Source organism: Sphaeramia orbicularis, chromosome 21 (assembly GCF_902148855.1).
Source record: "Sphaeramia orbicularis chromosome 21, fSphaOr1.1, whole genome shotgun sequence".
Classification (NCBI taxonomy): Eukaryota; Metazoa; Chordata; class Actinopteri; order Kurtiformes; family Apogonidae; genus Sphaeramia; species Sphaeramia orbicularis.
Genome location: NC_043977.1, coordinates 30,529,248 through 30,651,143, shown reverse-complemented (window position 1 = coordinate 30,651,143; position 121,896 = coordinate 30,529,248). Strand labels below are relative to the sequence as shown.

At 39.3% G+C, this 121,896-nt stretch overlaps 4 protein-coding genes across 17 annotated transcripts; 2 read left to right on the top strand and 2 right to left on the bottom strand.

The window, feature by feature from the left end:
- Positions 1 to 1,084: 1,084 nt before the first annotated feature.
- On the bottom strand, positions 1,085 to 55,140 carry lmo7a (LIM domain 7a). 9 transcript variants are annotated; one of them, XM_030124665.1, is made up of 31 exons: positions 54,833 to 55,139; positions 54,539 to 54,615; positions 47,759 to 47,829; positions 46,168 to 46,237; positions 40,940 to 41,046; positions 32,824 to 32,854; positions 31,331 to 31,444; positions 30,170 to 30,395; positions 28,402 to 28,648; positions 23,485 to 23,514; positions 22,647 to 22,761; positions 21,630 to 21,769; positions 20,335 to 21,019; positions 19,282 to 19,548; positions 18,856 to 18,970; positions 17,002 to 17,163; positions 15,880 to 16,064; positions 15,712 to 15,775; positions 15,412 to 15,468; positions 13,513 to 13,538; positions 12,847 to 12,954; positions 11,786 to 11,872; positions 10,633 to 10,988; positions 10,376 to 10,420; positions 9,352 to 9,407; positions 9,015 to 9,173; positions 8,359 to 8,545; positions 7,752 to 8,069; positions 3,847 to 3,955; positions 3,313 to 3,415; positions 1,085 to 1,752 (listed from the first exon to the last, which is right to left on the bottom strand). In XM_030124665.1, exons 2-31 carry the CDS (start codon positions 54,605 to 54,607, stop codon positions 1,730 to 1,732), a joined length of 4,332 nt encoding a protein of 1,443 aa, XP_029980525.1. In that variant the 5' UTR covers positions 54,608 to 54,615; positions 54,833 to 55,139; the 3' UTR covers positions 1,085 to 1,729. The 9 variants fall into 9 exon arrangements, with proteins under 9 accessions (XP_029980525.1, XP_029980524.1, XP_029980529.1 ...); XM_030124664.1 differs by having other exon boundaries at positions 54,539 to 55,139; XM_030124669.1 differs by having other exon boundaries at positions 15,880 to 15,980; positions 54,539 to 55,139.
- An 810-nt stretch (positions 55,141 to 55,950) lies between these two features.
- uchl3 (ubiquitin carboxyl-terminal esterase L3 (ubiquitin thiolesterase)) lies at positions 55,951 to 60,105 on the bottom strand. The gene is made up of 9 exons (XM_030125321.1): positions 59,961 to 60,105; positions 59,777 to 59,788; positions 59,074 to 59,202; positions 58,778 to 58,931; positions 58,396 to 58,481; positions 57,579 to 57,626; positions 57,419 to 57,494; positions 57,269 to 57,327; positions 55,951 to 57,173 (listed from the first exon to the last, which is right to left on the bottom strand). Exons 1-9 carry the CDS (start codon positions 60,000 to 60,002, stop codon positions 57,090 to 57,092), a joined length of 690 nt encoding a protein of 229 aa, XP_029981181.1. The 5' UTR covers positions 60,003 to 60,105; the 3' UTR covers positions 55,951 to 57,089.
- A 320-nt stretch (positions 60,106 to 60,425) lies between these two features.
- Positions 60,426 to 63,681, top strand: commd6 (COMM domain containing 6). Its single transcript, XM_030125322.1, has 7 exons — positions 60,426 to 60,605; positions 61,132 to 61,190; positions 62,084 to 62,149; positions 62,249 to 62,325; positions 62,738 to 62,906; positions 63,011 to 63,163; positions 63,258 to 63,681. Exons 1-7 carry the CDS (start codon positions 60,581 to 60,583, stop codon positions 63,306 to 63,308), a joined length of 600 nt encoding a protein of 199 aa, XP_029981182.1. The 5' UTR covers positions 60,426 to 60,580; the 3' UTR covers positions 63,309 to 63,681.
- A 3,078-nt stretch (positions 63,682 to 66,759) lies between these two features.
- tbc1d4 (TBC1 domain family, member 4) lies at positions 66,760 to 102,139 on the top strand. Of its 6 annotated transcripts, none has more exons than XM_030125317.1 (24): positions 66,760 to 67,786; positions 74,650 to 74,778; positions 74,861 to 75,101; positions 76,042 to 76,286; positions 77,631 to 77,720; positions 78,054 to 78,158; positions 78,264 to 78,396; positions 78,530 to 78,621; positions 78,752 to 78,862; positions 79,372 to 79,494; positions 79,978 to 80,037; positions 82,970 to 83,184; positions 83,606 to 83,758; positions 88,593 to 88,750; positions 89,456 to 89,668; positions 91,309 to 91,311; positions 91,814 to 91,975; positions 93,059 to 93,217; positions 93,354 to 93,454; positions 93,570 to 93,713; positions 97,718 to 97,877; positions 98,040 to 98,209; positions 98,726 to 98,902; positions 99,479 to 102,139. In XM_030125317.1, the coding sequence occupies exons 1-24, from the start codon at positions 67,388 to 67,390 to the stop codon at positions 99,707 to 99,709; spliced, it is 3,774 nt and encodes a 1,257-aa protein (XP_029981177.1). In that variant the 5' UTR covers positions 66,760 to 67,387; the 3' UTR covers positions 99,710 to 102,139. The 6 variants fall into 6 exon arrangements, with proteins under 6 accessions (XP_029981177.1, XP_029981178.1, XP_029981176.1 ...); XM_030125318.1 differs by having other exon boundaries at positions 74,861 to 75,095; positions 82,967 to 83,184; positions 99,479 to 99,709; XM_030125316.1 differs by having other exon boundaries at positions 74,861 to 75,098; positions 82,967 to 83,184; positions 99,479 to 99,709.
- Positions 102,140 to 121,896: the final 19,757 nt, after the last annotated feature.

The following is a 121,896-nucleotide window of genomic DNA, read 5'->3' as shown; positions in this document are numbered from 1 at the left end:
AAATGGAGCATGATTATCAGAGTCATTCTTGTGTGTTGATTGGAAGTTGAAAAGCCAACCACATGGCCATGTCAGGAAATCTCCTGAAAAATCTCCTCTCTCAGTGGGAGAGCCTTAAAACGAAGCAAATAGTAAGCTATTGGAGTGATTTTTTGATGGAGAGTAGAGCAGGCATATCTAAGCTCTTCCATCTGTGTTCCATCTCCTTATTTTTCTGAACAACCAAAGCATCCTGTTTTCCTCCAGCCCTGAGCACACATACATACCAAAGCTATTCAATTCTTCACATGAAAAGCCTCCATAAAGGATAGTTGTGGCCTCAGCTTTGGAAGAAAAAGATGGGCTACTTATCCCAAAAGGTTTTAGATTTCACAGTCACTCGACTCTGCTCGGCGCCATTCAGGCCGTGCTTGTTTTCTAAGCATTAGGATTAAAATCGTTCTCCCGAGAGAGAGCCAAGAAAAATCTAAAAACGGAATCTAAGAATTTGAGATGGCTGCCTCAAGGGGCTGTTTGTGCTTCCCCTTTAAAATACAGAGCCAATTTATCCTTAGTCCAACTTTTTTTTTTTTTTAAACTTTTTTTTTCTTCCATACATTACTTCAATGGAGCATATTTCTATTTATAGAAAATGAGGACAACTCCTTACCTTACTGTTTAAAAGCATTTGGGATCTTGGAAGGAAAACCAGAAATATTTCTCCTCATTTACGTATGAATATTCAGTGTATGTTTATGCAGATATTATTCCACGAAACAGTCAGATTGACAGAATACATTAGGAAAACTGCTTATCAAAAAGTAATCAAATGTAATGCATGCGAATTGAATGAAATATGCATGACAAATTGGCTTTGGAGCACCCTGAGCAGGCATGTCCTCTGAACCCTTGCACAAAAGCTCATTGAAATTCTTTTCATTATGACTGTGGCACTACAGAGAAACAGAGAATCAGAGGGACAGACAGAGAAAAGACGAGGATAAGGATTCCCTGATTACAACGAGAGGAAAAGCCTTGCATCATGTATGAGAATATCATTACAGTATTATGCAATTTTACTGCTGAAATAAATTCACACACGATAAGCATTTAGTCATTTTATTTACAAATGTTACTTGAATAAATTTGCCTCAATGCCGTTCAGTATGATATATTCTTCACATGGAAAACCTGTGTACAATCCATCTATCATGGATAACTTCAGATGAGTGCTTAGAAGCAGACAGTTTTTTTTAAATATATTTTTTGAAAGAATATTCTTAAATTTTTTTTCCCTGTTACAAACAAAAAGGCACATAAACATGATAAGAATACCTTGCTTGACAAACATTAATACCACAAGACTTAGCGGGGAAGAATCATGAACAAGAGACGATGATCCTGCAGGGTTCCTCAAAAACTAAAATAATCCATCTCTTTAAAATCTGTCTCTGTCTAAAATGTGTCATTAAAAAGATCTGTCTCGATAATCTTATGGACTAGTTTCATGGCTAAAACATTGAAAACCTCTTGCGCATGCAGAACCCCACTTTGCACAACTGTAATACTTAATATAACAATAAAGTAGATATTTCTTAGCAAGCTCATCGTTTTGATCACACTGTCAAAAGGAATATGCATCATATGAATGTGCATGTCCAACGTTGCAGAATGTCTGTGCTATTTGCTATGGTTTCATGGGTTGTTGTCACAAGTAGTCTCTTCATCAATTTGCTGGAGTACAGTCACATCACATAGTGGTTGGTTGGCCGGCTAAAGAAAAGAAATATCAGAATTAAACTAAAACAAACAAACAAACAAACAAACAAACAAACAAACAAAAAAAGAGAAACAAACAAAACAGCCACATTCTCTTCCCGCTGGAAAAAATCTAAATCTTACCAAGTGTATTTCTCTCATATCTAGTCAAAATATCTCATCACACTTAACCCATAAAGACTAGTAGTCACTTTTTCAGCAAAGATATTGCTAACTGAATGTAAAAACATTTGTGTCCATCCACTGTCATTGATCCAACTCCATGGGTTTTACTGGTGAATCATTGTAGAACAGGGGTGTCAAACTCATTTTCTTTCAGGGGCCACATTCAGCCCAATTTGATCTCCAGTGAGCTGGGCCAGTAAAATAATAGCATAATAGCCTATAAATAATGACAACTCCAAATTTTTTAGTGCAAAAAATAACATTAAATAATGAAACTATTTCTATCCAAAACAAAAAAGATGTGAATAACTGGAAAAAACTGAAATTTCTGAAGAAAAATAAGTACAATTTTATCAATATTATGCCTCAACTTGATTTATACATGTGCATTACAGATCAGCTCTACCAAGACACAAAATAGGCAGAATATTGTTAAAATTGCACTTATTTTTCTTTAGACATTCCAGGTTGTTCATATTTGTTCAGGTTATTGACATTTTATTGTTAAAGGATATCCGAATTTAATGTTCTTTGATATAAATAATTTTGAAAAAATTGGTGTTGCCATTATTTATAGGCATAACGTCATATTTTTTTCACATTAAACCAAGAAGAAAATTTGGAGTCATTATTTTTAGGTTATTATGCTATAATTTTTGAGTTTGATGCCCTTGACTGTTAATATCTTCAGGGTAATTTTTGCATTTTGCACTTTGTAAATTCATCTCGCGGGCCAGATTGGAACCTTTGGCGGGCCAGTTTTGGCCCCTGGGCTGCATGCTTGACACCTGTGTTGTAGAAGATGACGGTGTTTCCACGGTAACTATGGAGCCTCTGAATGTCCAAATGGGTCATATCTGATGACCATGAAAAGATGGCAAACTGCATTTTACACCAATTATTTACATGTATTGATAGGATTAATGGATCAACAGGTATTAAATAATTTAGATCGGTAGATGGTTTGTGTCACCGGTGGCTGTTTGGGTCTCTATGGGTTAAAATAAGACATTATCACCTAAAGAGTAACTTTTCAGTGAGATATAAGAACTTATTTTTAGACAATAGATCTTGAAAATCTTATTTCAAGAAATCTTACCAAGATAATTTTTACTTGTTCCATTGGCAGATTTTTTTTTGCTTGAATTAAGCAAAAAAAAATTTGAATTAAGGCAAAAAAAATCTGCCAATGGAACAAGTGAAATTTATCTTGGTAAAAATTTCTTGAGATCTATCATCTAAAAATAAATTCTTATATCTCACTGAAAAGTTACTCTTTAGGTGATTATGTCTTATTTTAAGTGTGATGAGAGATTCTGACAAGAAACGAGAAAAATACACTTGATAAGATTTAGATTTTTGCAGTGTGAAAAGCTTGATCATACTCACTTTTAAATCGCATGTAGCAGGAGTTACAGTAGAGCTGTTTATTTCGTATTCTGACTTCAGCACCAGCTTCTGATCCTCCCAGGTCTGACTTACAATCAATACACTGTGAATTGGGAAAGAAGAGTTAAAGAGCTGCATCATGAGTCAAAGGGGGCTCTGAGTGTCTTAAGCGTCTAAAGTAAACAGAGGGATCAGGACAGATCGAAGACCTTTGACAGCACGTAAACACAAAAAGGAAGGTAAAGGAATATGTGAAAATTGCACATGACAAAGACTGGTGGAGAGGATTTCAGAAACGGGTGAAGACCACAGTATGAGGACGAACCAACCAGAGTGAAACTTAGGAAGAAGGAAGCAAATTGAGGTGTTGATTAAAGTGACGATCAGGTTTTGGCACTAAGAGAAAATGCATTTAAACCATCCAGTTGTTGAGAGTCATTCGTATCAGAAAAAGAGAAGAAATCTGGAGTGATCAGGTTAGTTTTTGCAGAGGTCTGCTGAGCTGCTCCGGGTCATCAGGAGCACAACTCTCACCTTAAAGCAGCTCAAATGATAACAGAGCCCAAGGGACTCGATGATCATGGCTGCTCCCTTTCCCAGTGGGGTGTCACAGAACGTACAGATTTTCTTGCCACTCACTGACCTGGATTACAAAATGTACAGTTGGGACATGAGAGCCGAGCACACACATGCATACATACACACATGCATGTATGAATGGTTACACACACAAACATGCATTTACACTGGTATATACTATGGTTAGATATGCAAAATTAAGAGATGATGCATAATTTCACCAAAACCTATAGAATATAATCAAGTGGAAGATGCATGATCCCAGGTCATAAAAAGAAATCAAGCTGCTTGCATCAGAAGTAACATAAACAACAAATAACATAAATAACAATGTAATAAATTAGCGAAGCGCATGTCAATACAGGTGAAAGCTGACTGAAAAAATCACTAAGTATTGATTTGCGAGCTCTTACTAAGTTAAACACTGATATTGCATATTTCATTGTAATGATTGTTTTTTTTACGGTTTAATTTGACCAGCTGTCATTTGTCTGAAAAATACTCATACACGTACCAATAAAAATCCGTGGTTTCTAAAATTTCTCATGTTGTCTCTTATTTTTTTGGCATTTTTTGTCAATATTTCAATTACTTATAGATGCTGTTGCTGCAGCACGATACTATGTACAAAAAGACGTATGGGCTGTTATTTACTGTATATCTCAATGAGAAAATGATACCAAGTTGGATTTTTAAAGTGTACAGCGCTTGTCAAAAGTCTGAATGGAAACTACTATTTTAATTGTTTTCAAGACATCCATGCATGTTCCTTTGTTTGTATGTAATTAAGAGCATGAGGATTTACTTTGACCCAACAAATACATAAATGTACTGATGTGGTATAAAGTACTTAGACTTTATTTTTCATGATACGAAAATCCTCCCTTAGCAGCTATAACAGTTTTATGCACTCCAGCCAACATCAGAACAGTTCGTTCTTCAAACATTCAGCTGAAATCCTTTGCCATGCCTCTTATAAAACTTGCCAGAGGTTTTTTTTTTTGGCCAGTTGGGTATTTCTTCCTCTCCTTGAAATCCAGTTCTTCCCAGAGTAGCTCAATAGGATTTAGGTCAGGTGACTGGACAGGCCATTCTATGATTCCAGCTTTTCTTCAGTTTTCTCTCCGAGTAACTATTACAGAGTTTGGACGTATGCCTTATATACTGACCTGTACCATGGCTCAACCATAAAACTGTTCTTCATTGTTTTTCATGCAGAAATGTTCTAACTTACATTAACCTATAAATATAAAAAGATTTAGCACATTTTTCAAACATGCTGTAAACAGAAATGTGCAAAATTAACCCTATAATGCCAAACGTATCATATTTGATGCATGAGTTTTGAAGCCCTCTACATGATCAGTGTGATTTTTTTTCTTGAAAAACCTGATGTATACAATTAGATACATGCAATATATGGATAATCCACCAGAGGAGAGGAATTCATTCACCAGAGGCCTTTCCAGTGACACTACAAGATTGTCATTAATGAGGAAGGAGGCAGAACTTTGTTAATTTTGAAAAGGAATTACCAATTTGTTAGACATGTTTGTGTTATATTATGTTTTTGTTTGTTCAAAAATAATAATATTTGAGCATTGAGACCTGATATATCAAATATGATACAAAATTGAAACTCATACATGGAAACTGATACTTGGGGAAAAAAAAAAAAGAAAAAAGAACAAGTATGGTTGTTCAGAAGAACCAATTAAGGCTCCAGTTGCAAAGAACTGAAATTTTCTGTCAATGATTTAATGGTTCAGGCTTTACAGGGTTAAATGTGTTTCACCCAAAAAACTGATGAATGTTAATAGGGTTCCTACGGGTTTCTACAAAAAAATTTAAGACTATGTAAGACCTTTTTACGACTTATGTAGAAAAAGAATTTAATGCCTATTTCACAGTCATACTGGCAAAAATTTGTGACTCCTAGAATTTAGGAAAATATATTTATTTACTTCAATGCCTTGATTCCCATTGTTCCAAGTCATTCCTCACTGGGGGCTGCAAAGTTAGCGATAATTGATTCCTAATTTCAAAATAAATTGTTGGGTTGGAATTGGTGTAACTGAGTCAACTAACATTACTGTCTTTACAGTTTGGACATTTAACAGACACATTTAAATACAGCACAGCGAACAAGTTTATGGCAACATAACTCAAGACCCACCATATCAAATATAATACATTTTAAGGACTTTTTGAAGGTATTAAATGCAGATTTGTAGATTCAAGACTTTTTAAGACCCTGTGGGAACCCTGGTTAAGCATTTTACACCAATATCTATACCTTTACATACAAAACCTGGCTAAAAAAAGACCAAAACCAATATTTCATTGGACCACCCTCAACTTTGTCACTCTTGATTGTCATTGTTCCATCATTTTATGGACACATAATGTTTCTGAACCTAGACCTGAGTAATTAAAAGAACCTCAGATCAGAACACTGCCACCACAGGCTTGTACTGTGGGAACTAGGCATGATGGGTAATCACTTCATCCACCTCTGTTCTCATTCTGATACATCCATCACACTGGAACAGGGTCAATCTGGACTCACCAGACTACATGACCTTCTTTCAATTGAATCTTTATGCTCTCTATCAAACAAGAACATGTTGTAGGTTCAACATTAATCGCTGCAAAAATTATTTAATTGAAGGCTGTTACCTAAATGAAGTTACATCCTGGTGGGGGCAGTTTTTTGACCAGCCTGTGTACATGTTTGGTCAAAATAAATCTTCCTACCATTAACTTGTCTAGTTTTTTACATACAATTAAAGGAACATCTATGTGTCTCTCAAAAATGATAAAAGACTTCCTTTGACATCCTCTAGGATTCTATGTTTTTCTCCAAAAAACATCTGTGAGGAAAGAAGGGGTCCAGTTTGTTTAATAATGACATGAAATCATATTGGTGTAAATATAGTGACCGTCATTTAGAAGATACTAGACAATTAAAGTCTTATAATATCAGTGTCGGGCTGTGCAATAGAAACATGTGGTCATAAATACCAGCACAAACCAAACCAAACCAAACCAAAACAACACAACACAACACAACACAACACAACACAACACAACACAACACAACACAACACAGGTAATATCAAACAGATAACTTATAACAAAGGGCTGCATGTGCCTCTAAAACCATTTTGGGCCTGAAATGTAAGGTAATATGATGAATAAAGCTAAATAACAATATCAGATAACACATCAATTTGTTATCAGATGTGTATATTAACCCATAAAGACCCAAACAGCCACTGGCGACCAAAATGATCTACTGATGTAATACCTATTGATCCACTAATCCATCAATATCAATACATGGAAATAATTGGTGTAAAATGCAGTTTGCCATCTTTTCATGGTCGTCAGATATGACCTATTTGGACGTTCAAAGGCTACAACATTGATTCACCAGTAAAACCCATAGTTGGATAAATGACAGTGGATGGAGACACTTGGTTTAAGTTCAGTTAATGATAGATTTTACTGAAAAAGTCACTTCTTCTTCAGATTTCTCTGTTTTGATATAATAACCTTCGAATTTAGTCTGAGTTTTTATGAACATCTACATGATAAGTAAATTAAATATAGGAAAATACATAATTTACATTGAAAAACCTCAAACTAAAGAGGATAATATTATAATAAATGGTGATAACACATTGGTGATGACACAAAAGTAGCACTGGGTCTTTATGGGTTAAATTAGTATTATCCTTTGCCAACACCCCCCCTTACAATTGCACCTGGATAATGATTATACAACCCAGTATACCAGTGTGAGGTTAGAGGCAGCTTGTTGGAAGCATTAGCCAAAGCAGCATCGTCGGTTTTACCTGCTCCGCTGTTGAGGTGGATCAGACGTGGGCTCTGGGGAGGTGGTGGGTGACGGTGAAGAAAGTGATGGGGAGGGCGTTTGCCTTGACCAAGGGGATGAGGGGGTTCCCGCCCCCCCTCGCAGGGAGCCCATAGAGGATGAGGAAGGCAGAGTGGAGGAGCTGTGTCGTGCTCCTGACCAACCACCATGAAAAGAAGTGCTGCCAGAGAGGGCAGAATGAGGACGCGAGTAGTTTTGGCTATAAGAGCTACTTCTGGGTGTCCACGATGATCGCCAGGAGTTGTAGGAGGAATCCAAGTTGTCAAGAGACTCGCCTCTGCAAAGCCAACGCATGTGCCGCCCACGTTAGGTAGTTAGTAGAGGCATTAAAACTGTCTGGCTGCCAACTGCATGTGTACTATTTTTTAGTAATAATTGAATTAAATTAGCCAGAGCCAGACTGGCAGCCAGATCAATACTCTTCAGCACACAATGCAAGTCCCAGGACATTAGTAATGCCAACCACCACTGTATTAGTGAACATTATACCATAATCTTGCAACATAGATGAGAATTTCACCTTCTCTTTGAGTGTTTCAACAGCATGTGGTATATGTCGTATGTACCTGCGCATGGGGGGTATGTCTGCCTCCTTGCTGGTGATGGTGTTAGTGGAACGCTGGCGGATCCAGCTGCTGTCCGTCAGCAGCGGCGTTTTCTTTTTCATCTCATTAAGGATCTGCTGTCGCTCCAGCTCAGCCTGCGACACGGACTGCTGACCCTTCCTTTCACCCAATCCTCCGCCACCCGTCACTGCACCCAGAGTGGAAAGATAAAACAAACATTATGCAGGGTGAAATTCACATTGTATTGGAAATCAAAGCTGGAAACGGGCAGAGAAATTAGAAAACGAATGATGAACGTAGCTGTGATTATCTGGATATTGTGTTTCATAATTCTGGGGTGATTATTATGCATTGTTCTGCTGTAGCTTTGATTAGACATTTAGATGTGATTACCTTATGGGAAAATAGTTAAATTAATTGCAGCAAATTTAAAAGAAATCTCTAAATCAGGCCACATGTAATTTTCTGGTAAGATGACTGATTGATTTACCATTTGTTTTTTAGATGTTAATCAAACAGCTATAAATTCTGATTTAGTAAAATGTCATTATTGACAGATCAAACGATCAAATGGGGTCACGAGGAGACAGAATTGACTGGATTTCAAGAGGAGAGGCAGACAGGTGGAGCGTCAGAGCTTCGGGGGCCGAGCCCACCTCTCTCTGGCTCTCTGTATCTCATGGCATTGAGAATGTCTCTCCTCTCCATCTCCAGCTGGGATGCTGCCCTTTCTCTCTGGGCTTTTCTGTCACATGCACTCTTCAACTGCTCCTCCAGTAGCCAGTGAGCCATGCCACCTGGCTGGACAGATACACCTACAGCAGGGTACAGCCCACATATGCAGCAAGAGTATCGACAAGTGGGCACTGACTTATTTATGAACAACTATCATGGAGAGCATTAACTGCTTATCCAACTTCAGTTAACACATGACCTTATGTCACAAAGCAGCCAGTGATATTAACAGTCAGATAACAAATCACAAAAACTGACCTCTCCACTGAGGTTTCTCCTCTTCGTCGAGCTGGGGAGAAGATTTTGACTTGGTCCTATGAGCAAAGAAAATGCATATAATAAATATAATTACTAAAAATAAAGTGTCAAACATAAAAACCTGGGATTAAATGGTTTCATGGAGATGTTTATTTTTGTAGTCTAAGCCAGCAGGAAGCAATAATTGCCTGGACAGACACATTGACTGAATATGTGTTTGTTTATGTTGCAATGGATGCAAGAGAACACACTTAACTGATTCAAAGACACGTATCATATCACAGCAGGTGTGCACTGTAATAATACACCAATAATAATAAAACCGGTGCTTTTAGTTTTAGTTTATATACAAGAAAAGAATCTGAATTTGGCAGGATATTCTGTATGCCTGTGGTGTCTGCTTTGGGAGCTTTGGTGCAATTAAGGCAAGCAGAAACTGTTTTACCAAGATAACTGGTGCAGAGAACTGCATGAAGATCTCAGAAAAAAAAGCCGACATGGAAAAATATGAACTAATGAATATGGAAGTAAAGCACATTTAATTTAACTGAAGATCTTTTGAGCAGGCCCACAGAGACCTCTGAAGGAAAGTCAGCAAATTTTACGCGGAATTTTAAAAAAGGCAATGCAACATGTCCTTGATATTTCATGTTGCTGTGAGGTTACACTGACATAAAAAAGTAAAATAAGTTGTAGGAAAAGTAGGAAATTTCCACCTGAAGCCAAACAATGCGCCTTTTGATAACATGAGTAAAAGTGAGAGAAAGGCAAAAGAGTTTGCATTTCCAGAATTTCTGAAAAAAGTGATTATTATGTTAAATGGAGGTTTTCTGACACATACTGAGCGAAAAAAGAGGAATCCTTCATATTATTTTTGCCCTGTCACTGCAAAAATCTATGAAAAAAATCTGCAGATTCCAATCGTGCCTGTTTATTAGTTTGATTAGTACATTACATAAAAAGAGTTTAGCTGCATAAACATATGCAGTGTGACAAATGCATTCACAGTCCCACCTGTACTAACCTGTCTGAAAAGGACAGTGGAGGCTGGACATAGGAGCCCCCAGTCCTTTGGTGAAAGGCACAGAGATGGGACAAGGGTTACATCACAGAGGTGGAGGACAAAGCACATGCAGACACGTTAGTTACATGTATGTTAATGCACAGACTAAAGGGCAGGTTATGCTCAACATTTAATGGGTTATTATTTGCATGACTGATGGGTGAAGGAGACAAAAAACATGTAGAGGACAAAACAGGAGGAGCAGGTCCTGCACTGACCACTGCTGCTGCTCCAACGCTCTCTCCCTGTCTCTGCGCTGCTGCTCTGCTGCCTCCTGCCGCCTCCTCTCCTCCTCCCTCTCCTCCTCTCTCCTTTGCCATCTCAGCTCTTCCTCCTCTCTCTTCTTCCTCTCCTCCTCCTCCTGCTTTTCTCTCCTCTTTCTCTCCTCTTGCAGACGCTGAAGCTCTCGCTCCTCCTCCTCCCTCTTCCTCCTCTCCTCTGCCTGCCTTTGGCGCTCCTGCTCCTCCTTTCGGTTTCTCTCTTCCTCTTCCCACAGAGGAGGTGTGGGTTGGCTCTTGGGTGAGAGAGGAGAGTGTGGGCTGACACTGTGGCTGTTCACCTCCAGGCTCCCTGGCTGCCAAACAGAAGAAAGGAGAGGGAAGAGGAAGTAAAGACAAGCACATGATGGCATTAAGCATTATGACCTTTATTAACCTCCTGGAGATTGTAATTAAGCAACTTAGCACATCCCCTGAGGTGACAAATCAGCAAGTGTTGAAATTTCAGTGGGAGTTTTTGTTGCAAAACAATGGATTGAAAAACAGAAAGTAATCATACATGCTGTTTGTGGATGTCCACATGACTAAACATTGTTCTGCTTTCACTTTGACTCAGTGCTTTATGAGAAATGAGAAATAAGCTGGGGTATCAGTGCCCCACCACATAAATTATTATGTAATTATAGTGCATAAACTTGCATACATTTACACCGGGAATTTCCAAACCCTTTCAGCTTGAACATAAAAAGAGACTCCAGCCTCATTTAACATCTATATTTACAGAGTAGAGAGAAAGAATTGGAATCATATGCATTTACCACTTCATTGTAAAAATACATTGCAGCAGTTATTATGGCATTGTAATGATAAGTTTCTCACCACCTCATAAAATATTGTGCACACGTAGGATGAAAAATTTGCACTGAACACTTAAACGAACAAGCTCCTTTGCATTTCTCCCTTATCTCTCAGTTTTCCATTTCCTGTGTGAGAACCCTCTTCTTCTATTATCCAATTAGGAAAATTAATTCATGCGCCATATCATAGTTAACTGTTTTACCCTGACAACTGGTGACTCAGTAAAAGTATTTTAGGAAAGTCTGATTTGCAGCTTTCATAGAAAGGGTTATTCTAATGAATGTAGTTTTGTTACCTCCTGTTGGTCTACAGATGTGGCTATTTCCTTCTGAGCCTTGAGCCATTCTTCCTGCAGTTTCTCCTGGTCACGCTTATATTTTTCCTGGGTGAAAAATTAAAGAGAGAGGTCATAGGTCAGATAATTTGACAATATGCAGAGATTCAGTAGCACACACATTGCATTTTCATAAATAGAGAAAAATTCTGCATTTTCAGTATAAGATATTGTGAAGTGGATAGGTAAAAATACAAAATAGAAAAAAAAAAAAAAAAAGAAAAAATCTATTATATCTGCATAATTTGCAAATGTTTTCATCTTCAAACTTACCTACTGTAAATGTTATCTAACATCCTAAAAACTGTTAAACCTAGAGAAGTCTGCCCAAAGCACCGAGCCTCTCTGGCACACCATTAAAACAGGTCGTTTATTCAGAAGGGAATAAAACTGGAGGAGAAAAAGCCTCCCCGGCTACATCAGTGCTGTGCTTGGACACCTTTGATCTCCATCCAGAAATAGACCCTCAGAAATGTTTTGACAAGATTCAACTACATTTAAGTTGCGTACGCGTCAGACGCATGTCTTGGAGCTGCCTGAATGCTGCGTTAAGTTGTCTGTTTTGAGTCCATTAGAGGCAATCTCTGTTGACTGTGAAGACTCACAAACTTGTCATTTCAGCTCTCTGTGCCTCGTCTTATTGTCAAATGGGACGCTGAAAGGATTTCAAAGGATTATTTCAGATCAAGTACATTGTTTCATGTGGCATTTTGACTTCTATTGTGTTCTACATACACAACTGCCAGTACAACAGAGACAGTGAGCTGAAACTAATTTATTTTTCAAAAGCATCGATGCCAAATTCTATTTTCCACTAAAGACCTGGTCAAGAAGGCAAAAACAAACAATACAACAATATTTACACACAGCCAAGGAAGCAGACATGATGATAAATCTACAAAAATGCAGGTTAATGTATTCTAGTATATGCAATATTATTTGTAGTAATTTTAATTTCACCTCCCATCAGTGCTATATACTGCATACTCTGCAAATTACTGCAGCAGTGTGCCTTTATATACCTGTAGGAGGCGCTCCTGCTCCTTTTGCCATTTCTCTTGTCTTTTACGCTCCTCCTCTGGGTCCCAAGACCAGCGGCTGGAAGATGGAGTTATTGAAGGAACAGGTATCTGGAGAAGGCAGAAAAACTTTAATATGTGAGCTCATGCTTGTACTTTCATACTTTACTTTTGTACTTTTATATACTACTAAAAAGTCACCAGATAAATATTAATCATGCTTTCCTAACATTTTGATTTTATTCATGCTCTTTTAAAGTACAGCTAACCTGAAATTGAAAACTGACAAGATGATATTCAGTCAGGTAAGGTCAGTTCCATTTGCACAGCCCAATATGACAAATTTCTCGGACTACCATGTGGAATTGACTGTCATCATTTGTAGAACATCCATTAGCCTTGGCCTAAGACTGTGATATTTCAGTTCTCTATTTTCAAAGATACCGTAAAAGCTCCCTGCAATCATGAGTAATTGACCGACTAAGAGGTTTATGAAGCAGAGTGGACCAGCCTCTGAAGAGAAGCACCTATAGAGTCCATTTGAGCAGCTCAATAATAAGCCAGGACTTCATAATAAATGTTGTATCTGCTTTCAAAGATGTTGTCATGCTAGAGGAGCAAACACAAAAGAGATATAACTGCCCTTTGTGCACTGATAATACTACTCACATCTGGCATTGCAGGATCCGATCCTCCTTGAAGAGAAAGAAAATAAGCCAGTCAATACTAGTGACATGCACGGGCAAAGGAACATGACGTAAATGTTCCAGTTCTCCTTGAGGCCATATGAACACAAAATTGACAGACTTATTAAAGTTTCACCCTGATTTTTAAGTCAAGTATGAAAATGACATTTAAAACCACAACAATAATAAGACTTTTCAACAAGCCTTGGGTGAAAAAGGTCAAATTTCACACAGTAAGACTTATTGATTCTCTCCATTCAAGATCACCCAGTAGTTGACATTGCATTGGATGATAGCAGAATAGTTCTGAATAAGAAAATCAATAAACTGATCGTGAAGAAAACTAGATTAAACTAAATGCAAGACAAACACACACACTTCAGCAGCATGCATAAGATGCACACCAGAACAGCACAGGCAGTTTAAAAAGACACATCAATATGTGCATGCCAGGAGAGCAACAGGAATGCTTTTAACATCATGCGCAGCAAAGTGAAAAGTGTAACCATGTGTTAAATCTGGACACTGGTCAAAAAATACCACAAACACAAGATGATTCAATACCAGCATTTGTGGTGGACACTGGCATAGTGTCAGTGACATGCTGTACAACCTTTGGAGTTTAATATATTGATTTTCTTTTTATATTCCGCTATATTTTTTCTTCCATGAATACTCTTGACCTTAAAAGGTTACTTTGGACTAGTCTGTATCTAAAGTCAGGTAGTCAGCAATAGTGAGTACAGTATATTAACTATAGCAAATGTCCAAACAGCTTGGAGAAGCATATAGAAGTCCTGACAGGAATGTTCAGCAATGTACTGCTGTGGACAGGGGCAGCAGCAAAATATATTTTAGCCAACTAAAAATGGCCCACATAGAAAAAGGAATCAATATCAGTTTGAGTATACATTATATTTAGTGTTTTCTTGCTGAAAAACAGTCCTTTCTGACAGGGAACTGCAGCTACTACATTGCGTTCTTAAAAGCCACCAGACACCATGATAAAACAGTAATTTTCAAATACAAAACATTGGATTAGCTGCCTCAGTTAGTGTTGCTTGATGCAGCGTTAGACCTCAACCTTCCATGTTCTGAAGTAAAATTGCTGTTTTTGTCAATGAGTCTGGACCTCGGGGCTTTACTTCTGTATCACAAAAATATGTTGAACTCAATGCAAAGCAGTGAAAGTATTCCAAATTTAGCGTTAAGTTAAACTGTTTGATTTTGACTTTTTATGGGTAAGTAAATTACCACCATCTATATCAGGTAATGCACAGACTATAGATACAAACCCAGTTAAAAAAATCCAAACTAACCCTTTAATGTCAAGAACTTCTCAGGGATTTCATAATGAATTCATTTTTAGTCTTCATAAAAAGTAATTAAACATGTTTTCTTGATTGAGGAAGATATTTGGCAGGGAATAATCCTGTAATGTTCTCCAAAGTTACACAGCACAAAACTCTTTGTTCAAACAGCATGTCAGTGTCTCAGGTTCTACCAAGCAAAGGTGAGGAGGTCACTGCACACTCAACCCTGTTTACCACAGAGGTAGACCAGCGCACTGACACTGGACGCTGAGCCGCCTAAGGGAGGAAGGGGCACAGCGAAAGGGTTAAGCTTTGGCACCAGACAAAAACATAGCCCCCAAAATGGAGCCATGGAGGATTCGTTTCAGTCTTGGGAACTCATAATCAGCTGATAATCACTTTTCAATTGAACATGAGTCCCATAACAGACATGCATAGCAGACAATTAAATTCCTTGGAAATCTGAGGAGTTCGGAGAGACAAAAGCACAGAGAACCCAGCCACCACATTAAACAAGGAGGAATTATTATTATTTAGAGCCCCCACCCACTTCAGCCTTTGCTTTTTACCTTGCTCAAAAAACTCTGACCTCCGTTTTAAGTTTTTCAAAGATATGGGTTCTGACTCTACATGAAAAATGGAAAACAGAATATGGTGAGAGGAAATAAAGAGATATCTCCTAATATTACTACACATCAGATTAACTATACTTTAAATTGAATACGTAATAATTTTGTTCTGCAATACAGTAAATGTCCAATAATATCATTATATTTTAATGTTAAGCTAGAAAGTTTCACCCCAAAACATTTCTGTGTCAGGTAGGATCAATTTTGTAACCTTTTTTGACTGAGTGCTTTGCTCTTTACCTTTGTTCCTCATTGTCACCGACTCCTCACGGAAACTGCCAATAACTCCGTTTGAAGCCACATCCTGCAGAGAGACACAGTGGGGTGGACACTCATTAAAAAGGCTCTGGACCGACAACTACATTGAAATCAAACCTCAGATGACTTGAGTGGTCCTGGGTGACTTACGATGAGTGGATGGGTGGCAGCTTCTTTGGCTGGTATCGTTTCAGTAGAAAAACATGAAGTGAAATCCAGGTTGGAGCTGACAGTGTTTGTGTCTGCAGGACCTAGAAGTATTGGATGATCCGTACTGGTCAGATTGATGGTCTTATGTCTTTTAAAAGGCAGGGAAGGTTGATCTCTGTCCCAGTCTGCATGCAGACAATGCAATGGCAAAAGATAGGATGCACATATGCATATGCACATGAAGTCACATGTTTGTGTGTGCATGAAGGTATTAAATAGTACAGTAGTTCTGTATATATCAACATCAACATTGATATAACATTGCATTTTACATGAACACCACTATAAAGCAGGGGACAAGGTTATGGTGTTATTACAGGGACTAACGGGGGTAACAGAGAAACCACCTTCCCCAGCCATGCACCCTATTAAAGCTTCCAAAAAACACACACAGTGTTACTAACAGGCTCACAACCACTCATATTAACTAAGATATTTTAACAAGTACTGTGTGTTAGTTCAAGTGAGCTACACTGGGTGGTTTATTGTTTTTGTAAGGTGAGATTGACGTAACTGGAACAAGTAAGCCTGTTATACTAACACTGCGAAACAACACACTTGCACTCAGGAAATATAGACCTGAGCTGGGTTAGTTCTCACAAGGAAAACACTGTATGGGTACAAAGAAGTGAGCTGAGTGCTGAAGAGTGCTGACTGTACAGAAAATGCACAAAAAAGAAAGAAAAAAAATTAAACAACCAGAAGAAATAAAAATAGTATGAGAAAAATACCGAAAAACAGGGCACAAAAATGCATATATGGAAACAAAAGTAGGAATAAAACCCACTGAGGTCAAAGCCGTAACCGTCTTCCCTTGACAAAACAGAAAAACAGTTACCAAACCTTCACCGTTTAGCTGTCATGAGATCATTCATGGATGATTTCACAATAGTTTACGGACCAATTTAAAGTGTCAGAACTGTTTAGCAATGCAAGCAGAATAAGCAGTGTTGTCAGTCCAGGAATGTGAACCTTAGAGTGTTTCAGCTGTTTCATTCCCATTCAATCTCCTGCTTCCACACAGATGAAAACATGCACACACACAGGCTTCAGATGACTCACTGTTCTTGCCATGACGGCGTATATCCATAACCAGACTCCCCTCCTGCAGAGCCTCCCCCATGCGGTTTTTCCAGTCGGTGTAGCTCATGTCTGCCACCTGGTGCCTGTTCACAGTCAGAACCTCATCCCCGATCTGAAGCTGGCACATCTCAGCTGGGCTGCCTGTGCACGACAGATGAGAAGGTCATTAAACAGGGGTGAAGAACCTCTGTCCCCTGGGGCGGTGTGGCAGGTTATCACATCATCTTTAACTCACAAGAGCACAGAGGAACTGCATAGACAAGTCAGCAACTGTTACATCAGCATTTTATTTACAATTACACCGATTAAGGTCAAAAAATCTCAAAATGACAACAGAAAAAGAATTGGAAAGATTATTTCTTGACTAATGTGGAACTAGGACATTTTTCAGTTAAAGGAACCAGCAGTACAAACTGACAAAATGTTTTCTTTGTGGTTCATTAATACACAAGAAGTATGGATGAAGTGTAGATGCAGTTTTAGTTTAAGTCAATGAACATTAATAAACATGAGTACTTGGGGCCATCACGTCAAGGCTCCAGATTTAGCTACACAGACTAATTTTAAAGTCTCTGGCTGGTTGATACCATATGAAAACATGATGTGTGCAAGCACATAAAAATGTCCAATTAGTGCATTAACTCAAAACACAAAAAATAAAACATACAAACAAAAAAACACTGAACTATTTGGGGCCTGGCTTTTTAGGAACCATCTTTTCAGGATATCTTCAAGAAAATACAGAAGAAAAGAAGCTGCTACAACTTTTATGAGAATCATAGCACTAAAATATACGACATACCATCACATGAAAATGAGGAATATCTCAGTTGAAAGAGAGGCTCAGGCCCAGCAGATCTGACCCATATAGATGCTGCCCTACATAGGTCTGGCATTGCCACTGCAATGGGCTGGGAAACCTGCTGACAGCTAACCAGCAGGGCCTGACAGTAAAATATAACAGAGCCAGTGCACTAGCTTCCAGTATAACCACTGTAAAGTCTGTTTGTACAGCTTTATAGTCAGCTTTAGTGAAGGTTAGCTATTACTGTTGCCTGTTTGTTGTTTTTCCACTGGTCTTAAACCACCCTGAATTTGCAGTTTCCAGCTAACAGTGTTTCTGACATGCAGAGATCTACAGTTATTTCACTTTGTCTTCCAAAATAAATACAATTTCAAACTGTCTGTATAATTAAAATGGCTTTGCTAGAGTTATTTCTACAGTCATGGTTTTTCTTTTGACACTGTTTATTAGCGTCTGTACAAAATACTTACAATTCAAGCTGTAGTAGAAGCCATTTACAATCAGTGCATGACTGTTTTTTTAATGTCTGTATACAGAAATTCCATAATTGCCTTTTGGCCTTCTATAATTCAAGTGGCCTCCGAGGACATGAGGCTTCTGTATCTACTCCTTGCCTTTGTATACAGACTAAATATATGACATGCTTCAGATTGGAATTAATCATAGGTGTTTTCAAATTGGTAGTGGAGAAATATATGGATGAAACCTGTAATTACAGATTGCTGATCAAATTCCATCAGACACGACCTGGAAGTGATGCTATTTCATTCTATTGCTCAATTATGATGCTGGACAGGGAAGCTCAGACAACTGGTTTCACTTTTCCATAACAGCATTAAATGAGGTCAGGTCATCTATCATTCTTGACCAAAATGTAATCATGTATTGTCACACTCTTCAGGAACTCAAAAAAAAAAAAAAAAAAAAAAAAAAAATCAAGGTGATTTGTCAAAAAAAACAAAAAAAAAACAAATAAACACTGCTAAAGACACACTGCCCTGGGTAGAGGAAACAGAGGCTGTGGTTACCTGGCTGAATGGATGTGACACGAGCCCCTGTTGAGTCCCAAGCTGCCTGGAAACCAAAGTCTCTGCTGCTGTTGGGCTTTTGGTTTAGGCTAATCCGCATCTCACAGTAATTCTCCTGGAACCCAAACACAGGTGAGGAAAGATCAACCACAACTCCTCAAATAGACAAAAAACAGTCTTTAGTATACAAACAGGGTAGAGGCTTTTCAACATGTCTGATTTTTCAGCAAATAAAGAAAACCTTGTGTTAAAGATTTAGGGCTGTTTACTAAAACTGTCAAATCTGTTAATCTTACCTGTATTTTTTATGAGATGAGTTTTACAAAAAATTTAAATTAAGCTCACCACATCAGTCACCTTTCAATTATATTCCATTTTGCATGTAATTTGGGTACCAAATACATGGATACATTTTTACTGCGATACCTGAATAGCATCTTTAACAGGAGCAGGACTGACTGGAGCTTCACTCTTGACCTGAGCGGGGGCAGGAGGTGATTTGCTCTGAGTAGAGGTGACGCTTTTCTGCGTGGTCTGTTCCTCTTGATTGTCTTCATCTTCACTGCTGTGGACAGAGCTCGACTGTGACTGAGCCTCATCCTCAGACGTCATGAACTGGTGATAACGGCTTGGCACTGATGATTTCTTAGATGTGTCAAGATCACCATTGACACGCTTCTGAGAGTCATCCATCTGTGCAAGCAGAGATGAATTTACGATAAGAGAAAATAAGGAAAATGGCTTGAAAAGCGTAAGGATATCTTCAAAATAGGGATGGGAGTAAGTCATAATACTATCATGATACATTCCCCAAGATAATGATGTGACTCTTGGTACATAACATGAAAATCATCTGTGTAATCAAAGACCAAAAAATACTCCTAAAGAAGCAGAAACAGCAAATTTATCTACTCCATAATATCAGTTTCACAAAAATTGACAACTGAGATGAAGCAATGTACAAAAAAATGGAACCAAAAATGACTGTAACTTCCATGTGCATGTGAGTCATACCTGTATATTGATCAGGTATCATAAATTGAAGTAATACCATATACTTCTATATTGATTTTGTCACACCCTTATTACATAATTACAAAATAACAGTAAAATGGGGGTAAGTCATCTGTTAAAATGGCTGTTGATAGTAAACATTAAAATGTTTCCAGAGTTTATAGACTTGTTTACAGGTTACTCGCCTGAAGTCCGTACTATGTTTACATGACTACAACAGTAATGAATGAGACAGAGGCTGATAATAGCAGCTCTGGTGGCTGCGTTAGTAAATAAAAAACTTCATCTATTATTCACACAGTAATCAGATCAGATTCTTTGATAACTCTGATGCATTCAAAACAAATAATACTGTACTTCATGAACAAAGCAAGTTAAACCCTGACTCATTCTGCCCTTACATGTCCTTCATCTCTTTGCGCTGCACTACATGTCGTGTTTAGCTTTAAGTCATCCAGTACTCACTGTAACGGCCCGGGGAAGGGAGGATATGCGGGAGGGCTGGGTCCCGAAGGGCCTTGGCGTGACAACTGAGGTTAGACGTGCGCTATCCGATCTCTGGTAGCTCCTTGGGAGGGAGGCGGAAACCCGAGACACCACAGGAGGCTTGGGTTCCATTGAGCTGAGCTGTGGTTGTTTGTACAGTGAACCAGAGGGGGGGGTCTCTACCACAGTTTGTGTGCCCGACAATGGGCCCTTTGGCTCAGGCGCCTTCTGAATAGAGTTAAGAGAGGAGGCAGTGGTTGATGTCTCCTCTGTTTTGACTGTGCTGGTTTGTTCCGAGACTGAACTCCTCTGCAAGGGTGCAGCTGTCTGAGATGGGATGTACTGGTCGGAGCGACTCCTGGTTGGAGTGATAGTGGTGGTCGTGGTGTCACTGCCTGCAGGACTGTCCACTGGTTCAACTTCCTTTGAGGTGGGAGGAGAAGCAGCCCTGCCAGTAGCTGGAGAAGCAGCCGGTGGTTCGTCCTCTTTCAAAGAAGGTTCAGAGACATAAGAGGAGTTGTAGGGAGTGTCAATAGTGTAGCTTCTAGAAGGGAAGGTTCGGATAGTTGGGGAAGTGGCTGGTTTCTGAAACACGTCCTCGTCGTCATCCAAGAAAGACAAAGATCCAATACGGCTGCCTATGCTGCTCCTTCCTCTGTGTTCTCTAAAGAACAGACAGAGTAGAAGACAATCGATGGGATAAAGCGATATTTAGAAAACAGGGGACAGTGATGGGCAAAATAAAAGCAGAGAAAGGAAAGAACAGCATTTGAAGGAGATGAAGGGGGAATAGTACAAAGAGTTGGGGAGACCAAAAGTGAAATAAAGGGAAAGTAAGTGACAAAGAGGAGAGCAGAAAGAAGAGCACAGGTTGAAAAGAAGAGGGTAGAGGGAGGTGGGGCAAGAATGGAGAGGCAGGTTGTGAGCCCTGATTAGATTACACTTTCACACTGACTAAAACCACAATTGCAGTCTTCTCATTCACTCCTGAGCAAGTAATCCTGTACCCTCTGAGTCTAAAACACCAAACACATTTCATACATATTTTTCTCTTTTGTTACCTTGTCATGAAAAGCAAAGGATACCCCTCCAAAGGTAAAGCAATGGTGTAAAAGAGGAACAAATTTAGAATGGGTTGATATCATAATAAAAGACACCTAAATAAAATTCATATTATGTGATGTTAAATCCATCAGCTCTACACATTAAAATGCTGCAGGCATCATGCATCATTCTTGCACAACAAGTACCTGATCAGATTTGATTTCACTTACCTATCTTCTTGCATCTCCTTGAAGGTTTTAGACCTTCTGTTGCTGCTGTATGTGATCTGCTCTATCTTGTCCCTTTCCTCTTTTTTCTTCACTATATCAGAGTTGACACTCCGGCGCCTAGTCTTCCATTTGCTCAGGTCCTGCAGCAAAAGCAAGACCAGATCACCACTTGCATCATATCAGTTTATCAAGTCGGCTAAAATCTAGATAAAAGAGAGTGGTTGTGTTGCATGTCTATAACTGAACAGATAAAGGGAGTCAAGTTGAGGAGGAGAGAGAGAAAGACAAAAAAGACGGGTTACTTTTGAAGGTGTTCTATTTGTGTGCTTTAGGCTCCTCCCGGCTCACCTCCCTTGTGTATCTGGGACTGTGTGACCTAAATGCTGCTTTAAGACTCCATTATTTAGCCATGACACCAATCAGTTGGCTTACAGACATACTGCTCTCACAGCTAGGAGGACATATATATATATATACATGAATATTTTATTCTCACAAATTTTCATGATGCTGGTGCATGGTGCAGAAGTGTTGCTGTTTGTCAAAGTTCCAGGAAATAAGTATCACTGATTTAAAGCATATTTAGTCCAGTATTTTTAATCCTTGTGTTTGTATTATACTATAACATTGCTTCACTATAATTCCATTTTTAGTATTTACAGCATATGGCATCTTAGGCCATAGACAAAGGAATTTAGTAATGAGGACAGTCCATAGCCAGAGGGCAGTGCTGCACCAATCAGTGTCGCATCATCTCTGGATCTTAACAGCTCTCTTTTCACCCTTTGGCCACCTACTGCAGCATGACACCTGCTCTCCTGATTTCCACTCCAATACCACAGATCCCATACATCATTTCCTCACCTTTCACTTGTGCCTCATATGTGTTGTGAAATATAACTCTTCTCCTGCCATGTATCTACCAGAGATGACTTGTGTTGTTTCGAATATCAAGGTGGGAAACAAACAGATATCCTTGAGCTATTACTACACAGGACGCATATCCGTTATACTCACATCCTGCCACTTATCCTCGTTCTGCTTAATGTGCTCCCGATACTTCTGCAGTTCTTCGTAGCGATTCTGCCTAATGACAGCTGGGTCAACCTGGATATCACTTGTGGATTTGCTCCTAAGGATGAAGAGACAGGGAAAAAAATTACCAGGGGGCATCATGATATCAACTAAGATGAGGAGAGGTTTCACTTCATTTTGAGTGTGCATGCACCACTTATTACTAATGTGGAATGAATAAACTGTATGAAAGAAAAAAAATCCAAATTAATTGAATAAAACTTTTCACATGTGTCCAAATGTTAGTTTACAAACACAGCACACAGGCCAACCAAAAAACAAACTGTAGTGTAGACATGTAAGCTCAGGCTTGTTAGTAACTTATATGACAGTGCTTCCCATCATGCAAAATTGCAAAGTCACTTGAAGCTCACAATTAAAAAAAAACACACTTTGCTTTCACTTACCGCTAAAGGGTCACACTTATCTTACACCACAAATACACAAGAGCTAAGGGCTTTGAACTGATCTCAGAGCACTGCTCCGTCATAACTCTCACTGGGACACATTGGACTTTAGGTAGATGACCCAGCGTATTGTCATTGTATGCATCTTTCCACTTTGTTGCTTTGTCAATAGTGCTTTGTGAAGCAATGAACACCCCCACACTTTCCCCTCCCCCTGTAGTTGGCCCTATGCCATACAATATACAATGTTATGTGTCAGCATTTAGCAACCAGAGTGAGAACAGCGGCACAAAAGCAGGAGGCAGTGGGGTGCAACTGAAGAGGCCATAGCAAATGCAAACGTGCCACATTCCTGGGAGCCCGTATCAACTCACCCATCGATACTGTCTTGTATTTGGCGCTGTCTAAAAAAACCAAAAAGAACCACAGACAAAAAAAAGTCACATTTATATGTATGGAAATCCTGAGAATCCTGAAGAGGGATCCGAGTATACTGAATGTAAAGCCAGCCGAGACATGACTCAGCTGGGATTCACTTTCAACACTTTTGCAAAGGCTAGAGTTCAGATATAGGTGTGTATATAACAGGCATGCAGCAGAGTATCACCTTTCCTTGCCCTGACATTTGGCCGGGGAGGTGTGTAGACATGCATCTTTCTCTAAACAATGCTGCCTTTATAGTGAATCTAAGATGATGTCACTGGAAACATGGCTTTTACATGTAGACTAAGGGAAGTAAATCCAGATGGCCTTGACTCAGGTTAAATGGCTGCTTTGTGTGTGCCTGTACATGTGCAAACACTACAGTACAGATTTGTGTTTGGGTTGCTATGGAGTCCCTGAGCTGCATCTTCTTTCAGCACTCTGAGGAATTTCTATAGGCTTTCATGTCATCATCAGTAGACTAGACTACATTTAATTTCCCTGCTTAGTCCCATGTGCTCAGGACAGTATGTTTGGTGATTACTCAGACTTGAACCTTTCCACACTTGAATGTTGCTGCACTTTGAGCTTCACGTGTGAGTGGGAAGTTATGTGCTGAGGAAACATTATTACACCCCGGTAGGACATTACTGAACATACTACTGTAAGTGAGGTCATCAGATAGCCACTTCAATGCATTCCATCACAACATCATTAAGTCTTATTTTTATTAAGATAATATATTTTTCACTTTACAGGCAAACTCATTGTGATAAGAAAAACAAAAAAAGCAGTATTTGGATCTGTTTAACATTGTACACAATGTGGCAGATATTTTGGTCAGTGATGTTTGAATAGTTTTGCTCTTTTGCTCATATATCACACTTGAAAATACACAACAGCAGCTGGTTTAATGCAGGATCTTGCTATTCACTCTGAATGAAATACTTTTAATTTTCTATAGTAACACTCACATACCATAGTGCCATTGTACAGAGAACTTATACCGAGTGGCTTTTCAATAACACTCCACTTTAACACTAGCCTTTCATTACCGTTTTCCTTACAGTGGAAAAGGCTTTCAATTCAGAGGTAATTCACATTTTATACAAGACGTACCATCAGAGTTGTTCCTTTACTTAATCTTACTATATTCCTCTCTGCGTGTTTTTATAATATTCACAACTCATCAAGTGACTGCAGAGCCTTTATATCTGCTGGGTTTTTAAAAGAACTAAATTGGGTAAAACTCAAATATTTCATTGTCATGACTCTTCAACAAACCCCTTACAATTTGTGCTAACATGCAGGTCAAAACCACAGAAAAGATTCAGAGACTGAGACGGCACAGAAAAAAATATAGAAAGTAGTCCACAGAGTAAACTGAACATAACAGGCACTGTTAAAGCAATCAGTTTCTACAACTTCAGAGCTGCCAACCTCTCCACCAAAAGCTTTTTCTTATATCTTAGTTGACTAGCTTCTCTGATAGCCTGCCACTTCTGCAGGTCACCTTCGCTACAGAACGAAGGCACTGATGGACTCATCTGAGCGGCTCTATGACTCTGATCAGAAAAAACTCCAAGCTTCCGGACCAGCATGTCATCAGTTTGAGGACGTGTCTCTTTGTCAACTTTATTCTGTTTATTAGTTTCCTGGGTCAGAGGACACGGTGGGCACAGGAGTCGGGCCTTGAGGGCAGGAGGCAGGACCCAGGGCTCTGGTATGGGCATGGGGCTATAGTTGTCGGGGGCTCCTGAGAGAGGTCGCTGTTGCTGCAGTGATTTCTCCTTACGATAGACCACATCATCCTCCTCAATGTCCGGGTAAATTTCCTCCTCTGTGCTGGTTTGGTCATGTCGCTGAGTTATGATATTGAGTTGTGGCTCAGACGAGTAGAGACGACGAAATGGAGACACTGGATGTTTCATTATTGCCAGGTCTATGTTAGACTGAAAAGCCAGAGTTCGCCTGGCAAACATGTCATCATTCTCCAAGTCAGGGATAATGCTGTCATAATCAACAGGGTCTGGTGGCTCCCGGGGGTCTTGGCGCCCCAAAAGGGGCCATCTCTCACATTTGACCAGTTTGGGACCTGACGATGGGTCCACTGGGGCAAACACCAAAGGAGGTGTCTCTAACAGAGGGGACTGTATCTTGGGGAGCTGTGGGAGAGTGTTTGGTTCGATATGAGGACTGCAAGGTGGGTAAAAGGAGAGAGAAAAGGACAGCTGATGAGTGCATGCATGTGAACTGGATCAAATAGCAAGAAAAGGAGGAAGAGATACATCTAGCAGCCATAGTGATATTTGATTCAAACAGATGTTGATCAAATCAGGATTTTACAATCACAAATAAAACTGCAATGCTAGCTCCTATTAAAACAAGTAATATAATAGGCTATATTATGAAATAGAATAATGCTCGCCTCTATTCCACCAAGGTCAGTGCAAGCAAATGTGTTAAAGAGCGTGTTAAGGCATCTCCTGTAGCTTGAGATTAGTTCATTAGGAAGCAGCTCATCAGCAATTCAGCCCCAACTGGAGCCATTTATTTTTTTCCCAATCAATTTTTTGGATGCTCTAGAACATTCCCGCATCGTCACAATCATGCAGCTGTATCGACCTTTTCTTCACAACAACGGTGGTGTGAGCAGAGGCCTCGTGTGTGTGGGAGTGAGAGGGAGAGGGACCGGAGGGAGAGCGGGCAGAGGAGAGCCAAGGACTGATGTCAGAGTCTGAATCATCGGATGAAGAGCCTGATTTCTTGTAGCTACGGCCCAGGTCAGCAGAGTGGACGAAGGAAAGGGGACAGAGGTAGACAAAGGGTAGGAGAGAAGGAAAGGAGGCAAAGGTAGGGAAGGAAAAAAGAAACATAAGTAGAAGGAATAAACAAGAAAATGCATCAAATTTTATATTTCAGGGTCTAGTCAGAGAAATTGGCATGCAATTAGTTTCATTTTTCCTCAAATTCAAGCAGGTATTCACCTTTGCTGATATAAATTTATGAGTGCAGCAAGATTCATATTTTCATATTGGAACAGTTGCAAGTCAATGCAACTGATAAAAACATTGTTAAGACATAGTTACTGAAGAACTGGAGGGATTATGTTTTAGAAATCATTACAGGAAGTGCTGAGTTTGTGTGGGGTAAACAACTCAAAAGTTAGAAGATCAAGAAAAGGTTTTGTACTAAAATATGACCAATTCTACTTATCAGACAGAGGGAATTAGAAATAAAGGTCTGCCTTTAATACAAGCCTGTTCCAAATCAATGGCTGTTACTTTCTATATTTGAGGTAAATAAAGTCCACTGTGACTATTTGAGGAAAGATGGTATATAAGGATAACAAAACCCAGTCCACCTGCTAGGAAAGTAAGAAATTATTGTGCAAAAGCAGGAAGTAAGTTGCATCTATGAAGAGTTGCTTTTAATGCATAATGATCTAAAGTATCTGCATCTGTGAAATAATTCCACTTCAGTTCCTTAACACACCTGAGGCCTTGCATCTTCTTGTACCAGGGTCTTTTCTGAGAGCCCAGTTTAATCTTCTGTATGTGAATGTCTTCGTCAGGCGTCCAGAACTTCGGTAAAAACTTGTCATACGACACTTTTGCAGGCTGGGGTTTGACACCCACCTTACGGGTGTAGAGATCATCTTGGATGGGATCGGCATAGCCCACCTCATCATCCTCATCTTCAGAGTCATCGTATATTTCCTTGAACAGACTGTCAGCACACACAGCTCGGCGATGGTCCACCCTCACAGAGCCACACTGGGGGGCCGACATTTTTCCACAGCTGAAGCCGCTGCTGCTCGAAAGAGACAGCCAACCACAAATGTCATAAGTGTATTTCAGAAAGTACAGCACAGCAGTCACGCAGAAAGGAGCTTGTTCCTTGGGCACAGCAACTCTCAAATAAGATGATGCAAGGATTAGCAAGCCCAAAACCAAATGCAATCTTTAACCTTTGATTTGAACAGTTATGCAGATGACTCAAATCAATCTTTCAAGCTCATAAAGCTTGGAAGGAGCAAATAAAATCATGCTGCAACTGAAATCTAAAACAACCCAAACAGAAACAGCAAACTGAAACTGTTGAGCACAGTATGAAGGAGCACACCACAACCAAAATATGTTGCTCATGGTTACATTTAACCATGCAAACTGAAGGTAAGAGAAGCAGCTTAATTTTCTCTCATCAGACAGGCATGTCAATGTCACACTGAAGCTTCATGTTGCTCTGACCTGAGGCAGGCCACATTCTGTTGAGGGGCAATATTGGGAGTCATATTGACCTTAGGCCACGGCCCCTTATCCCCCCCAGCTGCCCTTCCCCCTGCCAGGGGACTGATGGGCAAGGCAAAGTTGGTTGGCGGTGCTGGGGAGGAACTGTGGAAGCGTCTGCTGGCCAGGTCATCCAGAACGAGATCAGGGTCTGGTCTGTCTGCATCAGAATCACTGCCACTTTCATAGTCGTGGGCCCACTGCAGATGGGCTGCAGACACGGCGCTCTGGGATGATGGACTGTTATCGTAACGGTCAGAGGAGAGCGTTGTTTCACTGGGTCATCCACAGCACAAACAAATGAACACAGCACCAGTACACAGCACCAGTGACCATTTTCAGACAACACAACCGCACCACAAACAGCGACAGCAATGGAAAAGAGGAGAGTGAACAACAGCACCACTGTAACGTTACAACATATGAAGTACACTCTTGATGTTTGTGGACCTGAGTCATTTCTGTGAGGTTGCATTTAAGAAAGAAATACAAATACTAACTGTTAGTTAAATGACTAAATGTATAACCAGTGCCTGCATGTGTGCCTATATACTGTAGCTGTGTGTATTGAGTCAGTACCTGGTGAGTGGGGCATCATCCTCTGTGTACATAGGGTTGGCCCAGCTACGCCGACTGTCCTCATTACGCTCTGCTCGTTTCTTCCTTAGCGGTGCAGGTACGTAGCCTGAAGATTTGTCTTTAGTGGGCAGGAACTGGTTAAACTGTGTGGTGGATTTAGGTGTGATGACTACCGACCGGCGGTAAGAGGTGTCCCTGTTCTCAGCCATCCTGAAGACAGAATCTGCCTCAGTGTCACTGCAACAACCTGGATCATAGAGGAGGATAAGCAGGTGTGTGGTTAAAGGGAATGGAGAAAGTGAGGAAGAAAACAGCACATGAGGACAGTGTAATAAAGCAGCAGAACACAAATGGGCTGAGAATGGAGAGAGTGAAGAACAGCCCTGAGGGGAGTATGTTGTGTGTTTTGGTGTGGCTCTGGAGGAATAACAGAGGGGTGCAGGGTAAGGAATGACACTATCTTCATTTACAAGGGGGTGAGGAAGACTGTGGAATGTCTCACTGCCCTCTGATACATAGCAGACAAGACATCTGTAATTACTCAACGGGGCTCCTTTCAATCAACTCTTCTTTCATGACAAATGTGGAGTGTAGTTTTAGCATGAAATGTCTTTCCTTTCCTCTAGACTTGGGTGAAATTTCTATGGAAATATTCACTTTCAGAAGATACCACTAGATGGCAATAGGTATTTGTTTTCTCATATGGGAGTCAGCTTTCTGGCCCTGTTGCAGTATATCTTCCCTGTTCACAAATATTTGAAGTTCAAGGCAAATGAACTGGAGTATAAATATTCACACTGAGAAATATTTTCAGTCTCAGCGCTTTGAAGTCTACTGACCACAGTCCGTCAAAGACTGCAAAAGACGGCAAACACAAAAACATTCACAAAAATAGAATAATACATACCATGACCTCCGCCGAGCCAAGTCAGTTTAAGTGGGGTTACAGTAAAAAATGACATTTAACTGAGGTTTTAGGTACAGATGGACTGAATGATCATTTTTTCCAAAGAATGGCGCAGACAGGATGTTTTTACAAAGTATCTCTATCAGAGGAATGTGGTCGAACACCAACAAATATATAATGTTACATTTCACAAGTAGAATTACTGACTTTGAGGAAAAATGAACAACACACTTAGAACCACTTCATTTTCACAGTTAGTTTCATATTAAGTTTCATATTTCTTGCTGAATTATATTAGTATTCATTTAGGTATTCACTGACTTCAATATTCAGTTATGCAGGCCTCGTGTCTGACATGGTCAGTGTTTATTTGATGCTGATAATTCAATTATTGCCTTTTTCCTGCCTCAAACTAACTTTATTATACTGGCCTTTAAAATCCACTATCTATCGACCTCTAGTTTTGGATTCAGATCACATGTGTAAAATGTCTGAAATGAGTTAAATTATGTGTGTTTGTTTGTATTAGAGCTGCAATAATGACTCTGTTTAACAGTCAACTATTGAATTAATCTCCTATGACCACTACTTTGATAATCCATTAAGGGGTGTGAGTAATGTTTCAGGAAAAAGGTCAAAATTCTCTGATATTCCATGCTTGCTGAACCCCTCTTTGACACTACAACTGAATATCACTTGGTTGTGGCGAAACAAGAGATCTGAAGACATCGTTTTGGGTTTTAGGACAGACATTCATTATTTTTCTGACATTTTACAGTACAAAAATCAACAGATTAATCAACAATGAAAACAGTCATTTGTTGCACGAGTTTGTATAGATGCAAACATGGTGTGTCCTACCCTCACTGCTGCCTTTAAGGGTGGTGTCAGATGAAATGCTGTGGGGTCGGGATCCCAGAGAGTCCAAGCTGTCCAGGGAGTCGTCCCTTCTGTGTCCTCCTCCTCCTCCTTCTCCGCCTCCTCCTCCTCTCAAATGATGGAGCTCCTCTCTCTCTGAGTACCAACTATCTCCAAAACCGCTGTCTCGGACGTTGCTGCCTTTCTGACTGGATGATTCCTGGAGAGCCTTTAGGAGACACAAACACAGACACAGTCAGATAATAGGGCGTCAATTACAAAATTTAGCTCCGCTGAGTGTGTGGTACATGACAGATCTCCCAGGTAGAGGAGGATGTCTGTAATATCTGGCCTCTAAAGATGCACTCCTGGGCTGTCTATCAAGGCAATGCGTGCTTCAGTTTACACGGAATACCTCATTGTTTCCTATTCAATGCCATCTCTGTCAAAACAAACTGTGCTATGATCTATGCATCCATGATGACTGTGTTTACTGCTTGAAAAGAATGTCACTCCACATAAACATATAAGCAAACCCCAGAGCCACGTAAACCAGCATGATTACAAACAGGCAAAAACTTGTCAACCACCATAAAAGAAAATTATTTTCTGATCTGTAATCCACTGAATCCTGCCAGACAATACAGCACCAGAAAATAAACCCAGCCTAACCCTGCTCCAGTGAACTTGGATTACCGTAGCTAAATGTACACAATATGCTGTAACCAACTACTATTACTGACAATGCCTGTAGTCGGGTGAATTATAGAGAACTTGCACATCACCTATAAATCTACGTGGAAGCAAAGTGTCAAATTCAACACTGGCATGAGCAGGGAGAAGGCTCCGTCAAAAAAAAAAAAAAAAAAAAAAAGCAGCTATTTTCACATTCAAACTATGCAAACTGTGTTACATGGTGTGCTGTAAACAAGATTAAAATAGCTGAGTCAAAGGATCAGGTCATTTATGACTTAACGTAGCTTTAGTTTTAGAGGCAGGGACGCTGAGGCCCCTCGACCTATCACAGTCATTCTTCAGCACATTGCCTACATACCAGGGATACAGAAATGTACTGGGCAGCGGCTGTAAAAGAGGATTTCCTTCATGCTGTATCTTGTTTCCAGTGGGTGGATGTCACTCCATGCGGAACATAGGTAGTTTTACCTTATAGAGTGCTGTGCCCAATAATCCCTCAAATGCCTTGAAATTCAGGTAAGGTCCATCATAGAATGGGTCGCACTGAGCTCTTCTCCCCAACCAGTACAGGGTGATCAACACCTTGAGAGGAAGAAAAGCAACTTGTTAAACAAATTATGCCATAACAATCAAATGTCATCCTGAAAATGCCTATCAATACCAGTCACAGTGCATCAGAATTAAACTACACCCTTACTCTAAGTGATGAATGTAGAGTGCAGAGCTAAAGCAGGTGATTGTTATGATGGCTGGAGCCCTGCTCTGATAGGGTCATATCACCCATTTGTTTCCAGGCTCATCTGGAAATCTCTGCTGTTACTGATGTGTGTATTATAAGGTGCCCAGCACTAAAGCAAACAATTATCACCACATCAACAATGCTTCTCCCATAATACATGCAGCATGATACGATTCAGTTTGACTTGTCAGCTCTTTGGCTTTAGATCATCCAAAATAAAAATGATTATATTAGCAAGAGCATGCTGCAGATGTCCATAGAAAAGCAATGAAGGGTGGGCAAATATGAAGTAAATGTAAACTTGGTTGATTTATTGATGTGTAGGAATAATTTGAGGGTAAATATATACATTTTGTTTTGCATGCTTAGTTTGATTCTAATATCTTGTGACTGCTATTATTTATCGGAATGCAGGTTTTCTCTGGTTTGTGTTTTGATGGGATATTCACTTTTGAGGGTTACAATGATCTGCTAATTTTGCATTTTTACCTGCCCTTTTCTCAACACTGATAGCAACAAATTACATGTTTTAAAAAATATATATAAACATAGAAACTGTAAGTAATCAAAAAACATTGCAACCCCTGTATCAGTTGCTTACATCAATTTTTAAGGCTTCATTTATTTCCATCATTGCAGAAAGCTGTTAAAAAAAAAAAAGCTTTCGTCATGCAGTAAGTCTGAAGCTAGAACAAGGTGATTTGGATGAAAGAATTAAATCTTGTTTTTCCATGTTGTGAATAATTTACAATTTCAATAAATTATTTTCTGGTTAAATGAATTGAAGACAAAACGTAATGGAAGAAAGGTATTTCTTTACAACAACCATATGTCATATATGATTGGGAATGTATATTAACAATTAATTATTAAGACGCAAACAGATGTTTAACTTTTTGTTGCGTCTCCAGAAGAATTATCTCAAACAAAGATGACTTTTCTTTTTTTGTTTTTTGACCTGTAGTTGTTTTGGAACACACATAAAAAGTAAATTGCAAAACAAATAATAAAATAAAAATAAAATTAACATTAATTACATGTTTTACTTTTAAAAGTTCCATATATCGCAGTAAAATTTAGCATAACATGTTTAAGGGACTATTAATGTATAACTGTAACATTTCTGTTCTCCAACTGACTGGAACAGAAGCTAAATAGCACACAGGCCAAAAAAATCATGGTCTCAAAAAACACAGAGTTTATACAGTATCGTTTCACTCACATTTTTCAGTCTCCTGTTGGTCTCTTGGTGTCTGTGAGTACAATAACAGAGAAGAGAGGGGTGTGTGAGAGAAAATGACAATAAAAGAACACAGGGCATGCTTGTTGGGTCTCTGCGTTTGTTAGTGAAAGAGCTGGAAACTGAGAGCACAATCCAGACTACTGGCAGCCCTTCGCTCTCTGACTCACACAACAACACAAAGACTGATGGGAAAAACATGCATGTTTGGAAACAAATATACAGAAAAGTACAGGAATGGTACAATATCTGTTCAATTATGCCTTTTTTTTTAAAAACACAAAATGAAGCGGCTGCAAAAAACCTTTGCTAATGATCTCAAACACAAAAGGAGCTGTTGTTTCTTAGTACAGACTAATGATACACCCACAATTTATGAACCTTTAAATACCAGACAAGGTTCTACTTAAGGTGAAACAAATGCCCAAACATGCTACTATCCAGGTTATAGAGAATTTCAGTCATATTTTAGGTGTGTGACAGACGACCCTACAGCCAGTGAATCAATTATCATAAAAAATATTAGCTTTCAGTTTTCCTGGAAAACAAAACCAAGCTCAGAGTTTCAGCCTCTGAAACTGACTTCACCTATTTCATATGGATATTGTACCTGTCACTGAAGCTGTCTGCATTTATAGATTTATAGGGGTCTATAACTTGTGATAAAGGACAATAGTAGAGAAGCATAACAGTGATAGAGAAGGAAATCCAACCTGCTTTGCATAGCAGTGTACATGTTGCACTTTCCTGCTATTGTGTGGTAAAACAAAAGTCACAAATGCGGTGATATACCAGAATGCACTGTGATCAATTCACTTGTTGGAGCTATGATGTGATGACATTTGTAGATATTACGATAGATGTTAGTGAAGCTTGTTCCAATACATTGCAGATATTATTTACTCTTTCAAATCAACATAACTGTACAGAGACACTAGCCCTACTAATGTGCCATCTCCCTCCAGGAGTTTCCACCATGCTCTCTTCTCTAATGGTTAAAAACTAAAATGGACCTTTACCAATTTGGCCCATTTCAAAGTTATGGGCTCTATAAAAGAGGTGGGAAAAATTCTCTTGTGTGGCTTGGAGCAGACCTACAAAGTCTAAGATTATAGCAGTGTTGGCCTGGTCCAGAGAAAAAAAGAGCTGTGTACCAAAGTATTACCACAGTGCTTCTCGTAACAGTCATTTATGGCTAACGGAGCAAATAAAAAACAGTTTTCAGGCCTTCAGAGCCCCAGGAAAGTTAGAATCAGCTGAGTGCTCATATGATTGTGCACAATAATAAATAAAAACTCACTGGTGTCATACACCAAAGCTCTGTACAAAGACTATGACGGTATTATCAGATAAATTACCACATCACACTCATACATTTTTAAAGGAAAAAGGAAGACATTCATATTACATAACTCCCTTATATAATTAGTGGTGACAGTCTAAACATTCAGAACACTTCATTCTGTGCCAAAGTACTAAAGCATGCTACGTGATGCTTATTTATATACAGTGTTCTGACAGGAAAACCCATCACCTCGACAAATTAACAGGATGCTCTCATCACTTCCTCAAACAACCATTACATCCATGAGTGTTAACCTTAAATCAGCCCCTTCTATTGAACAAACACCAGCTCGGCATATCGACAAAAAACAATAGACAGCATCTGCTGCTGTAATTAACCGTAGCTGTATGATCCAAAGCTACAATGATTATTACAGACCATTAAAAGCAAGAACATTCAGAATAGCATGATAACATCACAGACTTCCATGTATTCCCATGAATTTCACAGTACTACAAGGGTGGTGAAAATACTTGTGTGAAACAAGACTCTGGGAAAAACAGAAGTACTGACTGAAGTTCTTTACTTAAGTAACAGAGAAGTGCAGGGTCTGAGATGTGAAAAAGTAGAAAGTAACCCTTTGAAGAACATTCCTACCAGCTGTTTCACCACAAACTTTGTGCCATGTTAATCTAATGTGAGGAGAATTCAACCATCCAAAGCTCAAATAAAATAAAATAAACAATACACTGAGATAAATTACCATTATCCTCAATCCACTGTATAAATCTGTTTACAATGACAACAACAGAACTTGAAACATCAGCCCTTTTTCCCTTTACATTGTTTTCATTGCATATTTGAGATGTGTAACATTCACCAATGGATACACAATGAATGTGTTATTGTGCCATTCATTTAGGTTAGAATCATTCTTGATGTTGTGCAGACATACAATGATGTACAATAAAGAAAATCAATAATTTCTCCTAAATTAATTAACACTAAACTAACAAGCCTGTTTACCTGGAGTAAAATTAAAAAATCATGTTAAGTACAGATACATAAAACCTTTATGTAAATACAATAATAAAGTATTTGAATTTACCACCTCTGCAATACTGTGTAATTTTAAATGTATTTAACTTAAGCAGTTAAGAATACAAAAATATGCTCCGCTAATGCAAACCAGAGAGCAAAGATTCACACCCACAGTAGGAAAAACATTAAGTTAGAACAAGGAAGTCAACAGGTAAGAGCAGAACATGGACTATAACATTAAGACAAACCCTGAACAAAAGCCTTGAACTACTGGGTGTGATGCAGTGAGAGGCATACCTGTGCAATGAAGATCACTTGCTCTGCTGCATTCTACCACATATGACATCTTTCATTTGTTCTCTCTCATTCTAATAAAATTCCTCGTATTTAAATACACACCCAGATGCTTCATGCACCAGAAGTCCTGAGAAAAATTCAACGGCATGGACGAGTAAAGTTTGAAAAGAGCAATTAGCTGTGGGTGAAGGGGTGTCTGGCATCATTGTGCCATACTTATCACAGACACTGCAGCCTCTGTGTGTGAGGAAACAGGGCGAGGCTGGCATGTCTCTCCCCGGTCAGCGACAAATCACAAATATAACCTTTGTGTTAGCCATTTACAACCAGGGCCGTGTCCATGGCATAGACTCTTTATTGGTTATTCACCATGAACTCGTTTGATTTCACACAGCATTGCGACAAGTGATGGCAGCACCATTGATTGAACTATGGAACCAGTTGCAGTGCTAGTTCAGTGAACCACACCCGAAATACTAACACACAGGGCACTTCATTTACCTCCTTTGAAATATACTGAATGAGTTTTAAAATGTACTGCAACACAATCAAGTACAATGTTGGAAAAACTGGATACAGTGTGATGGTGTTGAATAAATCCTGATAAGATGTGTGGTCTCTCCAAATTTGTCTGGTAAATAACACATTCCTTCAGGTAGTACAAACATGTGGTTTGATCTGCAGCCAGAGATGCCGTTGCATAATCAGCATCTTCTAATCACACCACACAGCCACTCCTCTTTATTCATTGTTTAGAAAGGGTCATTCACATTCCTGAGAGGACGATGAATTTTGGTGTACCTGCTGAGTATGTACAGTTTCTCTTTTTTCAGTTTGGAGAGCAGTCAGCTCTTGTCAATAATTTGCTTAATCAAATGAGTCAGACTTTGGACCCTTCTCAGCAGGGGATTTGATCTGTCAGTGGAAGAGGTCACGGGGCAAAAGCTAGACACGTAGCTGATTATCCAACATCTATATCAATGCATCATTTCAATATTAAGCACATTTTAACTTCAGTTATGCCTACACAGATATCCAGCAGGTATAAAGTAGCAGAGGGTTTAGTTTGGACGTGACTAGGAGTTATACTTTGCACATGGAAATAAGATAAATAAGCCTCAACACTGATAATCAATTAAAGTCTAAGTATGCACTCGTGGCTGAAAGGTCAAGTTTTGTTTTTGCAAAATTTTCTGCCAACATTTAAAAAAAATATTTATTTATATGTGCTTCTGAGGTATATTGAAAAACAATTACATCCATGATGAAAGAATTAATTACAACTAAATCACATTTAAGCAAAGAATCCATTCGTGGCATTCCCAAAACTTTTGACCATGAGTGTACTGGTGTTTAGAAGAAGATATAATTTATATCCACAGTAATAGTTAACTTGTCAAAAATATAACAAGTAATATAATTACAGGGTGGGGAAGCAAAATTTACAATATTTTGAGGCAGGGATTGAAAGACAGTGTATGACCAATTAGTTTATTGAAAGTCATGAGAACTTATTTGCCACAAGAAAATGTACATAATAGAAAATGTTTTTATTCTATGTGTCCTCCTTCTTTCTCAATAACTGCCTTCACACGCTTCCTGAAACTTGCGCAAGTGTTCCTCAAATATTCGGGTGACAACTTCTCCCATTCTTCTTTAATAGTATCTTCCAGACTTTCTCGTAATAGTTTTGCTCATAGTCATTCTCTTCTTTCCATTATAAACAGTCTTTATGGACACGCCAACTATTTTTGAAATCTCCTTTGGTGTGACGAGTGCATTCAGCAAATCACACACTCTTTGACGTTTGCTTTCCTGATTACTCATATGGGCAAAAGTTTCTGAAAAGGTATGGATAATAGTGTTAGGTATGATTATGACATCAATATATGTTTGGTTTCAAAACAATTGACGTAGTGCCTGCTGAGAAAAAACAACTAAATGTTCATTGTAAATTTTGCTTCCCCACCCTGTATTGTACTGTGTGTTTTAAGTATAATTTAACTTAGCACATTTGATAATTTTTGTAACATGTTTTAAAGTTGAAAAGCCCTAAAAACATATATTTAAACCACTGATCACTGTAATATCTGTGTTAAAAGTTGTTAAATATAACGTATGCAGATCACAAACACTGGCTGCAGTTAAGACTGTATTCTATATATAAGCATTTTTTCTAAAAGAATGAATTCAGATGCAATCCTTTTTGTAATCATCAACATTTTTCCAGCAACTGTATTTTAATTCTTTCTTAGTGAGTGTACAGACTGCATATTTTGTAATTTTACTATTGCACATCACTGGTTATTCCCACCAACTGAACAGTACAGGGTATAACGGTATAAAGACTTTGCCGAGCCAAGCTTTGTAATTTCCATTTTCTCGACCAAATACCCTTTTTGTTCATCGGCTCTGTGACAAATGGCATGCAGATCCATAGGGGTCAAGTATAAAGTAATCACCTGACATTTACTACCACTGGGGAAAACCCATCTTGTTCTAGCCTTTTCCTGACCGGCAGCTTGGAGTTGTGGTGCCTGTCCAACCTGGCATCCACACTGCTGAATTTCCATACAGCGGAGAAGGGTCTAACGGCTTAAGTTTAATAGAGCACTCTTCGATGTCATGATTCATCTGCAGCACTCTAATGCCCTCATTTCCTGGGCAGCTGTTCCCAATTGACAGAGTTGGTCTAAACTACTGAGTGAATCACAGCCTCCATTGACGAGTCAGATTCTGGTCAGTGTTAACACCTACTGAGTGTTTGGAGTGTATTTTCACTTGGTTATAGTTCAGTGGCACGTGGATGAAGTGAGGAACCCTCCCATGACTTATCACCGTCAGCATACAGTCTGCTTTTATCAAGCCTATATCTCTGTCACAGCAGTTTGTCGTTTGTCATGATTGTCTTGATACTGAATGCATTTGTGACTGATAAGTGAGCCTTTTTTTATCAGAAAGGTTTTGCAAGACAAAGGAACAGAGCAATATGGACTCCAGATGGCGTTAAGGACAATACTACAACAATTGCAAAGCTCAAAGGTCAGTAGACATCCAATAACCTTTTATGGCTGTTATGGCAACGCAGACAAGTGTGAATTAAACTTGTGCTCAGAGCAGTGGCAATGTCTGCTTCTAATTTTACAAGAAAACTACTATTTGAACAGGTAACGTCTGTACCTTCAAACACATTAAGTGTTTTTCACACAATATAGCAATGAAAAACTACACTACTTATAGTATAGTCAAAAAGGAAGCATTATACTAGTTATATGATTCATATCAAACAAAAAAAAAATACAAGAAAACCTGACAAATTCATAGCTGAAAAATGACACAAAACTAATAGCTGATAAATATAAGGGGTTTAGAATGTAAGAATGCAAAATAACAGTGCTTGTGAAAAGGTACATACAGCACCAGCAGGAAAAGAACTTCAGAGCTGCTGAAACAGGAAACAGGGAAGCTGAGCAAAGCACCTGTCAGACTGGGTTTAAGGGAGTGGAGGTTGGACACACACCAGGGCAAGAGACAGCTGATAGACAACTTTCTCTCTCTCTCTTGTGCTCTCTCATTTGCCTAGGCTCTGATAAGCAGAAGAGAAATAAAGCCATTGGTTGCTTGTCTACAGCCTTGTTTGGGATTATCTCCTCATGTTACTCTCTGTGTGCCATCTCTCTCTGTACATGTTATAAATACTGTAGCTCAGAAACCACATAATTGTGTAGACAAATCCCCTTGCTATTCTGAAAAAACAAAAACAAAACAAAACAAAACATGCTCCCTGCTGAATTAAAAATGAGACTGACCATAATTTCCTCTGTGTAACACATGAATACAAACTAATGTACAAAACAAATACTTCAGTGAGAAATGGATTGTAATGTGAGAAGGATTAAATTGAATTAAAGAAAAAAATAAAGCTGTAATTGTATTTTCCTCTGAATAAACTGAGGTTGTGACAAATCCCATGGACTGTAAGATCAGTTTCAAACTACACACATCAAACAGACAAGTGTGCTCTTATGACAGGATATGACGGAGAAAGCATCAACTACAGAGTCCTCAGTATTAAAAGCCCCACTACCGTGACTCCTGATACCATTCCAATCAATCCTGCTTCTCAAAGTGACCCTCTAGTCCTAAAAATAGGGTTGCGACCCCTCCTCTAACCAAAGCCCTGCACACAGCCAGGCATGGCGGCGTTGAGTTACACTCTAAGCTAATTTGTTCTCACAGGTTGCACATTTACAAGATGTCATGCAAAAGCCTTTCATTTTGGCTGTCACTACGTTAATTTGAGCATGATTTTACAATATTTTGGAATTAAACTGATTTGCTGCCAACGTCATGAGAAAATTGCATCAGGATTGCATTGACTGATAATAACATGAGGTCTATAAAAAACAATAATCTCAATATTTATGACCATGAATCAGCTATGACATGAATCCTGTATCACAGGGTAACGGGCAAAAGAGGGTGTGTCTTGATAATAAGGTGGCAGATTTGTTTAAACAGAGTTCATATGCCAGCAATATACATTTGCGTCTATGCACCTTTGTGATGACGGTGGTTCAACGTCATTATCAGTGATACTGATGAGTCGGGGAATATTCTCGATCATGGGAAAATGCTCCTAAAGTGGATGTGGAAAAATCCTAAAGGAAGACTGAAACTGAGTTGAATTAACACTTAGTGGCATAGAATTGATGGATTGAAGGTTCAGGGGCATCACAGAGAGCACAGAATAAAAAATCTAAGCTTCGTGACATCTCCACGTTAGCAAATACATATTGAGTTCAACAATCTGCAGGTGATTTTGTTGAAGCGCTTTTCTCTGTGCTTACACAGCATGCTGGTGTACAGCAACAGACTTTGTCTCGGTGGATGGACTGTGCTCTGTGGTCCGCCTAACCGTAGTCCTGAAGGCACACCTGTGTAAAACCTGAACAGGTTGTTCAACATACCTCATCTCTACCCTGCACACAATAAACATAACCAAAGGACAAAAACTGAAAAATAAAAAAACACATATTTTTCCTCCTGTTCTCAAACACAGGCTGAATTCCATTTTCTGTCAGGCAGTTGTTATGGGTGTATCCTGCATCTAGAAACCACATGTATTCATGTAATCCCTGTAGGTGTTTCAATTGTTTCGTCATAAACTGACAGTCCTGCACATAAACAGGTGCTTACCAACACAAGAATACAGAGCTACTGAAAATAGCACTGACCTTTCTTTATAGCACTGACATCAGTTTGAAACTTGTCTCACATGAGGAAACATGTGCTCTGAGCAACATATGAAAGTAAGACTTAAAATTACTGTGTATTAAATATAAGCATATGTTGAAGCTAAGGAAAAATGAGTCATGAGTTGGTCTTTGATTATGTAAGAACAGGAGCGCATTAAATGATAACGATGGGTATTAAAATGTTAGTACTAATATCACAGCAAAAATCATAACTTACTTGACTGTGACTCTTGTGGATAAGTCTTGAAGATCTCCCGGGTGAAAGAGCTGAGCTTCCTTAAGTCCGAGCTTGCCACAGGCCCTGAGGAAGACGTTAAGGTTGTCCTGGACAAAGAACAAAGCAGGGATGAGGTTTGTCCACTTACAGACGCAAAGAATAATCACACAAGAATTCTCTGGCAGGGACACAGCCTACAACTCATTGCTTCCAAAGTTCATATCACCAGAGAACACAGACGGATGGGGAGGAGCATGTGTGTAGCAAATAAGAAGTGACCCAGTGCAGAACACACACAAACACACATGCAGGGGGCGGGGGCTGTGTGACAGGAGCTGACAGACATCAGCAAAGCTACCTGTGGGCTGGGTTAGGGTGGGGACAAAGCCAAAACCAGGAAGGATGACATCAGAGCCGCGCACAAGTCCCACCCAACCAGCCATGCGAGGCTAAGCTGACACTAGAGCACATTGCTGCTGCAGTCTCCTGCTTCTCACACCCAGAAACTGTCCCCTCCCCTCCCTGCCAAGCCTTTTACTCGAGAATACCTGTGGAATCTGTGGGGTGGCGGAGTATTTTGGAGACATTTGGTTGCTATGAAACATAAGGTCGGGTGACAGAAACTGACAAATATTTCCCTGAAGCAACTCAAGAGGGAGTGGACAGTTTCTCCTCTTAGACTCCATCAATCAGTTTGTATTGCATAAAGTTTATACTGTATGCGAGCATGTGATTTAAGCACAGGGATAAGAGTAATTCAAGACAGTGAAAACCATTTTTAGTCTATAAATATAGACATGCATTTCAAACAAATCTGACCCACAAAAAGAACCATTCCCTTCCTGGGTTATGACTTTTCCAGTTGTAATCCCACAAGTCTTGTTTGTAAGCCTGAACTTCCCATTGGGACAGTACTGCTTAAGAGGCTTTCATGTAATGACACATGGCTTCAACATGGGCCGCAATAATTAAGGGGTAGCTAGTTCTATATTTGTGTGGCAAACATGCTTATTAGCAAATGGTAGGAGAGAGCTGACCTCTCCATGTAGGCATCCCTCGCTAACAGCTTTGCGTGTCCCCAAACGGCACTTTACCGAGCCCTGGAGGTCACCCAAGGCCCCTGCAGACCCCCCTCCCCTCCCCTCCTTTGTATGAGAGCACAAGAGTCACTGTTTATTCATTACAACACAATAAGGGTTATCTTATCTATGGTTTTGTCATGGTAATAGTCACAGTGGTATAACTTCATGGGTAACGAATAGTAAACTATTTAACCTTTTGACTGCCTTTATCCATGTAACTTTATTCACAAACACATTCTGAAGTGACATTACATTTATGACCCTGTTATTCAATAAGTACGGCATGCACAGTAACAAAAAAGCTTCACATAACGTACTTACTTGACATGTCTTATAACAGTGTGCTGACTGACAGGACAGCAGTAGGATACTATCTGTCAGGTACAGGTAGTCTGTCTGAATGATGTGATTTATATTGGTTATTTTGAAAGTATGCAAGCTGAAAACGACACCTGAGTTTTTAACCACTAGTTTGTATGAGTTTATGTTATCTTGAAGATGAGGTGAATGTATGATCTACTAAAAGCCACAGTTTCATTATAACGTATGAGATATACACAGAAGTGCAAGAATATACGAGAATAATTAAATATAATTTCTGTTGCGAAAGGTTTCCCAATCAAAACAATAACAGGAGATACAGTTTAATGATGTTGCAAAGTGTGTGGCATCATGGGAGGTGTTGTTTTCAATATCAATACCAAATAAATGAGTCAAGCAGACCTGATGTTTATAGATGAGCTCAGGCTTTATTCATGTTATGTTTAATGGCACATGTTCATGCCATTTTAAATAATAAAACAGTCACAAGCAATGTTATGGTGGTAATTAAGATTGAAAGCAAACTGAACAGACCTCAGCAAAATAAGTAATTAGGACAAAAAAAGTAGGAATTTTCACTGTTGACAGTGGAAAAACAAGTCACCTATGTGTTTTTGTTTATGTGTTATGTGTTAATATTTTAATTTTTTCATGTTAGCTGGTGACTAGTGGGTTGCTCATTAGTTAACTCACTTGTTAAGGTGAAATGATATTATGTTTCTGAATGACATGCTTGTCCATACTTTTTTTATTCAAACTTGTTTTGATTGAGTGAATCAGCAAAACTTCAGACACAATGGAAAAAAATTATGGAGTAAGATAATTTTGTAGGTTTGCATTTAAAGGAAGACACCAAACTGATCTTTTGGGTCTTGAGCTGAAAAAGTTTAGAAATCCCTATCCTATTTATTAGTTCATTGGGGTAGGCATACATATGCCACTGGTTGCACATTGTAATATGTTTGATAAATATTGCAATATATAAAAAATAACTTTCTGATATGTTGTAACATGGCATGCAAATAATAAAAATACAGTCATAGAAATACTGATGCATTAATCTCTTAATATTAGGATTCAATTCACCAAATACCAAATGAGGCACACTGATATTTCAACATCGATATTTCAGAAATGCTATTACGGGAATATTACTAATTGTACCTTTAACATCACATAGGTATGGACGTCATTTAGCCTTAAAGAGCCTTACAAAATATTAACCCTCCCTTCTGTCTGTCCCACAACACGCAGAGATAATCATGTTAAAGGAATGTTACGTTGGCTTGTGCCTGCACATAATCCTGCTAAATATGCTGTACCCATCCAACAGCTTCTAATCCTGTCATGCGGACTTGAAGACCCCAGTTTAAGCATTTCACACCGAGTAACAGAAAGATTCAACTCACAAGGTGTCTGACGTGGTACAACAGGGCCTTCACTCCAAACGGTCACTATGTGGCCATGCCATTTCTTTCACTGTATTCTAGTACATGATGACTCTACTCTACAATTACCCTCAAGTGACCCTGGACTGTGTCTCAAACACCAACTTAAGTTATGGTTAAAATATCAGGCTACACATTTCAAAATCCTGTGACAATAAACCAAGAGGAGATGGAATACTTGAAATGGTGCCTGTCCTGAAAGAAGCCCAATAAAACACCCTCCTGTCCAAAAAGTTAGTTCCAGTCATAACATGTACCCATACAACAACAAAACATAGATTTATACGAGTAAAGACACCCTCAGGGCCAGTGAAAATGTTTATCTCCTCCCACTGCTACCTCAACTCACCAAGGAGTTGGTGTATGCGGGAACATCCAGCACAATGTCAATTACAGTGTATTTACAGCGGGCAGAGGCCGATGGAGTCATCTTTATGTTTAACCCTCTGGCTTCAGCTCAGAGGGCCTCAAATTGGGGCTGCTGCTAATATAGCTGGCTTTTCCACTGCACAACTGCAGTTCATTTGCCCGACACCGTTAAAAGCAGAACCAGGTCTGAACTGGGGTGCTATGATAACCCAAACCCACAGCACACAGAGTGCTCATCAACAGGCAGAGAGGCATGCTGACATGGGAAACATTCCCGTGGACGCAAGTGAAACCGAAGAGCAGGCCCAGGTCTGGAGCCAATGTTGCTAAATATTCCACAAAACCAGAGATTTCCGTTTTTCTCTTTCCCTCCCTGGGCTTTTTAGTCAGCCAGAGCTGGAGCCTGGTATCGATTTTGAGCGCTGAAATCTTAGCAAAACACTTTTGTCCATAATGACTGGACATTTTCATTTCTGAGTACTAATGAGGCGAGTTTGCAAAGACCTATTCACTCAGGAATAATTCATAAGTCAGATCTACATCACAAACACTAGTCCCAACAGGTTACTCTTTATGTAATGTATATTTTTCCACATACCTTGAAAGCAGACAAGAACAAAATCATTCTTCCGAAAAACACAGATTGGCGATGACAAAACATCATATACTGTATGTCCAGTTACCTCTAAGTTTAATTGACAGTTCAAATCAATACAACCCAAGAAAAATTACATTTCAAATCCCACCCTTTGGAGAATAGACAAGAAACTATTTATAGAGAAAAGAGATAAAGGACCCAACAATCTTAATGACCCTACTTGATTACTCTGGGAGAAAGATTATCCTCACAGTGGAGAGAGTGTGAGTAATGTTTGTTTGGAGTGTTCTCCACTTTTCTCCATGTGGTTGGCAGTAACTGATAGCCGCAAGCCAACCAGGAGCTTTCACATTTGCTGGAGAATTTATGGAGGTTTCAGGTTTTGTGGAAATAACACACAAGTGCTACTGATCGAGGAGATATTTTACCTCATTACCTCAGCAGGTGCCCAGCCAGTTATATTAGCACCAGTCCAAAACAAACAACCAGGCAATGTGATTTATATCAAAACACAGACAGAATGCACAGTGTTTAGTGCAACAAATACCATGTTTACTGTTTGCATGTATCCTGAATGCCAGGCTGTTTCTTCTACCGCCAATATATCATTGTCCTGCCAAACATGTTGAGTGTTACTGAGCCCACCGTCAAACACTCAGACTCCCTGGTTTAGGGTTGGGGTTCTCTATAATTCCTCTAGGCAGCTGGACTCAATTACTCCCACAAGAGAGAGCTTTGTGAGGGATGGGTTTAAGGTAGGGTTTTCAACCCTCTACTTCCAGTGGACTTGTATGTAGACACTCCCAAAACATTTATTTCAGCTGAGCCACTGTGGACCCAATGGCCTTGTTTAAATTTTAGAAAACTACCCAGCCTCAAACGATATATTCTAAAGAACTGTCTCTCCAAAATCAGCACCTTTTTGGACTTTCCATCACCAGATGAAGAAAGAAATCCATCACAGTAGAACAAAGTCTTTCTCTCTTACATAATTTTGATATAACACAGCCTAAAGCGTGACAGACATCATATTTAGGGTGCACTCAAATGCGGCGAGTGACCTTTCAAGCAGCTCCATGCTCACAGAACCTATTAGTGTGGATGGATATAAGCAGTGACAAGTCGCTGAGGCAAACACCTCTCTCTTATTGGCAACCATGCCTCAGACCTGTCACCAGTCAGCTCGACTATTACACAACGCACAGCTCCCTCTCATGTCTCAACACATACTCTTCAACACATTTTAACCAAATATGACCAAGGGAGAAAAAAAATACTTATAAAAATAAGTAATGAACTGCTAAGACCATGTCTCTCATCTATAAAAATCATGCAAGATTTTTTTTTATATAAATGGACATCAAAATTCCTACATCTTGTATTCACATTGAGTAAAAATAGAACACTTACCAGTCCAGCGATAGGTGTAGGCAGCCTGTTAACTCTCTTGATAATACCAGGTTTAATCTTGTTGATCAGACTGTAAGAAAGAAGAACGTAAGTGAAAGCTCCTAGTCATTGGCTAGACTGGCCTAACCAGCAAGGAACCAACAAAAAAGAGCTGCAAAGTCTCAGTGTTGTGTGTTTATGACTTTGTTTAATGGTGGCCACCTGGCTTCAGTTTAGTAAATGGCCAGTTCTGCACCACGATGTAAACACACAGGGCCCTCTGCCTCTAACACATACGCTTTGAAAGAAACCTAAACAAACCTTGAATCAGCCAATATCAGTTCAAGCACATCAATGAGTTTTGATTGATGAATGAAAGGGATTTTTGCATCTGAAATGCACTCTGCATGGTGACACTGTTTATGATACTGAAACGAATTAAACAATACAGTAACAGAGAATCAGCTAAAATTTTTTTGTTTTGTCTGCGCTGAGTGGATAAATTGTGTGTGATAGGACGAGGGGAGTTATTTAAAAGGCTGACAATAGATGTGGAGAAAAACTACAAACAGCATTTAGGATCCAGTCAGTCATTCAGCACTGAAACAATAGAAAGCTGTTATGACTTTATCAAATAACACACGCTGTAAGATAAGTAAGGATATAATCATGTGTGCAACCCACACTAAACATTCCTTTTAGCAGCGCTAACAACAAAACAATGGGAATGGAAGCTGGGTGTCTAGGTGAAAGCGATTTAATCTTGGTCTTGGTCTTCCTCTTTCTCACACTGACAAAACATGGACAGTTCTCTGAATGGAAATGTCTGTGTTTTTCCCTGAGAGTGAATGGTGAAGTCAGGATCAAATCAGCAGATTATGGGGCTCCTTCTTTGAACCGCTGCCAGAAGAGGTTTGGAAGATTCTGCATGGGCTGCTGGTAATTACAGCTTCCTGCTGATTCGTGCAAATCACCTCACTGTGTCCATCCTCTGGTGCTGCCCACATAAACATGTATAAATGGACATGATGGTAACCTCATTACACACATGTCCCTGATCTATGAAAAACCACAATTCCACAACTCTTAGAGGAGCTATTGGTACATAAATGCAAAAGCTAATTCAGCATAGATAAATGTGTCCCTCTAATTCATCAAACTCTTGATGCACCCAGGCTAATGAGAAAGCAGGGTGCCCTCGCTCTGCGATGTGGTTTGCGCTGGATAATTTCCATTCACTAGACAGCTTCTCACAGCTCTCATTAACATAAAGATGGCACTCTGCCCCATCCACAAATCTGCAACATCTGTCAGACAGGCAATGCAACTGCTCTTGAAATAGATCACACTTCATATTCTCAAACAAGATCACAGAGGGCAGATCTGTCACTGTATACATTAAAAGAGCTACAAGAAACAGTCTCTATTGCACTGTATTGAATCACTGGCTCACTTTATGTAGCTGACAAACAAACAAACTGTGACCCTGCAGGAGGTCTGCCTGGGAAATATCAGTAACACTTACGGTGGAGTGCAGACCTGGAGGAGAGGACAGGACTTCCATATGAATGAGTGGCTTAAGAGAGGTGCCTGGGAAAAGCAGAGTACTTACTCACACAACAGCACGCCATTCTCCAGCGCTGATCGGAAGTCACTACTCCCAAATTTTTTCTTGGTTACTGCCTGGAAAAAGGAATAAAAAACACTGAGCAAAATTGCGAGAGGGGCTGGGTGAGGAGAGAGGGCGGGTGTATGTGTGCATGGGGTGGGGAGGTTGGAAAAGAAAGGTAGGATGTTGAGAACAGTGGGAGAGGAAGTCAGAGGTATTTCCTCCTGAGGTCCTACAGTATCTCTGGGACAGAGTTGAACACAGTCCTTCAGGTATTCCTTGAGAGCTCCAGTGATGTTTGGTTCTTTTGTTTTTAATGCTAAAAGCTTCTGTTAAACGGTTGAGCTGTGCTAAAATTGTGCAGGAGCCAGGCAGCTCAAGCCACAAGGCGATGAGAGCATCTGGAGCACTGGAGGAACACAGGGCTGTGTTATAGGCTCATGCCATTCCCATGATCTCAAACCACCACTCCAGAAACACCAAGACCCATTATGCAGGCAAATGTACACTGCATGCATGACGCATAGGCTGGTACACTGCACATATACTGTACAGTGTAAGTACACAAACTAAATCTTTGAATTAAATAACAGATTTTACTAAATGCCAAAATAACAGTATTTTCTCTAATGATGTGCACGGCCATCTCTGTATATACACCTACTGCACTGCTTGTGTGTCTTGAAAGAATTATCCTGTTTTTCATTTATTTTTAAGGTTTCCTTTATTGGACAGAAGGTGTCATGTACTGCTCAGATAGTAAAGTCCCTTAAAGCAAGTTTGGGATTTATAACACTGCACTAAATAATTGACATGACCACATTACTACGATATTTTTTCTCATAATGAGCTCCATGACAGTTAGTGCAGGAGAAGGTGTATTAGTATAAAGTGATATTTACACAGACAGTACAGGATTATTAGAAATATGAAACTCATTATGCGTTGTCAGTAATCACTCATATCATGTTTGAGTTTAGATATGTACCTAGTATCATTATTTTATACTTTCAAGGTAGATAAACATGCAAAAACTGTAGTTATACAGGTAGGACAGCTGGCATGTACAAAAGCACACCCAGTTCAGGCACACACAAAGCAAAACAAGTTGAACGGGTAACACCAACCATATTGGTCAGACGTGCATTGTTCCAAACCTTTTGTCCCTTTACCTTCAAGGGAAAAGGACAAAAGTGGGGACAATTTCGAGCATAGCTCAGTAAAGGCTATGATTAGATGGATTAAACGGCTGATTAAAAGACACATGTACTATGATGACTTACTCTGAAGACACACGTAGTATTTTGAGATTAAAATACCCGACATTCCAGGTGAATTAGACAGTGGTAGAACAGCGGAAGAAGATGAGAGTTTTGACACATCTGTGGTTTATGTGCACGATATGCAATCAAGTTATTGTGAGGAAATACTTGTATTGTTTGCAAAACATACCAAACCCTTGGCATACTCCTCTTTTAGTGACAAAAATACAACCATAACCAGACAGTCAAAACACAAAACAGGAATAAAAGCAGACATGCAAATTTGCAGACACACATACATGTACACACAAAGCACAGCAGATGATCTTTACAGTACAGCGTATAATCAGTCAGGCGCTGCAGTTGGCATATGAAATCCTGACCCCTACTGTTCTATGTAAGTGGGGGCAGCACCATGCATGTAAACACACTACAAAGGTGAAGAGAAAAAAAGCACCGAAAAACATTTAATTTCCTTTTGTAGATATGCTTACTCAGAGTCCTTGTTGATATTTTTCAAAGCTACATATTTTCTTTTCAAAGTTGTGTCACCCAAACAGAATGAATGTGCTAATTAAGATATTATCTTCTAAGCAAAGTGTGGAGGGTGGAACCAGCTCTGAGCCGGCTGTAAGAGAATACTTTTTTCTCTGTATCGTCATGATTAGAGGTATTAACTCCCTTTAGATCCAGCCCACTGTGCCCTCTCTCTGCCGTTGAACCCGTCATGTGGAATAATAACTCTAATCTGCAACAACACACTGCTACTCTGATTTAACGGGCCGATTTAAGGCAGAAGCAGAGATTTCAAAAACAGCTTGCCTTCCTGCAAACCCACCCTCGCTCCCCTCAAGAATGTGCTGTTGAACTTGTTAAGGAAGTGAGCTTCATAATAACTTTACCCCATGTGCCCATCAAAAGGTAAAAAAAGGGTCCTTGGAGTTCATTAAAGAGTTCTGATATATGGATACAATACGTTCCATATTATTATAACTATTGCAGTGAACCAAGAATGGAGTCTTGCTAAAATGTGAATCATAAAAGGAATCATAGTCTCTCTGGGTCCGTGACCACAGCTATTGTTTATTCATGTAGGCTACTGAGGCAAATCAGTATTCAAGGTTTGTGCGGATGCAGCTCCCCCCCACTAATTGTTCCCAAAATTCTTTGTTCCTTCTTCACAGGGGTAAGGGTCATCAGAGTGCAACCGGGACATAATCCAAATATTTGGGGGATCTGGTTCATAATATACCACTGTGAAAACCACTAGTATCAACAATATCAACATATCAGAATAATAGAAGTGCATCAACTACAAGTACCATTCAGCTGTAAGTACAAATGAAGGGCTTCTTGTGTTTAGATGTACTCATGTGAATACATCTGAATGTATGTGTCCTCCATTCTAATTGCTCTGTATGAAATCAGTAGAGAAAAAAAAAACAAAAAACAACAGAATGGCGCTTCAGTGAGGTGACTAATGATCAGTGCAGCTCCTTGTGTGCACAATACCACAGCGGCACAGGTCACGGAAGGCAATTCATATGAATGCTGGCTGCAGGACTGCTGTAGATAATGAATGAAGAATGGACAGAAGAAAATACCATAGTACGAGTAGTGATATTATGAATGTAAGACACTAATTTCCATATGTTTGATCTACATTTTTAGGACTTATTCCAATGAATGATAGCATAAAACAACAAAGTATCATAGCTCAGAGATTTTTGTTCCATTTAAATTTCCTGATACTGGCCTCTGAGACCCTCACCACCCCAATAAAACTGAGGTGTTTGTTTGATCTGAAGTATAGGAATGAAAATATAAATATGATTACAACAAAATGACAGAAACAACTGACAAAACATCAACAATTCCTCAGTATTATGTTACCTCAGAGTGGCCGCTTTGTTCCAAAGTATGCAAGGAAGATCCTTATCAACAAACCACACACAAATACAGCAGAATAAAATCACAACTGAAACTTTACTAATCCACTTTAAAGCCGATGCTGTTACACGATCTTCAACCAGATCTACCGCTGTAATGAAGTGCTGCCTAAAACCTGTTTGAAGAGGTATTTTAAGTATTTTGGGTGGCGAGTGGAGACTCTGGGAAACCTTGTTCATTACAAGCTAAACATGATGTGACTAAGTATAAGTGGTGTGATGTTTGAAAGCTGTCTTATAGGGATCTTTTGATATGTTCTTTTTCAGGGACAATATAAATATTGATTATTAATAATCACGGTTATAATATAATTAGAATTTGCAGATGATTAACTATAAAAATAAATAAATAAATATAAATTGAGGATTCAGAAGGACACAATAGCAACACAAAACTTTGTAGAGATGTTTTAAAGAGCTTAAAACATTAAAACAAAAACTGAACAGAACTGAAAATTGGCAAACAACTATGCAAATTAAGCTGATTTCCATCCATTACTGTTATTCTAATACTGAGAGCTCATCATCATCATTATGGTTGTAAACTTTGGCAGTAACATGCAGTATTTCCTTCAATAATATACCCACATGCACAGTTGATTGAGGAGCTGATATTAAAAAGTATTTTGGCAAAAACCTGAAGCTGGCTGACAGCTTTTGACTTTCTGATCTGGATCATATCATGTCATCTCTGAGCCCCCATTTGTCATTTCTATCTACTGCTCTTCAGGGCATTTTCCTGCTTTGTCTATCTAATATTGCATTTATGTCTGTTTCTGATTATCTTATTTATTCTCTTATCACTATTACCTCAGCAAACATATTCATATTTTATCAATACACCAAATTTTTCACCTTTCCCACGCATAAATACATTATTTTTTATGTATATCTCGTAATAATTAAAGTTTTATTTCCTCATGTTTTTGTATTTTTACAGGGGATTTTTATGCATACATTAAAAACAGGAATAAAAAATCATTTGGATGAAAACCTGTGATGACCACAGGCAGAAACATGGCTGCATCAGAGCCCAAGTAGCACATTTTGACAATTAATTAATTTATTTGATTACATATGAGACTTAGAAAAATACCAATAATCACAAAAATCAAATATCAGATCTGATCATCAGCCAGGCCAATAATTAGTCAACGCCTAACTTTCAACTCCACCGGTGACATGTCAATATATCAGTGAGAACCTCTGATCCATTCATGGTCTCAGAGTACAATATACATATTCTTCTGACCTATGAGGTGCATAAAAACTGCCACTTGTTTCTGATTGTTATAACAAACAGACTTAAAGCCTCTCTATTCAATGGACAAGGACCTCTATTATTCTGTTTGGCCCTGTGGTTGTAGGACGCAGCGTCCTGTGCTGACATCCAGCCAGCTCCAAGGGGGCTATGCTCAAAGCCATGGTAGCTAATGCAGGAATGTGTCCATGTGACAGGCTCCAGACCATTTAGTCTAGTTTTTAACAACACCACCAACCTCGCCATGCACACATGCCTATGTTTAAAGTGCTATAAAGCCAAGCAGCTTGTTAATCATTCAGTGGCACAGACCAATAGCCACAGAACTTTCTCTTTGATGCAGAAGTGTTAGCCCCATGCCAGAAGTTGGTCTTTGATTACCATTGTACTTCTACTGTTCATATAATAACTCCCTTGTCTTAAAACCTTAACCTATACAACTTGTTCAGCTTCCTGCACACCCACCCTAATCTTCCTGCCCCTGTCTGAGGTCATGCCCACAACACAGTCCACAAGCTAAGCCACTACAATGGGCCAGTGTATGGGTGTGTGAGACACACTGATGTCACATCCAAAGCATTCAGATTCACCCCTCATGAAATTAGAACAATATTTGTTTAGTTACAACCGTTCACCAGCCCCATAGTGCCCTGCTGGGAGGAGAATGTGTGAGATGAAGAAACATAATTTTAACCGCTTGTAAAAAAAAAAAAAAAAGAAAGAGAGAAGAGAAGAGAAGAGAAGAGAAGAGAAGAGAAGAGAAGAGAAGAGAAGAGAAGAGAAGAGAAGAAAGAATAAGAGTCTGGCTTGAGGCTAAAAGGAAATGTCAGATAATTTGACTATAAAAAATGAAAAGGTGTTATTACAAGTAGAGGAAAGACAGGTTAATAACTATTGTGCATTCCCATAATGCTGTGAATAGACCACTGCTGAAACCACTAGTTTTTAAAGTGTTCTGTGTAAAACTGTCATAAAATCTTTCTCATTATGTAAACATTCCAATGTATTTATTATTTTTGGCCAAGTAAAATAATAACTATTCCATTCAACATGTGGGTGAAGAGTTAATGTTACTGCATGTGTCATAAACTGAGTGAAACCCTAACTTAGTTTAGGAATCTGGGCTGATCCGTGCTTACACTAGATGTGTGCAAAAAAACCAATCCTTTAAATAATTTTTTCTTAAATGCTGCAAAACGTTCTAAATGTCTGCTTTCAACCGAAGCTTCAAAGCCTCCGAAACATCAAAAAAAATGATGAGCAGGTCTAGGCAAGATGGGAGACAGAAGACAAATACTAATGATGGATGGGTCACAGCTATGTACCTGTATTCTGAGAAGACACGGGGAAGACAGACAGATCATCTAATGCTATGAGAAGTTTGAGGGCAAGTCTCTTCTAGAGTCTGAAAGAATACATTGATTCTATGTTACTGGTTACCTGAGACCTGGGGTCAGGGGTGACACATGCCTCCTTGCATCCGTAGGTCAGGGTTTTTCACTGGAGGGCATGCAGCTGATGCAGATGATCAACTTTCAGCCATAAACTTAAGATATCTACTGTTACAAAAGTATTGAAAAGCAAAACTTAAGTCTTAACACCTGATGTTAACTTGCTACCAAACTCCAGTAGAAGTATTCAGAAACAGTGTACTATGATCACACCGAAAAAGTCACTATTGTTTTAGTATTCTACATGACATTTTGGATTAATTTTGCCTCTTCATTAATGTGTATGTGAACGATTAAGGCTGAGCTCATTTTTACTACTTCATATCTACAACAATGCATCATATTTTATAGGATCATTGTGTGTTTGTGAAGTTAGTCCTGTGAGAACTCTGTGTCTCTAAAGAGTCAACTTTCCATGAACTCAGAAAAACAGCCTTAGGTTCAGGTTTGACGATACTTTTTCCATAAAATCAAATTGTGGTTTCGAAGACTTTATTGTGATTGAATAGCTGAATTTTCTGAAAAGGATATTTAATCCTTGAGTTCATCACAAACATTTAGAATCAACAAAGTTTGTGGTATATGATTAAACCAGCAGGAGGGAGAGGAAAAAGTGTTAAAGCTGTCAAACAACTATAAGGAGTAAAAAAAACAAAAACTATCAGAGATGTAGTGGAGTTGAAGTTAAAATTGGTCGAAAAAACAAATCTATTTGGTGCTTAACTACAGCCCTGGATTAAAAGTACAGTTACATTTCACTCTTTCAAGCTGGTGATCACAGTTTCTTATCTGATCTTACACTGACTGCTAACAAAAGGTGTTTTATTTATTTATTTATTTATTTTTGTGTTTGGACTCACCTCAATCCATCTCTGCGCCTCCAAGTAGGCTTCGTCGCAGCTGACGGTGGACTGCTCACGCCACTCCATCACAAAAACTTATTATCCAAGCGCCAGTCCAGTGACAGAAATGTGGGCCAGTTCACACAAGCAGACACAGTGAACGCACTTAAAACGGGTCAAACCGACAAGACTACAGGTGAACACTCCTTATTCATGAAATCTGCCTCCTATTGTTCATTTGCACCAGCTCATCAATAGGAAAAAAAAAATGCAAGGTGTAACAGTAATGCTTTCTCTTGCATCACCTCTTACCTGCGGTTTCATCCGACACGCCTGTGTTTTGGTGTCTTTCTGTGTAATCTCTGTCCGTCTGGATACTCCACCTACACGGCGATCACACGACTCCTCAAAGTGGGCTCACCTCCTCGGATCGTGGAGGAAAAAAAACTGTGGAAAAGAGGGATACTCCTTCCATGAAGTTTGAGGATTTAAAAGGAGGTTGTGGCAAAAAAGAAAAAAAAAAAAAAAAGGGGGTTCCCAATGTGGGGTCCGGGGACCATCCACGGGTCTCTGAAAGGCTTCCAGGTGAATGCAGGAGTGTTGTGTTCCCTGTTACACCCACGGTTATTATGATCCTAGTTTTTACCTGCTTCCTATGGAATAAAAGTGCCCTTCTACATCCAATCAAAAACAAAATCAATGAAAAAAAAATGTTTCTGCTTTAAATCCTGCAGGAGAATTTATCTTTAGTTTACAATCCGTGGTGGACAACAAAACTCTGTGAAAAACTTGGAGTTTCCAGGCAACATTACTTTTAGGTGTCATTTTACTTATTGTTCTCTCCTGCAGCGCCATCCAGTGGTTTTAGCTTTGCATTGTAGGATGTGAAAAATATTCAGTGCAAAAATTAACTCTTTGAAGGTCTGACCCATGTAAATTCTACATTTTACCTGAAACCTATTTGATTTTTATTTTATCTGTCAGTATTTGTGGATCAACAACCACAAAGGTTAGATCTTAAATCTATTTTGTTTAAATATCAATGTTTCTTTATAACAACAACCCAGATGGATTGTATAATTATTTATCATCAAGTTACAGCGTAATTAAGATGTTTTTTTTTTTTTTATTTTGATTGCAAAAGTAGATGCTAATCCATCTTTGTAATTTTTCCAACTTGAATTAAAAAGTCAATGCTGTTCTCAGAGAAGGGTCATATCAAGAACAGTGGCTTTAATGTATTCCCATTAAAGCCACTTTCACACCTAACCACGATACGCTTTTCTCTGACATATTCTGCAAACATTGTCTCTGCCATTGCCGACATTCTATACCAGTATGTCAGACTGTTTGCACTCAGTACATTCAGTTATAAACATACAACCCTTCCATATAATGGTTAAGTCAAAGAGAAACTCCACAAGAAAATGTTTTAATAAATGCGCCTTTTATTTGACAGAATTCCTATTTGTTACAAAAAATGTAGGCACCCTCCATAATGATGTTCAATCCGACTTTCATTTTGCCACTTAGTCTCACTTACAGGAGACACTTGATGAGCATTTTATATTACCATTGCCCCATACAAGTGGATTAGTCCTATTTGTTTTCAAAGCTATAATTGAAATTAAAGCCCAGCGAAACATGTGCCATGTTTACTACATATACACTGCCTGGCCAAAAAAATATGTAAGAGTCTTCTATTGGACAAGTACTGCAGTGGTTAAAAGATATTTAACTCCAACTGGTGCAGTGAGCAGCCTCTGATTTCTTAAAGAACTATGAAGTTTGCTAGAGGGAATAAAGATTGAAGTTTATAGATGTCAACACCAGGATTCATCAGGCTCAAACTGTAAGAGAGCACAGATGACATTTTCATACATGGATTGTCCACGTGAACCCCATTGAGAATCTCTGGGAAGTGCTGAGGAAAACTTTTTGCAGTGATCCGACGTTCCCATCATCAAGATCTTGGCATAAAATTAGTGCAACCCCAGACAAAACCAAATGTGACAATTATTGTGACAATGCAAAAGCACTGTGTGGCATAAAAAAAAAAATACCATGGCCATTAGATCCTCTAATCAAAGCTAAAGGTGACCCAACAAAATGCTGTTTTTTCATTTTATTTTTTTTGGCCAGGCAGTATATATCCCAAACTGAACATGTCACACACAAGACATTAACTTTTCCATCTTAATTAACTGTCAAACATGCCATGTAAACAGATTTAGTGCATTGTCATGGTAAAACACCTGATGTTGGTATTTCAGTTAGTGGGATGTATCAGCAGCGATTAAATGGAAAAGTTTAAACTCAGCATGTACATCTTGTATTTGCAGAAGAGCAGTCCAATTCCCTTGGATTTCATCCAATTCACAACAAGTTATGGTTATCAAAAGTGGTACATTGCTTTAAAATTATATCCCTGACATCGTATTATTATTCCTCAAATCATTTGCTAAACTATTTTGAAAAAAGAAAAGATTTTCCAATAAAGTCAGCACTTGAGAATGTTTGGCAGTTATGTTTTTGTTGCTTGCTCTTGTTGTAAGGTGTCATCCCAGTTTCAGTCTTTGGAGAGGGCAATGATGGTGAAACAAACCTCTTCTGGATCTCGAGCCATGAAGACTTTACAAACCTCTACAGCATCCTATGTAGCAACACAAAATGAGAACAATAAAATACAATTCAGGTTAAACATGTCGTCATGACAACATGTACGTCTGCCATGTTGTGATGTCTTACCTCCAGGAAAGTATCCTCTGAAGTTTTTCCATGACCAATAGGAAAAGGCTTCCGGCCATCTGGGTAAATAAGATACAGTTCAGACATGTTTCATTTATGTTTATTCATGTGTGAATTGCACAAATTGTGGAAATGTAGTAGTTAACTTACCCAGTTCAAACAACTGTCCTCCAACATTCACAAAAGCTATAAAATGCAGATTCACTTTCTCATCTATGCTTGGAGCCTATGGCAGACAGATATATTGAGTTAGTTTTACAGATGGCTTTAGAAGTTCAGGCAATACAATAGGTCTAAAGTCAGTACAAACCTCAGTCTGTCCTTCCTGAGCACTGGATTCATGTGTGACACGTATACTCTGAAAAAGAAAGCATTGAATTGGGGTGTAAACTCTGTTCCCTTGTTGGTTTCTCGTATTACATGTTTTTACCATTCTTTCAAAAAAAGACAATGGTTTAAAAAGAAAAGAAAACAAAACAAAAAAAACACAGATCGCAAACCCTCACCCCCTTAGAACATATCCATCACACTGAATAATTCCACTATAGTATGTTGTAGGTTATAAATCAATTCCTTCACCCTTGAAATTGAGACCCAGGGTCTGGATTCATGTTTCAGTCGTCAGTTCTTTCAAAGTTACTTGGGTTGTATGCAATTTCAGTCTCAATACTGTCAGTTCTATTATAAGACCCATCAAACATGGCGGATTTAGAAATGAAACTATGTTCTCAGTTCTCAATCATGTTACGGATGACCAAGAAACTGATCATGTTCATAGATGATGTCATGCAAGCTGTGTGCATGTGTGTGTGTGTCCACTCCCCCCTCGGAGCAATAGTTTCTTGAGACCATTAGAATGAACAAATGAAAAGTTGCTCCATCTTCTAATTCTAGATTCTGGGTGTGGATCCAAATCTGGACTGTTACGCCATCTTCAGTTTGGAATGTATTAAGGTAGAGACCTACCCTATGTAAAATTTGAGTTGAAATGTACTTTAGATTCAGAATTTCAAGCACAGCTAGACAAGTCAGTTGGCAATACCCACTGTTGGACAAAGGCAACAAAGCCAGTCTGACAGTTTCATCACAACATTCTTGAACAAGATGTACGCTTTAGTTTTCACTACCTCATCTTTTTCCAGGAAGGCGGCCCTCTCCTCTGGGGTCATTTTAGTGGTTTGTTGAAGAAACTTCTTGAGAGAAGAATCAGGCTCTGAGTAGAAAAAAACAACACGCATTGTAATTGACAGAAAATAGAGCTAGCAGTGCTGAAAGCAAAAGTGCTTGACATCTAACTTTGATCTGTCAGTATTGTGATACGTTGCAAGCTTACATATTATTTAGCATTTATTTAAAAAGTGTACATTTTTTTGTAGCCAAACATAATTAAAAGCTGGTTAAGTTGCAAATTCAACTTTCTGATTTATCCTCCTACCCCCCCCATCTTCCAAGCACCTAACATTGCAAGGATAGGTGTTTTCTCCATTAGAAAATTCATCTGTTGCTCACCAAATTCCAAGTGTTGCAGGTTGTTTGCCACTGCATGTATTAATCCTATTGTTCCACATGCGTTCCCAATGGTTTGCTTAATAAAGTAGACATCAGAAGAGGCCTGTTGTTGATCTCTCAGCCTTTCTTCCTCTTCTTGCTTGAAAGCCTCATACTGCACAAAAGAAGGAACGCAGAGGCAAATGAGACAAGAGAAAACATTTACTTAATTCAGAATTTTAATTTGGAGACTTCACTTATCATTCACAGATGAACAATTTATATATTGTACACAAGGTATGCTGTAGAATAAGTACCTTCTCTGTCACTGGGAAGAGGAGCAACACTGCACACACTGGTCTTGGCACCATGCTGAGAAGCTCTGGATCCAATCCATAAACATCTCCAAATTGCCAGGTTGGCTTCATTCCCAGAGAACTGAGAAACTATGCAAAACCTGAGTGTCAGTGTGTATGCCTATAGAGTTTCCAACTAAATAATATCTGGCACACAATGTTAGCCCAAAGCATGTTACAGTGCACATAATACATCCTACTGTGATGTAAGTGCGCCCCAGAATTCTCAAATTGTTTTGATAATGCATGACAGTATTTGATAGTACATTTGGTGTAATTCAGTGGAAAAACAACTAAAGATGAAACCTGCATCAATCAGCTATGGCATTATAGTCACTGGCAGGTGAAGTGGTTCCAGTGGTTACAATGGAACGGTCAGTGGTCACTCAGGGATGTTTATGAAATAAGAGGGGGAAAAAAACCCTAATGCTCGTATACTTAAGAGCACAAGGAAAGCAATAAATTGAGCTCATTATTCTGTTAAATCCGGCACTGCCTTTTTCTTTTTATGGTATTTATCAGATGTACATTCCTTTATAACTTAAATCCATAAACCATGGTTTAACAGTTAGCATAGCTGCTGGTAGGCCATGTCCCTGTGTTAAGTCGCTTCGTCGAAAATGAAACTGTCATGTTTAACATGACTCAAAAAGAAAATACTCACCTTTGACATTACCTGAAATGGAAAAAAGGAGAAAAGAAGTGTTAATTAAAAAGTTTATTTACCCCAGCAGTCACACCGGCTTCAGCTTTTGTTCTCAGTTAGCTACCTGTTAGCCAGCCCTCATATGCTGATGAATGAATGATTTTGCTAAAACGATATAGTTTGGAGAAAAAACATTACATACTTCTGGATTTGACTCCAAAGGCAACCACCGTGGAGAGTCCATTTGCAGCAGTTTAAGTATATTTTCTCAATAACCGTGAGCTGAAACTGTTCTTTGCAAATCGGTTTGACAGCTGGGAATGCTTCCGTGTGGGGAAAGCGCACCGCCCTATAAAGGGGTGTCTGATTATTGTAAACCATAAGTTCATTTCTTAAAACAATTTAAAATCAAATTTCACTAGATACAATGTACTTGTTTACCAAAATGTATAACTTTTTTAGTATATAAAGCACAACATGAAGCGTATGTCCCCAAAATGAAGAAACAATTGTACGTTTTTCCACCCCTGTAGTGGCTCAGTGGACTATTCCAGGGTCATCATAGGCGTGTGAGACACACTACTCCTGATGTTTAGGCTATTCATTTCTGATCACACTCTGTATTTCAATGCAAAATAATAACGTATCCTCTACATCCTACACGTTTATAGATTTTCTTCGTAAGAGTTCAAGTTGCTGCCCGATCTAAGATTTGTTGCTGTAATATTTCACCGCCACATAGGGGCGCTGTTGCCTTTAAAGTTTAGGGGTTTGTCTCTACTCCGCTTCATGTTAACACTCAGGTTTTGTCCGTGAAAGAAGATGCCAGCGACAGAGGAATCATGTGGTGGGTTTAACTTGCATCATGGCTCCTTCATCTCATAGGTTGTTGTTAAAACAGAAGTCTGTTTTTATTAAACTCAGGGTCAGCATACGTCAACTTTGAAGGAACTTGTTTATGGCTATTGGCTAGTTAACTAACACCGTGGCTAGCTAGGTCTGCACATTAGCAAAACTGATTAAGCTAACTGATTTATGGTATTGATAGCAACTCGACAGGACTTTCTCTTTACCATTTTGTTGAAAACCTGCATTACCTCTTAGATATCTGCCCAATTTTTCGCTTCATTATCAAAATGCATAAATCACACAACGTCAAGTATCTGTCAATCGAGATGTACACAGAGTTTTGTTTTCAAGTTAGAGAAACTCATAAGCTTATCATTAACAAGGATTTGTAACAGTAACAGTCATACATTTTGTTCAGTTTCATTTTTAAATTTAATTAAAAATTGCTTGTGTCGCTTTGACCATACTGAGGTCGTGTGTAATGGAAAGCATGTGATCAATGACATTTCAGTTTTGTATTTCAGGTGTCAACAAAGTTGTGGGCAACATCTGTAGGCTGCCATCAGATCTGTTTGGTGAAGTAGTGAGTAGCTGTATTTTTAAAATATTAATCATATAGATAATCTATTCTGTCTGCACCTATATGGATCTTCATGATTTGAATCAAACAATGACATGTTTACAAAAAGTTGAATTTCCAGCATTACATAAACTACAGACATTGACTGCACAGAAATCAAGATGTTTATAGATCCTTTAAAAACTCTTGTCCTAAATTAAGGCCTTAATTATCCTTAAAAATTATAATTTATCCCCAAATATTGTTGTATTTTCTTTGGAAATCTTTGTAAAAAATTGTCAAATGTGTATTTTGTGCTTAGTATTTTTAAAAAATGGAGAATGAGTGGAGCTACCAACAATCATTCATGGTTGGAGGGGTTTTGGTATGAGCTTTAGCAGAGTGAATGTCAGTAACAGGAACATTAATAATGGAGAAATGTAACGTTAGCTGGATTGCAACATGGTTATGACTGGTTCAATAAAGGACAAGAAGTCAGAGGCCTGTTGTACTGTTATTTTGTGAATGTAAGGTCTTAAATTTGATCTAAGAAACCTTTAAAATTTTGGTTTCCTTGAACCTGCAGATTCCTTGGAAAGGTGTATAGAAAGGAACAACTGAGCATTCACATAAACTAAATGTTTGTCATTTGCTCAGAATGATTTGTTCAAAGTGACTACAAACTGTCTTGCAGAAGAACTGCACCTCGCACATAATATTTCTGCAGTTGGATTTTTGTCACATAATTCTGTTATTTTTAGGGCTAGTATTCTATTCTATTCTATTCTATTCTATTCTGTTCTGTTCTGTTCTGTTCTATCTGCAGTTATTCAGTATTTTGCACAAGACTCACAGGATGTGGTGTTATTGCCATAGAAGCTGTATTCTGATAACCAATCTTTCAATCTTATAAACAGTGTCAGCACATTCTGACTTACCTTCAAGGACTAACCAGAGGAGTAGACTCAGCTGAAATCTCTAATGTGAGTCAGTGTTTCCCTAGACTTTGTTTTTAACTTTTAGTAACCGATTTTTACTAGTTCCTCTTTCAAGACTTGTTTTGTTGTGCTTCTTCTGAACAGAGACTATTGAGAGCTGATGTCAGACTGGATCATGAAGCTCTACAGAACATTATCAGATACCTGTTGTTAACATTCAGGTACCTTGCATGAAATTTTTGTATTGGAATGTGGTTTGTTGCAATATAATGAACTAATCTTTTGGGTTTTTTTAAAATTTCATTTAATCTCCAACTTATGAACAAGATGGTTTATTTTTCCATGTTTGTCCAGTTTGTTTTGTGCAAATATTCAAATCATGTCTTAATAACATTATATCTTCATTATGAGCCTAGTATTAGAGAATAAATAACATAAAAATGCCTGCTATCATGATGACCCATCATTGAGTGATTTACAGGGGTACGCATGAGATGCTGTAACATCCACAGTTTCTAAGACATTTCTGCCCTTGTTTCCTTTCTCATCTCTTCTTACTACAGCTATTGAATGAATTCACAGATACCAAAAAGCTCATTGTACTGGTTTGACCATAAAGTGCTCTGTCACCAGGTCTGCTGGCAAGAGCAACCTCTCTGGGGATGATCTTGTGTCGAGACTAGAGGAATGTAGCAACAAGTGGCCCAAACCTTCCCTCCAGGTGTTGCACAAGTTGTGGAATAAACATGGTGCATCAATCCACGCTCAGCAAGAAGCCCTGGGCATGCTCAGCATTGGGCGAGTACGTCCCAATAATATGCTTAGGTGCTCATTTTCAATAGATTTGGTTACATTAACACAGCAAGACTGATAAGCCCTACCTGTTATTGTGGTCTGTGTTTGCAGTTAGTGGACATGCAGTGGAAGCTTGGCATGGCAGTGAGCTCCGACACCTGCCGGTCTCTGAACTCCCCTTACGTGTCTGTGCTGTTAAAAATTGCTGAGCCATCTGGACAGATCTGTCAGAGGTCTTTCGAAATGACCATTCCACAGTTCCAGGTCTGTGTCAGTTCTCTTGTGAATGTACAGCTGCATGGTACTTGGGTTGTGAAATTTCTAACTTGCTTTTTTTGGTATCTTGGGCTTTCTGCAGAACTTTCACAATCAGTTCAGGGAGATGGCTGCTGTTATGGAGACTGTATGATGGATGGTGGAAAACTGAAGCTCTTCAGGTCCCAAAGGAAGTGTTTGACAGATGTTTTGTCTGCTGGATGCCTTAAAATGTCTGGAAAGCCTGTAAAAAGTAGATGAAAATGCCTGTTCTTACTTTAAATGTCAGCATTTGAAAAATTTAAGTTATAGTATCTTATCCACATTTGTTTTTTTTTTAATGCTCTTTCTGTTAATGTCTAAATTATTAACACTTCCATTGATTTTTGTGTTTCTATGGTTACACTTTTACATGTGCTGCTGGGGTCTTATCTTTTGTTCTACTTTGTGAGTACATTCTGATTTAGAGCTTATGTAACAGTGTTGAAATAAATCAGTGTTACAAATAAACCTCATTTGCATGGTCATTAGATCCCACACAGTAGATTGTATGTCAGATGAAAAGCAAATATACACTGCAACATTTTTATTTGTTTATTATACCTTTATTTTACCAGGTAGGTCAATTGAGAACCAGTTCTCATTTACAGTGATAACCTGGCCAAGAGGCAACATAGTAGGCAGATAAAATTTGTACCTGTACTGCAGTATACAGTTTTTAATCTCAAGTCTCTATAAAATGTCTCTACACAGAAATGTTTCTGACCTACTTAAGTGTAAAGTCATAGTCTTATAGTAATGAATTCCTGTATTAAATGCAGGGATCTCAAGGCAGGCCGGAGGGGCTTCAGCAAATGAGAATTTACTTATCCAGCGTGAAGAGGACCTGGATCACTTTACGTTTTATTCTCACATAACATATGCCCAAAGAGCAAAATTGAAGTAACATGATTGTTTCTGACTTGGGTGTTTTGGTTGTGGTGTTTTGGATTTTGAAAACACATCGGTTGCCATCTGGAGTTCAACTATGTGTGTAGACAGTTAAGTTGAGTTATAGGCTCTACAGCCAAAGGCTCCTGCTCCAGTGATGAGGTTATTTATGTAAAGCACAGCTACTATTTTTAGGATCAGCAGTGTTCTTGGAATTATGGCATTTGGCAGGTGGGAACTCCCATTAGTGTTTAAAGCAGGGATGTCAAACACATGGCACGTGGGCTGAAACTGGCCCACCAAAGGGGTCAATCCGGCCTGCTCGATAAATTTGCAAAATGCAAAATTTACACTGAAGATATTAACAGTCAAGGGTATTCAGGAACCACATACAGCCCAATCGGATTGCCAGGGGGCCAGACAAGTAAAGTAATAGCATAAAGTAACTGCACGTATTGTAGCTCATTTTGGCATGAATCCAGCTGATGCCATCATGTCTATACATGTGGTGATGTCAGCATATCAATTGCCAAGTTTGACATAAATTTAAACAAAATTGATGTTTTTATAGACGTGAAATTTCACCCATTACAAGTAAATGGGAGAAGAAAAAAAATGTAAAAAATTCATAAAAAATATGAACTTTTACCTACTTTTCCTAAAATGTAATCACATCTATTCTGGATAACTGGCAATCCATAAACCAAATTTGGTATGAATTCAACCTATTGTTTTGCTGCTACAGACAATTGAAATTTCACCCATTGTAATTACATGGGGAAAAAAAAATCATTAAAAATTTGAACTTTGACCTACTGTTCCCAAAATGTAATGAGATCTATTCTGGGTCACTGGCAATCTATAAACCCAATTTGGTATGAATTGGTAAGAATTTGCTGTTGGAGTGTTAACAAACAAACAAACAAACAAACAAACAAACAAACTGAACCAAAAACATTATGAGGTGAGGGTAATAATAATAAACATATAATGACATAATATTGGCTCCAATTTTTTTCTCTTCCACTGTGATCTGTGAGTTGTAATGTATGTATAAATGATAAGATGAGGCATAATATTAAGAAAAATCAGATTGTTCAGGTTGTGCACATTTTTGTGAAAGGATAGTTTGGAAATATAAACATTTTCATAATGTCATTTTAATCATTTTAACTTTTTTCACTAAAACAAAGTGCAAGTCATTTTTTTAGGTTTATGTGTTATTATTTTACTGCCTGAGAGCAAATTGGGCTTTATGTGGTCCCTGAACTAAAATAAGTTTGACACCTCTGGCGCAACGCATAATTTATGTGATTACATCCACTTAACCCTTTCATGCATAGTGGTCACTACAGTGGACAGCTACTCTACACCTGTTCTCTTGTATATTCATGGCTTTTGTTGTTTTAGTTTCATATCAGCCTACACTATGGACGCTTATGCATCATCCCATACACTGCAATTAATAACATAACTGTAACTTTGCTGTTCTAGATAAACCTGATCTAACATGTTTGAGTGTAAATCAATTGCTTGTTATTGTTATTAGAGTGTAATTAACAACAAAAAGTTTTTTTTTTTTTTTTTGCATATTATTTCCATGAAGTGATGACCCAGCCAGCATGTCCATTTGGGCCTCAGAAGGGTTATAACTGGGCTGCAATCATGTATTTGCCCATATCAGAATCAGAGATCTGAATATCTCATATTATTTATTCTTCACACTATTTATCCCACGTTATTTATCTTTCATGTCATCTGCACTACTTCTCATGTTATTTGCACAACTTAAATTCTATGTTTTACAAATATCTTAGTTTGCAATACTTTTTATTTTTTAATGTAAATAACTGTGCCTTTTGCTGATATTTGTTGTTGTTTTACTGATATTTGTTGTCTGTCTGTAAATTCTTGCACTGAACCTGAGAACTCTACCTCAGTTTCATTGTACTTGGAACAATAATGATAAAGAGATTCTGATTTTGATTCTGTTATGGGCAAACACATGTGGGGCCACCATGGAAACTGCAGACAAACCCACATGGGACCCTTATATGCAGGCCAAATGTAACCCTTCTGGGGCCCACATGGACATGCTGGCTGGGGAGTAATGACCAGTATTAGAGTATGTTAAAATGTGAGAAAAGATCCGATTAGCAGCATTAGAATGTTTTTATTTCATAGTTTTCACACAGCATACCAGTAAATAGATGTTTCTTTGCTTCAAAAATTAAACGCATGGTGTCCATCTTAGTGGACATTTTTGCAACTCTATGAAAAATAGCTTCATAGAAAAATTCAGTTGCGTTTTTTTTGTTTTTGTTTTTTTTTTTAATGCCTAAAGAGGAATCTTGACTAAGGTTCTCATAATTCAAGCATGAAAGGGTTGTTGCACAGTTTTTGTGCAAATACATGAACATGTCTCTTCTGTGTTTCTTAGATTACACAAAAAGTCCACTGTTGTGCATGTCACTCCATATAATCACGCACAAAATCTGAAAGCCAATGGGGTAAGTGCCACGGGGCGCAACACACTTTCCATACTACCACGGTAGAGACTTTCCACTTCTTTTTCACAGTGAGAAAAGGTGGAGCCTCCTTGTCACGTTCCACAGGGCGGATTGGAAGCAGCCCACTCCCACAGCTGCACATGGGACTCCTGGGCGTGTCGGCATCGCGCGCACGCAGCCGCTCCGCCTCCAAAGACGCTGTGGAAGAAAGGATCATCAGTGTCGGGTTAGAGCAGTGGAAAGCGATAAACAAGCATCCGTGTTAGTGTATTATTGAAGGATGAAAAAGAAAAACGCGACTGCGCCTGCGAAACTTGTGTGTGTGAGGACTTTCGGGTTGGGAGTGTCGTGATGCCCCGCCCATATGTGCAACACAAAGCGTCAAAGAAATCTGATTTCTGTGGGCGACTTGTGTTTACACAGGAGCAATCCACAGCCACGTTTTGCCAAGCAAGCCTAGTTGGGACAGTACTGTACAGGAGTGCTTAGAGTCTGACTCACAGCACATGCAAACAGTGGAGAAGCTGAGTCCATGACCGTAGAAGTCCATTTATTTGGATGTTCTGGATGTTATGAAGTGCAGCAGTTCAACGCCTGGACGAGCACATGTTGGTGGGTGCATGCAGCTAGTGGCCTCCATGGTGTGAACTTTAAAGGATGAGGACATGAGAAGTGTTGCAAACAAGCCTCAGCTGCACCTGGATGTCTCTGGTTGCAGGAAATGGTGAATAATTATTAAAATACTTAGTGTCATATTACTGTCAAGAAGCTGGAAGACAGGAAGTGGAGCAACATGGAGCTGCAGGATGAGAAGGAGAACAGCCCCCCCAAGTCAGACAGGAGGTTCAGCTTGAGTTACATCGGATGGTCGTCTCTGGATAGGAGGACCACCCTACCCATGCTGCCTTGGCTGGTGGCTGAGATCCGCAGGCGGAGTGAGAGAGGCGACTGCGGCCCCGTGGTGCAGCCCCGGGACGTCCAGCTGGTCCTCAACCCCCCCTTCATCCGATGCGTCCCCTCCAACACTACCAACTCTTCCGTGTTCATATTCGAGCACAAAGCACAGCTCATCTCTCGTTTCATTCACAACAGCAATGATCTCACCTACTTTGCCTATCTTCTCCGGGGCCAGCCTGACAACCCGGAGTCAGAAATGTCCTGTCATGTGTTTAAGGCCTGCGACCCCAACCAGGTATGAAAAGTAAACATGCACGTGGCAGGGAAACAGTTAAAGCAAAAGCAAGACAGGGGGATCATCAGTGGTTTAATCCAATTCTCAGCATGATGTGATTGTGATGACATCAAGGAGATTTCACAAGGGTAGAGTGTCTTAGATATTACCTAACATTTTCTAGTCTATTCAGTTTTTTTCTCATTCCAGATCAACTTTGAAGTTAAAGTCCAGCTATAAATCTGTCATGATTGGTCTTAAGACTTAATAAAGTGCAGTCATTAGTGTGTTTATGGAGCTAAATAGTTTTGAGTGTAAACACAAAAACAAAGGAATCTAATGGACTGGTTGAATGCAAAGCTCCTTAAGGCGATACCCATGTCATTTCATTATAAACACACAGTAGATCAGTGAACGGTCAAAACATGTTTGCTTTGGTATTAAGTATTTAGGTCACTGTGGATGATAAACAGAACACCCTGGTTTTTTTTTTTGGTTTTTTTTTGGCCAAAATAAATCCATGCCTATGCTTTTCCTCTTAGGGGATCCGACATCTTGATATTATGCCTGTTCAGTTCTTATAAAGCCACAAGTCAGCACATTTCCATGCTGATCAGCACGCCACTCTTGAGTAATAAACCAAAATGTGATCAAGAATCAGGAATGGGGGAGTAACTGTTTGAAAATCAATATGCTTTCTGCTTTTTAGCCTTTGCTGTTTTTATACAGCATGTTTAGGACTGGGCTCAAGAGCTCACCCTAGTGGCACTGATGTGTGTCTAGTTTCTTTAGCTTTAATATTTTTGAGAGTTTCTAGTAGTATATTTTTGACTTTTTATGTGACTCATGATTTGGAGTTGTGCCAGGGTGATTATTGATGTACTGTAGGAAACCCTGCACACTCACACTTGTTAGTATTTTTTTCCTCTTTTATCCCATGAACCAGGGAATCTTCTCAAACCCATACCCAGCGGTGCTCACGTTTGCATTGATCTCAAATATGCCTGAACCGTGTCCTGTTTCCTGTGGCATGTAAAAGGCACAAGCAGGTTGTTTGTCTGCCGGTGAAAACTGAGAGTAGGAGAGACAACAAGTTTGAGGGAGATGCACTTTTAAGGTGTCATGCGTCACTCTTGTGATTCTAAAAGTCTGCTTGTGTTACGCATCTTGAACACACCACATTCAGCATTATCACACTGCAAAAACTGGTTTAGCAGCCAGCAGCTCACAACATGTGCAGGGTGGACCATGTGGAATGTATGGCTTCCTCTATCATTACCATGCTACCATGTGCAACACCCTCCTACAGCCATTGTTATTGACTTTAATTAACCAGGTATGTTTAATTTATAACACAAGAAGACATGATAAATTACATGATAATATTTAGGTTTAGGGATGATGTGTATATGACAAGATTATAGAATGTAAATCTTCACCAAAGCACATACGCCACTTTATTTTCTATTATGAACCATTAAGAACCACAAATGATTACTTGTGTTTTCCCCCTTTTTCTCAGTTGCTGCCACAAGTTTAAATGACTCTAACAAATGTCTTTGTCAGTCTCTTTGGTTTTTGCTTTTGCCTTTTGGTGTAAGATTTCCTCAAATGTTAGGAAATTCATTAAATCTAGCTATCGGTGACCACTATCATTACATGAGCAAAAATTCAATCATACAAATTTATTACATAACCTTTAATATAACACAACAGATAAATATTGGCGTCTGTCATTGGTGATATGAGAGGGTTGATATGGGCTGGTATTATCTCAGGGTTCATATGGGTGCTTGAAATCCTTGAAAATGCTTGAATTTCAATGTTGTGTTTTCAAGGTCTTAAAAGTGCTTGGATTGTAGTTTCAGTGCTTGAAAGTGCTTGAATTATAACTGTGATGGGAATTATGTAGTCATTTTTAATATTAACTATGCCAGGTCAGATGGCAAATCAAAGCTGCTTACAGAGAGGTGATACATTTTGAAAAATCAAACTTTATGTCAAAAAAGAAAATTGTCGGGTGTTCTCAGGTCGACTACAGGAAAATTTTTATCTTAATCTTTGTTTCGGTGCGAGTGTGTCTGACGAATGCCAAGTGGCTTCCCTTTTTTTTGATAAAACTTTGTGTTCTCCTTTAATTTCTAAACTTTTTGCTAATATGAAACTCAGGTGAAATTTTAGGTGTTTATAATGTAATACAATGCACATCATTGTGATAAAAAGTGAAAAAAATAATCATGAGTATATGTATCCTGTACATATGTATTTTACCCCAGTGATAAAGTGCTGTGCTTGGGGTAAAAAAAGAAAATTACCTTTAAAAGTGCTTGAAAAGGGCTTGAATTTGACCTTGAAAAAGTTGTACAGACCCTGTTATCTGTGTAAGGACTGAAACTGGGAAGAACATTGCATCAGTTTGTTACACAGAAAGAGGCAACTTTATGAATGAGGACATGGACCAATCTGAGTAGAATATTCAACAAAAATATATAGTAAGCACATATCTATTCATAGATGTAACAGAATAAACCAAAATGATGTGGAAAAAATATATAATTTTACATGTTATATCTGTATGTGTTACAACATTAGGTTTGTTGGTTTAGTAAAGTTATGCATTTCTCAGTTTTAGTCTGTATTAAGATTCAGTCTGGATATATGGGAAGTATGTACAGCAGTAAAAACAAAAGTTTCAGGGAAAAACAGCCTCTATAATCCAAAGAAGTCGTATTTAATGTGACCTTACTTTGCACTTAATTTGTCTTTTACCCTTATGTTCAGAAAATATGAGATTTATAGCATTAATTTTGTTATGTTTCGTTCTTTCAACTCATGTCAGATCTTTTTAAGTGTTTGTGCTGCGTCTTGTCACGGGATGGGGTCACACTATATAGTCTCTTTAACCTTTAGAACACATTCAGTTCAGTTTTTGTGTGTCTTTTTAAGGCTTTACACATATTTTCCTGTTATATACGAAGAAAAGAGAATGAGAAATAAATATATATATGCTCATTTCAACCCTGCAAAAACAACAACGCTAAAGGTGGACAAGACTTCTGTACAGCACTGTACATTAAGTTTCCACCTTTTATCTCTATACTCTCTTTTGCAATATCCATGACAACAAGTGAAACATTGTTTTTGGCACATTATCAACCACTGAGTTGAACAATCACTTTCATTCAAAGTTTAAGTGTAACCTTTTACCTGACATGGAGTCCTGTGGGCAGCACAAATATAACAACTTGAGCTTTTGTGAAGCCAGTAATAGACGCTCTGAGCCTGCACGATAAAAACCACAGGCCTATATTTTTGACCTCTGCACTGACTTGGAAACAGACCTCAGTGGAATCTATCACAGGGTGACACTCTGTTGTTTTGTGGGTGCTGCTCATCATCCACTGACAGTTGGGACTCAGTGACCTGCCACATCAGGAAATAGTGATAGACTTCACTAAAGTTATACGATGAATCAGAATTAAACATTAAAATATGTTTTTTGAAAGAAGTTAGAATAGTTTATTTTGGTTTCATTGCAAAACCTGCATGTTGTAGGTATCCATCTGTTATCAGGAGCACCATAAGACATAAGACATTCCTTTGTGTGCTTTGGAAAAAGGCTCAAACCTGTTGAGTAACACCTGTTCTTTTATTATTGGCTAGGACTACAGGGTGAGATGACCCAGTCACAGTCGTTTAACATGATACTGTAAGTTCCTTGCAAAACTAGAAGATAAAGATCATTGATTGTTATCTGCTTTTCATCAAAGTTTAAAAAATAAAACTTTAAAATCATTATTAGTTCATTTTGGGAAAAACTGAGTTACACGGATTCAAATCTTGGGTCAATGTTTGATTCCAAAAACTGTCTACATGAGTTAATTTAAATTAGTCTCCGCTTCAGTTCACTTCTGTCTAACTAGTACATTGTGCCTTTTAGTCATGATATGATTGGATCTGTGCCCCATATTAAAGCAGGCTTTTGTCTTGCTTTGTTTTGAGTTGGGACATGAACTTTGTTTAACTGTGTTGAGTGAGAGCTGAGTTTGTCCTCGGGCACACGGAAGAGCACAGAGCAGACGTTATAGCTATACTGCAGCTTGAGCAACACGTGACAACAGATATGTGTCTTAAGAACCAGTCTTTGCAAAGTTGTGCCTCTAGCAACACAAGGATCATGAATCAGAAAGTTTTTTAAATTTATTTTTGTAATGCAAATTATTTTTAACGTAACTGTCTTTTTAGTTGCCTACATTTCATAACGTCTATGCCCCCTTGTATTGTAAAATTGAAATTTGACATTTTAAGGTTATGATGATGAATGATGCTTAGTGTAACTGGGTTGATTTATTTTGATGAATTACCGTAGCACACATTTATAGCTTTTAACTGAAGGCATTGTCTGGTTTCGCGTTAACAGGGGAATTATCTTCCCGTGCTAAGCTGTATCCCTCTTTAAAGGAGTCCACGTAGCTGATCACACATGCTGTGGATGAGTGTGTCAGACCATCAGTGTTCCTCAGCGATGTGGCTTAATGGTGCTGATAAGGTCAACAGAACAACAGTGCATGCCAGCTACTGTTTGATCAGATATTAGGGCCTGTTGTAGAGTGGTTTGATACAACACAAGCTGACTCACTGAAAGTGCTCAGGACTCTACCAGCTCAGAGGGGGCAATCCTCATGTTTGTTTTCTCCTAAGCTCTAAAGCTGTGCAGGGCCGCCGGCGTTTATATCCAGCAGACAGGCTTTGGATCACAACCAATGTCACTGATAGTGGCTGTTAGAGCCAGGCAATGATAGGTGAAGGTTAGACTCACTCTGAGCAACAATTGGAGTGGGTGGTTTAGTTTGAGTAGATTTCCAGTGGCGAACCCTTCCTCTGTTCAGTGGTGGAGTACTGCCCGTCCATGCCTGTCTCCACCTATTGCTACTGCTGCTGGATTGGGTTGACTACAAATAATTAATCAGATCAAAGGTGCTGCAGTGTCATCTTACTCATGTATAATCGAGCAGTTCTTTTAAGTGTTAAGATGACGCTAATTTTTTTTTTCCTCCTCAGTAATGAAACGATGTAAGGCATAGGTCTTACTGTGACAGTAGAGCTGTGATTCAGAGCCACCAAAGCCTCTGAATTGCTCAGGTCATTGGCTCAACATTATGTTTGCAAATGCAGAATAGCTTTTTATAGCTTCGTTTTTATATATTTGTTTCACTCAGGGAAAATTCAAGTAACATGTCTAGTTTGATTCTTTTAAGGCTATGTTTTTGCCAGTTATTTGCGTTGGCAGGGTTACAACAGTTTTTTTTTTCCCTTCATGATTGCAAGTTGCAAGTTGGATGTTTGATTGAATCATGGGGCTGTGGGACTGGTTTGACTAAAAACAGCTTAGTATTTAGTATTATCTGAGTTAATTCTGTGCAAAATCGTCACGTATTCTAGGAATATATGAAAGCATACCTTGAGAAAATCAGTTTTTTGTTCTTTCCAGAGGGAATGTATTTGTTTTATATTTTATATTTGATGGCTAAGTTTGTGTCCGTCCACCCACCCTCACCACATGCCCTGTTCCACATCTCAATACAGCTCTCTTTCACCAGCCAGCCGTGTACAGCACAACTCTCAGGAAGGCAGGCACTTGAAAAATGGAAATTTAAAATAGCTCATGTAGCAACGGCAGGAAAAGGGTAATACTTTTGATTGCTGTGTACCACAGAATAGAGACAGGCTCTGTGCAAAGAAAGCAAACGACTGTGCCAGGATGTTTTATTTTATTCACAATCATTCCTTTCCTGTTGCCCTCCTGCTTCTCTAGTATTGTTGTGGTTGCACTTCTGGAGTGAGACTGCTGTGCTTGGTTACGTAACTTCCCTCTCGCTGCATTATAAATGTATTTACCCAACCGCCAGTATGCGAGTCTTATCTGAGATGATGTGTGCAGTATGTGGAGCTACTGTTTGTTTTAGAGTTAGCTGTCTTAAACTAGGTATTTAAGTGACCTTGGTTGCAGCCCCGGTTCAAGGCACAAATGATTTTTAGAGAACCGGGTCAGTCAGAGGCTGTCAATGGTGTTGTCTCTGCCAACATTGTGGTGGTGTAATCATCGATGATCTCAGAGTCATTTTCTCAATTTTTGCTTGTAAAATACCTTAAGAGTGAAGGATGGACTGGCCTCAAATTCCAAGCGATTGCCTAAGAGTTGACTTGGAAAAATAGCCTCCATGTTTTCTGTTTTGCCTTGAATATTGTGTTTTCTTTCCTGGATTGGAGTCACTGAAACATGCTGTATTTCCTGCTTTGGTGGCTGCTCCTCCAGGTGTGGAATAAGGTGCAAACGGTCAACATAGTGAAGTGGAAACAAACGCAGTGACCTTCACGTCTCTGATTTCTTCCAGAGTTCTGTTTTGTCTTCCGTCCCATAGAGCATGGCTGTTTCCTGGCTTGGTTCCTACTTCTTTACCCGTTGTAGTGTTTGGACTGTCTGTTGTGGGTTAGCTTTTATTAGTCTATGTTTAACGTAGTTTTCTTAGCCTTGAATTATTTCAAGTTATAACTTGGAGTCAGTTTAACATGATAAACTGCTATGGTCATCTAAATCATCTTGTTTTTGTTCTGTGTTGTCTGATTTTTGTTCTTTCAGCCCATTTTCAATGCTTTTTTAAAAGAATGAGACTGTTTCTATTAGGGATCAAGCAATGCAGGTAATGTGTTCATGCTGTAGGATTGTTGATACTGATGTTTGCACAGTTGTAGGAGATGCCATATTGAAAACGTCAGCTGGTATTTGGTTCCAGCTTACTTTACTTTCTCCCCATTGCCTTGTTTTTCATTGTTAATATCTTCCTATTCATCATATCCTTTTGCTCCACTCTCCTTTGTGTAAGGTTCCTGAGGTGATCACCAGTATTCGCCAAGTATCCAAATCGGCCCTAAAGGAAGATGCCAAGCCCAAACAGGAAGCTGACGAGGCCTTCTATAACTCCCAAAAGTATGAAGTGCTGTACTGCGGCAAGGTAGAATTAAATACTCTACTAAAAATCAAGTGTGTTTTTATAATACAGTTGAAATAATGCAGTTGAATTTGACAAATTCCAGGTGATGGTAGGGCACAAAAAGGCTCCATCCACACTGGTTGATGACTGCATCGATAAGTTTCGTCAGCATGAGGTCGAACGTAAACGTCTTCGCCTGCTCAACGGCCAGCGGGGTTCCACAGAGAGTGCCCCAGTGGAGTTCTTCATGGGGGTAGATGGAGACCCACTCTCCTCTGTTCTGAAGGAGCGTGTAGAAGATAATGAAGGGCCTGGAGCGGTGGATGTGATAGGAGGAGGAGGAGGTACGAGCCCTGTGTAGAACAAGTGCATTAATTCAGTTTTTACCCCTTGTCCAACTTCTGGCTGAAGGGGTATTGTAATCGTTTTGTCGTCTGTCTGTCCATTCAGTGACGTAATCCCATTATCTGAAGAATGCATTGAGATATCCTCACCAAATTTATACTGTGGATGCGTCTTGGCACGGAGCAGAAGCCTATTGAAAATATGTCACCTTGACCTGCTTTCTCAAGGTCAAATGGCGACATGTCCTTTCAATGATATAATCGCATTATCTGAAGAATGCATTGAGATTTCCGCACCAAATTTACACAAAGACAATCTAATCTAAATTATAGTGCGGTAACTTTCAACAGAATTTTACACTATATTTGGCCGAGAGGTATTAAAAGTGTGCAGCACATTATGTTGTACAGACTGTAGTTCAACCATTGTCTTTGCTTTTATTCCCTCAAATGAAAGGTTTTAAGTTTGGAGTACATATTGTGTTTGAACATAGTTGTTGATATTTGATCACCATATTTGTCCATCTATGTGTCATTTTGTTTCCAGAACATAACTGTTAAAAATATTCATTATTTTTTTCCATCATATTTGCCACTTTTGCTATGCATTAGAGTGCTGCCTTTGGTTAGAGGGCAAAAATATTTTTAGCGTCTGTCATTTTGTCATTTTGTCACCTGTCATACATTCATTACTGGAGAACAACTAGTAAAACATTCCATTTTTCCAGTAAACTACTCAAGAATTTAATCAACTCCTCTGCTGTTAGAGGGCAATTGCAATGAAACTACGCTAACATCAGTGACAAGTACCTTTTTTAATTCTTGGGGAGACTGGAGTAACAATATCCCATCTTCTCGTGTTGTCTTTGGAATTACTATGACTGCAGAGCTCTTTGAACCTGGTTTATTGTCCATTTTGTATTCGTTGAAACGTATACAGGTAAAAGCCTCTCCAGCAGTGCCAGTCAAAGTAGCCTCCGTGGAGCGTTCCCCGAGTGCATCCTAGAAGATTCTGGATTTGAGGAACCGCAGGAGTTTCGGACACGCTGCAGCAGCCTGGCAGGGACTCTACAGAGGAAGCCTGGTGAAGGCATCATCATGGGACCCACACGACGCAGGCATTCAAGTGCTCCAAATCATGTTCAGCCGTCTGATGCTGACAAAAACCGCACCATGCTCTTCCAGGTAGAGGAAAATGACATTTAAAAGATATGTTGTGCTGTTTCATGATAAGAGCAGCAGGTGCTAGTTATCTTTGAGCCCAGTTGACAGTTGTAGAATACATCACCGAGGAGCTCTGTCATACAGTAGTGGAAAAAGACAGTCTGTGTATTTGTGATACATTGCATTAAGAATCACTATTTTGTGATTGAATTCTACCAAGTCTTGTACTGTTGTTGAAATCCACTGGATCTTTCATCAGCATAATGCCCCTTGGAATACATCCATGGCATGACATGATGAAACTGTAAAGGATTAAGTTTTGTTATTTCTCCTTGTTAATAATAAACCAAAACAAATTATTTGCATTTGTTTGTGTTTGTCTGATACAGCCACAGCTTTTGGAACACACAAAAGATTATTCTGCAAATATTTAATGAAAGTATTGGAGATTATGTAGAATTTTAAGGGTGTCTAAAAACATTTTTCCACTACTGTAGTATTAGAACCTGTGCTTTAGTAACTAAGACTGGTATCAAATTATGGCCATTTGCGCTGAAATGGAAGGAATAAAAAGCATAATTACAGCTGTATCGCATATTTTATACTCCGGATGTTTTCTAAACTTGCAGTGCATGTTAGGTTAATGGGTATCAGTCTAAATATAGCCACTGTATCCATGTGATGGATGTTTTGTTTTTCACTCTCCCAAATGGCAAGTCATAATTTGACCTGGAGAACTTGAGTCCATCTGACACACAAGAAAACCCTGTTTGCATCAGAGGTGTTTGTCACTGAAACTCTCGCTGCATTTAGACCACCCTCTGGGATTCTCACTACAGCAAATCATTTTTATGTGCATGTAGCTGCCAGGTATAATGTACAGACCAGCTCTGCCCTGTGTTACTGCCTGAGTTAAACAGGCTCTAACCCTTGAGTAGAATTTGTGACGCAAGCGCTACTCACTCCGAAAGTGACCGACGACTGCAAAAGCATGAGGGCTGCAGAGTTAGCCAGCTGCCATTCCTCACACATCATACCCATTTCCTCATGAAGCTAAATTTAAAAACTAGAGCACAACGCTCAATATGATACCCAACAGAGCAGTCAATTATGGGAAAAATCGTTGGTGCAGACTTGTTGACCTTGATTTTGAGTGTGTGTTTACATCTGCCATTGAACTGATCTCATAATAGTTGCTGTATAATCCTTGTCATGAGACATTTGACACTATAATCCAGTTTTTATGTAAACATTTACATGTAGTTCTCATGAAATAGTGTTTTGTGTGCATAGTACTTGATGTATCTGTGCATGTTCTCACTTGAATGTGACAAAATATATTTTTACCCTTTCACCATTTCTCAGGTTGGGCGCTTTGAAGTAAACCTCATCAGTCCAGATAGTAAAACAGTGGTGTTGGAGAAGAACTTCAAAGATATCTCATCCTGCTGTCAGGTTAGTTTATTTTTACATGCAGTATTTACACCAAAAGGCCCTTGAACGTCTCTGCTGCAGTCATAGCCAGAGGAAAGGCTCAGACTAGTTTTATACATCTTATTCTACTGTAGATATTGAATACTTTCATGGTTTGCCGTGCAGCCAGGGTTGAATATTCCTTAATCTGTGGGTACATTGTTTATTTTTCATCAGAAATGTGTTTTATTTCTTTCCATGTGCAATGTAATTTTAATAGATTGATTCATAAATTATTGAGAGACAGTTCTTAGATTCAAAAAGTATAGTCTTCCCCTGTAGCGTTTGCTGTTTATCAGTTCATGTTTTTTGCAGGGTATTAAGCAGACCGACCACTTTGGATTCATCTGTCGAGACCCATCCGGAGGTGGTCCTAGTCAGTATGTGTGCTACATTTTCCAATGTGCCAGTGAGTCCCTGGTGAGTCACACAGTGAATGAAGATGAGCAGTGTCCTTTTGTGCTCTTGTGCTAGTGCTTTTAGCGCAGTGCCTCTAATCCCTACCAACTTCTGTCTGTGAGTCAGGTGGACGAGGTGATGCTGACGCTGAAGCAGGCCTTCTCTACAGCAGCAGCCTTGCAAAGCAACAAGACCCTGATCCAGCTTTGTGAAGCGTGCCCCATGCATGACCTGCACAAGCTCTGTGAGAGGATTGAAGGTACACCATGTGAACTCAATCACACATCTAGCGCCTCTCTCTTCCTTGACTCAATATATTGATACACGCTCTGTATCTCAGAGTTAAGGTGAGAAAAAACATCATTTTGTCTGTGTTTTGTTTGTGTTCCCAGGTCTTTATCCACCCAGAGCAAAACTAGCCATCCAAAAATATCTCTCCCAGCTGACTGATAATGAGCAGGTTGAGATTTTTGAGCGAGTTCAGGTAAAGACTGGTGACAAATTTCAGATTCTGATAACTATGCTTTGAAAAGAAACAGTTTTTAACAGATGGATCAAGTGTTTGTCTATCTCAGGTTGTGAGTGTTTGTATATTCGTGTACACATGTCTGCAGAGACTGAAGCCTGGATCAGACCAAGAGGAGAATGAGCTGGTGATTCTTCATCTGAGACAGTTGTGTGAAACCAAACAGAAGACCCACCTACACATTGGAGAGGCCCCACAGGTAAATACTTTGCAGTGTGGGTGTGGAAAATGCTCTTCTAAGGTTCTGCTGCTAGAATCACTGACATTTCTTCACAATCAAAAAGTAAAGTGTGAATTTCTAAATGATTAACAAGGGCTGGGTGATAAAAGGGCAATGATAACTTTTGTTAGTTTTGTTTTATGTTGTGATAATTATTTTATTACATTTCCATTTCAGGTTTCTCATTTATATTTTACCAAGTTTTTGCTGCTAAATATAAGGTCATCTCCTCAAGCTGAATGAATAATATTCTTTTTAAAGGTCTGATCTTTGCTTGAGTGGTTAGAACAGAAACCGTACAAACTAATTACTGTAATTTCAGGTATTGTATGTTAAGTCCCTGGCAACAATTACTATATTCCCAAAGCAACACACAGCTGTAAACTTTTTGTTGCCGTGTAGTGGAGCAGTTAGGTCTTGCAGGGAAAGTAATTGCAGCCACATTTTATTAAATATCTCCGTGATGACATTTTTCCAACTGTTTCCAGAATGCAGCAAACAGCTCCGCAGCAGGGGATGCTGCAGCCACCAGCAGTCGCTTCAAACTCGATATCCTCAAGAATAAAGCTCGCACTTCCCTCACTAACTCGCTGGAGAACATCTTCGCAAGGGTGTGTTTGAGCCAAACAGCCTTTAAATGTTTTATACTGTCTTTATCTGAATGTTTTATATCTTGATTGGGTTTATCCTCATCTGTTTCCCTCTGATGACAGAGCATAGCCTCTGTGTTGTTACCCTTACATGTCCCTCAGTTGTTTTTTCTGTGTCATTATTATCCAGGGGATTTGGATTGACCCATATCTGCAAGTGAGACAGCAGAGTAATTCCTCAGTAGAAGGATCTCTGCTGCCATCTGCTATTGTCTGAAAGACTTAGCCAAACAATGACAGTATAAACATCATCCAGAAATATTTTTTCCTCATTTGCTACTTCTAGGCAATGCTTTTATTGTGTTAAAACAATAACAACGTCTGGTCCAATTTGAAAAGGTTTATGTAAAATGATTAAATAAATATGCACCAAAATGATTAACAGATGCCATTAGTGACCCTTTTTTAATTTTCCTAATCGATGTTTTTTGTTTTTTTCTTCAGGGGGCCAGTCGGATGCGAGGTCGTTTGGGAAGCATGGGAAGCATTAGCAGCTTTGAAAGAGTAAGTGTCCTTGAGGGCAACATGAGAATTCCCAAGACCTCATTCAGGGGATTCTGGGAATTCTTATTTTGAACCACCGGCTTTTAAAAGCCTGTTACATTTCGGTTCTGTCCTCTGAGAAGGACAAAGTCTGATAGCACTTAACTTTAGCTGCAGTTGTAAATGGCATCGGATCCAAGCTGCCAACAAGGCCCTGTTACATGTAGACACGATGGCTTGTTTTTACTGTTAAGCTGCAGTGGTCAAAGATGGACCAGTACAGCAAGGCGTGTGTTTACACAGCTATTAGCGAACCATTTTGGGGTTGTTGGCTCCACAATGTCACTGCTGTGCTGAATTTGGAGTGAGTGTGTGATGGAGTACCTCAGACTCCCTATTAGTCATAACAGAGTTAATGCGCAGAGGTTTAGCTCCTCATATTAAACACACAGAGTCTCCAGTGGCCTGGGATGTTCCAACCTTCATATGACTTGAATTCGTGTCATGTCAGATTTGCTCTGTCAAATGAGGAAAATTGGCCACAGCTGTGATTAAGTGGTAGCTCTAAGCAGGACATGCAGGGAACCTTTTCAGATCTGGCTTCTATCAAGTCCAACACCACTAGTTGTTCTGGATCTAAAACAAATCTTATCATTCTGGCAGATGCATATGCAGAGACAATTAGAGCTAGGAACAGAATAATTTATAGCACCAACTAAACTGCTAAAATACTGTAAATATCAGAAGATACTTCATAATTTGGTACTGAATTATGTTGATACTGTAATGTAATGTAATGTCATGTACCTTGACACCAGTGTCCTGCCACAGTTTCATTATGAACCAAAAATATTTTTACACTCCAGCACGTTTAAGTGAACTTACTGAATACTTTTAGTATTGATAGACTCTAACGAATTACTTAGCCATACTGAAACAAGATACAGATAATATTGAATGTCTTTGAAGTATACCCACTAGAGCTGGAAATGTGGGCAAAAAAAAGTATTTTTCATTGTTATGAGTGATTTACAACTTTAATCGATAGATTTTTTGACTGCACGAATTGCTGCTCATTTTTTTACTAAACCTACATGCCATACCTGACTGGAGAAACATATTCACAATTATAATATATTACGAGAACCAAACAGGTTGCACTCTGAATTTTTGTCAAGCAAGAAAACTTGTATTAATGAATAGTGTAATAACAGGCAATAATGCAATAATTTTGGCCTTTTTACATGTAATAAAGCTAATAACATAATAACTTGCCTATAATGTAATATGTTATTAAGATGTTAGACCAGGACAAAAAAAATCATTTAAAAATGTAATAAATGCAGTTCATAATGTAATTATAGATAAATAGGACTTCATGTCGAATGTGAGAGTGATTGTTTGTCTCTGTGTCAGCCCTGCGATGAACTGGCGACATGTCCAGGGTGTACCCCGCCTTCGCCCATAAGTAGCTGGGATAGGCTCCAGTGACCCCCATGACCCTAGTGAGGATAAAGCGGGTTCAGAAAATGAATGAATGAATGAATGAGGACTTCATGTCTTAAAAAATAAATAAAATATTTTCCTTGCAGTTTTTGTGCAGTTTGGCCATCAAAATGGTTATAGTGCTTGTCAAAGTAATCATATTCATTCATCAACTATGCATCCCTCTCATACCTGAATTATGTCTATAAGAGCCAATTTGAGAATTATTTGTTCAACAAAATGTTTAGCTCTCTAGAGGAATATTTGCAATTTAGACATTTTTCATGATTTTCAGGAAGTAAAATGTTCAATAATGGAATTAGTTTGATATATAGTGCTCACCCCAATAAGCAAATATTTCATAAGCAACTTCTGCATTGTGTCGCCGCTGCTGAGTGTGTGGAGTTATGTAATCTCATTTCATATAAATTATAAGAATATCGTGTCCTTACTGTCAAGACTCACGTGTCTGAGCTCTTTTGTTGTGTCATATGGTCAGGAGACTGTTGTTTGTCCGGTGATTTGACGGGTAGGTAGCCATCAGTGGACTGTGTCAGCATGACAATTTCCCAGTGAGCAGGAAATCCCAAGTCAGGATGTCCAGTAGTGTGTCTGCTGAGTTGTGCCTCTTTGGGCTTCCTCTTAGCCCCCCTCAGATGACCAAAAACAAGGGACTGATCTGAACTGCTTCATTGTTTAGCTTATCATAATTTATACAAATCTCACCTGAGTCATGTCATCCACAGTGATACTAATGGTAGTTTACTACTGTCTCTGTCAGACTTTTTCCACTCTGCAGTACTATTAGCAGAGAGGTTTCGAAACACGCTACTCTGCAGTAGTTCAGTCAGCAGTATCTTGTCTGTATTTTCAAAGCAGCAGCATTGGCATCAGTACTTTTCTCCTGTCGTATCAGTTTTTCAGAGGGAGGCCTCTAAAAGCATGTAGAGTGGAGATTGGAGGGTTGCGTGCCGAGTTGAGCCACTTGGGTCCTTCCCACCAATAGTGTTTGGTTCTGTGAGTCACAGGACATTGTCTATTAGAATACAATAGATGTGGGAGTTATACATCAGGTCATGAGGCAGCAAAGTCCAGGAGAGTTGAATAGAAAGTTGAGCCTGGAATATGTCTGGCTGTGGGTTGCATTGGTTAGGTGAGTGCAGACCTGTAACATGAGCTGCTGTTTTATTTGGCTTTAGGCAGGGCACAGACTGTAGGCTTCAGTTACTGCCTATTTGTGGTGCTACTTCAGGACAGTTAGCATGATAAGCCTCTGGCGTTCTCTTGCCAGGCAATAATGCGTGTTTTCTAAATGTGTGGTTCATGTAGAATTCAGCTTGTCATTGTATAACAGTGTGTTTTTGTTAAATTCTGTAGCTTAATTTTGCAAAATGTCGTAATAAATAAAACTTCTATAAATACATACCATTGACATCTTACTGTCTTTTGAATTTGTCCTCCTCAGCAGGATGAAGAATCTCCTGGTGACTCTCCTCCAGGTTCCCCTCCTAATTTCTCGGACGATGATCCGGAAGGCGGCCTGCAGTTCCGTCGGCGTGCCCACACCTTCAGCCATCCACCTGTGAAGAAGCGCATTTCCTTTGAGGGCCAACCCACCAGCCAGAGTAAACAGGCTCCACTGCGGAGACAACACTCTGTTAACCCAGAACTGCTGCAGAACAGGTAACCCACATGTCACTTCCTCTATCAAACACAGTGGGAAAGTACTGATTAATGGCATTTTGTTTTTATTTTTGCAAAGTGGTAGGAATGGATATTTTGCGCTGCTTTTGTGTTTTGTTTGAAGATATGGCTAAACCTAACCTGGCTACAGAAAATCAGGACTTGTTGCTTTTCTTTTAATCAGTTTAACACTAACTAAATATTAGTTAACGTTTGATGTCATCCATTTGCAGCACTTTGATCAGCCTGTAATCTCTGCAGCTCCCGTCCCACTATCCTTGAACAATAGCATCACAAGTTTCCTGTCAATGTTTTGATTCTTCCTCAGTTTTTTTTTTCTCTCTATGCTCCAACCAGCAGCGTTTTCTTTATGTAATGTGTTTGTGTTTATTTGTGGGCATTTCATGTTTGGCTCACCCAGTCCCGTGGTCGTCTCGAGAACACGCAGTGTTTCGGAGAGCGAGTCCTCCTTCAGCCTCCCCTCCTCCTTCTACGCTCCCACTTTCCTGAAAAGCTTTTACCAGGGCTCACTGGGCTCCCTGAGCTCCCTGACAGACAGTGGGAGCCTCAAGAGGTGAGAGGGGGTCAACATCGAAACCCCCTGTGCTTAGCCCCAAACACATCGGCCAGGGACCTGACAAGGGGATGAGATGGGTGGGAGGGAGTACCAGTTCTTCCTGTGATGGCAGTAGCAGCATACGTGTTGGCTGTCCAAATCTTTTAACAACCAGCTTTTTTGTCCCTTTATATTTATCCCTTTTCCTGCCTATCCACACCTTTTCTATTCGTAAAATAACTTTCCAGCTGTTCTTTTTATCCTCATCATTGCTGCAGCTGGACCCAGTGTCTTCCTGTTACGTTTAGAAGCAGAGAGGGATGCTGATACACCCCTGTCTTGCTGTATTTGCATGCTGATATGAACGCTTTTCTGCACCACAAAACTATACATGTGAGCACTAACCTTCACTCTTTAACAACGCATCATAGGGCTAGGGTTTTATGATGTGGTGACGAGCATGATACTGACTGAGGATGGACCGTGGATGTACTTGAATTATACATGTGTTTAGAAAGGTTGTTGTTAACATTTTGCAGCACTAATTAATCAGCTGATCGGGTTTGCTCGAGATTCTCTGTGGCAGCTCTAATAGGACAGGGTCTAGGTGTCTGAATGGCAGAAGGTAAAGGTTAACATTTCCATTATGAATGAGATTCAGTGGTGCAGACCACTGTAAAATGTCATTTCCACAGGATGTTTTTCCCCACTGACAGAAATCCAATCTCCTCAGCACTTTTGTTGAGAACGCAGAAGCAAGAGGAGCAAGAAAAGCTTGTGATGTACAATACAAGTCTAAAGACAACTTGTTGAAAGCCTCCTCTTGCTGGGTATTTAACTTTGAATATGTCAGCATGTTCACAGCCAGGCAGGCATTATCTGTTGCACTTAACCCTGGTGGTCTTTTAAAATTCCTTCTACTACATTTATACTGGCAGCAAGCAATTAAAATCAAGAATGTGAATCTGTTGAAGACGTGGTGTCAAAGGAAATGTGCAACAGCTGTAGGAGCTTTAGGTCTTTGTCTTAAACCAATGTGTCATCCTGTTTTTTTGTGTCCACATGAATAAACATGCACTTATGCGCTGACCAAGGTTAAGTACTGAAACTGTAACACCAGCAAGTGGCGTTAAAGAAATATGTAAAACTATGGAGTGAACAAGTGGCATAAGAGAAATATCTAATGGTTCTTTTCTCCTTTGTAAGGCTAGTCTGTGCTGTCCTCACAATTATAGTTGACTATTCTGCACATAGTGTTCCTCTGTCAGACTATATATAAATAGAGAATGAACCCTCCATCAGCTCACCAGTTGGTTTGTGAACTGTCCTTTGGAATCCTGGAGATGCTAGACATGGCCAGCACCATGTAGGTTTAAGAAACAAGTCAGCATACAGTCAGGGCCATAAGTACACTCAAGGAAAAAAGAAACGCGCCATTTTCATTTTCTCGATTTTTCAGAAATATGACAGTTATTGCAAAATTGCAAACTACAATGAGTTCAGTACTATTCTGAGTCAAAATGAAATGATTGTTTTCCTGGTTCCAGTTGATTGATTTTGATTAGCAATAAGAACTGTATTTTTGTATTCCTCACCCATATCTGCTCATGAGTGAAACTCACAGATGAATTAGACCTCTCCTCAATTATGCACAACTATTCCCTATAAAAAGACACCAAAATGGAGCAAAAACACATTTGCCCACAATGCCATGACTACTGCAATCGGAGAGAGATCGGGCCATTGCCGGCCAAAACCTGTCACGGAGATGTGACAGCCGATTGGCACGGTCCTGTGCAGTGGTTGTAACACGTGGTCGACCAGATCTGGGACGGTGGTTGGAGGAGCCGGTGGTGTGGTAACACTCAGCAAGTTGTACAACAGTAGAGTGGTGGACTCCAACCACCCTGGCTACGACCCGTCTGTTCCGTCCAGCTGAAACATGCCAATGGCCCCATCTCTCTTCGGTTGCAGTAGTCGTGGTATTGTGGACAAATGTGTTTTTGCTCCATTTTGGTGTCTTTTTATAGGGAATGGTTGTGCACAATTGAGGAGAGGTCCAATTCATCTGTGAGTTTCACTCATGAGCAGACATGGGTGAGGAATACAAAAATACAGTTCTTATTGCTAATCAAAATCAATCAACCAGAACCAGGAAAACAATCATTTCATTTGGACTCAGAATAGTACTGAACTCATTGTAGTTTGCAATTTTGCAATAACTGTCATATTTCTAAGAAAATGAAAGTGGTGCGTTTCTTTTTTCCTTGAGTGTATTTGGATAGTAACACGGTGACAAGTGTTGTTATTTTGCCTCTATCCACCACCACAGATGAAATGAAGCTTTAATTCACAAGGTTTAACAAAAATATTTTATGATGTGAAATTACATCATACTCATGCAATGTCCCTCTAATTGCACAAACTATTATTGTTATAAATATGAGGTTTGTTTTTAATACACACATGAAAACGCTGAATTTCCTCCCCGGAGATGTTTTGTCAGGCCTTTACTACAGCCGCTGTCACTTGCTGTTTGTTTGTAGGTTTTTGTGCCTCCAGTTTTGCCTTCAGCAACTGAAAAGATGTCCTGTTAGGCTGAGATCAGGTGACTGACTTGGGAACTGAAGAACATACCATTTCTTTATCTTCAAAAGCTCTTTGTTGCTTTTGCAAGTGTGTATACATCCTGTTACTTCTCTCCTCAGCCATAAATGCCCGTGTCATAACACTGCATTCACTGTGTTGAACACATGACATGGTCTGTTTTGTATCAAGAGCTGTTCCCTTTCTTCTCCAGACTTTTCTCTTGGTTCATCTAGCCAAAGAATCTTTTTTCCAGAAATGCACTGCAAAAATCTAAATCTTACCAAGTGTATTTTTTTCATTTTCAGTCAAAATATCTCATCACACTTAAAATAAGACATGATCACCTAAAGAGTAACTTTTCAGTGAGAGATAAGAACTTATTTTTAGACAATAGATCTTGAAAATCTAATTTCAAGAAACCTTACCAACATAATTTTCACTTGTTCCATTGGCAGATTTTTTTTTGCCTGAATTAAGCAAAAAAATCTTGAATTAAGCAAAAAAAAAAATCTGTCAGTGGAACAAGTGAAAATTATCTTGGCAAGATTTCTTGATATAAGATTTTCAAGATCTGTTGCCTAAAAATAAGTTCTTATCTCTCACTGAAACATTACTCTTCAGGTGATTATGTTTTGTTTTAAGTGTGATGAGATACTTTGACTAGAAATGAGAAAAATACACTTAGTAAGATTTAGATTTTTGCAGTGTATGCAGAGTTGTTTTTTTTTTGTTTTTGTTTTTTTTTTTTTTTAGATGTTTTTTGTTTAATTCTACTTGGAATTTACTGTAGTTGAGTGTTGCCAGGGGTTTGCACCTTGTTGTTACCTCTGTATTCACATTCATGAAGGTGTAGATTTTTTTCTTTTTTTTTGCGGTAACTGTGTTTAAATGGTTATAATTCCTCAATGCTTAATTCAAAGTCCACACTTAAATCACTTCCACTGTGGTGGTAAATGAAGGTAAAATTGCAAAAATCTGTGTCACTGTTGAAATACTTATAATACTACTGATTAACTTACTGATACTTACCGGACTATTTGGATTAAGTGGAGCTAGAGAAATGAGGTGCAAAACTGAAACGTACTGATAACACCAACTATACTGACTAACTATGTAATAATAAACGCCATCAGGTAGTTCCACCCTCTTAATAAATGCTAACATGTGCATTTGTGATATTACTTGTGTCGTCAATGTTGTGAAATGTAAAAACACACTGAGCCATAAATAAATACTGTAATCAGCTAATGCAGCCAAGTGATGCTGAATATTGCTTTTAGATACAGGTAAATTATGGGATCCCTTGACAATGTTAATTTTAATGTAACTCCTTAAATACAACTATATACTATACACAGGAGCTCCAAACAGCCAAGTCAGCAGCCAAGCTATTACTAGTTGTTAAAGCTTGTACTCACCTGTCAAATGCAGTATCCACTCCCTTATGCATCTATTGTGGGCTTGATATAATCTAAACAGATGATTTGTATACATGTTCAGCCCCTGTACAGTTTACACAGAGTTGGAAATTAACTCTAGAGGTCAAAACTGTTTTTGTCCTAGGCTGTGTGTGTTTATTTCTGCTGTTAAGTTGATCGTCTTGATATGAGGGTCTGCAGGGACTGACAGACTTTTTTTGTAGCCAGCCCCCAGTGGACATTCACGTTACTGCAGATTTTGACACTTCCACTTTCCAGCCTTAGGAGTTGCAGCTTGGTTCTTCTGTGTGCGTTTCACGCATTCATTACCCTCAGACATTTTTGACTTGTCACAGTGGCAGTGAACGTTTCAGACCTGGCATATTATGTTTGAATAGATAAATGTAAGATGTCATTTATACAACTTTTCACAGTTCTCTTTGTAACCAATAATTCTTCTCTTTAAAAAAAAAAAGCCTCTTTTCCAGAACAAGAATGAACGCCTCTGTTTCCTGACTCTGATTGCTTTTGTGGCTGTTTTTTTTGTTGTCATTTCACATACTAATCGTGAAATACAATACTGTCTCCTGCTTCATTAACATATGTATTGGCAATTAAACACATGCTGGTACATGTTTTTATGTCTAGTATAATGTGTATTTTAATACCTCATTGTAGATGTATAAGGTTTCCTCTGTCATTTCTTTGTAAAGAGATTAGATGTACAGTTTGTGCGTAAATGTACCGAAGGCTGAATTGGTAAAAGGGTGTTGAAAGAGCGTTAGTGTAAGGTGACACCTGACTCTTTGATCGAGTGTCTGTGACGCTGCTGTCTTCTCTTGTAGCAATGGGGAAGGCAGGAAGAGGACCCTGTCTGGCTGCAGCAGCGACTCTTTGAGTGGAGGTGTCCCTCTAACCCCACGCAGAGTCTCCTGGAGGCAGAAGATCTTCCTGAGGGTTGCTTCACCCATGAACAAGCCCTCTGCACCCATGCAGCAATCAGGTATGGTAACATAAGCAGCATGATGCACAATGATGCAAAACAAAAGCGAATAGACATGGCATTTTCATGAGAAAGGAATGCTCTGAAACCATGTGACTAATTCATCCACATATGAGACTCACAAGATATTGATGATGACACAAATGAGTAACATTTATCCCTAGTAGTTTTTTTTCTTTTTATAAACACTGATAAAAGCGTATGAGTGTGTTCTACAGGTGTGTTATTTCTGCTACCATAGCTAGGTTAAATATTTCTAAAGCAGTGCATTTTTATCTTACTTGAGATCGAGACACACGTAGTTAAACAGCTAAAACCATTTTAGCTTTTCTGTTATTTTTTGTTAAATTTGTTTTAGTTGTTTTAAACCTTGAAGTGATGCTGCTGTATAAAAACTGAAGGCCTCACTTCTCTTAGTTGAAAAAAGATTCAGTGTTCACTCTTTTCCTCTCTTTAGTTTCTGCCTTTCTTTGTTTTCATGTTTAATTTGTTTTAATGGGCTTATTAGACCCTTTCTCGTTGTCTGAAAGTAGCTAAATCATTTGTTGAGCTGCAGAGTTGACTGATAATTCTGTTCATTCATCAACAGAAGTGACCCCTATTACACATCACTTACTAATTAAAGTCATTATAAATACAAAAATAGTACAATCGTAGTTTACATTTCATCAGTTTTTACACATGATCTTCAATCCTTTCTTTTAGAGCATCCTGACGCCCGGGAGCTGTTGCCTCTCTCTCGTTGTGCCTTGACCTCCAGTCTGGACCCACTGGGTCGACTCCTGCCACCAGCAGCTGACCCTCTAACTGGGGAGAGGCCGAAGAAGACAGGGGCCGACTACCGGGCCCTCTGGAAGACTGCCATTCACCAGCAGATCCTGTTGCTGCGCATGGAAAAGGAGAACCAGAGGCTGGAGGGTGAGTTGATGTTAATACTATGCACATTAAGTACAGATAAATACTCTGGAACAAATTTCAATCACATGAAGCACTACTATGGAGAACAAGATGTCCTAAGTTTGCATGATTGATTCATCATACACCAGTACTCTTGGATTGTGTATGTAACTGTTTATCTGCAGACACTAGGGGTATTCATATGTTGTCATGTGATTAGTCTTGGAAATAGCTGGTCACACGGGGGGCTTTGTTGAGTTTAATTTTCTTACAGATTTTTTTTTTTCAGCTGTAACTTCAATCTCTGTCCTTTTTTCTCCCGCAAAATTCCTCCCACAGGCACAAATACTTTCAAATATTAATTATATTTCTTGCTGAGTGTTTACATTGACTACAGTTTGGAGGGTGTTTGTTGAGGTGGACAGAGACTTTTCACATTTTCACTTAAAAACACAAACATCCTCATTCAGTGGATTAGGATGCATGGGTCCATTATGACAAAAACACTGTTTGGTCTGACTATGTGCACCCTCGAAGACCTTAACAGTCACCAGTGACCAAAAGCAGCTACTGATCTAAAATATTTAATAACTGTTTGAACAATCAATACATTTAATTAATTAATTTAGGTAAAATGCAGTTTCTCATGTTTTCACCAGCATCAGATGAGTCTCTCTTGGACATTCAGACACTCCATAGTGAATGTCGAAACAGCCATCTTCTACAACATTGATTCACCACTAAAACCCATGTGACAGAGAATATAGATGCTTGTTTTTACTTTCAGTTCATTTTATTTTTTGCTGAAAAAGTCACCTTTTCTTCAGTCTACTCTGTTTTGATATAGGAATCTTTGGATTTACTGTAAGCTGTTGTAAACATCTACATGGTCTACAAATGAAATATAGGAAAATACATGTTTTCACTGAAAATGCAGGGTATAGAGTAATAAATCATGAGAAATTATTTAGGAAACAATAAATGTAGAGAAGAATTAATTTTAGAAGTCACTGCAAAAATAGCTCTAGGCCTTAAAGCGTTAGAAATACAAGGAATCACTTTTGGAAAGATTGCCCTCTAATGGGCCAAGTGATTTAGGTTACATCCCTGAGCTTTTTTTTCTCCTAAAACTGCTCCTGTGCTCAGCAGCACCTATAGCCTAACAGGAAGTATAAACAAGGGGAGCATTTAAGTGGAGATTATTTACAATCAAAAGTAAATCTTAATGTATAACTTACTGTGCAAATGATAAATTCTTTATTATTATTATTATTATTATTATTTATTTTTTAATTAATTAATTAATTAATTAACTAATTGTTTTATTTATGTTTTATTTATTTATTTGTACAAATGACAGCTTCATACATACTGCCTGTAATGCTTACTGAAAGTTGTTTGAGAGTTGGTAAATCCTCTACTATAAAACTTGTATAATTTGCAGAAATGTCAACCTTTCTTGCTCTCTTAGGCCAAGTTACATAGCAGTGCCGTTATGATTGTGCTACTGGTAGAGTTGAAGAGAGGAGGCTTTTAAGCCGTGGGATGCACCTGCTATGTGCAGCATATATATTCTAAACTCCAACATATCTTTTTCCCTCTGTTACTATGACCCCAAATGCTGGTCTGAGGACCTTACTGTGAATAACCATTTTCTATAGAAGGTAAGTAATATGAACAGAACCCTTGGGGTCAAGGCAGAAGTTATGCATGAACTTAGATGATATTACGTTCACTTTGGTGCGCTACTTTTATTTTTGCATGTTCAGGGAAAATCACAGTGTTTGTCTTTCCTTTTGCCTGTGACCCTTTCCCCACAATCTAATTAAGCCTCTCCATGTGCATAATAAGGATCCATCTTTGGTGGTGATGTGGTTATTGTACCATTTATTGTACGTTTCCGTGGTAACTGGTGACAAAAGGTGTATGGGACTATACTCACACCTGTTCTCAAATCAGCCATCTTTTAACCAGTCTGCATTCTGCAGTACGAAAGGAAAAATAGATGAGCTTTTGTGGTATTTCTGAGCATAGCCTTCTTGTGCTTGCCTCTGGTGTAAATTCTTCCTGATTGGCATATGAAAAAGATGTATGTGTGTGTTAAATGATTTGCTTAGGGTTAAATGTGTGGCCTTATCCCTTTTCATTTTGGGTCTTGTGTTGTAGCAAGCCGTGATGAGCTGCACATCCGCAAGATGAAGCTGAACTACCAAGAGGTGGGCCAGTGCTCTAAAGATGCACAGGCATTGTGGGAGAGGAAACTATCAGCCCCAGGCAGAACAACAGTCCCACAAGACAGGGAAGAGATGTACCGTGCACTCTGCCAAGGTGAGAGATGTAGCTCTGTATTTTTAAGCAGAACGGATCAAGAGCATGCAGTAGTTAATGCATGTACGGCTTTGGAAAAAAAATAGTGGGCCACCAGTGATTTTTCAAGACAAATTTAATATTAACACTTTATTGTTTATGTTGCTTGGAATTCTTCATATTGGTTAAATGACTGCATTAGTGTATAATAAGGCGCGATACGATGTTATAAAAAACGCACTCATTTAAAATGTGTATAAAAACATGAAATGGTAATTATCAAAAAAATTTTGTGCAGATGACCACATATGTCTTTGAAACACCATTATTATGTGCATAAGGTTAGGACAATCCAAAGTAATTTGTAAACTGTCAAATTTTGGACAGATGTAGTTATTGTATCACAGCTAAAATACAGCAAAGCAGGCATTCATAACAACCAAAATGCAGCATGGTTTCACCAACATCCGTAAATGAAGAGGTGGAATATAGCATTGGAATGCGTTTAAGTAATGGCTTTAATTTACAGTCAGTTACAGCTGAGTCAACTTACGAACTTATTTCTGACCATTTTAGAATGAATATAATTGTAGCGTGCAGCTCTATCACAAACAGTTTAACTCTACAACTGAAGCAGCAGTATCCATCCAGTTCGCATTCACTTAACTGAATTAAGAGCCACAACACGCTGGTGTCATTACGTATTCAGTTGCATGGTAGATTTCCTTGCTGAGCTCAGTTTAGCACTCCTGGGTTACAGTTTGTCAGGTAAACCCTTAAATTTCCAATCTGCCGTTGCCTCCGCATCATAAGAGAGATTGCACATGAAGTCTGTGGTTAACAGATTAGCCTCTCTCGTCAGTTGTCTCCAGCTTAGTTATATTTCCTCACATTATTTCTGTGCATTCTTGCAAGCCTCTTTTTCATCTGTATTTTTCTGTAATGCAAGCAATGCCATATATCACAAAAAGTAATCTCCAACTGGCTGAGGGGTCTCTTGAACTATCAACTTTCAAGTGGCAGCACTAATATTTATATGATTTTTCATGAACTTGTCAACATGTCTTGTGATTTTAATGCCACATATGTCATTTTTATGTGCAGGACTTCCCAAGAGCAGGCGTGGGGAGATCTGGTTGCTCCTCTCCCATCAGCACCGACTGCGCCACAGGCTGCCCCAGCGCCAACAAGCCCCAGACACCTCCTACCAAGACCTGCTGAAGCAGCTCACCGCACAGCAACATGCTATTTTGGTGGATCTAGGTGTGTAATAATCCAGACATAGGAGACCTCAAGTTCTAAGGAGAAAAGAAACGTCATGGAGTTAGAGAATGGTGGCTGATAATGTAATGCTACTTTATCGACTTGTTGATACAAGCATTATTTTTTTACTCCTCAGGCCGGACCTTCCCCACCCACCAGTATTTCTCAGCCCAGCTTGGTGCAGGACAGCTTTCCCTTTACAACCTTCTGAAAGCCTACTCTCTGCTGGATACAGAGGTACTTAATGTAATCTTGTTGACTGCATACAAGACAGTTTTCCTTTCCCCATAATGCACTACTGTAGGCTGTAATAACTGCAGTAAATAGATTGTGTGTGTTTTCTGCCATTCAGGTCGGCTACTGCCAGGGTATCAGCTTTGTGGCTGGAGTGTTACTGCTCCACATGAGTGAAGAACAGGCTTTTGACATGCTGAAGTTCTTAATGTATGACCTGGGCATCAGACGTCAATACAGGCCTGACATGGTCTCTCTGCAGGTCAGTACATCAATAGGTGGATCAACCAATGTGGGATGGGATTTCCTTACTGTGTTTAACATTTTAACTACACATTAAATCATCATTTATGTAATGGGTCAACTCAGTGATTCCCAACCTTTTTTGGCTCGTGACCCCATTTTAACATCTCAAATTTCTGGCAACCCCAGACATTCAAAACAGAGACTTTTTTTTTTTTTTTTTTGCTAAAATTAATTTAATTTTGATCATATAATAGTTTGCTATACTATGTTGCAAATAAACATAAATTTTAGACATTTAGTCTATATAGTGTATATTATTATGGACGGAGGCAGAAAAGCCAGGTGTAGTTTACTGCACAAAGTGTGAATTTTATTTTCCTTGGTCAGGATATGTACAGTCAGTCCAGCTTGTATTTACAAGGCTAACAATTAATACTGAACAAACAATAACTCAAACTATGAATTATGAAAAAGCTGCAGCATCTTAAACCGACCACAATGAACATTTGAAAGATAAACAGTACCACAGTGCTTCAGTTTCAGCTTCAGAATTTGTCATGTCTTTTATGGATTGAGATTGTCTCTCTCAACTCACCAGATATTTTTATTAGTACGTTTTTTTAAATTATTTTTATCAATTACTAGAAATTTCAGGTGACCCCATTTGAATTCCAGGCGACCCCACGTGGGGTCCCGACCCCAAAGTTAAAAAACACTGGGTTAACTGGTCAGTCTCCCAAACATGAATGGGTCTGTATATGTCAGCCCTGCATTGAACTGGTCAACCTGTTGGTAGCTGGGGTCAATCAATCAATCAATCAATCAATCAAAATTGCATTTATATAGAGCCAAATCATAACAAAAGTTATCTCATGACACTTTACATATAGAGCCGGTTGAAACCAGACTCTCAAGTCAATTTACAGAAACCCAACAGAATCCTCTAGGAGCAAACACTTGTGACTGGTGACAGCGGCCAGGAAAAACTTTCATTTAAGAGGCAGAAACCTCGAGCAGACCCTGACTCCTGGAGGATGGCCGTCTGCCTTGACCAGATGGAGTTGAAGAGAAAAAGAGAGCGAGAGAGACAGAGAGACTGGGGGAGAGGGGAGAAGTAGGGGGGGGACACATGGATGCAATTGATGCACAGCAAACTGAACTTGAACTGTCACAAAGTAGATCAGCTGGTGCTAGTGTAATTTCCCATAATCAGAGCAAATGTCCTTGACTGTTAATACTACTACTACAAATACAAGTATTAACAGTGGATGTACTACTACTACAAATACAAGTATTAACAGTGGATGTACTACTACTACAAATACAAGTATTAACAGTGGATGTACCACCACTACGAATACAAGTATTAACAGTGGATGTACTACTACTACAAATACAAGTATTAACAGTGGATGTACCACTACTACAAATACAAGTATTAACAGTGGATGTACCACCACTACGAATACAAGTATTAACAGTGGATGTACTACTACTACAAATACAAGTATTAACAGTGGATGTACCACCACTACAAATACAAGTATTAACAGTGGATGTACCACCACTACGAATACAAGTATTAACAGTGGATGTACTACTACTACAAATACAAGTATTAACAGTGGATGTACCACTACTACAAATACAAGTATTAACAGTGGATGTACCACCACTACGAATACAAGTATTAACAGTGGATGTACTACTACTACAAATACAAGTATTAACAGTGGATGTACTACTACTACAAATACAAGTATTAACAGTGGATGTACCACCACTACAAATACAAGTATTAACAGTGGATGTACTACTACTACAAATACAAGTATTAACAGTGGATGTACTACTACTACAAATACAAGTATTAACAGTGGATGTACTACTACTACAAATACAAGTATTAACAGTGGATGTTCTACTACTACAAATACAAGTATTAACAGTGGATGTACTACTACTACAAATACAATTATTAACAGTGGATGTACTACTACTACAAATACAAGTATTAACAGTGGATGTACTACTACTACAAATACAAGTATTAACAGTGGATGTACCACCACTACGAATACAAGTATTAACAGTGGATGTACTACTACTACAAATACAAGTATTAACAGTGGATGTACTACTACTACAAATACAAGTATTAACAGTGGATGTACTACTACTACAAATACAAGTATTAACAGTGGATGTACTACTACTACAAATACAATTATTAACAGTGGATGTACTACTACTACAAATACAAGTATTAACAGTGGATGTACTACTACTACAAATACAAGTATTAACAGTGGATGTACTACTACTACAAATACAAGTATTAACAGTGGATGTACCACCACTACGAATACAAGTATTAACAGTGGATGTACTACTACTACAAATACAAGTATTAACAGTGGATGTACTACTACTACAAATACAAGTATTACCAGTGGATGTACTACTACTACAAATACAAGTATTAACAGTGGATGTACTACTACTACAAATACAAGTATTAACAGTGGATGTACTACTACTACAAATACAAGTATTAACAGTGGATGTACTACTACTACAAATACAAGTATTAACAGTGGATGTACTACTACTACAAATACAAGTATTAACAGTGGATGTACTACCACTACAAATACAAGTATTAACAGTGGATGTACTACTACTACAAATACAATTATTAACAGTGGATGTACTACTACTACAAATACAAGTATTAACAGTGGATGTACTACTACTACAAATACAAGTATTAACAGTGGATGTACTACTACTACAAATACAAGTATTAACAGTGGATGTACTACTACTACAAATACAAGTATTAACAGTGGATGTACTACTACTACAAATACAAGTCGGCTCCCACAACCCTCTTGAGAATTAAGCAGTTCAGAAAATCAATGAATGGCGTGATTATTTACTGCACCAACATTCATATTCAGAAAGGTGAAGTTTCACTAAGGAAAAAAAACACCCTCATTGTTAAATCAAGGCATGAAACGATGAGGAGAAATTAAAATTTAAAGCCACTATGTTGAGATTTTGAACTTTGACCTTTGGCGTCCCCCACTGGTGTTACAATAAGAAACACTATAGTAGTTTTCACCAACCTTCCCCCTCCTCTGCAACTTCCCCTATGCAGTTCACCAAAGCGTAGACTTCACTAACTTTCACCACTAATTTTAATCATCCGAATATCTGCACTGTGCCAGAAATTGCAGCTTGAATTTATTTCCCGACTTGGTATATGACAAACAGTGTTGAACTTGTGATCTGTTTTTTTTCACTGCCTCTCTTACTCCTCATTTCTGTGAGTTATTAGTGAAAACAAACATCAGCCAAGTGCTTCCTTCCACCTCTTGTTCAAACCACACCTGCACGTATGCTCTGTTGGCTATGGTTAAATATCAGCAGGGTAAAAGCATCAGCAGGTGTGGTAATGTTTAATCTATATGAGTTAACCTTTTAGCCCAGCACTTCCCCTCTTGGGTCTCTTTCTGCTGCATTTGTGTTTTAACTATTACCCAACCTTTGCAACAACAAGAGGAATTAGCTCAAGTTTTCTCTCTGCAGTTGTTTTATACAAGGAGGTAAAGGTAATGCTTCTCTTCTTTTAACTGTCAGGAAATTGTGAGACTGATAACAGTCTTATTTTAGCTGGTGTTAACTTCTGCTTCTCTTTTCTGTCTGCTGTGCACTTCACTGGGACACTTGTCAGGGTCATTTCATTGTTTCTAACTTACTGTAACAGATGGAGCACATTTGATTGAATCCTTGCGTGTGATGCATGTCTGGGCAATTCTCTAAGACAACGCTGGCTCTTAAGTGTCTCCCTGTTGGGTATTGGCTATTGTGCTGACAAGTAACACTAAGATTGTCCTTAGTTTCCTGCAGATCCAGATCTACCAGTTTGCTTTGTGTACATGTTATGACCTGTGCCTCACTGTCTTTTTTTGTGATATGTTTGTATGTCTGTGCACACTTTTCGTGTCATCCCAGATCCAGATGTACCAGCTGTCCAGACTGTTGCATGACTACCACCGCGAGTTGTACAATCACTTTGAGGAGCACGAGATCTGCCCGAGCCTCTACGCAGCACCGTGGTTCCTCACGCTCTTCGCCTCACAGTACCCCCTCGGCTTCGTTTCCCGCATCTTTGGTATATTTTTATAACAGTCATTTTATGAGTTTGCTCACACATAAATGCGTATGTGCATAAAGTTATTTTCAAGAAAGTAACATTTGAAGAACCGTATATTATTACAGCTTAAAGCATTCAGGTTTTAATTTATGTACCCTTTTTTTGTTTTGTTTTGGTCAGATTTTGTATTTGTCCAGGGAACTGAAGTCATCTTTAAAGTGGCCTTGTGTCTCCTGAGTAGCCATGAGGGGGAGATAGTGGAGTGTGACAACTTTGAGAGCATTGTGGATTATCTGAAAACTACACTGCCTAGTCTCACTCAGACACAAATGGAGCAGACGATTGCAAAGGTACAGAGTGGGTTACAGATTTTTACAAATACAGTAATCATAATGATACATGTAATCATAATGCACAAATTATGTATGGTGTTTTTTTACTGATATGCCACATTAAGTGTCTTTTATCTACTGAAATAATAATATGAATTCCCCATTTTTCATTAGATACTTTTTTTTTCATTATAGGTGTATTACTTTTATCTGTGACTTTTTTGCTCTTACTTAAAGATTATTTAAAGGTTTATTAGTTATCATACACTGAACTAAAATGACTTTTGGTTGTTATATTTACTGAAATATTCTTTTTACCTTTTGATACATTAACTCCAAAAGCACAATTGCACTATGAGATACCAGATTTATGACATGTCATTTACCTTTTATCCTGCTAATCAGTTTATCAATAAATAGCTCAAATTTAGAGGTTGATGTTACAGTATTGATACCCCACAGTGCATTGTTCTTTTGGTTGATGCATGCAGTATGCATATATACAGTCTCACTGTGCATGTCGTGCGTTGGCAGGTAATGGAGATGGACATCTCCAAACAGCTGCATGCATATGAGGTGGAGTACCATGTGCTGCAGGATGAGATGTTAGAGGCCGGGCCGCTGCCTGATGATTCTGAGCGACTTGACAAACTAGATAAGACAAATGCGCAGTTGAAGAAACAGAACATGGACTTGCTGGAAAAACTTCAGGTGAGCAAGAGAAAAAATAATCTCTATATGGTTTTTGGAACTGGAAATTCTTGGCATATTATTTGTGTAATCATTATTTCAGTATTAAGTAACTGTCTGCAGACTCTTGAATCTGGGAGAAAGTTCATGTGTAATATGGGTCTGCTGATGATGGATTGGTTAGTTAGAGCCTAGTTAGAGTTTGTAGTGCCTCTGACTACCAATAGATGGCACTGAAACATTAGAAACAGTTGAAACTGTAGACAAAGGGATAGAGAGATGTGCTTTCTACAAATTGCTGTTGCTGCTGTTTTGAAAAGGGGTTATAAATATTTTTGAAACCTGAATTCACTATTGTTCTGAATGGAACATTTAAAAAGTTATTTACAGAAAGTGTGAGGTCTAACATCTTCCTCACTCTGTAAGTCCTTATTGGTGACATTTTGTGCCATGAATCTTGTATAAAGTCATCCAAGTGTTGTCTTTTTGGTAAGTTCTCAGACTTTGTAGCCTCTCTGCTTTTGTTTTCACTCTGTCCAACTGCCCACTGTAGCTTGTATTAGCTGGCTAAGATGACGGTGTGTCTGTGTTTACCAGGCTGCACGGCAAAAGATTCAGACGCTGGAGACAAGCGTGGATAACTTCCTTTCTCGGGAGAGCAAAATGAAGCATATGATTCGCTCTCTGGAGCAGGAGAGGGCAGTTTACCAGAAGACCATTGAACGCATGCGCTCGTGCCTTCCCCCTGACGCCCTGACAGATGTGGAGATGACCCAGATCAAAACAGGACCCAACGGGAAAGCCAAAACTGCAGCCAAGAAGCCCTGATGGTAACCAGGGGGCTGGCTGCTCTGGGCAGACGCACAGACAGAGACTGAAGTGAACAAATGGAGACTGTATTATGAAAGGCTGCTGAGCTCCACAGCTATGATTGTGGTGCTGCAAAAGAATGTCAAGGTTTTGTAAAGGAGTGATGTCTGGGCTTTCAGAGTTTATGTGAGATGTCTATGTGATATTTTTCAGCAGATAATAAGAGTGGGAAGATGGTTTCGGTTATATTAGCAGCAGAGTGTTCCATTAGTGCATCAATGCGACTGTTCTGCGTCATCTGTTTCATTGCCATTTTGAAGGTGAGCTCAAGATGCACACTATAAGATCTTTTGGTAATGGCAGGGGGATTTTCGAGGTTGCCACAAATGAGAAACGTGTCTGCCTCTACAAAAACACATTGAAAACTGCCTTGATGTGTTCACAGCCGAACTCAGCAGGACCACAACAGCAATGAACTGAGGATGCCTAATGGCCAGCAATCTTTTGGACTTCAGGGTCAACTTATAGCCATTACCAGTGTCTGTAATCCTTGATTTGACACCCACTTGTTTTTCAACTTGCTGACGGGAACTCAGCCTCAGACCTATCACATTACTTTATTTAGCTTTGCTTTTGTTCTGTTGTGTCACTTGAAATTTTTGTGAATGTAATTTCTCTCTATAGATCATTGTGATTTTGAGCATTCTGTTTTTCAGAACAGACATCTGGGTGCACATCTGCCATGTTAGGCTTACAGTTTCAGCTGACATATAATATCTTGTTGCTCATCTTTTAGCACTACACCACTGCCTTCACACAAGACATCTACAGTGCTTGTGTGCGCTGCTTTTAAAGGAGGAAGTGTTTCTTCCAGAGCTCAGGCAGGATGTGAGATCGTCTGCCTTCTCAGTTTCCTGTGTGACTGACCGCGGTGTCGCCTTGTTTAAGCTTCGTGTTCAGACACCAAGGCAGAGTTCACACGTCCCAGGAGGCCTGAAAAACAGATGAATGTGAATGAATGATCTGAATGTACACCTCATACTTCTGTTCTAAAACTCTATACGACATTTATGGTTTTTGTCTGTCCAGTCTGTGATGTTGATGATGTTTGGGAAAACGAGCAACATCCCCTCTTGTAGTGATTGATGGTGGGACTACTGTCAGCTAGTTTTGTGTTGCTCAAGATTTCAACATCGCACATATCATCAGTTGCTGTTGGTCACGTGGCCAACTTTGTGTTTGCAGTGAAACTTCAGTGTTTAGGTGAGCAGAAGGGCCTCAAAGGAAATTAGTCTAAACAACTAAGTAACACTGCAGTTTCTGTTTAAGTGGGGACAACATCTATTTTCTCCCACCTCTGGGTCTGACTCACGACTGCCAGTTCTTATTGAAAGCAAAGCAGTCCAGGTAAAACTTTTAAAACAAGGTCATGTCTGTCATGAAAAAGCACTCTTACAGTATCTGTCAGTCTTCTTGTTCTTGGCAACAAGTTGTGATGACACATTTGTTTCTGCTTCATTGTACATTTTATTTTCAGACTGGAGTCCAGCTGGATACATTCTTAGTACACAATGCAAGATGTATATGTTTGCTGTTTTCTTTTTTTTTTTTTTTTTTTGCGTACTCCCACAGCACTTGCCTAATTTTACTGAGTTGAAGTGGATCCAGCTTGACATTCCCTGTCAGAGTGAAACGTTCTTCTGGTTATTGAGGTGACATTGCAAAAGTTTACACCAAACTTCTCATTAATAATAGAGAAATTGTTGCCTCTGAACAGCAGGGATTCTTTCAGAAGTTCAGCAAGTGAAACATATCTGACTGTTCATTTGAAATGCGTCAAAAAGGATTCATAGGATGCAGTTCTACACAGCTTTTCTTTCTTTCTCTCTTTTTTTTTTTTGCCTATTCGGCTTATTTACAGTATTTGTGCATCGATGAACCAAAGATGTGGCTGTTTTTTAAACTGAATGAATGAAAAAAATGAATGAATCACACAAAATGGTCTACTGTATTATATGTTAAATGAGATAACCTCTTGGTTGTTGTACTTGTTCAGGAGTCGGCATTCTGTGTGTTACACCAAAACAACAGTCTGAAAGTACTATTAGTGAGACCCTCACAAAGATCAGCAGGCTTTTTTACCCAGCTTTACGCAATCAGTCTTTTTTCTAAATGTATCCATTAGTGCCAAATGTTTAAGATGGCCTTTGTTCTCCATTAATCGGAGATTTTGGATACTGAATTTGAAGCACATCAGTGTGGTTAGTGATTGAACCATTTCAGGGCACTCAGAGTCCTGACTACTAAATTGTACTTATATCACTGTGTTTTAAAGAAAGATACTTAATATTAAACGGAGTATTTGTTCTGTCACCGTGAGGGCTACACAAAGCAACAATACTGTCATGAATTCTTCAATAAACCTCACCTTGCCTTGTTTTCTGTCTACTGAAGTCTGAATGTCTTTCCTTGCCCTGTTAGCTCTCATAAAGAAATCATGTACCTTTACTGCTCTACAAGGTAACACGCCAAGTGTGGGATGTAGCCTCAAGCTGAAACACTCTCTCGTTTGTAGACATTTTGTTGCGTAAAAGGCCATGGTAGGCTTGCGCTGTTTTAGAGAATCTATTTAAAGGTCTTTCAAGAGTTTTACTTTTGTTAACGCCTTGAGCAACGAGAACAACAGGTCTTCATGAGGGAAGAATCCTTTGTGAAACTGTATAAAGACAGATGTTTGAAGCAGTCAGGCAACTGTACATTTCTGAATTAGTCAAAATGTAGTGAATGGACTACTCACATACTTGAGTTACACTAAAAAATAAGTAGGGGCATTAAATAGAATGAAGATATCACTCTTGAATTGTAAAGCATTTTGAGTATCTGTAAGGTAGAAGAACATGGTATACTGTAAATGCACTTAGGTACTCCCCTCTGATTGATAGAAACTTCTAGATGTAGGTGATTTGCCAGTTCCTGTTGTCTGTGTATATGAAACACAGAAAGAGCTCCATCGGACAAGGAGGGGCTCTGAAAGATAGCAGCCCTTTCAACAGTCATTGTTTTCCTAGGGGGGTCTTAACCAGAAAGGGCTGTTCAGTGTTGCTGTGATCAGCCTCTGCCAAGCCTGGAGCTTGTCACACGTAAGCTTACAGACACACAAGTGACCGCCAAGCAGAAGCCTATCACACACTAAACAAAACGGGCCACATTCCTTACGTATTCCCACACGAGGACACATCCTGCAGCAGGGGAAGAGTGGGATACTGGGAGTCCGCTGGGGATTGGCTGAGAACGACACTTCCTCTGCCTAGAATTTTATCAGCTCTGTTTGTGTTTTCTCTCGTCATCCTCGCTATCTTCATCCTCCAATCCATCTCCCTTCTCCCACTGAGCTTCACGCTCTTTTCATCCTCCCATTGGACTTGTGAGGCTTGATTTTAAGCGCTTGTAAAATATTCACTCATATCTAGGAGGTTACAGAAGATACCACCAAAGCAGTAGCATTACAACTGTCCAGATATGATGAGATATTTGATATACATGTACATAAGTAAATAACATCAGTGCTCACTGTGGAAGTACCACTGATGTATGAGTGTATTTTTCTCAACAGAAAGGCAAGACTGAGCTTACAGTGTAAAATGAATACAATAAAGGAATGACGGGGTAGAGAAGAGAGAGTGAAGGAGGAGGTTAGAAAGGGTCCTCCTACCTTATATGGGAATTCATACTGCTGTGCTTGTGGTGGAGTCTAAAAGCTGGAGTAGTTTCACTAGAAAACACTGGGATACAGTCAGTACAAAGCACTACAGGTCATGGAATATCTATGCAGCAGCTCAAGTTTTATTTTGCGGCATGGTTATCCACAATTCAGATCAATATTGTGGTTTGCAGGCAAAAATACAAACATTACACAACTGCACAAATACAAGAGCCCAGTAAAACGGACTCATCCTTGCAGCAGCGGCATACTTGTAGGTGCAAACAGAGATTGGGCGTTAGTGAATTTTGGAGGATGGAAATGAGGGTAATGGGGGAAGGTTTGGAGGTAGTGAGAGAAACAGCTGGAGGGGTGGGAGAGACTCAGGTGGGCTCAATCTAGTCCAGAGAGAGGAGCTTGCTCCCCTGAGGCCATGACTACACACACTCGCACACACACACACATTTCACCCTGTCTTATAGTTTAGCCATGCCTTGGTTTCTCTCCCTTTCTCCCAAACCCCCTACTTTGCACATACACCGGCTGTTCCAGCTCTTTCAAAGCTCCTTCCTTTTGACTTCCTTTTCTAAGGCAAGGAAATAAACTCTTCGGTGTGGCAGCCTTGGATTCAAATCAGCTCTCTGTATTGCACAGGCATCCACACGCGTGCACTTAGACACACAGCACTACCACTGACATGTTTTAGTTAGCACGGTGACAGATTTGCTTCCTACAGAGTGCTTTTCTATCTCTGTACCTGTCATGGATGTATCTGCCAGAGGGGCTGATGGTACACAGCCAGAGCCAGGAACGACAGAAAGAATAGGGAATAGGGCAATAATGAAGCCACAGAAGAAACACAGAATTAAACACACATACACACACTCTCTATCTTCCTATTCCCATGACTAGTCCACTCTATTCCTTTGGTTTGTTCTAGTGAGAACAGGTAGATCCACGAACACTGCCTGGAGAATCTTGTGATTAATGACACGCCTGTCATGTCTAAACCTTCTTCATCTTTTCCTGACAAGAGCCACTCCATTCCTCTTCTCACCTCCCACCCCCCCAGCGGTCTAGCAGACACACAACCCAAAATCCCTTGGGGCCAACTGCAGCACATGCTGGGGAGTATCGCCCCGGCTTACCTGATCCAATCCTTCATTCATCTGTGGAGCCTCTGGAGGACTGAAAAACACACACAGTATCCACACATGAGGATCACATCTATGTCTGTATGTGCACCTACATGCACTTTAAACTTCCATAAAGGTCCTGCCTGACCGCCTGATCCCTTCTGGCTTCTATGTTTGTGGTTGTGCACACAGAAAGAACTGGTGCACATCTTTAAAAACAAGGTTAAAGAGAGTTAAGGCTCATACACCGTAAGTAACATGTCTGATGATCTTATTTGCAGCCATTTTACACCTGGAGATCTCCAACAACTGTGACAGAAATCCCAAATGACTGGAATGATCAGAGCAGAGACTTTACTCCTGAGCCCTTTCTAATCATATTATTCACTGGCTCCGTCCGGCCCACATCACCTCAGCAATGATTAAGACAAACACTGGCGAGAGAAATGGAGAAAGAGACAGCAAGAAACACAAAGAGAGTGCTGGCAGGCTTGAAAGAGGGGGTGGTCAGACAGACAAGGAGTGAGTCAGACAGACAGATATCCTCCTACATGTAGGTCCATCAAATAAAAGTGCAAATAATATGTACAGATCAAGTTCCGCACAGACACTGTCTTTGACCTGCCTTTATCGACTGGTGTATTTAGGGTTAAGCCCTGTAAACCCAGGCTGTATGATATCAGCGATAAGGGACTCTGGGTGTGAGGTGAGGTTGAACATCTGACATCATGCAATGTGTATACGTACATCCTCTTCAGAACGCTGCTAAAGGCACAAATACAAAGACGAGGTGGTGGGCAGAGCTGGAATATGTGTGACTCAGTGCGCTCTGGACACGGTCTGACGTCAGCCTCTGGAAACTCGATGAAAGCAAAGTGATTTGTCCAGGCAGAGGCTGCCAGAGGTTTAAGTGTCCACCAGCACTACTCTCTCCGTGAGTATTGCAAGGATTTATTCAAGAAACTCTACAAGATTGAGGCAGTGATGATAGGATTTGGTGATGTAGAATTCTCCATTGTTCACTGTTTTTTTCACCAAGCCACCCAGCTGTTCCTGTGAGCACAGACCAACACACTGGCTTTTATTATGCTGATCTGACATTGCTGAAGTTGGGAGGGGAGACAGCTGTACTTGTGTGGCCCTGGGCGCACCCGTCATTAGTGCCAGCCTGACTCCACTGTTCCTCCATCCCTCCCTTGTTCCACATTTCTTTCCCTTCCTCTCTCTCTCCTACATTGTTTCCAAAACAGCACCACACCCTTGTATAACATTTGCTGACCTAACTTGTGTGAATCTTCCCACCTGTCCTTCCATCTACGCAAGACACTTCACCCCTGCACATCTTCACCTCTAGACTATCACCAAGGTAACAAAAAACACAACTGCTGCTGCGTTGGTTAAAGTCTGTACGCTGTCTGCCTGCCACTCAGGATTATCTTGAATAGATAATTTTCAAATTGATTCAGGCTGGGCTCACATCTAATGGCCTGTGTGGGCTCTAATGTGAAAACAAGATAATCAACACCCTGTGTCTTGAAGCACACTTATAATTCTATAACTCTCTCTTTCACCCTGTACTTTTCATTCCTCGGCTTCATTTTCTCCCAGGATCTCATCTTCATCCTCTCAATTCTATCCATTCTCTGTCCATCCTATGCCTCTCTTTTCTATTTCCTGTAATATTGTATGTGATACTTTGAGGCTGAGTTCCCACTGTGCGTCATTAACCTTTTCTTTCTTCTCTTGGTTAAACCCAGTGAGTACATTCTGCTGTTTGAGACTGGGAAGACCTGGGGAGCACGCTGAGCTCACTGAAGTGAGAGGGGAGTTTCAACAGCAATCATAACTACATCCTTATTAGCCACTAAAATGATACTGCAAATGCACATCCTAGTTTTATTATATATGCTGTGTTTTACAAAATATCTCTCCAACCTTTGCTTTTATGTCCGGGCACAGAAGAAATACACTAGAGGTGTCAAAAAAATTACTCTACATGATACAAATCACACATCTCTGTATTTGTCATGTGGTATCACACCAGCAGGAGACAAGAATGCACATTCCATATTGTCAGTGTGGATGCATTCAGTCTGACGGTGTGACCTAGTACAGCGCTTTGTGGCTGATAAGATGCTTCGTGCCTCTGGGCGGAGGGAAAAGATAATCTTTGTACATAAAAGAAAGCATCTGTCGACTTCCCCTTAAAGTGTGTCTTATCACAATGAGTGAGGTGTAATTAATGTTTCACTGGTGTGCTGTGTATGTGCAGTTGAGGACCGTGGGTGAGAGGATGTAGTGTGCGGTCTCTCTAACAAGCTCCCACTCACCCCAGTGGAGGCAGGCAGGGGAGGCTGGAGTGACTGCGAGGCTGTTAGAGCAAGTGGGTTGCATTGGACATGTCCGTGTCTGTGTGTGTGTGTGTGTGTATGTGTGTGTGTGAATCTGTGTGTGTTTATGTGAGTGTGTGTTTGTCAGTGAGTGTGTGTTAGTGTGTGAAAAGTGTGCATGTGTGTCATTTTGTGTGCGCTGTTCTGGGATGTGGAAATTGAATGGAGCCTTTCAGTTCTACTGCTCGTCTCCCCGGGGGTGAGAGACTGGTTGCCATGGTTATCCTGGAATCCTGCCGCTAATGGGTGGGAGTTTGTGTAGCTCTGGCAACCTGGTCTGTCTAGGGTGGAATACGTGTGTGTTTGTGTGTGTGTGTGTACCGGGGGGGTGTGGTTGGGTGGAGGCAACATTCTAGGACACAGGAGGTCACATATTTGAGAACACAAGGTTTCGTTCCTGTACACTCCTGCATGTAGCTACAAACATGGTCTCAAACATGCATGTACTTTACGCTGTAATGTAGATATTCTGCATGCAAACATAACAAATTAACATCAGCATTGACTGACTTATGCCACTTTAGACAAGCTTTCCTTTTTTATTAGCCCTGTTTTGCTTGATGTCATAGTTTCAAGCTGCATCTTCTAATAGTCACCCCCCTCCCTATCGTCAAAATTTTTTGATTCACCCACCCTACAAAGTCAAATTACAAGCATGTTGGATATCATAATCATGCAGTGATGAAATAATGTTCCCCTTTTACAGCATTATTGCAAGAGTGTAAAATATAATGGAGTGAAATAGTTAAGCCAAGCTCTCCCGTCATCCCATCACCATCCTTTCACCCTCAGGCTAGTGGGACTCTTAACTGGGCATAGAGACCCCACTGCACAGGAACACAGTGGATAGTGGATAATGAAAATCTCCACACAGAGCAGATTAGTGTAAGAAAAGATAAATTCTCACTTTTTCTTTTGCTGTACTTTGTCACACAAATTGTCGACAAAAGAGTTCCACCGAAAAAAAAAAAAAATATATGTGTGTGTTCATCCAACAGTAGATGTTAATCAGGGTGTTTTATTCAAATTGCATTATTGATTTTCCACATAGCAGTTTACTGAAAGCAGTAAGACAGGGCATGTACTGTGCTGACAGTATATCCCTGTGATAAGCAATGTGACCAGATAATCCTGGTTTTCCTATTCCCAGTGTTCTGGTAGAAGGGATCAGTCCCTGCTAGTCACACAGATGTCTTGGCTCCTGTTCCTTCTGGAAGACTGATCCATACGCTGCATGAACCCCCTGTAGATTTAAAGGAACTTGGCTTGGGAATTTACTCTCTGCCATTCCAGTCATTATGTATGGCCAATTCACTGTAGCCTGGAAACATTAGGGAAAATGTTTCTCTAGTGCAGCGTCCAACAGGCATAAAAATAGAAAATAAAAGCAAAGGCAATATTGTCATTACGATCATGCATGATGACGGGCTGACAGACCCAGACCCAGATATGAAATCATCTGTCAGGATACTTGCAGCCGACAAGTTCAGTGTGATTTGATGCACTTTGGATCACGTCCCTTTCAGATTATGGCTGTTGAAAAACACACAGATCTCCTTAAAACAGAGTGAACAGAGCCTGAAGAATGTGGGCTGGACTTGTGGTGAAACCCAGCAAGTCATGGGGGGTAGAGGGACCTTGTAGATCCACCCCTTGCTCCTTAGCCTAGATTTATGCCAAACCGTTATATAATTCAATAAACACTTCCAACTCTGTTGCTGAAGTGTAGCCACAAGCCATCTAACAACCACATGATCAGCATTGTTACTTACAACTATTTTTAAATCTGATATAAAATCGCAACTGTTCCAACACATTTTAACTGGTTCATTTGATGGGTTTTAAAAGTTGACTGAAGAATACTGAGATGAAGGTCTGTTTCTTTAAAAATAACAACTAATACCTTGATGCTTACAGTTTTTCCTTCACCGTCCACATTTAGAGGAAAGCGGAACATGCTTAAACTCCCTCTGTGTATGTCTTGTTGAGTGAATATCTTATCATTATGTAATGCATTCCTTCCCACTGTGCAAGCTAAGGAGCACTGACAGTAAACCTAATAGATTTTCAGCACTTGAGATTTCACCCACATACTTTTCCTTGCTTTCTCTTCTCCTAACCAGGTCACTATGAGAGTTTCCTCTAATACTTTATTTTGCATGTTCCCTCCCATCCCCTTCCCAACCCTCATCCTTTTTTGATATTTCCACTCTCTAGCCCAGACAGCCTTAGCTTTGACTTGGGGCCACCCCATGCTCTCACTGTCCAACTATTTAACTAACCGCAGTGAAACAGCTTTAATTTCAGCTTACTGCACAGCCTGGCTGAATTCAGCATCGCTTGGGGTCTTTCTGGAAAGCTGCTCTATGAGGCCCAACAGGCCAGGCAGGCAGACAGGGGAGAACAACAACCCTGTGCAGGCACAGCTTGGAAACCCAAGAGACACATACGTCAGTCAGAGCAGAATCCCTCAGGAGTCATTCACTTGGTTATAGCGTTTTTAAAGGCTTCTCTGCACCTCTGCTCGATACGTGGAAGTAAAGTTATTAGATACTCAGTAGTCAAAAGATAGATAAATGAACACATTAAATATGGAACATCTTTTGGGTGTTGTTGAGCATATTGCCTGCAGTATCTTTTTTCCATGGCTATTTTAGTACCCTGTTCTGTGATATAGCAGCAACACTTTGTTAGAGAACAAAACACTTTAATTTTATTATCTTATTTTTTATTTGCTATTGCCATCATCAAACAATATGATCTCACTGTTTGAGAAGACTAAAGATGAAAAAGGAAGCTGTGTAGCCCGAGCCAATGAATTTTGACAATAGAAGGTGTGTTGAAAACGTTAATATTCACAATTTTTGTTTCAGATAAAGACTAGTATCTTAAAACGGGGATCAAATGTGTTTTAGTATACTCTCCAGTTAGATGTGTAGGTCTGTTGCACCTCTGACCGCACACTGTACTGTTGATGTGTTTGGATGGTTGTGGTCGAGAATGTTCGCTCATGCTTCACAAATAATGACATCACAGTGAATCAACAGTAAACTTATGCGTTACTCTGAGACTTTAAATGGAGCAAAGGTAAGCAAAGCAAAGGCCGGGCTGGACTGAAAGGTTTAGTGGGCAGTGATTTTTGTAGTATCTAATCTAGCTTGAGATGCTAGAGTTTGGCCGATCACTGGTTTTGTCAGATGATGTATAAAGACAGGTGATCAATTCCTTTCAAAAATCCATCAGATCTCACATGGCTTATCCCCGAAACAGCTTTATCACCTTTATCCTCATTCTTTGTTTAGGACCGAGATGAGAGAGCTGCAGGAGGGTGGGGGGGATTTTTCTTGCATGATTTCTGCCTACTGCAGCTTGTTGTATCTTTTTTTAGTGTTTTGGAAAGTATGGTGTAGACTTTTTAATGCATGCCCGGCTGCTTTTCTCACTTGTCTGCAAAACTTTTTGTCTTTTCTATCATATGTTTTATTAATGTATTATATCATCATCGTTCAGGTTGTTGATCTAACACTAAAAAGCTGAGGTCTAATTTGTTCTCCCTGTTCTATAGTTTAAGTTAACAAATTGAAAGGTACAAAAAAGTGAAGAGTCTGTGTTCAAGCAACAGTGGATTTGAGTGTATATTTTTGCTGACACAGTAGACTGTGGATTTGTCTGGATGAAGGGGAATACATTTATGGTTTTTGAGGAGTGAGGGCCCACACCAGCCACCCTAGGGTCTTGTTATCCTCTCCTCTGCCTGTGCTCTTGGGGCGACTTTAATGAATACTCCTGTTCCAGTCCTTTTCTGGCTCCAGTCAGGCTATCTACAGGGCTACTACCCCCTCCTCCCTGACTGTGCCTGCCTGTACGGCAGAACAGGTCGTTCTTCAGCAGAAAGACGGATAAGATGGAGAAAGCAAGGAGGCTAGGTGATCGAACTGAATAATTGATGTGTGGAGTTCACTCTGGAAAACCTCAGTAGTTTGTCTGAACACACATTGACCACCGTATGAGCACTAGCTCCTGTACTGAGTGGATGGAGAACATATATATAAATGGAGTGTGGGTTGAAACTTATGCACAGTCAAGTAGAACAGTCTATATATTTATTATGCTGCTGTGAGTGAAACATGAAATGAAACAGATTGCTCATTACAAAACATTATTAAGTATCAAGTTGACATTGATATTTGATGAAAATAAGAATGAGTCATTACTTCTGAATTTGATTTATTTTTATTTAGTCTTTCAGATTAGGTTTAATACTAGTTTAGTTTTAGATCATTTTATCAGTTTTAAACTTTGCAGTACTGTGCAATAGTCCAACATTAGGTTTGTTGGTTTATTAAAATTCTAATGACCACACATATGTGTTTCTCTGTCTCTCTATTAAGATCTAATCTGTAGATATGTGAAGTACAGCAGTAAAAACAAGCTTCTGTAAACCAAAGTGGTAGTATCTAATTTGACCTCCCTTTGCTCGTAACATGTCTTTAACATCTTTGTTCACAATATGAGATTTATTGCACACATTTTCCAATGTTTTACACTATGTTTATTTTCAACGCATTTCAGAAACACATATGTTTCTGTTTGTGTTGCTTCTGCTCATGGGGTCAGAGGTCACAATAAATAGTGACTTTAACCTTTAGAACCCATTTTGTTGAGTTTTTTTGTGTATCTTTTAAGGAATTACACATATTTCCTGTATTTTCTTGATGCATCTGAACATAATGAGAAATAAATTTGTATGATCACTACACCACTGCAAAAACAACAGAACTAAAGGTGGCCTAGGACATTTGCACGGTACTCTATTTTTGATTAATTTACTATTCTTAGTTTTTGTTTTATTTTACAATTAGTTTTTCCTGGTGAAAGCTTTGACTTATAAAAGCTGAAAAACGTAGGATGAAAGAATGCGTGACGTTGAATATAATTTACCAAACTGTTGTTATCTAAGAACCCATATTGAATAATAAATAAGCTACCCATCATTGGATTAATACTGGACGATACTGGTTGATAAAAATAAAGTTGTTTTTAGCTGTATGTTATTTTGTTTTAGCTTTTGATTCATTATATCAATTGTACTTTTTATTCAGTTTTATTTTTTTGGTCTTAGTTTCCTGTATCTATAATAACCCTGTCCAGAGCAGGCTCATTTCTCATTAAGATATGTGGACTGATTGCAGACACTGAGCATCTCAAATGTATGCTACTAATAGTGCAAATCAAAAAATTCTGTCTTACCTCCCATTACCTCATGGGTAATGGGCGTTGACAGTAAAAGCAGCCATGAAACGCAAAGCGGTATCATGAAGTGGAGACATATTTCCACACAATATCTTTCTTTTATGAAAAAAACCAAACCAAAAGCCATGGCACAAATGTTTTTAATTAAAGGTTGAGTTCATTTTAACTGAACTGAAGCACAGAAACAAGTTGTGTCAAGCAACATCTGTTGTGACGCTGTAGAATCCTGTGCTGGTCAGCATTAATAGCCTGTTTGAAAAAAAGAAGGATTGTAGACCCAGTGGTGGAACTCCCCCTGACTCAGTGATAGTATGTGTCCAAGAGCAGGAGTCATTTCTTATATGGGAATCTGTGTGTGATATTATTAGAAATTACTGACTGATATTGTGCAGTTAAAGTGTAAAATGAACAAAAGTGATCTGTAATAAAGTATGAGGCCGGAGTTTTAACAGGAGAGGGATGGGGGTAACAGTTCAGTGTGTCTGCATTTACAGTATACATGTGTGTCTTTAGGAGGAAGGCTCAGAAAACTAACACTTCTGGAATGCCCCCTGCAGTGTGAGGACTTCAGGGCTAGATGTGTGTTTATGGGAGCGTTTTGGCAGGAAGAGGCAGGGACCCGGTCCAGAATAACGGAACAAGACTGGAATGTGGTACAGCGGGGAATATCCTGAGTCAAATACAAGGCAATCCTGGGGTCTGAGGAGGGAACACTTTGTGGCAGGACTTTTATAAGCTGCGTATTTACAGTAAGATAAATGTCACACAGCGCTCCATTCTCTTCTACGGCTGACGACGCAACATGGATGCCTGCAATTGGTTTCTCATTTGACTCTTTTCATTTCACACCAAAACTAAATTAGAAGACCACGTCCCATGGAATATCTTTCAAACCTGTGACTCATTCACTGAATTCTCCATCCAAATGTGAGAGCCTCAACTGTGGTGGTGTTGAAGTCACAGTGAATGCAAAGTGTTAGTATTTCTCTCCAGGCTGTGCATTAGGCCAGATGCCACGCACTTTCGCCCACATGCCTCCCACGACCCAGCGCCCGTATATAGAGGGCAGAATCTGAGCCCAAGCTGCAAGCAGGCAGATAAAGACAATCTCATTGATGTCGAAGCAGCTCACTGGTAAAAAAGAGACATCTCTGACACAACCCTGCCTATGTTACCATTGCTTTAGAATCAGATTAACTACCGCAAAAAATATTGTGCTTAGGCTTGAAGGCATAGAGTCAGCTTTTACATACATATAAAACCGTTATGGTGTGTCTGTACACGTAAATGTGTGTGTGCATGGACATAAACCTGGTGGTTGTGAGGAAATACCTTTAACTGAAACACTGACAAGCAGCTCAAACCATCAATTCCTTCAGAAGCCATGTGTATGCTTGTAATGATATAAATATGCACAATGGAGCCAATGACATGATCCACCCACAACCCAGTCCACAAACAACACATCTCATCGGTTTATTTTTCCTACTTGAAAAAACATAAGTTATAATGAAGTTACAATACTGAATTTGTTCAGCACAAGAGACATTTCAACCTACCTGGTAAGACTACTCATGACCAGTCTGTGTAATCCACACAAGGAGTATATCAACTCCACAGCACCACCCACATTACACCAACATTATTCTACTTGTCTTCCACCTGCTTAGGCTTTTTTTTTTTTTTTTTAATCGTCACAAGCTAAATTTAAGCCATGCAGCATGAATAGTTATTGAATATAAGCTGAGGCTGGATTGGCTCTCCCAACTCTGCCTTTTTTTCTCTACTCTGTGCTTTCTCTCTTTTACTCTTTCTACCCCTCTCACTCCCAGTCTGTTTCCTCTCACTCTCTTTGTCGTTTTTTTTTTTTTTTTCTTTCTCTGTCTCTGCCAGGCCTCTACTTTACACTCCCTCACCTCCCTCGCCTCCTCCCTGAAATCAACTCCTTGGCAACCAGTTGCTGCGTCTCTCAGAAAGGTAGACAGCCTCTCTGTGGTGCCACAGCAACCCAATGCAACATCAGACAGTGAGGCATGCTACATTATTAACAAGAAACAGCCAAGAGGGGCTGTTGAGGACAGGATCGTGGTCAGGAGAGGGAGAGGGAGACAGGGAGAAACAGAGAAACAGGGGGTACTTCTCCCAAGCTGTTTGGCTGGTGCGATGCAACTCTCACAGCGCTTTGAGCTTTGTCTGGACATGTATTTCTGGACATGCATGACCATATGCATAAGCACCGAGTAACACATTTGCACGCAATGTGAGCATGTACAGAAGTGAGCTGTAGAGTGAGACAGACAGAGACGGAGAGAGAGGGAGAGAAATTTTGGAGCGGTTACATTCAGCCAAATCCACGGGGGGATCAATAAGGAACATCTGGGTCTGGGGTGGACAGGGCGGCTTTTGTTTGCAGGCAGTACATTGGCCTGACACCTCACCCAGATTCTCTCTAGGTTTCAATAAGGAGGGAGGGAGGGAGGGAGGGAGGGGAAGAGGAGAAATGGCTGGAGGTTGGTTGAAGAGGGAAAGGTGTTTGCTTTACTGCAAGCAAAATTTGTTTGTTCCAAGGCCAAGGATATCACCAAGGGGCTGATACCTTCGTAGATGTTAGAAAATTTAGTCTATTTTTAGAGTGAAATAACCTGCTACATTTCCATAGTCACTGTTTTACTTCTCTCCACTTTCAAGTAAGACTGTAAAACGAAAAATGGATTCAAGAGAGACCTGATTCATGACAGTGTTGAGTTTGTTGATTTCAACCACAGTGTCAGGAAAGGGTGGGTGTCCTATCCTATCCTATCCTATCCATCTTTTTAATAGTGCAATATCTTTTTAAAGGTAGACTATCATGTATCAGGGTTTCTAATTGATGTCCATCACACTGAACTGCATTAACCAACAGGAAATGTCATTGGAATTTGGATTTCTATGCAACGTATTTGAGGAATCCTTCTGTCAGAAATATACTATGCTGTAGTTATTCTGTATTTTTTAATCTTATATTAAGACCCTTGTAAGAGGTAATATAGGGATAAGGTTCTTATAAGTCCTTATAGAATACTTATTAACACTGTTATAGTCTAATGTTAAAGCTGCAAATGACTTTCATCACAATTTTTTTTTCATATTAGTTCATCCACATTAATAGCCTAATTATCACTAATCCATTAGTCTTTCTGTGCTTACACACCTGAATCACTTCCTTCATGGTGAACATCTTTGAAGATGACTCCATCATAAACACAGTCTGCTTGTTTACATACCAAACCAAAGTGTCACTCGGGCCTTTTCAGAAATTTTGTCGCAACGTGCATTGTGGGAATAGGAATTCCATGTAGCAGCAATTTCGCTGTCTCTTCGTCAGTGCTGAACCTGACTATCACCTTTACCTCCATCCACCAACTATACCCATTCTTTAAAACAACCCTGGTGGAGTGTATAATTTTACATTGTAGCAATCTCGCTCATTTTCTTGCTGAATCTGTGAGAAACCGCTTTTGCTTTTTACAATGCACTTCGAAATAAAATTTTGACAAAAGTGGACTGTGTTTATGATGGAGTCATCTTTGAAGTTGCTCACTGTGAAGGAAGTGGTTCAGGTGTGCCAGCACAGAAAGACTGATGGATTAGAGATAATTAGACTATCACTCTGACTTTACTAATTTGAAAAACAATTTGTGATGAAAGTCATACGCTGCTTTAACCTCCTAAGACCCAAGACATGTCAGCAAAGTACAAGCTTTTTTTGTTGTTTATTAAATAAGTGCCTATATTGGAAACATCATGATGCAACAGTTTTTTCAGATGCAGTTTTTAAAATTTTTATGGGATGTCTTTTGTGGTGGACAGTTTTCTTTTCTTTTCTTTTCTTTTCTTTTCTTTTCTTTTCTTTTCTTTTCTTTTCTTTTCTTTTCTTTTCTTTTCTTTTCTTTTCTTTTCTTTTCTTTTTTGTATAAAGTTGTGAAACTCTTGTCCACAAATGTGGACAGAAAACCCATAGCTGGGTCTTAGGAGGTTAAAATATGGCAATATTGCAGAAACGTGGTGATGTAACATGATGGACTTTATGTAGGGATTCTACCTCTTGTGCAGATACACTACATGGTCAAATCTTATTTTATACTGTTATGAATGTCATTACAACAAACTTTCTTATTTAATCTTTTATTTTGTTAACACTGCCATCTAAAATACTTAAAAAAAAATAGGTTTGTTTTTACTTAACTTTACTCAACATTGATTTTTAAATCATTATAGCTGTTGTGAATGTTCTGTCTCTAGATTTCTGAAATATTTGTCATGTTTTGACCATGAATAAAACATTTTTAAAAAGTTTCTGGCTTCATCAGCTCTCACTCAGGAAGAAAAATCACCCATTTAACTAAAAAGAAGTGCTGATTTGACATTAATTGTATTAATAATCGACAACTGACATTTTTATCATGATAACATTTCATTAGCAGTCATAAGGTGATGAGAACACAATTCTTTTTATACATTAACAAAAGCATAATTATTAATCTTACAGCCATTTCTGCATCCCTTTAAATCTTGCGTACTCAACCTTTAATATTTGTTTTAGATTTATCTGTGCAGTAACCACTGTGTAACCAACTGTTGACCAGATTTTTGCACATAATAATATAATATGCTCTTACAAAGATTCAATAGGCTTCTTACAATTTCTACAAAGTCTTTAGTATAACATTAAACAAATTTTCATCATATGCCTAGACTACAATGAAAACCTGTCAAATGAAAATATAAAAAACAATATGGTAAGTTCTGGTAGTGGAGGCTTTTCTTAATAACAAAAATTTCACAATTTATGGTACAGATTACAAATGAATGCTTCAGTATTGTTTTTGAAGATTTGTGTTCATTACTTTATTACTACACACTAATTGGCAGTAGGCAGTGAACCTGGAATTGTCAGAGCCTGAGAGAGCCTGAGGCTTAGGCTGTTACCCACTGTGCCTGGTTAGTGTCTAGATAGTACTTCGGTGTGCAAAATGTTTTCAGCTCAAGTGCTGAGTCCAAAGAAATGTGAGATTCTTTGTGTTCAACAACAATGTAACTTAAATTCCTTTTCTTTTTAGATTTAGAAAAAGCACAACAGTTCCAGACTCAGATGGCTCTTCCTCAGGCAGAGGCTCGGAGCTGTTGGCCACTCAGCCTTGGAGCCCACAACAAAAACATTTCACCCACAGCCATTCAAATTTACAGTGTGTTTTTCACTACAAGTCTGAAAATGATTAAAGGAAATGATGAGAGGATTTGTCTATTGCAGAACGAGTCACACGCTATTATTGACGATGCTGAACTATAGAGCTGTACAGAGTCCCAGCAACAAAAGAGAAACATCATCTATTCTTCTTCAGGTAGTTGAGTCTCTGGCAGCTTACCCGACTTCATGTTCCTAGAGATAAATACAACCTCCTCAGTTTGCTTGGCACTTTAAACAGGGAAATAGTGTTGAAATGTAGAGACAGACAGAGAGAGAGTACAGAGAATGGGAAGCACAAAAATGGAAAAAGTGCAGGAGATGAGAGATGGTGAAGTGGAGAGAGAGTGGGGAAATCTAAAAAACTGAGAGAGTTGGAGGGCGGTTTACACCAAGAGAGAGGGGGGAGAGAGGAGAGGTAATGAGGCCAGTGACTGGCTTTACACCTCGTCTCTGTGGAAACTAATTGGGAGAGAGCTGGAGGGCACTAATTTGAGCACTCTGCTGGGTAAATGTAGTGCAACGAACTATGAAGGGTAAATCAATGTACTACCTCTCCCTACACCTCGCTTTCTCTTTTCTCTGCCTCTTACCCCTCCTCCTATTATTGTTTCCTAATAAAAATTCCATTGACTTCAACTATGCTTGTGGGCATGGAGGTATTGAACTGGTTAGATATCATGTGTACTGATGAAGCACAGCTTACTGGAGAGAAGTTCGGCTAGTTAGCTGGAAGAAATATACGGAATTGTCAGGATCTAGAACTTCGCTCACTCAAACAGGTACAAACAAGCACTGTCTGTATCATAGTTTGTGAGACCTGAACTCTTGTGAAGTGTTTGCAGTTGGTTTGGAGGTAGGTTTTCTTCCCACGGTATCTGAGTATCAGGGATGCACTGATCGAAACACAGCAATACGAACTTGGAAGGTGTTATATACAGCATGTGTGTGTTCTCTCCCAGGGCGGTATGCTGTCTGATGGGAGAAAAGAAAACAGAATGTATAGTTAACCCCTGTAGTGAGCCCAAGGGTGGCTGAATAAGGAGCCAGAATTTGGGAGGTCTTAAGGGGAATTATCCTCACCCGCAGGGATGGGGATATAGCAGGCTTTTCAGCCTCACAGAAGAGAGGAGCCTTGCTCATCGACATACACAAAGATTTAACAATGCTGAAAGGGGAAAGGAAACAAAGACCAAGCTGTATGCTGCAATAGAATGAAGAGTTTCAGTGTATGGTCATTCATCAGATACAGTAGTTCTGGTTTTACATTAAGGTATTTAATACATGTATAGTTATTTAGTGTTTCTTTGTGAGTTGCTGAATATACAAATTTAAAAGGACAAAAGTTGTAAGGAGAGAGTATTGCACTTCTGAGTGATTTGATATGTTTGTTTAACTCTACCTTTCTTTGTGGTACTTGGAGGATGCTGATCTACTCTGTTCAGCGCCATCTGCCCCCTTTTCTCAGCAAGTGTGCCTTGCAGCTCGGCCCCCTGGGAAATAGCTGTGGATAAGTTATTCAATTAGAGGGGCATTATTGGCCCGCTCTCTCAGAGGACAGAGCTGATGATGCTGTGATTATACTGCTCTGCATTCCTTTATGGCTCGGCACCCACTGTCTGTATGTGTGCACGTCTGTCTGTACGTGAGTGTTCTACGGTTGTGTGTGTGTGTGTGTGTGTGTGTATGCATGCCTGTTATGGAGTTTATGTGTGCAACTGCAAATCAACAAATAATGTTTGTAGGGTGAATGAATGTGGAGAGGGGATGGGGTTATAAATAGGGGTCTATCAGAGATGCTTGGGTGATTTTAAATGAGCCCATTTAAGTTGAAATACACACAGACAGATTCACACGCACACATATGGGCTGACCACGCATCATCTCAGAGAGGATGGAGACATGCCCCTTCTGAGTGACTAATCAGTGTGAGATGAAGAGTCTCAACAACTCCCACTGGGTTTCAATTATCACTTCATTTTTTAAATCTTTACTGTGGAAAATATCTAAATTAGAGTTAGTTTTTGCACAATGAACAGTCTTTGAGTGTTTCTGATAATGACGGCCTTTCATTATCAAACGACCATGAGCTTTTTAGGTTCACGCTGGGTCAGGTGATTTCCATTGTCACCAGAATTCTGATCCGAGAAAGAAACAACACAGCTTGAGACAAAGAAATGGAAGGAGAGTGATCTGAGCCGGAACCACAGAAAGGCTTACACACCCAAATCCAAACATCCTCTCTCTGCGGACCAGTGAGGTGGTCTTTAAAGTGCTGCCATGATGGGTCTGCCCTATCTGCCCACTGCAGACCCACAGATGCCCTCCCGAGGGGACAGGCTAGAGGGGAGCAGGGCAGCAGGCCTGGAGCCTCATCTGCTCTGCCCAGAATACAAATAGGTCAGTGTGTGGTGGGAGAGGAGGGGGACAGGGAGGCACACACACACACACACACACACACACACACACACACACACCCTGACCATGAACAAGAAGAGGTCTTGCCAGCTGAATTCCTCCATTGGCCATGATGGGAAGGGCCATCTGGTATCAATGTGGGGAAGTCAAGCAAGCTTGCGACTGTGCACACATTCACACCCACACACACACCCCCAATCCCACAGCAGACATGCTTTTCTTTATCTCCAAGAGATTAGGGGCATCACCTGAACATCATGTCAGTGACTCTCTTTCAGAGTCTACAAAGCAATACCAGCCTCCCATTAATGAAACACACTCTCACCTTTCATAACATTCGACATGGACTGAAATGACAAGATGCCTTTACTTTATGCATTTTAACTTATCTTTATTCATGATGTATAGTCTTATTTACACCCCCCTCCCCCCCGAAAAAAAGAAAAGAAAAAAGAAAAGCTTGTATATGGATTAGAACATTTGCTGAAATGCAGTGGTGAAATGAAACTACATTACATTCTACATACTTCACTTAAGTACAATGTTGAAGTACTTTCCTGGAGTATTTCTTTTTAGTGTATTTATGCCATATTTCAGAAGGAAGTGTCTTTTCTTCTCCATAACACTAGTGTGACAACTTTAGCTGCTAGTTATTTTTAAAATTACACATTGCACGGCCTTGTAAAACATGGAATTTTGAAATCATATCTAAGAAGCAGTGGTTTCTGAAAGTTTGTAGATGTCACATTTCATGTGTCTATGAGTTGTTAACAGCTTCACCAAATTGTGGTTTTCTCTCTGAACTCTCACATAGTTTCATTTCAATAAGTGCTGAACTCATCAAGATTAGAGAAAGAGTAAAAAAAATAATAAAACCAAAAGCAGATGTGTGTATTGGAACTTTGTGTTTTTTTCTTTTCTCCTTTATCATTCATCAACCCATGAATTAGCTGGTACCCCTTCATATAAAACTTCCAAAAATAGTTGTAGTTCAAGTTTGCTCCACCAGTAACATGCTGATGCTTCAGTATTAATAATCAAATGATTTCAAATAATGTCAGCCAGAGGGACCAGACTGAAGTCATGAACAAAACTATGATTTTATTAATACAAGTAGTAAATATGTGGGTAATTATATGGTACATCAAGTAACAGTCCAATGAAAAAAAGGTGTGTCACTTTATTGTTGTGTTGTGTTTGCATTACACTGTACTTTACAAGGTTTTCCTGTTGAAACACAAACCTAGAATTACAAGCTTTTACAAAGATTGCTGAGCCCAACAGGCTCTAATTCCCCACATTCTTTCACCATGTTTAATCCCTGTTTTGACCTTGTGTTTAATTCAATTTTTGAAGCACTGTGCTCAATCTTTCAGATTTCTCCTGTTTTGGAAATTCCTGGAAGTAAGAAAAACTTTAGCCTGGGTAAAAATAGACATTGTTTGCCTGTGATGTAATCCCGTGGCTGTATTCAAAAGTTTTCTTTTTGCTGCTGGTGCAGGCTCAACATATCACTGAAAAGGGAAACTGATTTATTTTGGCTTAATATCAAAACCCCGGCCTGATGAGGGAAGGCTTGCACAGAGTAAATCAAGTAGAAAATAAGCAGGGTTGAATTATTTTCAAAAGCCAGCATGCTATTAAGCCAGAGCAGGCTTGTGGCAGCAGCTCATGAAAAGAAAACATTTCAGGGTTTTCCGTGGTGCTATTTTCTTGTTCTTAATATCAGCACCTCTTGGTAGATACATAGACTTTTAGGACACTGAGTGCTTTACATTTCCCTGCTGTAAAACTGTATTGCAACGTGTGTTCCATAAAAAGTATGCAAGACCTCAGCTGTATAGTATATCTGCCAGTGGCAAATACATGAGCATGAGCGTTGAAGAGGTCTGCATAAGCGCCACTGTTCATGTACGTCAATGTTTCAGACACTAAGCTGCAAGTCACCGAGATGGATCTGAAAGTAAACCTTTAAAATCACATCAACAGCAAGCTTGGAACAAGAAATTGATTTGTCTCCCAGACATTCACATCCTACAGCTGAGATGCTGGAATTGAAATTATTACAACTTGAGCCTTCCATC

Excerpts from the sequence above, each read along its gene's own strand:
- lmo7a (XM_030124664.1), bottom strand. The coding sequence starts at position 54,607 with ATGGAGTGGCGTGAGCAGTCCACCGTCAGCTGCGACGAAGCCTACTTG. Across the intron at positions 16,065-17,001 it reads ACGCCGTCATGGCAAGAACA|ACTGGGACAGAGATCAACCT; the intron begins GTGAGTCATCTG and ends GTCTGCATGCAG. Across the intron at positions 8,546-9,014 it reads ATACAGAGAGCCAGAGAGAG|TGACGGGTGGCGGAGGATTG; the intron begins GTGGGCTCGGCC and ends CTCTGGGTGCAG.
- uchl3 (XM_030125321.1), bottom strand. The coding sequence starts at position 60,002 with ATGGACTCTCCACGGTGGTTGCCTTTGGAGTCAAATCCAGAA. Across the intron at positions 57,495-57,578 it reads CTCAGGAAGGACAGACTGAG|GCTCCAAGCATAGATGAGAA; the intron begins GTTTGTACTGAC and ends TGTCTGCCATAG. Across the intron at positions 57,174-57,268 it reads CAGAGGATACTTTCCTGGAG|GATGCTGTAGAGGTTTGTAA; the intron begins GTAAGACATCAC and ends GTTGCTACATAG.
- commd6 (XM_030125322.1), top strand. The coding sequence starts at position 60,581 with ATGCCAGCGACAGAGGAATCATGTG. Across the intron at positions 62,150-62,248 it reads ACTCAGCTGAAATCTCTAAT|AGACTATTGAGAGCTGATGT; the intron begins GTGAGTCAGTGT and ends TCTTCTGAACAG. Across the intron at positions 62,326-62,737 it reads TACCTGTTGTTAACATTCAG|GTCTGCTGGCAAGAGCAACC; the intron begins GTACCTTGCATG and ends CTCTGTCACCAG.
- tbc1d4 (XM_030125315.1), top strand. The coding sequence starts at position 67,388 with ATGGAGCTGCAGGATGAGAAGGAGAACAGCCCCCCCAAGTCAGACAGG. Across the intron at positions 78,159-78,263 it reads AATGTGCCAGTGAGTCCCTG|GTGGACGAGGTGATGCTGAC; the intron begins GTGAGTCACACA and ends TCTGTGAGTCAG. Across the intron at positions 78,397-78,529 it reads GCTCTGTGAGAGGATTGAAG|GTCTTTATCCACCCAGAGCA; the intron begins GTACACCATGTG and ends TTGTGTTCCCAG.